This window comes from Cyprinus carpio, chromosome B18 (genome assembly GCF_018340385.1).
Source record: "Cyprinus carpio isolate SPL01 chromosome B18, ASM1834038v1, whole genome shotgun sequence".
Lineage (NCBI taxonomy): Eukaryota > Metazoa > Chordata > Actinopteri > Cypriniformes > Cyprinidae > Cyprinus > Cyprinus carpio.
The window spans coordinates 14,439,342-14,582,168 of record NC_056614.1 but is presented as its reverse complement, the minus strand read 5'-3'; the positions used below and the strand labels follow the sequence as shown (position 1 = coordinate 14,582,168).

General features: G+C 36.7%; 4 protein-coding genes and 1 long non-coding RNA gene across 8 annotated transcripts in view; 2 read left to right on the top strand and 3 right to left on the bottom strand.

Annotated features, from left to right (window-relative positions):
* Positions 1–4,948, bottom strand: part of LOC122140417 — an 8,998-nt gene extending 4,050 nt beyond the window's left edge. Inside the window, exons 1-2 of the long non-coding RNA XR_006157083.1 lie at positions 4,818–4,948; positions 4,345–4,468 (exon numbers count right to left, since the gene is read on the bottom strand). This is a non-coding gene — a long non-coding RNA (uncharacterized LOC122140417). The remainder of the gene's footprint in view (positions 1–4,344; positions 4,469–4,817) is intronic.
* LOC122140416 (peptidyl-prolyl cis-trans isomerase FKBP8-like) overlaps positions 1–5,116 on the top strand; it is a 44,632-nt gene extending 39,516 nt beyond the window's left edge. For both annotated transcript variants that reach the window (XM_042743969.1, XM_042743968.1), the window contains 5 exons: positions 1–167; positions 2,146–2,327; positions 2,468–2,545; positions 4,578–4,706; positions 4,826–5,116. The exon at positions 1–167 is cut by the window's left edge and continues 51 nt beyond it. In XM_042743969.1, coding sequence (XP_042599903.1) covers positions 1–167; positions 2,146–2,327; positions 2,468–2,545; positions 4,578–4,706; positions 4,826–4,912 — 643 coding nt within the window. In that variant the 3' untranslated portion in view covers positions 4,913–5,116. The remainder of the gene's footprint in view (positions 168–2,145; positions 2,328–2,467; positions 2,546–4,577; positions 4,707–4,825) is intronic.
* Positions 5,117–7,129: 2,013 nt separating this feature from the next.
* serf2a (small EDRK-rich factor 2a) lies at positions 7,130–9,869 on the top strand. The gene is made up of 3 exons (XM_019121978.2): positions 7,130–7,261; positions 8,989–9,097; positions 9,484–9,869. Exons 1-3 carry the CDS (start codon positions 7,255–7,257, stop codon positions 9,548–9,550), a joined length of 183 nt encoding a protein of 60 aa, XP_018977523.1. The 5' UTR covers positions 7,130–7,254; the 3' UTR covers positions 9,551–9,869.
* A 91-nt stretch (positions 9,870–9,960) lies between these two features.
* Positions 9,961–20,124, bottom strand: zgc:162879 (ras and EF-hand domain-containing protein). Its single transcript, XM_019121967.2, has 17 exons — positions 19,645–20,124; positions 18,814–18,966; positions 17,792–17,882; positions 17,190–17,285; positions 17,022–17,102; positions 15,307–15,422; positions 15,087–15,155; positions 14,895–14,976; positions 14,666–14,736; positions 14,347–14,530; positions 14,156–14,257; positions 13,783–13,927; positions 12,079–12,160; positions 10,797–10,911; positions 10,605–10,718; positions 10,451–10,527; positions 9,961–10,371 (listed from the first exon to the last, which is right to left on the bottom strand). Exons 1-17 carry the CDS (start codon positions 19,953–19,955, stop codon positions 10,269–10,271), a joined length of 1,992 nt encoding a protein of 663 aa, XP_018977512.1. The 5' UTR covers positions 19,956–20,124; the 3' UTR covers positions 9,961–10,268.
* A 3,407-nt stretch (positions 20,125–23,531) lies between these two features.
* LOC109063944 (semaphorin-4B-like) lies at positions 23,532–91,429 on the bottom strand. 3 transcript variants are annotated; one of them, XM_042743966.1, is made up of 15 exons: positions 91,160–91,429; positions 58,269–58,644; positions 42,777–42,937; positions 41,764–41,826; positions 38,864–38,962; positions 38,095–38,206; positions 37,877–37,993; positions 36,610–36,767; positions 31,220–31,401; positions 30,617–30,767; positions 29,967–30,177; positions 28,456–28,571; positions 27,862–28,019; positions 26,726–26,814; positions 23,532–26,440 (listed from the first exon to the last, which is right to left on the bottom strand). In XM_042743966.1, the coding sequence occupies exons 2-15, from the start codon at positions 58,381–58,383 to the stop codon at positions 25,677–25,679; spliced, it is 2,496 nt and encodes an 831-aa protein (XP_042599900.1). In that variant the 5' UTR covers positions 58,384–58,644; positions 91,160–91,429; the 3' UTR covers positions 23,532–25,676. The 3 variants fall into 3 exon arrangements, with proteins under 3 accessions (XP_042599900.1, XP_042599901.1, XP_042599899.1); XM_042743967.1 differs by lacking the exon at positions 91,160–91,429 and adding an exon at positions 90,544–91,094; XM_042743965.1 differs by lacking the exon at positions 91,160–91,429 and adding an exon at positions 80,901–81,264.
* Between the last annotated feature and the right edge of the window lie 51,398 nt (positions 91,430–142,827).

Here is a 142,827-nt window from a genome sequence, read left to right as displayed (position 1 = left end):
AGACTTCAGAGAAAAGCCGAACCCCCTTTCACTGCCCATCCCCGACCGGATCCGCATCGGCAGCCAGAAACGAGAGCGAGGCAACTTCTACTTCCAAAGGGAAGAGTACAGCATGGCAGCCCAGGCTTACTGCATGGCTTTGGACATGCTTACAACACGCACATATGGTAATCCAACCCACAGTGCCCTTCAAACAGCTGTGTCATAATGCAGGAACATTAAGCAGGGACATGCCAGAACATGCACAAATCTTTCATGCGTATAAATGCATAAGGGCACAGATCTCAACAACAGGAAATGTTCTGATAATAGGCTATTTATAAATATTATAATTTCTAATATTTATTTCTAATATTATACATAACATATACTATTAATTAACTTCAAACATACCAATAAAAACATTTTTGTAATATATATATATATATATATATATATATATATATATATATATATACACAAATTATATTATTATATTATATTGGAGCTAACTTCTGGAGACTGTATATATATATATATTATTGGCTTTATGATATCTAATAAATTGTTCAATGGTGATGGAGAAAAACCCTATAATAGCTCTCAATTCAGAGCAGTTCTAGCAGCTCAGCAGCTAATCTGTTTGATCAATAATCATGTCATCGAAATGCTCAGTCATGTCTGCAAGCTGTGACCACCCTGAATAACACTCTTATTAAACCCTACGCTAATCAAACGTAATAAATCTACATGTTATTTCCACCTCCTTAATCATGGTAATTGCTGGAAAGCCTGGTCCATCTTGAGAGGAACGTTTGACAGTAATGAGACAGTAAAGTGCAAATCACCGCTTTGGATTACAGACACTGATAATGACCACACATGCAGAAGTGATCTCCACATCGCCAGTCTCCACTGACCACTCAAGCATCACATATTAGACTCTCCTTCATTTTCTATGCAATATTTTTTCTACATTCATATATCTCACTAGCCACTAAATAGTAATTTTTCTAAATTATGTAGAAAAAAGATTTTGAAGCAAACAAACACTGCATACAGTGATATTCAATACAAAATGTTACTGTAGGCTATATTTTCAATTGGCAATCACTAACCCATACACAAAATATATATTAGAAAGCTCTACAAGTAAGGGAGCGTTCACATAGAACGTGTTTGCATCCCATTTAGTTGCTTTTCCATTGTAAACACTTGCTAGATAGACTTTTTAAACTACTCTCGCACATATGACGTTGAGTTCGAATAACATGGTGCTTAGAATAAAATAAATTAGCCTTAAAAAAATATATATATATAAAAACGCATTCGAGACCCTTTTTTTTGCATGTCATGCCTTGCATTTCACGTTTTAAATGCAAAAACATGTTCTTTACCGACTCATTATGAATTGACTTAAAAAAAACATATTAGTTAATAATCAGTTATGCCTACCTACATTTAGACACAATATTGCCAGTTAATTGCCAGAGTCTGTTATCCAAATTAAACCACTGTATATCCAATCATACTTTTTTTCTGAGAAACAAACAATACATCGTTCCCAAATCAGTTGTTGAACAATTTACTGATTGACTCAATGATTCACTCATAAAGACGGTCCCTGAATGAACCGGTAGCTATTATTGAACCAATCAGTTGAGTAAATGATTCAATAACCCACTCATAAAAACAGTTGCTTGTTTAGTTCCTGAATGAATCGATATTTTTGAACAAATGGACTGAATGAATCAATCAATTAATGACTTAGTCCTAAAGACAGTCACTTGTCAATTCAACTGTTTTTCTCCCCCAGTTTAATAGAAGTTGGAATGGCTTGTACATACTTTTTAAGCCAGCAACCAAACTTAGGTTTTTAAATTGAAGTTGGTGTTTTTGTTCTACAGTGAAATCCCTACCACAAACGCAGACTGACAGTCTCTCTGGAACAAACAGTGAAGTCACAGAGCAGTTGAAGTGTTATATCAGTACTGATGGAACCCTGCTCGACCAATCAGATTTGAGGCCACTAACTAATGTACAATGCCATTTAGACTGGATTGATCCATAAGCAAATACATTTTTAATCGTGTTCAATGTTTCCTTTAGTGTTGTACATTGCCACAGCGTGGTTATAAGGGGCTGTACAATTGTGTCCTCCTGTAGACAGTCAAAGCTGTGTGGCAGAGGAGGAAGAAGAGGAGGTGAACGACCACCGGGTAAAGTGTCTGAATAACCTGGCAGCAGCACAGCTGAAGCTTGGACAGTTTGATGAGGCACTGCACACCAGTCGAGATGTGCTGTTTCTGGATCCCCAGAATGTCAAAGCGTTATTCAGGAAAGGGAAGGTACGGATGAATATTATTCAACAAACTAGGCACTGAGATCATTTACAGTTCATATATGATGAGGTTTATATTTCCATCTGGATTGTAATTTTTCCGAAAACATATTTATTGTAATCTGGTCATGTAAAATGTTTCTGCAGCTTTTATCGGACAGGGGTGAGTATGAGGAGGCCATGGAGACCCTGAAAAAGGCTTTGAAACTGGAGCCGTCCACTAAGGTGAGAGACATGACCGTATCCGCCTGAACACATCTAAATTTCACGTGAGCTGGCAACAGAAAATCCCATTAGCAGCTATTTACAGATCAACTGACCTTTGGGAAAAACCTGGCCTAACTGGAACAGTGTTATTTATTTCAAATTCAATGCCAGCTCATACTCACTGTGGGTCAAGAATGAAGTGTTTGTATTGAAGCCAAAAAGTGCTTTATAATATTAGGTTTATGATTATATTAAGCTTCCAATGTTCATTAGTAAACACCTTCCAAAATGATTTTAAATGAGTACCAAAACAGAGGACGCATTGTGGATCTATTTAAGACAACAAGACCTTTATTAAAAATCTTTCTAATTTGTTTGCATTTCATATACATATCACAGTTTATTGACCGCCGGTCTGTTTGAACATTCAACACAAACTTAAGACAAGGAAGTGAAAACCCGTCCTGAGAAATTCCACTCAACCTACGAGTGCATGCAAACAATATTTGAGTGAACATGCAAATATTTATTTCTACAGCTAGACTCGAATAATATCTGAGAATGAGTTTTGTGCTGTGTTACAATCCACAGAACCAAAACCTGTTCTGTCACGCCTTTGAGAATAGTTAGTCTGTCAAATCCTCAGAGCAGCCACCAAGATTAGAGCTGTCTGGAGCCAGTACACGGACAGAAAGTTACACACACACACACACACACACACACACACACACACACACACACACACACACACACACACACACACACACACACACACACACAAACACACGTGCCTTCCAGTAATCAAGTGAATCAGCACTGTATACACTGTGGAGGTTTATGACATTTCGAGAACCAATAAACAGAACAACTAGCTTCCTTCATAACACTGAATAATATAATGGACATTCTGCAAAAAAATAAAAATAAATAAATAAAAATTTACAAACCATAAAATGTAATATCTAATCTGTTTTATAATAAAGTTGCACAACATGCAGCTCCATGAAAGCATAATGCAATATGCATAAATGCATATATCACTTGTGTATACAGCTCCCAAATGTTATAATACAATAACAAAGTTAAATTAAAAAAATATTTGTCAAATTTGGGATGATATATGAAAAAATGAAGTAAAGCCATTTCACAGAATGTGTCTGGACCTGCTGATGAGTGATTTTGTGATTGACCTCAGGTGCTTTGACCCAGAGTGCTCATGGCGAAGAGTGAGCCTTGTCTAGACAAAACTAAAATATCTGCTGTTCCTATAATGACACCCCGTCTGGATGGCAGGGAAAAAAGCAAACACTGAACTCATTGCAAAATTCAAATAGGATCATAGAGTCAAGAGATGGCATGGGATGGAAAACGTGGTAATACATGTGCTGCTATATACTTCTGCTTTTAGCAGTCTCTAAGTGTATACTCTGTACTACTGGCTTTTGATTAAAATACACGTGTAGGCCTATGTAAATCTTTACTCACTACAAGTGGTATATTCTAAGGAAAACATTAAGATTTCACATTCAAAATCTGCATGGTGATAAAGTAGCAAAGAATAGGCTATAAAAAGCTCAGTAAAGTGATTCCAGTCACATACCAGATTCTCGCACTGATAACAAAAAGGGTCATACAAATGTATAATCCACTAGACTACTACACAATAAACAGATTAAAGTGTTTTAAATTTAACAAGCAGGTCACCCTCGTCTTTTACAAAAAAAAAAAAAAAAAAAAAATCGTTTATGCTTTGATGAAAATTAATAATCAAACTCCTTATTAATATGCAATTTACATTTGAGATGAAGTGATATTACCCTTATAAACATGATCGCCAGCCAGTCAATCATGACGGGCCTGAAATGCAGCTTGCAGACGGTGAAATGGCACCATCTGTTGGTCAGTGTTAGAAAGTGCAGGACCACCTTATTTTTCACAGAGCTGTAGGTTACAAAGTTCAAACATTAACACATTTTTTATTATTATTATTATTTACTTTGTATTACGAGTTTGAATGCTATTTTTTTTTCTTCATATTGTATTTTTATAGGCTATTCATGCTGAACTGTCCAAGCTGGTAAAAAGACAGGCGGGGGAAAGTGAGACCCAGAGTTGGCAAGCTAAACCAGCTCAAAACATAGCGCCCTCTCTGACACCTCCTCCCAAAAAGAAGCCGTTTGTAAGTGACCGACTACCACCTAGTGAAGAGAATAAAAGTGGTGGAAAAAGCCTTTTCAAATGTGCCAGAGCTAGCGTCCAAGTGCTGCAATTGTTTGATCTCGTTTCTTACTCTTTCAGGGAATTTCTTGGAAGTTTCTGCTCGGAGCTCTGGTGGTGGCCTTGGGCAGTTTAGTCACATCTGTGGTCCTGACCGCACGGAACTAGCTCTCTCGACCTACTTGCAAATTAACTACAAGTCGCATAAACAGACATTCCACAGAGCTGCCAAGGGACGGAGGAAAAAATGCAGCTGCATGGGCGGTTCTTCCGGTGGCACACCGACTTATGCAAAACAGAATATACGCACAGAAAAAAAGGGCAAGGCAAATGCATTTAAAATACTTGCAATAAAAACACGAGTATTAATATGTTTGGCGTTTTGTTTTTTCTTTCTGCTACATGACATGTTAATTACTAGAATTTAGCTGAACAGCTGCCATTAAATCATTAAGGTAGAAAAGTCAGGTATGAAAAATACAAAACGAGTGTAGAAATGAAAAAGCTAACAAGAAATCAATATTACATTTACAACCGAAATGTTGCAGAAAACAACTGTAGATGAACAATACGGCTATACAACAAATTACTGTTTGTTGACAAAAGGACTAACAGAATACAAATAAATAAATAAATAAATCAGTATTACAACATTAATTTCTAAACCCATTCTACTTTCAAATTGTTAAATATAAATATAAGACAGATTTTAAATTGTTCTTCAGCTATTAGAATTGCTTCATGATAAATTTGAATATATTATAATAAATAAATACAAATACATAAATACCATATTTAACATATATCAAAATATTCTTCACTGAAGTTAGCATTCACTATTTCCCCCCTTCATTTTTTATTAAGTATTTTTTGAATATTTGGTTCTTAATTACTAAAGAAAGAAAGAAATTGTGGTAAGATAAACAAGCAGCTTTGTCATAATTGCAACTGAAATACCAGAGGAAATATATTATATTAATTAAATGGGGAGTTGTTTGTTTGAATATTGTGTTGGACTATGGGTAAAAAATGTTGAAAACCAATAGATTATATAAATATATATATTTTTATTTTCTGTGAAATAACGTGCAATAACGAATCATTCATAATGAATGACACCAGGAAAATGCATTAGGAAAGTAAATAAGGTCCATTTTTGATTTCATGTTGACTTTACAGCTGCTTACGGAAATGTAACTACATCCGGCCTTGAATACTAACCCACACAATTACTCTGGTACTCCAAGGTTCAGTTTCCTGAGCATTACTCTGTCCTCCTCCACACTCTGGCACTCCTGTAAACAGACTGAACAGTGACTCATCTGTACACAGGATCTAATATGATGGCTGAGTAATCTATTGTTGCCCAAACCAGTTGGTGTGGCATGTTGGAGGAGAATCACAGATCACAGATTCTGTCGCTGACTGTTGTATCATGATGCAGGCGTTGTCATTGAGCAGCGCAGGTGGCATGTCTCAGATGAATGGCTGAAGTGTCAGTTCTGCTTTGCTTTGCTATGGTATAAATAAAAAATAAAAAAATACAGGAATGTAGGCTATGTTTTAATTGATGGATTTTTTTTATTTATTTTTTTAAGGTGACCTAATAAGAAAAAGAAAAAAAAAATGTCTAAAGCAGTGGTTCGGCAAACATAGCGGAGGGGCTCATGATGACTTAAAATGCTTAAAAAAAAGCATTAAACAAATAAAAGTTTAGATATTTCTTATTTTACGTCACCACAAAATCAATAAAAAGTAATGTAATTTATTTGATTTTTTTTTTCTTTTTGGACCTGTGCCTGTAGCTCGTAGGCATCATTCTCTACCCCAACCTAAAGCTTTTTTATTGATTTAATATCTAGGAAACAATATCACACACATATCAACACCAAATCTACAATTACCAAAAATCCACAGTTTAAAATTTCTTAATTTATATTGTTTATTATTATTATTATTATTATAAACCTAAAACTAAATATCATAGACTGTATAAAGGTAAATATATGTACATTATTATTATTATTATTATTAATAAATGCTTTAAAAACAAACAAAAAAAACAACACTGCCAAAAAAGAAAGAAAAAAAAGTAAAATTCAGTGCTTTTAAAACATGTTTTTAGTTTGTTCCTCATGTATAAAATTAAAATAAAGAAATTTGGACTGCAAAGAGCCCACTTAAGGTATTTTCATAATAACATAATTAAAACTTTAAAACATTTCTCTTTTACATTTCAAAATGTCATTCATAATAAAAAAAGCATATAAGGGTATTCTGTAGTCTTTGGTATAGGTCGAGTTTCACCAATGACAACATTCCCCGTGCCTGACGTCACATGTCGCATCCAATCAAATGACTGCCTCCTGTGCCCAAAGATCTCGCGATGCTGTAGATTCTTCTAGAGTAAGTTTGAGGCCGGACAGTAAAGACATCGGTTTGTTGGTTGGGAAATAAGATAGCGGCCCTTTGGGTGAGCTAATCTGAAAATCGGACAAAACTGATCAAAAATGACCAGTGAGTATATCTACAGATCTTACATGGGTTCAGTTAAGCAATATTAGGTCGCTGTCAGACGTGTGTGAGAGCTCTTATCTCGGTCACGGTGTGTGAGGCCTGTGGGATTGACTGACAGTGCAGTTTAAAATTACGATTAAGTTAACGGTACATGTTTTCAAATGGGTTCATCACATCAAATTATATTTTCATTTATCCTAAATTCGTTAACAAATGGTATGTTGGTATAACGCACACACCTTTCAAGCTGTGACAATTAAAGCGGCTGAAACAGTTGTTGGCATTGAATTACATTATGATAAACTTCTTGTCAGAAATAAAACTGATTCAGCATCTGTGAGTCAAACTATGCGTTCCACATGAGGGCATATCACTCGTATTTGTTTTTTAAACATGCATCCTCATAGGAAAGAAAATTCTCAAATGATGAGATCTTACACTAAACCTTGACAAATAAGTCAGCAATTATTTTTATTATTAATTTTTAATGTAATAGTGAATTGAACCTGTTTGTTTTGTATCATATTATGGCTTAAGGACTATATAGTATGATATATTCAGAAGTCCAAACTGTGTGTGTGGGTAATGGACAAAAGTAAATACAATTGTGATAGCTTCTGAACCAGTGAGATTTTTATAACAGTGTAGCAACCTACATAAAATGCACATAAATCACAACTGTCACTCTGTATCTCCTTATCTTAGTAAAGATGACATTTACGTGTTTAGGATTTGTGATGAAAGCTCTGTAGTTTTCATTGTGGTTAGCAAAACAATGCAATGATAACTTGCAGATTCCTGGTTCCTCGCGACATTTAAATTTTCCTAAAAAGAAAGAAAAAAAATGTTCTGAATAATCAATTTGCTTTGGTCTAGTAAATGAAGTTTTTGAAATGTTACTGACAATAATATTTTACATGGTGGAAAAAACTGCATGTGTGTTATGGCCTGAAGGTGGACTTGTTTATAGAATTATGCTAAAAGGCTTTTTAACATAGTAAAAAACTATGAATCGAGGGCTGAAGGTATGTTTAAAGCCTTCTACACACTGCACGATTTTAACAATCTATAATATCATTGCTGGTCACACTGTGTGACATGGATCTAATAAACTTGGGTACAACATGCATGTAGACTGTAAGATGATGACACCTATTGACTCGTAGGCTACGACGCACGTTTCTATAGAAGAATAAAACTTCATAAGCATGCGCTAGTGGTAAACAAAAAGAGCATTATGAATCACATTTTGACAGTTGTAGTTTGTGTGTGCTGAAAGAAAGTGGAAGAAATTTACTGGTTGGTCAGTAAAGGTGGGTCGTAACTGCAAACACAATGTGTGATGAACATGCTGAATTTCTGACACTTCCAGAAAATTATCGTAAGCTATCTTTGGTCGCAAGACTGTGACAATGGCCATCTTTGAACCTCTCTCACTGTACGACATACGACCACCGATTAGGAGCCACGATCACAGAAATCGCCACGATTGTTTCAGGATGCCAATCTTTTGTCTGGGACAGCCGAAAATCGTGCAGTGTGTCTCGGGCTTTAGATTGTGTGCAACAGGTTTTCCAATAAAATGATGTTGATCATTTAGAGGCCTTAGAAAACCATACATCCTGTGACACAGTAGGCTTTTTAGGGTTAAATTTAGGTTGAAACATCTTGAGATCAGATGTGTCAGTCAGATCAGATTTTTAATTTCAGCACTGTGTCCTCTTTAGGGGGAAATCAGCGTGAACTTGCTCGCCAGAAAAATGCCAAGAAGCAAAATGATTTGCAAAAGGGCAAGAGAAATGACGATGGTTTATCTGCTGCTGCCAGAAAGCAGAGGTAACCTACAATACCCAGACACTGAGAGAAACTTGAGCTAGATGCAGCTTCCTTTTAATAATGAGGAATAAACTACCATTAATGTGTTGCTTAATTTCTAAGGCTGATGATACACACAGCAATTTTTTGAGCAATTTTGCCCGGCAACTTTCAAGCAATGTTGCTTGGGCGCTCTCCCCATTGAGAATGGGTAACAAAATTTCTGTCTAAATAACTAAGATCGGTCGTGGGCCCTATGCCTCAACTCGTTGCCTGTTGACGACAACATTGCTCAAAAAGTTGCCCCGTGTATCGTAAGCCTATGAGTATTGGAAATGGTACTTTAAAATGTTACGGGACACTTTACTGCTGTTATTAACTTCCATTTTTTTTTTTTACCTTTTTAGAGATGCAGAAATAATGCAACAGAAGCAAAAGAAAGCCAACGAAAAAACTGACTCTAAAGCCAAATAGAAGACATCAACAAACCCTTCAGACGATCCTAAGCTATTATTGTTGGTGGCGTTAGACTATATTGTTTTTTTGTGGTCTAGATTCAGCAATACCATTGTTTGTACTTTGATTTAAAACTTTTGTATTGTACTAATTTAGTTTGATTGGACATTTACTTCACTGTGTACAGGTCTTACTTTTCTTGCTCAGTATTTACCATGTAAAAACTAAGAATAACAGACCCACAAAACCCATCTTGCTAATCACATACTCTTGTATTTTTTTTATATCTCATTTGCTTTCCTTTACTCAAAACTGTTGAATAAAGTGTAGCTCAAAATCGGAGTTTGCTTTCTTTCAGAGAGGTCAGAATACTAGAGAACCCTTTACCCCTGCAGATAACATCAGATAAACTGCTTTAAGACTTTAAATCAGATCTAAAACTTTTATTTAACACAATGTTAGAAACATCCTTCAACACAACAGTAATTCAATTCTGACATAAATAAAAGTAAATACTTAAACACTGAACCCTGAAGTGAATTTGATCATTAATAGGGAAATTTACAAATATACATTTGATCAGTGTGCCTAAAAACACCAATGATGCATCTGTCTAAAAACTGCTTAAGTGCTAACTGCATTTAAAAAACATGTCATTAACATTTTTCTAACAAAGGACAGGATTTGTTATTTTAAAAAGCATAAAAATCACAATTAAACCAGATCTCTGCATGATTTAGACTCCACAGCAGTTGCTCAGCGTCTTCTTCCGCTTATGAAGACTCAGCTTAACCCGTGACTCTGATCTTCGCCCCAGTTTTGCACGTTTCTTGACTTCTCTGTGATAATTCATAAGACATTTAAAGCCTGAAAACACGTACGTTTTAGAATGAGCAAGAACTGATGTGGTTTCTTTACCTTGCTAAATGTAAAACTGCCTCGATGACATTCGTCCCCTCTTTAGCACTTGCTTCGCAGAACAGGGCATTGTAAGCCTATAATGCACGGAAAATTAAGATTGGCATGGTGGTTTTTACATTCTTCCCATATAAATCTGAGACTCAAGACTCACCATAGCAAGCTTTTCACCATGGAACGCGCTCACGCAGCTTCCCTCTGGCCTCTCTGCCCTCAAATCTACCTTGTTTCCTATTACACACATTGGGATGTCCTCATCCGTTGACTCCTGTGAGGGAAAGTTTACAGAATATGGTCTACAAATGAAACCAAGTAAACAAACTCACTAAAAAGTCATTGACTGTACCCGAATCTGTTCCACCCATTCACGAACATTCAGGAAACTGCTCTCAGATGTGACATCGTATAGCAGTAGCACTCCATGTGCTTTGCGAAAATATGACCTGGCGATGCTGCGGAACCTGTAGAAAAGAAACAAGTTTATATACTTATGTTAAAGGTGCAGTGTGTAAATTTTAGCGGCATCTAGAGGTGAGGTTACGAATTGCAACCAGCGGCTCACCCCTCCCTTTAGAGAAGCTATGGTGGCCAACACAGGTAAAGATGTCGTCGGTAAAGACAGCAGAGAGCAATAAGATTTCTTTACAATATTTATGTACTTGTTCATCATTGTGTCAGTGTTTTAGTCGCAAGAACAACAGTGTCGAAACGCGCTCTGAAGAGCAGTTTATCCATTTAGGGCTACTGTAGAAACATGGTGGCGACTTCCATGTAAGGGGACGCTCGGTGTATGTAGATAGAAATTGCTCAATCTAAGGTAATAAAAACATAATGGTTGATTAAGTTGAACTTTAAAACATTAAAAAAAATATATATTTTTATTTGTAATTTCACAATATTGCGGTTTTCACTGCATTTTTGAGCAAATGTAGCTTTTGAAAGTAGTGCATCTTTGGCATGCTGTTTATTAGACAGCATGCACACCCCCCTCCACACAGAAAGGCCTCGTGTCCTTGCCAGGGCTCAAACCGGTTACATATCAAGTAACAAACATACTAAAGAACCCAAAATATATAAATGTTTAACCCTAAACCTGCAACCCAAAACCCTAAACCTGGTGTTATACTCACATAGGCTGTACATTTATTTGTTCAAAAATAGAGTAAAACATTTTTACATAGTTTTCTTTAAAGATACTCTAAAATGTAATTTATTCCTGTGATAGTAAGGCTGTATTTTCAGCAGCCATTTCTCCAGTCAATGTCACATAATATTTCAGAAATCATTCTAATATGCTAATCTGGTGCTCAAGAAACACTTATCAAGTTTGTAAACGGTTGTGCTGCTTTATATTTTTTGTGGAAACCACGATACATTCTTTGTGGAACATGAAGCTCAAAAGAACAGCATTCATTTGAAAATAAATAAAAATCTGTAACATTATACATGTATATAATCTCTCTTCATCAATGTAATGCATCCTTGCTAAATAAAAATTTATCTTAAAAAAGAAAAAAAGCAGAGTATAATAATCACTAATGATGATTAATATGTAACTAAACATCCATAATTAAGAATTTTAACCAAGCATGCCTACATTTGATTCCCAAATCACACATATATGGTACCTTTCCTGTCCAGCAGTGTCCCAGATCTGAAGGTTTGTTTTTTCTCCATCTACAAGCATCTTCTTGATTTGAAAATCAACACCTATAAGAATTTAAAAAAAGGGGAGTTTAGATTTCTTGGATGTAGCCATCTGATAAAGGCTTTTTATTTACAAGAGTGCCATAGTCATTCTGAAGTTTTCTTTGAGGACCTGTAAGAAAGAACTTTAAAGGGGTAATATGACGTTGCTAAAAACACCATTATTTTGTGTATTTGGTGTAATCACGCCACGTAAACATAAAACCCATGTCTGCATTTGTGATCGGAGAAACGACAAACAAGCGCTACTCTACACTGCTCAAAACTCACGTTTGAATCATCAGTGGCAAATTCTTTAAATATGTAAATGTACTTACAGGCTCTGAGTCAGAAACACCAGACTGTCCTTGCAAAGTTGGAACTGCCTCACTTTATAGAACAGCCTTTGTGCACAGAAGCATCGTAGGCTACTGGTTCAGGAAACAGTCCTCCTCCATAAAATGCACTGCACGCATCTAAATATTTGGGTTGAACTGTTTTGGAACAGTGTTGCAAATACAACTTAACCACTGATTTCTAGTCCTGTCCTCAGGGCTCGCAAAATCGCTATCTTGAATAGTGAGTAAAATTCCTAACTTGATTCGCATTGTTCACTCGCTTGTAGGGGTGAAACGGATTGTAGTTGATCGTTTGCACTCGTTTCTAAGTCTTGCCGATTTAAACATTCAAGTGTTTAAACCACTCACACGCACTCATTCAAATCGCACATAGAGAGCCGCTTTTCAGAAATTGCGCATACACAATTGATTCCTCTTTTACGCATCCTTGCTTCTGAATGAATACATACACAGAATTCTCAAAATAATTCTCTAAGTATTCTCGTAAACAGTCGGTTATGTCTTAAGTGAACGTATACAGTGGAGAAAAATCTCCTGTGCATTATTATATCAGATCCGTGCATTCGGTCTTAAAGGGGCAGCAGCCTTTAAATACCCAGTGTTCCATTAGTGCCACCTGCTGTCGAAGAGTGACTTTTGCATCTTATTCACAAAGCTAAAAATCAGACCATTCTGTTTTTGTTTCAAATTTTTTTTAATTATACAGTCCAAATAACATGTATTTAGCATCTTTTTTGGATAGTAATTCAAATGGTTGCCTCTGATTTTAAATAGAGCACAGACAAAGCCTTTGTTTATATGAAGAGATTTCTTTTAGTTGTATCATTTATCTGATTTGGGATTTGTTTTAAAAAAGCCCTGGTCCTCTTTTGGAAGGCCAAACAAAGTACTGTAGTTTCACTTTCACAACGAAACACACAGCATCTCCACAACATGGCGGCAACAGCGAGAATTAAAAAAAAAAAAATAAATAAAAATAATTACGTCTTTGTGTGAACATTTGGGCGGCGTTATGCAAATCTTCCCACATCATGATGTAAACATGTCAGGGTGTGTTAGAACGAGCCGTTTTAGGAGGGTGTGGTTGACTTAACTTTCATAAAGAATACCTCTTTGGATTTGAGACTTTAGTCTTTGCAACTTTACAGATCTTTATGCTTCAAGAGCTTGTAACACTCCAAAGAGAAAGGAAAATTTGAAATCGCATCATATGACCCCTTTAAACGATTTGGATTCTCAATACTTGTACTGTATTCATAGCACATTCAAAAATGACACTTTTCTCACCAAGAGTGGTTTGTATATCTCCTCTAAATTCGTTGAGACTCAACCGTAGCAAAAAGCTGGATTTTCCCGACCCAGCATCACCAGCCAACACCAGACGGTACACTGGAGCAAGATCTTCAGTGTCATGCAAGTCTTCTTCAGTTTTCTATAGAGAACAGTTGTAAAGAGGCAGTGTATCACAGTGGTTCTCAACCTTTCTGATTTCAAGACCATCCACTTTTCCAGTTGTTTGTCATTTACCTCATGAATGAAAAACTGAGACAAGTCTTTTCACTTTTTCCAAAAACGAATTAAGCATTTATAGTTTCTAGAATACCTAGTGATTAAAAAAAACAAAAAAAACAAAAACAAAAAGGACTGTAGCAAGACCTACCTTGACAGGAAAAGCAGACAACCGCCGCCGAAGTGAGGAGGATATTGAGCCAGCTGTGCTGCGAGCTACAGATCCCAAAGCTTCAGACTTCAGCTCTGACACCTATGAGACATTTAGTTATTTATCCCAGCAATGAATTATACAGATACACACCTGCAAAGTGTGAAAACTAGTGAAAGCTGAAGACTTACCTCCATCTCAGAAGGAATACAAGAGTAACTATGATGCTCAATCTGCACTGAATTATGGCTGTCGTCACTGTCATAATCGCTGCCTGACATTGGCTCGGCATCTCTCTGAACAGAAACGCCACTATCCAAATACTTATCAGCCCAGCACTTCACCAGGGCCATCATGTCCTCTTCATTAGTAAAATAAAAAGTTAAACAAGACTGTAATACAACATATAACATACAGGCCTAAACAAGAAATAATCTTGAAAGTTTTCTCTATTTTTTCCTGTCGAGATACAGCCGCAACAAATACAGAGTAAACAAAGGATATAATTACCCGCTCTGATTCATTGTACTCTGTCGAAGTGGTTTCATCTTTCTAGGAGGAACTTCATTTTTTGGTGAGAGCTACAGAAGAGCAAACATTTTAATACGGGTTGTTATTGTGTACATTAAATGACTCCCAGAAACAGTGGTGTGTTTCTGTATGCTGGAAATACAAATATTTGACCATGGCTGCAGTGAATGCAGTTCTAATTTAAATTAAAAACCAATGAAATAGCTACCCGTCTTTTTGAAGAGCCATTATCCTGGCTCAGTGCACAGCGTAACCCATCATTGCTGTCATACAACGTTTTGTTCATTTCCCTGATGTGAAGGAGAGAAGTCATATTGTATAAGTAAGCTAGAAAATCCATTTCTCCATTAGAATATTGGGATTCATTTGACTCCCAAAGAGAACGACTGAATTGCCTTACTGGAGGAATTCTATTTGGCTGGAATAAGACTGGTACTCCATCACCATCTTCTTAAGGTCATCACTTTCTCTGAGAAGAAAAAGAAAATCACATTAAGCACTTTTTCTTAAATCACTTCTTAGAAAACACATTGCAGGCGGTGATTAAGAACTACTGGCAGCATTCACATATTTACGTACACAAACCCAGCTTAAATGAATCGAAGCATCAATGTTTTCACCTCTCGTGTTGGAGTTTCTGGTCAGTGAAGGCATTCTTCAGCCTGTCCAACTCAACCTGGAGAACAGAGACGTTTATCTGGGCTTTCATAAGAGAACTCCTCAGCTCCTCATTTTCCTGCAGAGGAACACAAAAGCTGATGAGATCATAAATATTTCTAATTGTAACACTAAATACAAATTGAGGTCTTTGTCATATGCTGTCAAAAAAAAAAAAAAAAAAAAAAAACTAATCTTGCATCTGTAAACTATTTATTTCTGTTGCACAATAGACATTACATTTTGTATCTTAAGATGGATTTGATTAACTCAAATCCCACATATCATCTTTCTCCAGCTTACATATCAGTATCTTCCTTCCTGCACCCAGCAATTCAAAACTAGTCTCACAACATTCTGTTGCAGATACCGCGGGAAAGCAGACCTCTAGTATCAGCCCTAATTCTGACATTAGACAAAGTGGGGCAAGATGCGTCAGTGAATAAGCTGTGGTGCAACTTCAAAAAAAAATAAAAATTCATTTGGTCACAGATTACTTTTCAAAAGGACTCTCGTTTAATGTTTTACTCCCAAATTCTCCAATGATTGAACTTGTCAACATCTCTTATCCCTAATATGCACCACATTGTCACTTGATTACTGAGGTTATGTTTGCACAGTGTAAGTGTAGCCTCAGTTTTTCACTTTGCATTTTTGAAACTATTACAATGTCAAATCAATCCCTGTTAACACAGATCTGTGAAAACAACTGAAAATACTATGTGACCCTGGACCACAAAACCAGTCTTAAGTCGCTGGGGTATATTTGTAGCAATAGCCAAAAATACATTGTGTGGATCAAAATGATTGATTTTTCTTTTATGCCAAAAGTCATTAGGAAATTGAGTAAAGATCATGTTCCATGAAGATATTTTGTACATTTCCTACCATAAATATTTTAAAACTTAATTTTTGATTAGCAATATGCATTGCTAAGAACTTCATTTGGACAAATTTAAAAGGCAATATTCTCAATATTTAGATTATTTTTTGCACCCTCAGATTCCACATTTTCAAATAGTTGTATCTCAGCAAAATCATACATCAATGGAAAGCTTATTTATTCAGCTTTCAGAAGATGTATAAATCTGAATTTAAAAAAATTTACTCTTATGACTGTTTTTGTGGTCCAGTGGTTGGCATTGTTCCTAGAAACACCTTGCGCCTGCACACAAACCTATAGACTGAACATTACACACAACATCACGGTTTCCACAAATATGCATTTATAATAAAAGTATAGTTTTCAAAAACTTGCACTTTGAAGTCAGTTTTCAAAAGTTTGCATCTTCAGCCCTCCCAAAACACAGTTGTCATGTGAATGAATGGCCAAAACTCAATTTTGTTTTAAGTTCAAAATAAAGTTGTGTGCCCTCTCAGAAGTAGTCATATTGGTCTTTATGCGATAGTTTCACCTCTGCCTGAAGTCTCTCCAAAACTTTATCCTTTTAAGAATTTTGCAAACAAAACATTGGACTGCACTCAGAGACACTTCTCTGGATAAAATATTTTTGATTCCACTAAAGTCAGTCATAAAAATCTGGTAAACTTTTAGTTAAGAATTTCTAATTTATTTTTGGGATAAATTATTAAACTGGCACAGTTTACACAACACTCCCCTTCTGTTCAAATACCTCTGAAGCCTAATGCATGTTGAAAAGCAGTATCTGATTCATACCTGCATCAGATCTTTAATATGTGCTCTCAATTTGATGGCATCTTCCCTGGGGCTGTTTAATTTCGAATCCTCTTGATATTGCTAAAATTTGAGAAAAAAAGTTACACAAAAGATAGACAAACCTATATGCAAAGACATTAAAATAAGAATCCCACATCGCTCCCTTACCTTTGTGAGCCTTTCTATCGTTGTTTGCAGGTCTGCCAGTTCATTCTCATGCTTGATTTGGAGCGTAGCAATGGATTCGTCCAATTTCTTTTGCTCCTGTATGCATGAAACCCAAGAAGAGAGTTTTCCTTATATGCACAGGCCTAATAAAGAGGCATTTACTAGCTCTCATAGAGAAGCCTTTGTGCACACAGAGTCAGGCCAGCATTCCTGTTAAAAACATCTCACTGGGCTTCAAGAATAAAGGTGAACCACTGAGTACAAAGTTGAACCTGAAATCTCTTTTTTTCCATTACCTAGACAGAATTACACACATTTACATATGTATGAATGCATACACACACACACGTAAACACATGTTTATGCATTTTAATCTGTCTTGGTGTCAGTGTTATTGTTAAGTACTATTACTTAAAACAATGTACAATTTTTAAACAATGTAGGTATCTTTGAATATCATCAAGAACGCAGAAAAGTATTGATTACTTTTGCATTAACCTGCATCCGCATTAATCTTACATAAATATTCAATAAATGAATGAATGTACACGTGCCAATTCATATTCATAATCACTGAACATTCAACTTGTCTGACTTCTCACCTCTTCCCTGACTCTTTCTTCTGTGCGTGCCAGTTGCTGCTGCAAGTCCTCCTCCATCTCTGCTAACTGACTGCTGGTCAGTTCCTCTGTCCTGTTCACATCAAAAAGCACAAGGCATAGCTTTTCAGAACCAAACGGCAACTTTAAAGTCTTTTTTTTTTTTTTATCCAGAAACAACCGGCCTTGGTCTAAGGATACCCTTTAATGCATCCAGGTGCGCCTACATCCAGATCTCAAAAGAAATGTTCCCTGAGGAGTTACTACTGGAGAGATGAAAAAAATCCTTTAAGCTACGGTCTTATCGTAATCATCAAGCGGGTGCAGTTGAGCAAACCTCTGACGAAAGGGAAGGGAGGAACGAACGAAGGTAGGGCTCAAGAGAAGCTGCAACTGTGTAACGTGGACCTGAGGCGAAACAAACAGCGCTAAACACACAGTAAAAGGCCAGGACTATGTCTCGCTGTGGAAACATCCACACCTACAGAACCACATAAGTTTCGACAAGGAGAATGACGAGCTTAGTAACTCAACCCTAATTTTCAGTTTCCTTCTTCCTCAGAAATGGTAGAACTTTTCTTCGTTTTAACAATGAAAGCTTTGTAACTTGAATTCTTTAAACTCTTAAAACAGAAGAAACACTTCCTGGACAGAGGGGGAAATCCTGTGCTTCTGTCCTCCATAAAATGCAATACATGCAAAGTACAAAATGGTTGATTCATTAATCTGATATTGAACATTACAATCTTATTGTACATACTGCCATATTGTATTAAATTCTATAATGGTCCCAATCCTGAAAATATTCAAGGGGCAGCAAGATGACAAATTTAAAATACCTAAGGCCCTTTGTTATTAAAATTGCCTTAAAATGCGCTTTCAAAGATTTAAAGGTGCACGACATTATATCAGGGTGCAATTATCACGGATGAGTCGGTTATGACAATCTGAAAGAGCCAAACCAGCCGTTGTACATCGTGATTCACCACAGCATCCCAGCTGAATCCCGGAAATGCTCCTCTCACCTTCGTAGACTGGTCTCGAGTTGTTCAATCTCCATTCTGTGCTCTTTGCTCTCAGCTACAAGAGCCTTGATGAGATCCTCATATTGCTGCAATAACAGCTCATCTGTTGTGGAGTGGATCTGTTCATACAACTCCTTCAATTCATCCCACTGTCTGCAGACACAAGAAAAAGAAAGCAAAATAAAATGTGACTGGATGAAAAAAAGTGAATTCAGTTGTCATATCAGATACTGGCATGAAAATAATAATACAATTTTTTTTTTTTTAGTGCCTTTCTGCAAACTCAAGGTCACTTTACAATATCAAAACAGATAAACATGACAGCACAGCAGAAAAAAAAAAGATATTTATATATAGTATTTTAAGGTCACATTTTTTTTCTATGTAGCTATATAAACAGACTATAACTGTATAAACAGACACATTTACCTAAATATGGACACTGCATAGACTACTGTTTTTATATACAGCTAGTTATAAGTACTGTAAACTAAACCCAAAATAGCTTTCTGCATTTTTCACTTTAAAAATAAAATACTTAAAAGCAGGTTTTGCCTTTTAGATTTAGCTCATTTGTGTACAGATTTGTCCCCAAAAAAACAAGCAAGTTAGGCTAGGCCACACACACAAACACAAAATTTATTTTAAATGGTGTATTTCCACATATTTGTAAAACTCAGGTCAAATTTAGTAGCCTAACCCTAAGGAAGGGGGAAAAATAACACAATTTGCTACTTAACTGCTTCTTGACAGTGTTTTAAAGCTTTTTTTAAAATAAAAATAAAAGTTTATCAAGAAAAATCTGAACTTTACAAGTCAAAATAAAGTTACCTTCCCAAATAAAAGGCCACATCTCCGTCTAACGTGTTTTCAAACTCATCCCAAGCGCTTCTCTGACTTTGCAAACTGTTTCCCAACAAAGCCAAATTGAGGGCTTCCGAAACTTCATGAAAGCTTAACGAAAAATCGTTAAAGTTAATATATCCATCTCCGTCCAGATCAAACTTGTTGAATAAAGTCCTGATCTCGTCAGCAGGAACGTTAAGCTCGCGGCAAACAATGGTAAAGTCCTCGTATTCGACTCTTCCTGACTTATTCCCATCACAAGCCGCAAAAAGTCTCCGAAGGTCAGCTTGGTTCATAGTTTCATTGAACGAGGACAAACAAACGGTTATACAAAATACACCTGTGTACAAAGATAATGCACCGAAAACGTGGAAGTGATAAAAAGACGAAAGTGTGAAGAGAAATGAACGCTAAAGGTTCGTGAGCTAACATGTACATCACCAACAGGTGCGCAGACACCTCGCGCTGGATCTACGGGCAGCTTATTTAGATGAAGGCATGAGTGATTGGATGAGCGCTCATTATCACGCATTGTAACAAGTTGAACTCAAGTTAGTGTGTCATTGGATAGTCATGGAAGTAGGCGTGCTGTAGAAGTCTACAACAATCTGAGAACCAGCCCTCATTTTGGTCTGGTCAGCTATGGCTAAAACTAGCAAAAAATAAATTAATTAAAAAAATTAAAAAAAAAAAAAAAAATTTAATCAGAGAAATAATACAAATTAGGGAATAAAAAACAAGGGAAGGCTACATAATAATAAACTTATATACTAATGTCAGTCTTCTCTGCTTTTCGCTTTTCAGAGAGTTTTATGTAGGCTTGATTTCGCTGCGCCTCGAGTTTCTAACATTTTTTTTTTATTTTTCTCCATATGATATAAATATTACATTTAGTACATCAAATGACATCACAAACGCGGTTATGTGGGGGGCAGTTTCATCAGTGCCCACTTTGTTTGGTAATGCCCACGCCATATATTGTTAGCTGTACTCTCGTCTTCCATACAATTCAAAGATATTTTCGCCGAATTGCACACAGATTGCCATTATAAAATCTAACAAATATCTCAAAGTAAACTACAAAAGTAAACAAATATCCTAAAGGCATTCCTTTCTGAATGTATAGGCTGTTGTTTTTCCTCATCTCTCTTTGGATGTGTCATTGTGCAAACAGTGCACCGCACCTAAGTGCTCAAGAGTTTACAAGATTTAGTCTTAGTTAACTTTTAGCCTGCATCAGATACTGTGACACACACACGCACGTAGAGCTGGATTAACTGAGAGGAACCTACTTATTTACGTTGCCATACCTGAATATGAACATCGTGTTGATGTAATTATGTCACCTGCTGTTTGTTACTTTATTTAACCTGGAAAAACAAGATGATACCATTGCGGCTACTGAAATGTAAAATATATAAAAAGGATGACGGTGTCGTATTCCAAAATTGGCCACATGATGGCAGCATTATTACAGTGTAAAAAATTAAGAGCGCATGCACTTGAGCAGGTGTCACAAATCTCTTTTGAAATGCTAGTGCTACATTGAAGGGGGCAAATTAAGAAGGGAGAGTAATATTTCTATTGAAAATTTCCATATAAATCAACCTATGAGAAGAGAACCTATGAAACCATAAGGATGCATACAATTTATCAGCTGACCCCTTGAATGGTAGTAGTTGGCTATAGTGACATCAAATTACACACACACTGACACTCACAAATCAAACATGGTTTCTGTTTTATGGTTACATTCTATAGGCGTAATTATTTTTATACTGTATTTTATAAGCATATCCCTTCACGGAAAACTCTGAATTAAAAAAAAAAAAATAAAATCTAATATGATTTATAAATTATTGGTTTTACTATCCTTGTTGTTCCCTATAACATAGGGAATAACAGATACACACACATGTTGGGTTTCCATGTTTTATGGGGACATTCCATAGACATGATGATTTTTATACTGTACAAACTGTATTTTCTATCCCCTTACCCTACCCCTAAACCTACCACTCACACAAAACTCTCTCAATTTTTACAATTTTCACTTAGTAGCTATGATTTGTAAGTTGTTTTCCTCTTGGGAACCAAAAAATTTTACTTTTGGATATTTGCATTTTTGTGGGGACATTTTGTTTACTGTACCTGAACCACACACAACTGGTCAAAAGTTTGAAATAATTAGAATAAAAAAGAAATAAGTAAAAGTATCTTATGCTCACCAAGGCTGAATTTTTTATTTAAAGTACAGTAACAACAGTTATAATATTATATTTAATATCGTTACAGTTTAAATAACTGTTTTATGGTTAGATGTAATTCATTGTGATGGCATACTGTGATGGCAAAGCTGAACTTTCAGCAGCCATTTCTCCAGTCTTCAGTGTAACATGATCCTTCAGAATCTTCTTATTAATATTAAGTAATAATATTATGCCACTGTAATAGTTCTATGCCACAGCAAGTTTCACAACTGTAACTGACCCAAATAATATTGAATCAGTACAAACCAATGGTTTTATTTCTTTTATTTAAAAAATTAAAATTAAAGTGCTTTTATGTACAATATAATAAAAACAACAAAACAGTAGTGATGTATAATACAAAAAATACATTTCACAACAGTTTTTTTTTCTTTACATTGGCAGCAAAATGTACAAATACACCTTTACATTAAAGTTTACAAGACATTAACTTACAATAGGTCAGAGCTTCTTGGTGTGCCATTATAAAGAATGTATCTGAGCATTTAAGAGTGTAGCAGACTACTACAGTCCAGTAACTCTTATGTCTGAGTCAGTTCAGCACTGAAATATGTGACTACATGACTATCTATAGATGACTAAATCTACCGCTTGTAGGTAGCAGCTGATGTACAGTGAAGTTTTCACATTGTCTACTCTGTAAAACGGCACGCTAGTGATAATAATTAGATGACGTACTGAAAAGCATAATCATATTTGCTTACATTTTAAATTATTTTTGCATGATATTCTGAAAGTGATTTTCAAACAGAGGTCTGAGTATATGTAAAACAGTTATATCATTATTACAAATACTTTTTTTTTTGTGTGCTTTAAATATAGTCGGTAAGTGTTGTGTGTGTGTGAATATATATATATATATATATATATATATATATATATATATATATATATATATATATATATATATATATATATATATATATATATATATATATATATATATATATATATATATATATATATATATTAGGGGACCTCTGTAGATATTAATTAGCACAGTGGAGACATACCCTTGCAGTGGACTGTTGCACAGATGACCATTCAATATACAGTGGTTTGCGACTTTACATGTACTAGATAATTCTACCATGAAGTCCACCAGAGCAGACATGCATGTGAGGTTTGCTTTTTGTTCACATGGTTGAATCACAAAAAGGCTACAAGATTACATTTGTTTTCCCGTATACCCTTTGAGTCACAAAATCTAGCTCGGAGGCATTAACAAAACCATTCAATTGGTGCTTGCTACAGCAATGTCAAGAGAACATTCATTCCCAGACATTTTCATTTGAACCATTTCCACATTCTGTGCAAATATAACAGAAAAAAAAAAAAAAAAAAAAAAAGGTCAAATGTCAAAAACATTAAAAGCCATTCACTACTTCCCCTTACAAATACAATTATACAACTTTGTGATCAAAGTCATTGTCCATCAGATCATGTAAAAGTAAATGTCCTGTTTTCAAACATTCAGCACAAATTTAAATAAGACACAATGCTTCTATTGAAAGCAAATATCATTTTGAAACACTTTCAATCAATACATAACTACATTCACAATACAAATGTCTGTGTGTTCTTTAAGGATAAATGGTGATGAAATATTACGCAGATTTGTGGTGCAATATACAATGCTTGTCTTTGGGAATTTTACTGGAATTTTACCTTTTTTTTTTCTTTTTTTTTGTGTGTTGTTAATATACATTTTTACATGGATCCTTATGTTGATTCTATGCTATAGTAACTTACATTAGTGTCTTGTTTTTATGGTTTCCATCCCCATTGCTTTGCAGCAGCCAAGCACTGTACTTTTTTGTATGACACACGATTTATAATGGGCTGTTTCATATACATATATGTCATTGCTCCCACCCAAAAACATCTTTTAGCCTGCTTTGACTTGAGGTGTTACAGTGAACATGGCACTTTTTCATGGAAAAAAAAAATCTGCTGGTCACTTTACACTCTTCGGGAGCATAGATCACATAGCTTAGCGTAAAATTGGCATGTAAAGTCTTAACCACACGTTTTCATTCTGTCCGAATGCAAATTCATTTTTCGAATTTACAACATGGCAATAAATGTCTTTAATCTGAACAAAGTACACTTTCGAGTCAAGAGAACATAGTTCTTGACAGATCCAAAGAGATCTGAAATGGTTCACTAAAATTTTTTGGCACAACAACCAATTTGAATCAGTAAACAACCTCGAGACGTTTGGTCATTTCCATTTATTCTATTATGCACTACTTCAAGGTCAGCTGAAATTGAAAACTGTCATCATTTACTCACTCTCATATTGTTCTAAACCTGTATGACCTTTTTTCTTCTGTGAAACACAAATAGATATATTTTGAAGAATGTTTCTGCTGTTTTTCTTCCCAAGTGGGGTCGAAAAATAGAAACCATTGACTTTCATTTGACATTTGTAGTGTGAGTAAATTATGACATCATTTTCATTTCTGCATGAACTATCCCTTTAAATCAGTGGTTCTCAAAATGACTTCAAACTATTAAAAATAAGGGAAATTAAACATTAAAATAAGTCTAACAAACTAACCATCAAATCATTTCTATTTCAATTCACCTCCTTTGTCTTTGAAGAACCAGAATTCCAAAACCTTAGATATATGAGAAAGCCTCATTTCATTTTCTAGATTTCTAGACCTGGAAAGGTCATGTAATTTAATCAAAACTCTATGGGCATTTTTCTTTAAATGCACAGAATTTTATCAGGTAGAAATTGAAAGTAGTAAATAATGGACAACTGGAAAAGTCACGGGCTCCCCAAATGATCTTGTGGACTATGAGGGGCTTTGGAGTCAAAAAGGTTGAGAACCACTGGTTTAAATGGTCTATCAATGATAGCAACTGATTTTAGTTGGGGGTATAAGGAACATCGAGATATTCATATTTCTGTGTCTTCAAAATGTAATTTGTGCCTGGGACATACTCATAGTATTGCTAACATGCCTTCTTTGGAGTTCTCTACACACCGAAACCCCACTGCGGGCTCTTTACTGTATATGCCTCAATCTCACTTGCATACTTTATTTAACGTGTGTACCTCTGAGAAGCTGTGTAGAATACTGAGGTCGTGGCATCACTTATTGTTCTAGGACAGCCATGTGCTGTTGGTTAGCTCTCTACAAGATGCTTCTCCTTTATGTGATTTGCATAGTATGCCTGCTATGTGCTGAGGTCATGATGATATACTGTGCAAAGGTTTTGCATATATCATCAAAGCTTTTGATGCACCACTATGCCTTATATTGTGTTGAAATGTCAGCTAATCATCTCACTTCAGGCACTATGTTTAGCAGAGACTCTATTGTTGACTAAAGTTAGAATTTTCGTCTTCTCGTTCATAGGATGACCAACTCTACGCGGCAGGGATGAGATGGGAGCATGACAGGTTAGTGAACCCTGATCGCATCGTATTGCTTTCACACAGATGCCACCAGACATTTTTGGACGGACAGGGCGGGACGACTGGATCGGCGAGCCTCGCAATGCCCACTATTCTTTTTCAAAGTGTCTTGCGTCCCACTCAGCGTGGCTCTGGGTGCTTCACAGACTTGGCAGTGACTGAGAAATGTGAACAGATCACCAAGACAAAATGAGAGGAGACAAAGTGCAAAATAAAACCCAGTGATGGTACGTTTCCAGTCATTTTCAGTCTGTCCCTCCCTTGGTGCTGTTCAGGTCAGAGGCCACTTTTTTTAACGGTCATCCCAAACTGACTTAAACGATCGAGTCTTTGATCTCCGAGCCCAGCCGCACTCGAGGCCGCGGGCAAGTCGGTGAGATCTCAACGTGGCTCTCCTTTAAGTTCAAAGGTCTCTTTTCGGATTCTGAGAAGCTCTTGCTGTTCTCGGGTGAGGAGCATTCGTGGGTGGGAGTGCTGCAGATGTAGTTATCATTGAGCGTCTGGTAGCCCTTGTGGTCAGACACTGAGGGCGGGATGTTGTTGCCATTTAATGGAAGGCTTTCCGTGTGCTTCCCTGGAATTCGCGGTTTCTTCTGTTGCATGTTGGGGCACTCGCCTTCCTTCAGCATGGACTTCATCCTGTCTCGGTTCCTGTATGCCACGAACAGCGACAGGACCACCAGGGAAAACACGAGTAAGGCACACACAACGATCAACTCATTCCAGTATGTTTTGGTTTTTTCCGGCGACCATGTTTCCCCAGGCAGGATAATTGCTTCCCCTTGGGGTACCAGCTGCGTTCTGGAACGTCCAGTCAGGGTGGTGCTTTCGTGATCCGCTTTTACGCAATAATTGGCCAGAAGTTGTCGGTAGCCACCTTCTTCTGACCAACATTGGTAGATCTCCTCCCTCTCCACTTGGGCTACAACCACCAGCCCGCCGTCAGGACTAGGATAGACGAATCGCTCGGCGGTGTGACTGTACTCCCATCGACTCTCAGCCAAGTTGGATCGCAGCTTACAGGGAAGAACTGTAAATGTGTTGGCTGGTATTTGTATCACATGGCACGATGGATCACCTGTGGGTTAGATGGTCTTATTAGTTACTAGTAAATCAAACATTTATCCCCCATATTAGCTAACCACCAGGCAACCACTTCAATTACTTAGAGTCTATCAGAGCGCATTGCCAGAGGCGCTATGTAAATGCGTTTGGTCATGCCACATGCCACAGTGCTTTTGTAACTCTAACAGCTTGTATTAACCTCTCATGCACTCTACAGCACTTTGTGGTTTTGGAAATAAGTTCTTCAAATATTGATTCATATGGGGGTTAGGTATTGTAAAGCATGGCTGTTACTCACGTGGTGGGGTTGGTTTTGCTAAACGAGGGCTAGCCATTGTCATTTTGCATACTGCAGTGTTGGCGTCATCTACATCTTGTTGCCATTGACTATAAAGGAAAGAGCAGGGGTAAAACAAAAATTCAATTCATCTGTTCAAGTCTGGGCTCAGTAAGTTAAATAAATTAACACTTAATTTTCAGCAAGGACACATTAAATTAATCAGCAGTGACAGTAAAACATTTTTTATGTTACAAACATTTTTTTTATTATTATTATTATTCAAATAAATGCTGTTCTTTTAAAGTTTTTATTTGAAGAATCCTGAAAAAATGTGTCATGGTTATTGAGCAGCAAAAACAGATTTCAGCATTGATAATAACAATAAATATTTGATAATAAAGTATCATGTGATATCATGTGATACTGAAGTAATGGCTGCAAAAAATTTAGCTTTGTCAATAATACTAATATAAATTATATATATATATATATATATATATATATATATATATATATATATATATATATATATATATATATATATATATATATATATATATTACTTTTAATAAAAAATATTTTAATGTTTTTGGAGGATATAAAGAAAAAAAAAATCAGGTGTCTTGATTATCATAATTAAGAAAAAAAGTCTTATGCTTAAAAAAAAAAAATCCTGAAACATAACAATAAAAAATACAACCAGTAATAAACAGTAAAAGAAATATATATATATAAGTAATCATGTGTCAAGTCATCTGGTGCAAAGAACAGGAAATTATGTCATAAACAGCATCTCTGAAAACCCTCATGAATGAGTGTCAAGGTCAATAAGTCTCTTAAAATATCAGACAATTAGACGGACAAGTTTAGCCCAGGTTGTAAAATGTAAACACTTAATGATGCTTATAAATAAACAATTCATGATATGATGATAAAAAAATTGATATGATGATTTGACATTTTTTTTTATTATTATTATTATTTTCCTTTTTTTTTAGTGTACCATAGTTTTAGAATTCATTCATTTGTGTTTTGTGAAACAAGTCTGTATGCTAATGGTTTAAACTTGTAATTTAATACAGGTTTATACTTGTAAGTATACTAATTGAAGTCCAATAATTGGATGCTGGAGCAAGTAATAGAAATGTACCAACCTCTTAGTTAGCGCATATTTGATATTTGAACATTGCTTCCCTGTCCAGGCACAGTAAGGATCTCTAGACAGCACACACTCTCCACAGCTCTGATAGTTGGAGCAGTTGGCAAGAGGGATTTCAACAAGCCCAGAATAGCTGGACACAAACAACAGCCCCTGTTGGAAATGCAAACACAACAGAAATAAGACACCTTCTCAGGATGGCCTCTCTTTAAGACAACCTATCTACAGAACTATGATAGATAAAGTGTAGAAAGACATTTGGTATGCACACAGTAAATGTTAATACATGATAATTGCACTGACAGTGGTAAAAAGTTTTTTTTTTTTTTTAAATAGTTCTTATGGTGTAACACATACAGTTAAAGTATAGACTGAGTAGTGTACAGAAAGAGCAGACAATGTTTGTTTCCCATCTGTTCACAGTTCCTCAGAGAGGAAACAGGGATGCAATTATCTCTTTTCCAGGCCTCACTATCTCAACGGCTGAAGGGGCCCTTTGCTTGCCACGCTGTTATTTCACTTATGCATTACATTTTCCAGCATGCATAACAAATGCAAAGAAGATGAGTTTAAGAGTAAAACGAAGTACCTTCTCATCATCCAGTTCGATGTGTTGTACAGACTGAGGCTCGGGAAAAATCACCAGCTCTTCAATGATATACATCTTGTTCTTAACGTTGATGGCTTTGTGGATCCGGCCGTCATCTGAAAAATAACACAAGTGATGTGAGACGATGTACTCAAGGGCCTGGGCCATTTTGATAACAGGTATCATAACATTAAGTATACTGCAAGTTGTGACAAGTGGAAAGTGGCTAGTTGCCATACAGTATCGCTGGGAAAATCAACTAAAGCAACTAAAGGAAGCTAAAGGTAGCTAGTCAAAACTCACAATGGATTAGCACAACAAGGGATATTTGTTAGTTCACAGATTTCTTTCCACCTTGACACAACCATCAGAAAAAAAAGGCCTAAATTGAAAATGTATGTACTTGAATTGGATATGAAATTTCCATCAATTTGGATTACACAATTTTAACATAAACTAATACACTTTATGTCATGCATAATTGTCAGTCATACATAAATTTCACAAACAAACAAACAAAAAAACCTAATGCAAATGTATAAGACTGAAAGAAATTAGATTTATAGATTATAAATAAAATGGTTATTGTTAAGTTAAAACCCATTTTGTTTATAAGTACTATTACGGAAGTCTTACATGTTTAATTTATGCATGACTGATAAATATGCATCACATTAGGTTTATTAGTTTATGTAAAAACTGTGTAATCCAAATGGATGGAAATTTCATAAATAAATCTTAAATTTAGGCCATAATATTTTTTGAAGTCTCATAGTTGAAATCAGTCCAAATTTTTCATTCATGGACCCACTCTGCTGTTGAACCACAGCTTGTTTAAAAGGATAGTACACCCCAAAATGTAAATTGCAATCATTTACTCGCCCTCAAGTTGATCCAAACCTGTATGAGTTTCTTTCTTCTGTGGAACACAAAAGAACAAGGTATTTTGAAGAATGTTGGTAAGCAAACAGTCACTGGTTCCTACTGACTTCCATAGTATGAAAAAAGAAATGCTATAGAAGTCATGGGAAAACACCAGAAACTGTTTGGTTACCCACATTCTTCAAAAGATCTTCTTTTATGTTCAGCAGAAAAAAAAAAAGAAAAAGAAATTCATACTGGGTTGAACAACTTGAAGGAAGACTAAATGATGACAGCTTTTTCATTTTTGGGTGTACTATCCCTTTAATTACACAACCTGTAGTTACACACCTGTGTGACTGTCTAAAGTAAAAGATAAATACATGTTGCTTGATATTAAGTCTTGATTTCTCAAGTCTAAAATCCCTTGGTTCAGTCCTAATGGGGACTGGATCAAGATTGAAAGAGCCTTTAATGCGGGAATATTAGTATAAAATCAGATTTGCTCCGATGTAAGCTGCTAAACAAAAAATCTAATTTGGTCTTGATCTGGCACAGTTTCACTGAGACTGTATTAGGTCAAGCCTACTCTAGTTTTACTGAGATTGCAGAGCTTTATATGCGTACTATGCGGTGGTCTAGGTCCTCACCTGTGCCGATGAAGAGCACGTCGTATGTCTTGTGGAGAGCCTGTACTCGGTGCACAGCGAGCTGCGTGTAGCGCACGTTTCGTTTAAGCAGCAGAGGCAGGCTGCGGATCACGCTATCCATGAGGAAGTGGTCCTTCACAAAGTTCAGCACTTTATCAGGCATGTGCAGGGAGGAGGAGATCCCTTGGGCGCGGGCCGTGTTGGTGATGCACTGCAGGAAGATGGAAAAAGACGCCTCAGAAACACTGCACAATATCTCTATCGCTCTTTTTCTCACTGCAATCAGTGATTTTTGGAGAGTGGCAGACAAAATCAATGTAACTTTCAACACAAACACCAATGTCAACTCAGATTGAAAGTGTGATTAAAAAGATCTTGTATTCAGATGACCTGAACTCACGTCAAAAAAGTTTTGGTCTAGATGCTGTCTGAGAATTAAACTTGGTGGCTAGAACTTTCATGCGAAATTCTCATTACAGCCAGTCACCAATGTATAAGATACCCATCACTCACGTTAGATCACCGCAATTACCAAATGACAACCATCCTATCAAATTCCCATTTCAGAAAAAAATGCAGGCGCATTGAACATTGCACTTTTGTTCTGTTGCACTCCATCCAGTAATTTTTGAAGAGAACACAAAACTTACCGCTCCAGGTCTAGGTTCTGGTACTGGGTGGTTGTAAGTGTACCACTGCTGCGTCTCGCGATTAACTTCCCGGTAACGTCCATTAAATGCCTCTTCGACCTGGTCCATAGTGAATGCACATACAGCTGAGCTGCCTGAAGCACCTTTGTACCTGTGCACACAAACACAACAATCATTACAATTGATCTGCATATGCATAATCACATGCAAACTAAACCAAACACACAGACCTTCCATAAAATAACAACCCCACTGACACACTTCTTTAAGAGTAAATGCAGCTCAAAAATCTGACCCCACACAAAATGCAAAACCTCAGACATAACAGGTGCGTAGGCGGACACAAGAGGGAGGCTATTCTGAGCATCTGCAGTCTCGCTGACATCTCCTGCCTGTCCTGTATCTTTTGCCCCTATGTTAATGCACTCAATCAATACCCACAACTCCTACGCTAAGCACCACAAAAGCAGTCTGGTTGAGTGCCAGGCAGGGTTCAATAACAGAAATGAAAGCTGAATTTCTAAAAGGTTTACAAGGGAACACAAACATAGCTACAAATATGTTATCTGTATACTAAATGGTTTTTCAGGTGATATACGTTACCATTGTGAGGTGAAGACTCCATAAAACACAGTACTCTTCCAGGCCTCTTTGCTAGGGGTCAGTACAAACATATCCTGGATGATGTTGAAAGGGAACCCATCATCAGGTAGTGAACAAAGGAGCTGCGCTTTCAGAAAAGTTGTCCATTTCTTCTGAAGAACCCTCTCTCCACCTTTGTCACCCTGTGACAATACATACAGATCAGGGTTATTTTTGTATCATTTACTGTGTAGTAACTGTTATAGTATTTTTTTTAATATTCTAAATTAGGTTTTATTTTTATATTTTCAGTTTCTAAAGCTCAAATGGCAGCATACAATGCAAAGTGATGGTTTTAATTCCTAGAAAACACACAAACACCGGCAAAATGTTTACTCTGAAGTTGCTATGGATAAAGTGAGGAAATGTGCAAATAATTGTTATGAGCACTTCTGACCACAAGAGGGAACTTAGTAGCTGCTGTCGAAGCCAACAAACTGATGCAGCCAATGGAAATGATGATCATAATGGCAAAAATTCAATAAAATCTGTAACATATTCTATTACATAAAGACTTGATTGGGGCCCTGAGGGTAGTAAAGGCTTTAACTTTGGAACTTCTAAGTCCCTTAAAACAAAACAGGAAGTATAATTCAAGGGCTTTAATGTCTATCAGAAGAAAAAAAAAAACAGGCTGTTATGAGAATTACTCATTAGTGGACAATGTTATGGATCTGTTTTGTATTTTAACATATATAACATACAGTAATGTTCTGTTTATATTATATATAAAGGCAGGACTAATCATTTTAGCACAATAACTTACAGAATATGGATGCAGCTGACCACAAATCTTTCACCAGATGTACCTCAGTTTATTTTCATTAATGAAATGACAACAATGAAATAAAATAAGGAAATGATTTAACTAATTCTTCAATTACCTAATACAATTGCTTAATCTAATACTGACTGGACTTGAACTTCTCCCTCATCATGCTTTCATTTTAAGGAAAAGGTATAGTGGAAATTACAAAAACGAAGGGAGGTTGGATAATAAACCTTATGACACAGGTAAAGAAGTACAAAGCCACACTATGAATCAACTAAATATTTTTGTTTTTCAGAGGAGCTTTATATTAGTGTCAACTCTCGCTATAGCAGAACTTCATACTGAACAGCTGAACAAATAAATGGACAGAGAGATAAAATCAAAGACAAGAAGAGAAAGAGACGTTTGGGCAGAGAACAGGGCAGAGAAACAGACAAATGTGAAGTACAAATGGCCTGAGTGACAGCCAGAGGTACGAAAAGCAGAGGTTCCAATAGCACCATATTTATTCATCCATCTTAGCTGCTCTCCAAAGAAAATTAGCTTTCCACTAATTATAATATTATTGTAATCCAGCACGCAGGACAACGCCTTCCCCTACCAGCAGGACGGCAACAACACATTCCAATAAAATCTTTTAAAGGGAAGCTTTCACCAATCATTGAACAGCAGAGTTTAGGACTGAGAACAGCTGAGGGCTGAGTTAAGAGCCCTTCATACCAAGAACGAAAACTATAAAAATAACTATATTAGAGCCCACACTAATGCATGGTAACATTCTGTTTGCACACAGTTTTGACGTATGCGGCTTTAAATGCTTGAGCTCAAATTGAGTGCTTTCTGATTGGTTGTCAATGTTTTTATCTTATATATATATATATATATATATATATATATATATATATATATATAATGTGTGTGTGTGTGTGTGTACATATGTATATGTATGTATGTATGTATGCATAAATGTGTGTAATTTTATATACCTTTATAAATGGTTTTATCTAATAATAATAATTTCAAAATAATAAAAGTTTTGATAATAATTACAATATATATAAATTATAATTTATATATGTATATGCACCTTTAAAAGCTTTGCTCAGAAAGAACTGAACTGCTATGTATGCAGCTTCCACATATGCCATTCATTTTAAAACTGAAATGAAATGATTACAGCTTCTGCTCATTGTCTCATTGTCATTCTGAGTGTAAATGATATGGTACCCTTTCAAATGCAAACCCCAGGCACTATTCAGAAAGAATCTTAAAACAATAAGGAACTGTTGCAGTACGTAAATGGATAGTCTTACATGCATCACAGTTTCCACTGGAATTTGACAAAAGTGCACCAATATCCATATTACAGTGACACTTGATTGGAGGTAAATTAGGAGTCAAAAAGAGAAGAAACCGAAATATAGAGAGCGCTGCGGAATTGAAATCATTCTCAGACTTCAAAAGCAAGACGAGACGGCAAATGAATCTTGCAGATTTTTCACTCCGCTCATGCACCATTCAGAACAGTCAAGGTCAGTGCTTTAACCCAACTGGCAATGCAGAGACTTTCTTAAGATTCAGATCACTCCTTGTGCACAAATGCACTGCTTCGAGACGAAGAGCATAAGCAAAGGAAATTAAATTTTAGAAAAGTCAAAGATGTGATAGGAAAGGACTTGTGCATTGGCCCGTAAGCGTGGCTTTGTTGCATATCACATCAAAGAATGCAAGACAATTAAGTCTACTAATGTGCTTTGTAGGAGTCATTACATTTGTTTACTATATGAGAAAAGATAAGGTACAGTACCAAGAAAATGCAGCCTATAAACATAATCGTTTCATTCCCTTCCTCATGGCTGGGCTCCAGTGGATCTGGCAGGAGGGATATGGGGCATGCTAAAAAGGGAACCTGGGATAATGTTTAAGGTACTGGATGCAAATAAGCAGGCCACATCCCCCCTGGCATGGCAACCATTTATCTGTCAGGAGGCATTTCATGCAGGCTGTGTGATAATCCATATTACAAGGCAGGGAGACAGGAGAGCGTGAACCTTCTATCGGCTGCCACTTGGTAAATTAGCTGGTATGAAAACGGAAACCATTAGTTAATTATCCTTAGTAAAGCTGGTTTAAAAAGCCTATTTGAATGAGCTACATGGCAATCGTTGAATGTTTCTATTCATCACTGTCATCGCTGTTTGAAAATATCAAGGGGTCAAAGTTAGCATAGCACCGTTACCCCCTGCTTGTAGATGCCATAACTACACTTCTGTGCCTCAAAGTCATTTTTCTTCACTGACAGCCGGTTAAAATTATTAGTGTATTTTGACTAAATAGATTATTTTGCAAGCAACATATCACATTAGCAAGAGAGCCTCTGTTAGGAATATCATCACAGCAATACTGATATTCAGACCAACAGTACGATTATATAAAATTGTTTTTGTACATTTAAATAAACTAGTAGTTAATATGTAGAAACATACATTTGACTGTTATGTTGCCTATTTTTGCTGTTCTAAAAGAAAGTAGTTTCAAACAAGTCCACAGTTAAATTAACTCTCGGGTGTCTTAAAGCAGCATGGTTAGAATTAATTGTTTGAGTGAATGATTCAATGAGTGAATGATTCTATCACCAGTACTTTTTTCATCCCTGGATAAATCAGTTGTTTCAACGAATTGGTTGATTCAATGATTCAATGACTTACTCATAAAGAGAGATGCTTGTTTTGTTACTGAATGACTCAGTTTAAACAAATCAGTTGAATCAATGAGTCGCTGAATGAACTGGTTGAGTCAACAATTCAGTTCAGTGAGTTTGCAGTCTTTAAGGCTGTGCCCTGTCCATGGCTTTTGTAAATGATGGGTTCATTCCCTTGGAAGTTACTAACTGTGCCACCATACAGTTCACCTTCTGTAAAACCATAACTTCAAACCAACAGATATAAATACATTATACCAACTTTTGTGGCACTTACCGGCCATGATGGTCATGGACTTGTACTCAGGGTTGTTGAATTAACTGTCAGGTGTCTCAGAGCTGTGAGGTTAGAACTAATTGTCTGAGTAAATGATTCAAAGACTCACTCATCTGAGCTTATTTCATCGCTAAATCAATTGTTTCAACAAATTGGGTGAAGCAATGATTCAGTGACTTACTTATAAAACGATATGCTTGTTTTGCTACTGAACGACTCCGTTTAAACAAATCAGCTGAGCCAATGATTCAATGACTCGCTTATAAAGAGAGTAACTGAATGAATCAGTGGTTTGAACAAACTGGTTGAGTCAACAATTCAGTTCAGTGAGTTTGTAGTCTTTAAGGCTGTGCCCTATCCAAGGCTTTTGTATATGATGGGTTCATTCCCTTGGAAGTTACTGACTGTACCAGCATACAGTTCTTCATCTTTGAAACCATCATTTCAAACCTACAGATATTAACAAAGCAAGTCAGAAAAGAGTGTTGCAATTCATTACTCCATTTTTTGTGGCACATTGCAGCAATGATGGCCGTGGACTTGTATTCAGGGTTGCTGAATTAATTGTCAGGATTCTCAAAGCAGTATGGTTACAACTAACTGTTTGAGTGAATGATTCAAAGACTCACTCACTGGTGCTTATTTTATGCCTGGATAAATCAGTTGTTTCAACAAATTGGTTGAGGCAATGATTCAATGACTTGCTCTCAGAGAGTAACTGAATGAATCAGTGATTTGAGCAAACCATTAAATAAAAAAAATTAATGAATCAAAAAAAAAGAAAATCACTCGACTTTCAACTGAATAAATCATTAAACAAACAACATTATTGAATGAAACATTGGCTCAATCATAAAGACGGTGCTATCACAAATCAGTGTGTCTAAACAATCAAACACAGACAAGCAGATCTGCTTTATCTAGATCAATACAAACAGTGAAAATTCCCATTGCTGTTGGACTAACTGTTATATAATATATTAAACAAATTATTTATTAACTCTTTTCCCTCTTTATTCACTACTGGAAAGTTGGGAACTTTGCACATATGATGCTATTACAGCCTAATTTTCCTGCAGATCCAGTCAAATAGCATTTACAACTCAATACCTGGAGGCACCCACAGGATTATTTTCTCCAGGTAGTATTGACCTCTCTGGAGGAACTGTGAGGAATGTGTGTGCTTTTTACGTAATGTGCATTTTTAGCTGCCCCTCAACTTGACGGATGAACGCAAATATTTGCCGAGCAGTGATAAGAATTTGAGGCACTCTGCACTGAGGAATGCGTCTTTGAAACACAAACCTTTTAATCTCTCTGAAAGGTAGCACACCTCTTTCAACTCAGTGTGACAGATAAAAACCATCATGCAGTCAATGTAAGCGCATACGCACGCACACACACACACACACACACACACACACACACACACACACACACACACACACACACACACACACACACACACACACACACACACACACACACACATTTGTATAAATGTTGTGTCTGTACATGTATATAGTTGAATTATTGCTGTAGGGGGAATAGCCCTAATCCAACTGCCATCAACACTGTGTTTATGCAAAACTGTCCCTCACCTTACACACGCGAGCGATGCGTGACACAATGGTGTTGTCAAAGAAATCAAATTCCTTTCCTGCTTCACTGAAGAAGAAGTAAATCTTATCATCATCGCCGACTGCGTTGCCTTTGGGCAAACTCTCCTGTATGTAGGCTGAGCCTACAAAAGCGGGGTCTGTTTGAGAAATAAAAACAAATGTCAATCCATGTCATGCAACGTACAGCAGCGTTTGTAAGTAATCTGGACTTTATGTTTCAAATATATCCACAGGTCCACCTGAAACCCCCTTTACATGACAATCTTTAGTTGTAATTACTGAGAGAAATCTTTTGTTACACTATTAAAGTGTTTAGTATTGATTTTGCATATGTGTCTTTCATCAACTTTGCCACTTATGGCAAAATGTTAAGCTATTACGCATTGCACTTTAGTAAAGTGAGAAGGGTTCAACTGTGTAAACTGATGCTAAATTGATTTGTTTTGTTCTCTGTAGTTTTGTTTAACATGAATAATTATCTGCTGTGCCAAAATTGCTTCTCAGTGGTAAGTTCAGTGGAGTTGAGTCCCTAAAGAGAACAGAATGGGGGGAATTGTGCCCGCTGACAGAGCCATTTACTTCCATGCTGTTTGTGCTATTGTAGTGCCTGAATTACTTAAAGGGATAGTTCAACAGAAATTTAAATTGTGGCCATTTACTCCCTGTCATGTCATTACAAACCTATATGACTTACTTTCTTTTGTTTAATCTTCTAATCTTTTAATCCTCTTTAAATCAGTTATGATAATTGAAATAAAACTTGATGAATAAAATAAAATATAAATATTCCACTTAAAAAAAAAAACTTAAAAGTTAGAAGTTTTGCCTTGACAAGTTGAAGTAAAATATTTAAAACAAAACATAAATAAATAATTAATTAAAGCTGTAATGAAATATACAAATTACAAAATAAAAATGACAAAAGAACAAAGTTTCCTAAAACAAAATAAAAACGGAAAAAAAATAAATACCATAATAATATATAAATAACGCAAAAGAAGAAGAAGAAAAAAAAACACATCGTGGACTCAAACATCCATTCCATGGCTTTCCATGTGCAATAATAGTGCAATGGTAATGGTACCTGGCAAAAATAAATTAGCACCAGTTAGCACCTGGTTAAACTGAATTGTGTCAGGTGATTAATGTGTAAAGTTTTTGTGCTCAGATACAATGTTCAAAAGTGCTGCAGTGATTAGTGAATCAGTCCTATTAAGAGCAGGATGGTAGTGGATGTGGCTTTTACCTTGCAGCCAGTTCAGTGAGTTTTCTGTCTTTAAGGCTGTGCCCTGTCCAAGGCTTTTGTAAATGATGGGTTCATTCCCTTGGAAGTTACTGACTGTGCCAGCATACAGTTCTCCATCTGTAAAACCATCATTTCAAATGAAAAGATATTAAGCAAGTTGGAAAATAGTGTTGCACACATACAGTACAATACATGACACCAATTTTTGTGGTATGTACCGGCCATGATGGCCGTGGACTTGTATTCAGGGTTGAAAGGGCACCGGCTACGACCATCTTCAGTGATTATTTCTCCCATTTCATTGCGCACCAGTGAAAAATCAGATGTGTTCTGGAAGAAAAAAGACACAGGGACATTCTTGTAAAGACAGCAAGCACTGTCTCTTGTATCGACTGTCCTGACTGCTCAGATCTAAACAAGGACCTTACTTTGCTGAACAGAACATCATGTTATTGCGATAAGTCTGAAGAGATAGTGAGAACAGGATGAACGCACTCAAAGTGAAGGAATGATGTGTGTACTATCGACTCTGTGTGGGCCAAAGACACTGATAAAAAGAATGTTTGGAAGGATTTGCAGCTGTACGCACTCTGGTTATATTTTGTTTGTGTCTAAATAGGGGCATGAAGATAAAATATGCATCTGCAAACCATTTCAGGGGACAGCTGTTATAGAATCAGTTTGTGTAGGCGAAGTACACTATCCTAAAGCTTCAGTTTTAGTGGTCAGTGTCGACCCCTCGAATGCATAGACCGATCCAGGCATAGTCTCCAGAGTGAAAGGTCTAAGTAAAGAGCAGGGCCATAATAATTTCTCATCTGAGCAGCATCTACCCTTAGGGAGAGCTGAAGAGTGTATTTCTGTGGACATTTTGATTGACTGAGTAAATTACATGGATAATGAATTCCTCCCCTGCAGCCTGTTAAAAGCATGGAGGGAGGTGGTGAAATCCTGCAGGACAATAGAACAAAATTAAACAGTACTTACGATGTATGCGCAGATAGGGCTGAAAGCATACGTTCCACACACATATAGGTGAGTGCTGTTCACACGCAGTAAAATCTTGATGTAATTGAAACAGTCAATCTGGAATCAGAAAGTGGAAAAAAAGGAAACGCATAAGAGAGGGAGATACATTTAAGACATGGATGTGACAGTGCAGGGCCTTGATGAATAATTAGTTAATATGGAGTCCATAACATGAATCCCAAAATATGATGATCCCCTTGCAATGGAACCTGTTCCTAAAATGAAAAGGCAGCTATGTATTTTCATGAATATATAAAGACTCATTTGTGCTGTTTGTGACTAAGAGTACTCTAGTAAAAAAAGAGTAATATATTTAAAATAAGTTTATTTCATACTAAGAATAGTTAAAATCTATTAACATGTTTACTGACATATAGCTCAAGACTTACTGATTTAAAAATTACATTTAACCCTCAAGCATCCTTCGTATAGCAGCCCTTAATTTGTCACTAGTGGACAAATTTGGGCAGGAAGGTCTCAGCTGTGATCCCAATTTTCTATAAAATAAAAATAACAATTTATGCATTTTTTGGTGTGTTTTTTTTTCTTTCTCTAAAGGTAGCATTTTTATGTAAATATTCTTATTTTTATGTTATATTTAATATTTCTTTTACTTCAGTAAAAAAAAAAAAAAAAAATCCATTATGTTCGGACATACCAAATCTAAAAATTTGGTGACTTTGGTGACATCTGGTGGCTCATAATGGTATAAAAATATCAAAATATCAAAAATATCAATAGCCACTAGTTAGCAGTAGTTTTCAATTTTTGAATTTTTTTGAATAGTATTTCCCAATCATTTCCTATAGGAGAAATTTAGGAAGGTTTCTTTTTTTTTTTTTCAACCACTTTGTTGAATCAAGTCCTCTATTTTTTTGTGTGTTCAGGTGGCAAATTTAGGAAAAGTAGCCAAGTCCTGAACCACTCAGATTAAGGAAGCTTTAATTTGCCCACATGTGTCCAGAAGGATTTTTATGTAAAATATGCTTATTTTTTATGTTATATTTAATATTTATTTTACTTCAGTAAAAAAATATAATTGCAGTAAGTTCAGACAGCTAAAACCTAAACATCTGGTGACTTTGGTGCCATCTGGTGACATTTGATGGTATAAAAATATCAAAATACCAAACATTTCAATGCACAATTTGGCTGTAGTACTCAATGGCTTTTGTGTGTGTGTGTGTGTGTGTGTGTGTGTGAGTGATTGAGATTGATGTATAGGCTCAAACCTTCATTTCTGTGTATGTTTGATATGCACTGGATTTATAAATAATGCTTTTAATTTTAGTATATCCCATTCATTTCCTAGGGTGCCCACGGATGACAAATTAAAGAGTTTTTTTTTGTTGAATCGAGTCCTCTTTTTTTATGTTCAGGTGGCAAATTTACGTAAAGTAGCCAAGTCTTGAACCACTAAGATTAAGGAAACTATTTTAAAAAAAACACAGCTTTGTCCCGAATGACGATTAAGGGTTAAACTTTATTTGGAGTATCACTTGTACACAACGCACATTTCTTAATATTATGCCTTAATGTCACTTTTGATGAGGATTGTATGATCTTTGAATAATATCAGTCTTTAAATGCAAGATATTTAAAGTGTACCTGTAGAATACTTGCAATAGTTCCTCTTTAGCACAATCAAATAAACTTAAGTATATCTTTAGTTGAACTTTAGCACTACTTCCGCACAATTAAACTGCATTAAGTACAAAATTAGTTGTTAGAATTTAGCAGACTTTAAGTATACCAGTTTAGTATACTAAAAGTACAATTCCAGGGTATTATTAGGTTCACAAATATTACTGTGTTTAGCATGAAATAAATGTATTTCAAATACATGTTAATATATTTATTTTGCACGATGTGTAAGCATTACATTGTAATAAAAATGCAATACAAAATGTTTTTTTTTATATATTTTTTTTATTTTAATCAAAATAATCAAATTTAGACATGTATGAGCAATTTCTGATTGTTTTTAAAGGGATTTTCACCCCAAAATGACAGTTTTGTCATCATTTACTCACCTTCACGTTGTTCCAAACCTATTTGACCTTTCTTCTTTAGAGGTAAATAAAAGAAAATACTTTTTAGAAATGTCTCAGTATTTTCTTTCCATACATACAATAGAACCCAGTGGGTTGCAATGTTGTTTGTTTCCCAACGCTCTTCAAAATATCTTCTTTTGTATTCAAAGTAGAAACACAGTCAAACAGGTTTGGAACAAAATATGTAAATGAACTGTAATGACTAACTGATAACATGATAATTATAGCATGATAATTATGCTAATTAATTTTCCAAGATTCCAAACTAATACACACAAGCAGTTGAACATTATATAAAGGCAAATGTTCAAAGCAAGCACTAGGTTGTGTGCACAAGTGTTGTCTGGCTGGGCCTCAGAACTTGTTTTCACATCACTGGGTTAGATCTAAATCCTCTGTAATAGTCTGGGAGAGGTTTCTGGCAGCTGTGTGTCATCGGCCTCAAGAAACAGCAGTTATTACTGCGTCTTCATCAGGGTCCCAACATCCATCCAAACCTGGCTCCCAAGACAAATCAATCTGGCAGCAAATTAGGCATGCAGATTATTAATCTAATAACAGCCCTTGTGCAGTGTCAAACTTTCAGGGAAATTACAGTGTGGACGTGTCAAGGCAATAACAGGTCCTACGAACTGAAAGTAGTGCGACGGGCAGTTTCTCGGATCCACATTTATCACAGTCATTTCACAAATATCTATTTTAGAGACTGACTTCTTACTTGAGTTATATGAATCGACATGGCACTTCATGCTGAAATGTACAGACATCTCTCCACTTGGTTTGATGAATACCTCATTCACTCACCTGTAAATCTTTCCCTTTGAAACTGCACTCCTCTCTCTTTCTCTGTGGTGTGCTCCATGTTAACTGAAAAAGTAAAAATCGCAAGCTGCAGTTACATTAAAGTGCATTTACAGAAACATGATGCATTACCATGGACATGAGCAGGCCTTCAGAGAGTCACAGAATATTCGCTGTGAATGTTGAAAGTCTATTTATGACTTAAAATCTTAAAGGAACAATTCACCCAAAAATCATTTACTCACTCTCATGTTGTTAAAACCTGTATGAGTTTCTTTCTCATGCTGAACACAAAAGAAGATGTTTTAAAGAACTAAACAGTTGTTGTTCCCCATTGACTTCCATAGTAGGGAAAGAAATAATATGGACGTCAGTGAGACCATCAACTGTTTGATTACCAGCATTCTTCAAAATATCTTCTTTTATGTTCAACATATGAAAGAAACTCATACAGTAAATGATGACAATTTTTGGGTAAGCTATCCCTTTAATTTGTTGAAAAATGTAATAGAGTAATACTTTGCAGAAATACAATAGTGGGAAGTGAGACAACTGGTAAAGTAGGATGCGTCGCTTACAATGAATGGAAACTAAAACTAAAGACCAATAAAAGAATCAGAAAGTTGGTCCTTACTGACTTTTCTACTATATTTCAAGTATTCTGGAATCATATGATAGTTTTGTGTGATGAACAAATGAAATTTAACCTATTGTTAATCACCCAGTGAACTGTTCAAGTGAGCTGCATTTGTGAGTTATTGAACTCAAGCTCCATATCATTCTGATTTTAGCCATTTGGATAATTTTTTTTAACCAATGAATCCAATGACAAACTGTCAGAAAAAAATTGACTCACTTTACCTGTATTCACTCTTATATGTGTACAAATCTTGGGTGTGCTTAAGTGTTGTCTATACCCAACATTAATGATATTCCACTCTCGTTTACTTATGCCCATATTACAGACTAATGCACATGCTTATACATCCTCCATAATAAAACACAGACATACTCACATTACGCTGCAGCTGTGTTCTGCTGATATCGGTGATATTGAGTGCGAAAAGAGTCTCTCGAGCGCCAACGTACAGCATGTTATCCTCTTTACTGAGGAGCAGAGATGTGTAATTGAAGACTCCATTGGGTGAAAATCTCTTGGCCGACCTCTCGTTTGCATCTATGAGCAGATATGGAAAAAAGAGAGGGGAAAGGGAAGAATGTCAGCAAAACCGAGCCAAAAAGATTTACTGCTGGAAATATGATAAATGTGCAAAAGTCAGATATGTGATCGTGCTTTTTTAGTTGGTTTTTCTTCAAGACACAGATTTTTTACATGGTAGCTTTGTATAATATTATAGTGCAAAAATGAATAAAAAACAGCTTAAAATCAAACATTTAAATTTGTTAATATTAAGAAAAAATTATTTTATTTTCTCAATGTTTTTGTCAAATTAACCCATATTCGATGTAGTCTGGGTCTGGTCGTATTCTCTTTTACTTTGCATAGTTATAAAAATAATTTTCAAGTATGAGAATATTTGTTTTGCTATCATAAATTCACAATTATCTTTTTTTTCAATGTTTAATTTTTTATTTAATTTTATTTATTTTAATGTTTTTATTTAATTTATTTTAGTGTTTTTTAAATGTATTTATTGTAATGTTATTTTAATTTTATTATTTTATTTTATTTTATTATCCATGAACAAACCTGGGATTCACTTTTGGGTCAGTTGAGAAACACTGCTTGTTAGTGTATTAGATAACAATGTCATATGTTTTCTACTGGCTGGCAGTGAGATAGCTAAAACCTGTTACAGCCACAAAAAGTGTCTGAATCAGTGTGAATGAGCATTTGTGTGGTCACTTATAGCTCGGAGACAGATGTTCATCTCTTAATCAGAGATACTGCAATGCATCATTATCATGGCAGCTCCTGCAGGCTGTTTTTCTGTTTCCATGACAGTGGCATCAATAAGAAGCAGTGTCTTTCCTACCAGTAGGGGGTGTTTATTAAGAGGGTTAAGGGCAGTGTGGCTGAAATTCCCTTTGGGATACTTTAGCGTGGCTTTTTTATGACTTCAGAGGAGCCTTGAGAATTTGGTGGTGATTCAGACAGTGTGTAAAATGAAATGAGTGGGTACACGCGTTCATCTCGTCTCTCCATAGGCTGGCAGAGCGAAGCAGTACTCCCATGCTACAATCATGACATCATTCCAAGATAGCAGCTCCTCTGGTCTTAAGACATATGTTGAATCAATGTCAACAGGCTGTAAATACAAATTTCATCACTACATGGCAGATGACAAAATGTTCTCCTCATCTGTCATTGGCTTAATGGTTGAATTACTTGTCTTTAAACACAAAATGAGAGCCAAAAAAAAATAAAAAATGTTTTAGGTTTAAACATGAATTCATATGTTTTCTGTGTCACATGCGTAATACATGCGTCCTCCTTTTTCAGGAAACAAAAATAATAAAAAAGTAAAATCAGGAATATTCAGGAAATCTGTTTCGAAAACAAAAATTGTTTCAACGTGAACTGCCATTTTTCTGTGCCATTTTTCTTTTTTTCAGCTTATTATGCATAAAATAAAATAAAATAAAATAAAATAAAATAAATCAGGAATATTTAGGAAATCTGTTTAGAAATTGATGTTTAAACGTGAACTTGCATTTTTCTGTGTCAAATACTTTCTCCTATTTCAGTTTTTCATGCAGAGAATAAAAAATAAACAAACAAACAAACAAACAAAAAATTAAATAAAATCAAACAAAATAAAGTATTTAAAAACTGTTTCAGTTTTTTATGCAGAGAATAAAATAAAATGAAATAAAATGAAATAAAATGAAATAAAATGAAATAAAATGAAATAAAATAAAAAGTTTGCCCAAAAAGTTATACACTTGTATAACTTGTAGTGACTTGTAGACTTGTAACTTGTAGTGACTATAAATTACAAATACTATTGTCAAAAGTACAGATTGTTGATTTCATTACGGACTTAATGCACACCAATATCATATAAAATACAAGGTCATTAGGTATAAATGTTAACATAGTATGCTGTGTTATTGATTTACTTGATTTACAGAATCCTTGCAAGACATCCACTTCTGGTAGGTCTTACTTAGAGAGCATGTAATCATTACACTGATTATGCTCCCATGGGTGACTTTGAGCTGAGGTAAGACTCTAAAAGCGTCCGTGTCTCTGGGAGCTGCTGCAGAGGGTCTGAGCCCTCGCTTCCTGAAGCCCGGGGGAGACAATGCGGTAATAATAGGGCATCAGCTCTTAACCAGGAGGGTTTATTACAACCAAATCCAGTCTGCTAAACCACAGGAGGGGATCAACACGGCACATTAATGGCAGGCTTCTGGGGTCTCTGCCTCTGTGTGTCTCGTATTTCCCCTCTCTCTGATTACAGGATGAAACGGGGCACCACTCAACACCGGCAGCATTCATTTCAGAGGGTTTGGGGAGAAATTTAATGGCGATTTAGCGAGACAAGGACAAAGGGCAATAGCTGCAACCAAACAGGGCTTAAGTTGGATTTGCACAGGCAGAAACTGTTCCCCCAATTATTCTCCACAGTGCCATTGCTGAAGCGTTTTCCCTGTAGGTCACACAATGATGCAAATAATTGTGCCCCATTAGGGGAAAATCACACATGTGAATGTTTTACTTCACTGTAAAATCCAAATGATGACAGTGGGCTGTGTTTCAGGAATTACAGTAAGTGTGACTTAACAGTATATATTAGTAAATATACTGATATACTGTATGTGACCCTGGACCTCAAGTCACACGGGTTTATTTGTAGTAATAGCCAACAATAATACACTGTATATGGGTCAAAATTATAGATTTTTCTTTTACTTCAAAAATCATTAGGATATTAAATAGTTCCATGAAGATAGTTTGTAAATATATCAGAAGTTTATTTTTGTTTAGCAATATGCATTGCTAAGGCCTTCATTTGGACATTTTAAAGACGATTTTTCTCAATATTTTGATTTTTTTTTTTTTTTTTTTTTTTTTGCACCCTCAGATTCCAGATTTTCAAATGTTGTATCTCGGCCAAATATTGTCCTATGCCCAACAAACCATACATCAATGAAAATCTCAATTTAAAAAAAACTGACCCTTATGACTGATCTTGTGGTAAACAGTCACATATAAATAATATCAATGATAAACAATATATTATGTATTTTTATATAATATATAAAAAAGTTTAAATATCTCATCTTATACGAGAGTCACAAATTAATAACTGAATATGAATGCTTTTTAATTAACATCATTATTTAATATAAATACTAACATTAAGCTATAACATTCAAATAATTTAATATTTTGATATGAATATTATATATTTAATATTCTACACCCCATAACTTGTAAGCTGATCGTGAAGCAGCTGTTAAACTTTGCTAATTCAAAATGTTAAAATTAATGAATTTATCCATACAAAACAAATAACTGCCCATTTTGCAGAAATAATGTTTGAAGTTGATGTTTTACTGCAAATATATTGTTAATTTTCACCTTATACTCATAATTTTAATTATAATACATACGCATGTGGTCGGGCAGTCACGTTACAGTCTAGTCACAAAAGTCTAAAAGCTCAAATCAGATCTGAAAATTTTGAATATGCATATGGTCTGAATGCCATACAACCCCTGTACAGCTCTCTGTTGGAAATGAATGAATGACTTCCAGTTTGTCGCTTGTTGTTTTTCATAGATAGTGAAAAGTCGGCTTAAGTATGATAAATTGTAATAGTAATGCAAGCACCAATAGTTATTTACTGTTGCATTGTCTTGGTCATTGTATGTTGTGATTTAAAGGGATTTATACGTCCAGTTAATGACTAACATGCTGCAAAATGTATACAGAGCTGTATAAACACCTGCCCACATCCAGCACTAATTAAATGCAGACCACTTCAAATAAGCAAGGTCTTTGGCAATATCGGGCTGTGTTGGTTCTTGTGTTCGCACGTTATGCCCGAGATCTCTGTCTGTAACCACTTACGCGGTTTTAAAAAGGTATGATTGCGAAATGCAAGGAAAGAACTGCTCCATTGAAAACTAACTGCAATGAACAAAACTGATTAAGGATGACATGGAATGCAGTTCCAGAAAACGAACTACAATAACTTTAAATAAGCTTGTATAAGGATGACGAATGACCCCATCTAACCCCACATTTCTGATGCCCTGCTCATCGATTCCCATGTCTTGAAACATTAGCAATCCCCCCACATACAATACGGTCTCTCTCTCAATGAGTCTGTGGTATTATTGTTTGAATTGACTGAGGTCAGTTCCCATAGGGCAATTCCATGACGACAGCTGCCATTCGCTTCCTCCAAACTGCACTGGTGCATTCTGGGAAAAAGGCTTATCCTGTTCCCACTCATGGGGAAAGAGGGTTGAGAGTGTCAACAAGAGAAAGAGGTACTTATGAGGCGAATAGTTATTGTCTCTTGTGCTACAGCGATACAACATATCATAACTTGCACGTCCTTGTCTTGTTGACCCTCAATCTTCAAAGTCTCTCATATCTTGACCTAATATATTATGAGACACAGCTATGCTAGACACTTTGTGAGGAATGAGATCATTACTGCCATTATGCAATTACATGTCTTTTTTTTTGGGAGAAAGCCACTACTAAATGGATTTCCATATCCGCAGCGCTTTGCTTTCTAATCCATTTAGAGAGAAATTAATTATGCAGGCTTTTAGGAAACCCTTCCATGTTCGGTTTTCAGAGCGGAATTCCCTACGGCTGCTCTAACAGTACATGCCTGAAGTTAATTAGAGACACAGAGCATCCCGTTGAAAAGAGCGACTGCGTGAGGCAATCTGGCCGTCAGTGTGAAAGATCAAAGCTCTGTTTTGTTTAGGCCTCAGCAGACGGCTCATTTAAGTATACAGTGTTTCTGATTATTTGAGCTTTCGGAGGAAAAGTTAAATGCCTATTGCAATCCTACACAAATCGCACTGTACAGCTGGTAATGTTGCGCTATTAAACGGCAGAGATTAAAAAGCTATTTACCAAATCCCAAACTGTAAACCTAGTGGTTAGTGTCACTAAACCAGCTGCGTTTACATTATTTCTCACCATCCAGAGCGCCAGGTAAACAATGTATGTGCTGAAGGAGAAATAATGTCATCTCCAGGTGTCAGGAGAATGACAAGCCCCCTGTTGCCTTAATGACAAAGTGCTGACTGTTGAAGCTGCTTTAGATGTTGGGAAAAACAATCTGGAAATATGCTCTCTTCAATTGCTTTGTTGTAAACAGGGTTTAAGAATTATGATGACAAGTTTTTCAGGAACATTTACAGGAACACCGAGATCCATTCGTTTGAGGAACATGCTATAAATTTGAAATCCTGCACTTTATGGTGATGGCAGATAAAGGACAGTTCTTCATGGGTCAAGGTGAACAAATGAGCTATGGAAGCTGGAGCCATATTCATATTCATAACCATAATCTTAATGGTTTTTCTTGTTGGAGCAAATCTGACGTAATGCACTTTCCCAGATCAACAACAGATTAGCTTTGTGAATTAGGACTAGGATACATACACTACACTTTAAGAATGTCATGCTGTATTCTTGTCTTTAATATAAGGCTTCAGCTCTCTTATTAAGTACAAAAAACACAAAGGTCAATATACAGAGCAAATAAAAAGGCACGCTGAACCACTGGGGTTTGCTAAGTGCATCCAAAACAGAAATATCTCAGTATCATCTAACAGCCTACAGATCCCTAGTGGGACATTTCTATAACACTAAAATCTTTTTCTTTTCATTTTACTGGTCTTTGTTAGGCCTCAAACAGAATGAATTTAGACCAGAGGGGAATCAACCTTGTTTGATTTAACATTTGGATAGTTAACATGTTAACTAGTGTACCTATAATGTAGCTTCCCTAGTACAAAAAGTAAAATATTACATTTATTTCTTACTAAGTTCTTAAAATTAAACCTAAAATGTGTTTTAATTTGATGAGGATTGTATGATCTTTTATACTTATACTTGCAATAGCTCCACTTTAGCAAATATACTTCACTATATCTTTAGTTGAACTTTAGCCTATTCTTCCGCACAATTAAACTGCATTAAGTACAAAATTAGTTTACCAGTTTAGTACACCAATTGCAGTGTATTTTTATTAAGTACATATGTAAATGTAAATATTCAAATACATCATACAAGTGTGCATCCCACTGTAGCTGTGTGACATTATTTATAATAACATTAGTATACGTTGTAAACTCTAACATTTGTATTTTTTAGATTGCGCAAAAGTGAAACTGGGGCATATCACATACACATTATAAACAAATTGTATAGGTCCTGAAGACATACGAGTTCATTAAAAGTGTTGATATACAAGCTAAAATATTTTCCTAACCACTCTGAAATGAAAATTGTTGCCCCAAAGGCTAACAGAAACTAAAAGTGAGTGGAACGTGTCTGCTTTTGCACTGTTTTTATGACAATGCAAGCCACATGAATCTGGCAAAAACAAATGCATGCTCATCTCAGGCTGTGTGGACGTTCTCTTCATACAGACATCCTCCATTAAAGCACTGCTGAAATTGCCAGAAAAAGTGAAGACTGTTGATGCTGCATAGGGTATTGGGAGCAATTTACTTAAATAAACATTGATCCACCAACAAGCTGATTTGTGAAAAATGTTTAGTCTTGCAAACCGTATATATTCTTCTGTTCAGATGTCTAAGTTCAGTAAGATTTATAAATTATAATTTATGCAGCAAGGATGCATTAAATTGATAGAAAAATTACAGTAAAGTAAAATATATATATTTTTTCTTTAAAAAAAATCAGGTCTTTTAAACTTTCTATTCATCAATAAAAAAAAAAAAAAAAAAAAAAAAAAAAAAAATTCAAGGTTTCCACAAAAATGTTAAGCGGCAAAAGTGTTTTAACATTAAATCAGTTTCAGAAAGTTTCTTGAGCACCAAATCAGCGTATTAGAACTATTCCTTAAATAAAATGAAAATAAAGAATTAAATATACTTAAAATTCAACAATACCACCACATAAACAAATTACATTTTAAAATATATTACAATAGAAAACAGCTCTTTTAAATTGTAATATTTCACAATATTACTGTTTTTACTGTTACTTTCTTTCAAATAAATATAAATGCGGTGAGCATAAGAGACAAGTAAAATTTACTGACCCCAAGCTTTTGAATACTGTCTGTGTTCAAACACATTTATGGCATAATGTTTGATATAATCTTATAAAAACCCATATTATAAAATTGCATTCGATGTTGTTCTAAACTGCTCCCTTCCTTCCAAAGGAAGTGGTCAGCAAAGTGCTCCTGGGAATCTGTAGGATCTTTTAAAGTGTGCTTTTAGTGTCTTTCCCCTTTAAGGACAAACCGCTTTCCCAAAAGGGAAATGTACTCTCACACTGCTCTGTTTTCATTAATGCCCCATGTTGATGAGAAATGACTGTTGAGCTTCTCCAGAGGAGGAGGAGAAAGGAATGACGCAACACACAGTTTACACTTCAGAAACATTCTGTTCTCTTCCACCTGCGTGCGTGGCCGGGTCTCCCTGCTCCAAACTCAGCATGAAATATTGAAAAACAGACGATATAATAAAAGAGCAGTTTGAAGTCACGGGAAGGACAAGAGAGGCAGAAACAGAAAACATTAAGACATCAAGTATAATCTGAGACGTTCAGGAGAGGGGTTTAGTGTTTGTCTAGTGAACTGGCACAATGTCTCTCTTGTTAGCATGAGAAGTACAGAAGTGGCAGCTTGCACAGACACCATGGTGACCGCTGGAATTCTGGATAGGTCAGACATGAGTTTGGTGAGTAGAACCCACATAAACACTCCCGGTTCAAACAGAGGGGGCCTCTAAAACTAAACGAAGGAGGACAAATGTGCATGACGCCAAGTGCTGCAGTTAAAGGTTTGATCAAAATGTGCATCTAACGAATTCACAAGGTGGAAAGGTGTAACTAGGGTTTTCATGAGTCATGTAGTAACATTTACTTGGAAATAAAGGCTGATTAAACTTATGAAAAACAACATTTTTACACAAACCTGCAACTTACAAAAGTTACTATTTGTATGATATAGTTATATATCAAAATGTACAGGATGGTCCAGTTTTGGGGCACCATGGTGACATAAGGGAGTTGAGAATAAACAAATAAATAAATGCAGGATGAGGTTACAGCGATCACGGAATCACAAACACTTATATTTGTGGGTGTAGGAGCCTGTATGCTTGTTTATGCCTGACGGGTCTGACAGGTTTGATTTATTGGTAAAACTTAGCAGCATTTCACAATGTGGCTCTAATATACTCTAGTCATGCCAAGATCAATTCAATCACAGTGGAAGCGCAATGAAAATGAGTGGCGTCTATTTTGCAGCACACAGCAGTCTGTTAAATTCCTCTATGTCAGACTCAGACTGAATTTGATAAAGCCTGGTTAGCATTGCATTGATTGACAAAAAAAAAAAAAAAAAAACAGGCCAAATTAATTACATTATATGCCAAATTACACATAGGTCACATCCAGAATAAAAAAAATCCTGATATATGGACTTAAAATGACTGAAACTTACAGACTTCAATTAACCTATTTTTTTGTTATCTTTTATCATACCTCTTTCTTTTGTATGTGTAAAAAACAAACAAACAAAAAAAAATAAAGTACTTTTTAACCACAAGTGCTCGTCTTGCACTAGCGATGCGCGTGCGTATCTTTAATCATTATGTAATCACGTTGAAAAGTCACGCATGGTTAGTTCTTCATCTGTGTACTTCAGTTAAAAAAGGTAAGGTAGGGCGAATAACTCTCATTTTCTCCTCCAACTTCAAAATTGTCCAACATTGATGTTTTACCTTTTTTTGTAAAGGGCATTTGACTTTCTTTGCCCATTCGCTTTGTAATCACTGGGTCACTATTTCTGCCTATACGTCAAGCTTTGTGACTTTTCCAATGTGACTATGTAATGCGAAGTCATGGACATGCATCGCAGAGCTAGTGCCAAGATGAGCATTTATGGTTAAAAAGTACATACAGTAAATTTATTCAAAACAATTTTTAGAAAATGACAAATTGTTTTTCTAGATAAGACCCTTACTCCACAGCTGGGATTGTGTAGAGCCCTATGAAACTGCATCTCATTGGTCCCCATTGAAGTCCACTATATGGAGAGAAATCCTGGAATGTTTTCCTTAACAACCTTAATTTCTTTATGACTGAAGGAAGAAAGCCATGTTGAGCATCTTGGATGACACAGGGGTGAGTAAATTATCAAGAAATTTTTATTCTGGAAGTGAACTATTCCATCCATCCATCCAATAAAACGTCAAACTTTTAAACTGTTTTTAAAACTTTCCAACAAGTTTGTCTTTTTTGCTCTTCTAGTTGAAAATGAATTCTACTTAAATTTAAATGAAAAATTGGCATCGTGTTTGCTTAAATTGCTCTAATGATACTGTAGAAATATTTCTTATATTTCCTTTTATTGCATTTTTAATGAACCACACTTAACTGACATGTTAGTTTGACAGTGCTAAAAAACAACAACCTTGATATGTTCAAATTAGTGTCACATGGAACAACATGTATAGGTTTTAATGTGTTGCTTTGGTTGTAGGGTTAAAAAAACAACAGCTAAGTAAGTAAACAAGAGACATTCCTTCCTCTCATGTTGCAACGTGCCATCTGAGAAGCTACGTCATGATGAATGCAGCTGGATATGAATGGACTGTTTCCACATTTTGGAAGCCTTCCATGGTTGACACATAGTGCAGGTCTCTGCTGCTTCAAACATGCCTGATCACCTCCAACAACAAAGAATCAAACACCACACAAAGCTTGAGCACCATACCGTTTGCATGCTATATATTACAGTGAGGATAAATCATTTCAATTTTAGGCTAGGGTAATAAAAAAGGATAAACACAATGGACTGATGTTTGTAACTCAAAAATAGCAGTGGTGGAGCAGTCAACGACCAAGAGTTTCTTTCTGTACCTTCTGTAGATGCATTTCCCAGCTTTACCAGGAGAAAATGGCTGGATAAGCACAGAGCTCTAGTGTAAACCGCTTATAGGTGTCTTTTTAAATAGCTTTCTAATGCGCTTTAAGCACTGCAGCATAGTGTGTATCAAAGAGAGGAACAAAAGAAGAGAGGCTGAGCAGATGTAGTTTCTCTTCCTCAAACCCTGATCCTTCTTGATAGGGAAGTCGTGGCCTAATGGTTAGAGAGTCGGACTCCCAATCGAAGGAAGTGGTTAGAGAGTCGGAAATCACGAGTCTCGGGCACGGCAGGAATTGTGGGTGGGGGGAGTGAATGTACATCCTCTCCACCCTCAATTACCACGACTTAGGTGCCCTGAGCAAGGCACTGCCAATGCTCCCCGGGCGCCGCAGTAAATCTGCCCACTTCCGGGTGTGTGTTCACAGTGTGTGTGTGTTCAATGCTCTGTGTGTGTGTGCACTTCGGATGGGTTAAATGCAGAAGGTGGAAACGTCAGCACAAGGGAGATTCACGCCAATGTTTTTGGCTTATCATCATCATCAATGAGTAAGAATGAAATGGCAGGACGGCCCTTTGGTCAAAGGTGTGGCGTTCTGCAGAATGTAGTCTGTTTTGCATCACTGTATAGGTTTAGAGATCAGAGGCTTTTCATCAGTGGGTAGGAGTCCGCAGTGTGACCGCAACAGTTTCCTGAATTTAACTCAACTAGTGCTGCACACACACTGAACAGTTCATTGGCAGTAATTTGAACCATTTAAACAGTACAGAATCATTTGTTTATTATAAGTGTCGCTAAATATAGAATCTACTGCAAAAAACTGATTCGCTTAGAATAAACTGTACTCTCTGATAGCTGTGGATTTATTTGGTTACACTGTCTGCATATTTTCAGTTCACTAAGTAATTATGCAAATCAGGCAATGTTCATGAATATCTGCTTAACACAAGTTACATTTTTTTGTTTGCAAATTTACACATTGCACATTTTCAGTTTTTCTCAATTGCTAAAACACTAAACCCTATTGTCTGAACCAAATGCTCAGTTGCCTGAACCCACTGATTGAATCAGTCACTCTTTTGGCAAAACCATAACCCCTTTTCACCTGTTTAGACACAACTTGCCAACACATTTTCATTGTGTTGCACCCGTGCTGCATAATGGTGAGCACAGGTGACAAAAGTCAAACACAATTAAAGCACAGATGTCACCACTTGAACACAACAACTCAAAATTGATCACACTTGTGGCTAATGATGTGAGGGAACATATAAAGTAAGCCAGTTCAGAGAGCACTGGTTTGTGAGGCCCTACAATGGATAGAAATCTGAGAGGAAGAGTTCGTGTGAGAGGAGGTCGAGGGGGTCGAGGTGGTCAGCAAAGACAAAGAACAGTAATATCTGATGAAATCAGAGCTACTGTGATTGACCATGTTCTTGTCCATGGTATGAGCATGAGGGAGGCTGGACAAAGGGTACAACCAAACATCAGTAGATTCACTGTATCCACCATAATCCGAAGATTTAGAGAAGAGAACAGGTAATTACCTTTTTTTGACATTATAGTACAGTATGTAAATGTTGACAGCAATAACTATATGACATACTATATACTGTACCACAGTATACTGTAAGTAAATATATGTTTTAGTACATCACTGTACCAGTATACTGTAGTATTGTAATTGAGGGTTGGTCTAACTGTTCGTAGGCCTATTATTCCATGTATATTTTTTGTAACTCCATGTTCTCTTTTTGTAGAATTGAAAGCCACATGGGGGTGGGAGGACAAGTATGTTCTCCCCACACCAAGAGACCCTAATTGTTGATATGGTCTATGAGAACAATGCCATTAAACTGAGTGAAATTCAGCAGAAGATCATTGAGGACCAAGTAAATTTTGAGGCTATCAACAGTGTCAGCCTCTCTACTGTTGATCGTGTCCTCAAGCGCAACAGACTGCGCATGAAACAGCTATACAGAGTGCCCTTTGATCGCAACTCAGACAGAGTCAAAGAGCAAAGATTCCAGTATGTACAGGTTGGCATATATCCAGACACATTCAATGTTGATTACTCTAAGTAGTGATTTACTGTAGTGGCCTAAATTACTTTTTCCGTATCACTTACAAAACTATATGTATTTCTACAGAGGGTTTTTCAACTGGATGCAATTGAAAGACCCCATGAATAAATCTACATGGATGAAGCTGGGTTTAATCTCACCAAAAGGAGAAGGAGAGGCCGTAATGTGATTGGCCATCGGGCCATTGTTGGTGTTCCTGGGCAGCGTGGTGGCAATGTCACATTATGTGCTGCCATCAGCAATCATGGGCTTGTCCACCATCATGCAGACCTGGGGCCCTACAACACTCACCAGCTCCTCATTTTCCTCAATCACATGCGAGATGCTCTGTTAGGGCAGCAGGATGAGCATCCCATCTATGTTGTTGTTTGGGACAATGTGAGTTTTCACAGAGCCCTCCAGGTTAGAGTGTGGTTCAATATGAACCAAGGTTTTATCACTCTTTGCCTTCCACTGTACTCCCCTTTCCTAAACCCCATTGAGGAATTATTCTCCTCATGGCGGTGGAAGGTATATGGACGCCAACCTTACACCAGAGTAAATCTCCTACAAGCATTGGGACTGGCCTGTGGTGACATAGGTGTGGAGGCATGCCAAGCCTGGATTCGGCGTGCCAGGGTTTTTTTTCCCCCGTTGCCTGGCCAGACAAAATGTGGCCTGTGATGTGGATGAAGTCCTGTGGCCTGACCCAGTACGGAGACATGATGTTGTGGCTGAGTAATGCACTTATTTGTATATTTTTGTACTTTGTTTTTACATGGGCTTACTGTACACAAGTGGCAAACGCATAAGATTTCTGTTTTGTCTTTTTGTAAAAGTGCTAATCCAGGTTTTTTTTTTTTTTTTTTGCAACATGCATTTAGCCTTCAGTGAACAATAAACATTTATTTCTCCAGCTTCATGTCCTGAGCATTGTGTTTTCTATTTTTCTACGTAGTGTTTAGTGACTGTTCAGTAGTGTTTTTTAATTTTGATTGACTCGGGGCACGATTTGACAACATAGTTCAGTTTTGAGCACAGAATTAACTGTTTTGAGGTGAAAGTTTGGTTTTGCAAGAAGAGTCTGAGGTTTTGTGAATGTAGCTTGAAAATTGGGTTTTGTGTTCACAGTTTAGAGAAAAGGAGAGCAGCTTTCAAGAAATATTTCTTACCAAACAAAAAAAAAAAAAAATTAGAAGGTAGTTAAACTTGACCATGATTGGTTTGTAAAAAAGACGCAAAATTCTGTTCATGTTTAGTGAATTCAGCCCTGAACACTTTGTGTTCATTCAGGTTTACCTGCATGAAATTTGCCATTAAGGTGAGTGACAGCGTATACAGAGACACAGACACACCGGAACACACTCAAACAGAGAGAATTAGCAGGGTTCCTTGTTGCATTAGACAGGCAGAGGAGAAACACCAGTGAAAAGAACAGCTGCATTCTTTCTTACAATACAGCATGATCCTGGGGACAACACAAGAACAAACAGCAAAGGACAGGAGGAACAAAGTGCTACAAGAAAATGTCAGCCAGTAGAAAGAACTGAGGAATGACAAATGAGACAAGAAGAGAAATGAAGAGAAGAGACAAAAAGTATTAAGAAGAGACAAGATGTCTAAGGACACAAGAGATGATACAAAACAAGACCAGAAGAAAAGTGAAGAGATTCAGCGAGGAGAGATTTAAATAAAGGAAAAGAAAACACACGAGAAGACAATTAAAGAGACAAGATGAGACCATAAGAAAAAGAAAAGATGAAATGAGACAAGAAATAATGAGAAGTAAAGAGAAGAGATGAGAACAGAAGACAATTAAAGAGATGAGACAACGAGAAGGATAAAATGTGACAAAAAAGAGGGGAAGAGAAAGGACGGGTCAAGATAAGAAGATGAGACAAGATCAGATGAGAAGACACGAGAACAATCAAGGTGATAAGACAAGACAAAATGAGAAAGGAAGAGAAGAGAATACGAGCAGAGAAAACGAAGAGAAGAGAAAACAAGACAAAGTGAGAAAGAAGGAAAGACAAGGCAAAACAAGAAGAGAAGAGATAAACCAAAATGAGAAGAAAGGACACAATGAGACGAAAAGACAAGATGAGTCAAGATGACAAGACAAGACAAAATGAGAAGAGTCGAGACAAGAAGAGAGGAGAGGAGAGGAGAAGAGAGGCGAAGAGAAGAGAAGAGAAGAGAGGCGAAGAGAAGAGAAGAGAAGAGAAGAGAAGAGAAGAGAAGAGAAGAGAAGAGAAGAGAAGAGAAGAGAAGAGAAGAGAAGAGAAGAGAAGAGAAGAGAAGAGAAGAGAAGAGAAGAGAAGAGAAGTTCCTATGGTTGGCAGGAGAACAAGACCTCCATGCAGGTAGACCCTCAAAAAAGGCAGTCGACATGTTTAGGCGGGTTTAGCAGGTTTAGTATAACCCCATCACAAATCCTGAGCCAGTTTAAATGAAGGTGAGAAGTAAACGTGGAAAGGATACGCAGGTGGGTATGAATATAGGTTGACATAAAACCTTTGTCCAACATGATGAAGACACATAGGACAAACACACCAAGCCCATGACTTGAAGGATTTGTGGACTTGGAAACAACAAATAAATAGTCTTATTTACACTTCAAACTACACAACATGCCATTTTATGTATTAAATTAGAAACAACTGTGTGTCGCACGCCACTGCTTTAACAAAAACCATGCTATTGTCTTAAAAGGCGTCAACATTCTCCATCACAAAAGACTTGTACCTTAGTGATGAAAACCATCATTTAACACGATCAATAGTACCATAGTAACTTAATAAAGCCATAGTGCAGTGTTTACAGACTCATTGTGCCTCTTCTCTTCGCAATTCACCGAAGCCTGCAAAAACAAGAATGGACGCACCCAAAATCGCCTACGATTCACGTGAGAGGAAGTGGTTTGTCTTTAACATGACAGATGTTATGTTAGAGATGCAGCTCAGCGATCATTATGAGCGAGAGGGGACATATTATGCCACTGAAGAATAGTGAGACCACTCAGAAGTTTATAATAGACGCTTTGTTGTTCTTTGATGACTGATGTGGAGATGCATGTGTATGTAGCCCATAATGTTCGCAATGGCACAGTGGTTTTGTAAACGCGGTAATCCACCTCCATACAAACACGCCGGAGGCCAGCATGAACCAATCAGCCCTTGGTATCTGCTTTCTGTTTATCAACACTTCAGCAAGTGTTACTGTCTGTGGGAGATGACAGGGTCTTCAGCCCATAGCTCCCTCAGAGCTCTTAAGTCGACTCCAAAACAGCCTTTATTTATGGTCTCGTACCATTCTGCTCTTTTACACACTTTCAGAGTGAGTTGTGCATGTGTGTTTCTGTGAACTTACTGTAAGAGAAACTGAGGCGAGGGGTGACGTCATCTTCTGCTGTTTGACCCCATCCAACCAGAAGGACATGGAGGAGAAATAGGATTGAGACACGTGTCATGTTTAGTGTCCACATTTTGTTCCTTGTGTCTCAATGTGTTTTCTTTCCGGATTTTCTGGCGCTCATGAAGATCTTTTCCCTTGCTTGTTTATTTTTCTTCTTCTCCTCAAACTCCTGAAAAGGAGAACCGTGTACTGATGGGACGACCAATGTTCACCTTCGTAGGGCCTCACAATGGTGGATTTCCACCAAGAAACAAGTCCTCAAGGACGGTGGTAAAGCCCAAATCAGTCTCCATGTGCTTGTGTAGATTTCCACACAGGCTTTTCAAAAAATCTGCAACAAACAAGACACAAGAATAGTCACATTAAGATAAACATTTTATTGCTGGTGGGAATTTCATCAAAACAGTTTATACGTTCGTACTCAGAATATTCAGGTTTTTTGCAATCTTAGTAGTCTACAGAAGTAGATTGATATACTTGCTAAGCTAGGACTGACCCTGCTTAAGCCAGCCTGAGATTGTCTTAGCTGGTTTAAGCTAGCCAAAGCTGGTTTAGCTGGGAGGCCGAAAGGCGAAAAGTGCCCCAAACCCCTAACAAAAAGCTTAGACTTAATTAAGACGATGTGTATACAGTTCATTTCACAAGTATTTGTCTATTTCTAAATGAAGCAAACATCCTCTTCATGCTATGCTAAACCCACAATATAGTGTGAGCGAGTCGCTTTAGGTCATGCTTGATAGCACCAGGAGATGTGGGAGCTCAAATCAGACGTCGTCTACCTGTAAGGTCAACTCTCTGTGTGGGGTTATATCGCTATAAATCATCAGTAAAAATTGTGCCAAGAATTACCGCATGAATGAGAATATGTAGCCCTAAGGAACACAAATTACACAATATTTACCCACTGCTCAGCAGGGCTCTATGTCTGTGTTTAATCAGCGCTAATCGCTAAGGTGAGCAAGTTTGTAGAAAAGTGCCCTTTTTGAAAGACCACCACTGCTAGTCAATGGAATATCTATATTATGCAGTATTTTGGATGCCATTCTTCGGTGAGCGAATTTCACAAGAAAGATCATTATGGTGCACTTGTATTTGTTGGTGAACAACAAAAACTAGTCTGAAACAACATGGAGATATCTACTGGCGTAAGCCGGTCTTCTCAGTAGGGTGTAAGGATGATAAGGCAATAAATGAGCACTTCCTGGAAGTGGTGGTATAATTTATGAGACAATGGAAAGTGCTTCATTCTCTGTTTACATGTTAGCTTACAAAGTTTGGAGAACAGATGACCCCACTTTACCATAATCACCCACACTGATTATCATTCATCTGTTCCATTCCATAAAGCACCATTCTGAGAACGGATATTAATCGTAAAGCCATAAAATGCGTGATTTCCAGCTTCCTGTTTAGTCAACCTCATTTGCTTCCATTTAGATAAGCAAGGTAAAGTCATACATGGAGTTTGACTTCCAGGCAAATGAAATGGACTGTAAATAAGCTGAATAGCTTTGCACTTGATATGTGATCTACAGCACAGAACCCAACCCTGTCATCAACCCAATATGTCAGCGGACTAACACTTAAGTGGTTTCCATTACTCTGGCTATATAGACGAGCCTTTTAAGTACAACCACAAAGCTAATCCAATTGCAATTCCCATTTAGGTTTAAGATTTAATATAAACATCAATTTGTATATTTTATTTTTATGAACTGCCAACAGTAAGCTAACAAATAGGGTGTGGTAAAATCAGAGTTAGGGGAAGAAAAAAAAGCAGTCTGGCTTTCTCTATAGGCATCTGAATGTAACATATAACATTCCACAAATATGTAACATTTTAAAAAGTGTAATCACTGAGTTTTAATAAGGTGTAACGGGTGGCCTGTTGATGCCATAACACTTCTGGAGATCAACATATTTATTTGTGCTTTACCTCAAAAAGCCTCAAAATCGAGCCAACGCTGTAATTTGGCATCAAGCTCTAAGAGTGATACTGCAGGCCAATTTACTGTACAACTGCCAAAACAGCAAGGATGCTTTGCTCTAATATAGACAACATGAGAGCACTAGCTGACAGTCGTCCCTTAATAAAAAGAAGACAGAAGCAAGGCAACTTTTCCATCTGGAGCACGACAGACCTTGGACTCCCACTGGGAAGATTCACGTCCCAAATGGGAAAACTGCTGCTTGTTTAAACAGCTTCTCAAAATTGTATGGCACAGCATGAGGAGATAAACTGATTACAAGGGAATGCAGTTTAGATTTCCACAAATGGTCTTCTGTGGAACTGTTGAATCATTGAGGATTGTGGTTTATCCACATCAGACAAGGCCTAAAAGGACAACACAGTTTACTACATTATGTCTGATAATGACAGATTTATGTCACAGTTTAAGCTGTATATACCTATGAACAACATATGGCACATATCAAACAAAGTTGCACAAAAGGACACTATATCTTCACTTACAGAAAATATGCAACCTTGAAATGACATTCTATGTATAGTCTGGTGATAGCACATCAGCAACCACCACAAAGAACTCAATTCCCATTAAAAGAGTTCGCAGACTTCATTGTTTGCTGAATTTGGCATTTGCTACACTGTTTTATCACCAACAGCTATGAAATCTCAGCTCAAGTAAGAGACACAATAACAAGGTCAAACTCCCCCTGCTACTGTCCATATGCTGGGGTTGGAATGTGTCCTGCACTGGTCAAGGCTGTGGCTTCTGCCATATTGGTGCAGGAGACTAGCTTACAAAGCACTATTAGCATTCCTTGCGCTGGCAACATTGGAGTGACATCCCAGTTGCCCAGTGGCAATGTGATCTCATTAATTTCAAGTTTTGACAGGAAGAGGATAAATGCTGCTGAGGCCTGTGAGGAGCTGAAGTAGGACGCTGAAGGTCTCTCTCAAAGAGATTTAATACACATTTCCCTTTCTTTCTACTGTTGGATTAATGCAGAAGCCATAAATCATCTCACTACTGGTTCTCAAAGGTGTTTATTGTCATGAATGATCAAATACTAAATACAGTTCCCCAAATCCTAAAAGCTAAGACCCCAAAGAATGAGGATTATGTTTAAATGTTAATCATTCAGTTAAAATAATGGAAAAAACTGATCTCATTTGGACTGAATGAATATATTTGTTTTGGTAGTTTTTAAAAATTTTAAGATCTCTGTTTTTTTTTTCTTTGGTGGGTCAATCACTGTTAGCCAGAGGAAAAAAAAAAGATACAGCATGACTTTAATATGATTTGTAACATGAAAACAAATATGATTTAGAGACATTTGGTGGGTATTACTTGGAAGGATCTGGGGATGAATTGTCCTTTAAATTATTTTTTCTCCCCAGACATATAAAACTAGTGTGCAAATAATACTGAACTCCTGAAGGGGAAAAAAAGGGAAATGGTTTGCATTATCATAAAGTAGGAAACTTTCATCCACAGACCACACAGATAATTAAAATGATGGCATGTGTTAACAAGTACATAAATAATCTCCATTCAGTCAACGCCCAGTCAGTATAATTCTGTGTTCTTCCAGTTTGTGAGCCATATGTAATGATGGCATCAAATGTCACTTCCATCTTTCATAAAAATATAAATAGTTTACTACAGAAAAAGCAACACAACTGTTTCCAGCACTGATAAAAAATCTGCATATAAGAAAGATTTCTGAAGGATCATGTGACACTGAAGACTGTATTTTTGATCAAATAAATACAGCCTTGATGAGCACAAGAGACTTAAATAACATTAAAAATCTTATATATATATATATATATATATATATATATATATATATATATATATATATATATATTAAAATTACACTGTGTGTATTGATGGAATGGAGTATGCTTATTTATTCCACAACTCACCAAATCAGCAGTGTTTTGTGTGTAGAAGTGTGCGTGTGAGTAGGTGTCTGTGGATGTGTGAGTGCAGAAGCAGATGTTTGAGAGAAGGAATGTGTCGTGACTCAAGGGGACTTTAAAGAATAACTATAGCACATGTGTGACAGAACTATGACTCATTGCTCTCAAAGTGCCTGTTGAAACGGTCCATTGCAGACGTTCTGCAAACTTTGAGATCAGATACAAATGGACACCTATGAATCAGAGTGATTGCAAAACGTGACTCAGCAGCACAGGTATCGAAACACTTCAGAAGTACAGGAAGTAAAGCTGACACCTGTTCATTAACACTAAGTCATCAGAGTAAAGTTCAACATCAGTGTCAACTGTATTTAACTTCCCGTGTTCTATGGAAAGAGTGAATCATGAAGTGCGGGATCTGAGATTGTGGAGTTTTCCGCTGTCTTCCTCTCCGAGCTGATCCCAAGACCCAGCTTAGAGTAATTAATGGCCCACTCCTCCCTGGGAGATCTGGGCAGCCGTAATTACATCCATATGTTCCTTCAAAGATCTTTAATAGCCTAATTAAAATCTTATTAAATGACCAAAGCAAAATGAGAAAAAAAATATTCTGGCTCAGATCAAGTTTGAAAAGGTTAAAGCTAATTTTTTAGGCAAGACTTCTCAGATGAAAAGCATTACATTTAGTTTAATTAAATGGGTTACCTAACTAGATAAATGTGGATAAAATGTAAAATATGACCATGAAATGGCCCAGGAATATCATTAGAGCTTTCTCTCTAAAGTAAAATACCTCTAACGGGGACAGAGTCAGATGTGCAAATATTTCTAGCAGAGATTCAATTTAGAATCTGGCACAGAAGCGTCTGTGAACAAAACTGCTAATGCGATTGTCTCTTTGTCAGGTAAAATGATATTTAAATGAAAAGCTGTTTCTGGTATATTCTTCATTTTAGTGTATATAATTATTTTACTGGTTAAAGCAACATGATAACTGACTCCAGGTCAGCATTCTTATAGTTGTGATCAAAGGCCCAGAGGTTTCCACTCAGCTCTTTAGGCAAATACTACTGTATTTAAAAAGCGATTCTTTCAGAAAGAATGTGTATGTAGTTGAATGCCAAAGTGTAATTTGAGCCATGTCAATATAAATAGAGCTGTAATGTTGCTACTGTCACAGCACTGACTCATCTCTGATGGCATTCCCACTGCTTTCAGTTTGATTTCGAACAAAGCTTTTCTTAATAACACGCAGCATAAGGAAAGAACTGCCGCGGTTTTCCAAGAATTCAGCCTCACTGGAATTTATTACAAAGAAATGCTATTCCCAGAAAAGAATATATAAAACAGCTCCTCAGATGGAGAAGCCAGAATCTCAATGAACAAAATGCAACAGGTGGAGTTTTGCCATTTCAGTGGGTGGCTACATTCAGTGTGCTTTACATTTTCCCCCGCAAGTGCAAAATTAAAACAAGATGATTATATAAAGTGTCTCACTTAATATTAGATTAATCTAAGAATTTGTAGACAGAGAGTGATTTGGCATAGATTTAACAGGCCCTTTTTATCCTGGCACCCAAACAAAATGTATTCGTCATATTCAAATCTATTGTGTTACTCTTAAAAAGCACTGAATATTTTTTATATATATATATATATTATATATATATATATATATATATATATATTATAATATATAATATATATATATATATATATATATATATATAAGCATATTGTAGCAACCACATAAAAACACATTAAAAACCAAATAAAAAAAAATTATAATTAAAAAGTTTCACACATACAACTGGCCTAAATCAATCAATAAGTAATTCTTTCATACAAGATTTGACAGCTACTATTGGTAGCCAATTTAAAAAACAAAAAAAGTTATTTGTATACATTTGTATATAAATTAGTGCGGTCAAACGATTAATCGCGATTAATCATATCCAAAATAAAATATTTTGTTTATATAACATATGAGTGTGTACTGTGTATATTTATCATGTATACATAAATACAAACACATTAATGTATATATTTAAGAAAAATATGTTGTTTATATATTAACTATATTTATATATAATATAAAATATAATGATATAAATATATAAATGTACATACATGTTTTCATGTACTTTCAAAATATATACTGAATGTTTATATATTTTTATATACATAATAAATAAACTCAGTACACAGACATATCTTATGTAAACAAAAACTTTAATTACTAGCAATTAATCGTTTGACAGCACTAATATAAATATTTCTAATCTACATGCCGAAAGTCACTAATAAGCGCTACATTTTAGTATAAATCCAGGATGACGGCTATATCATCCACTGCAAACAAAAACAATAACAATAACAATAAACAATAAACGTTACTGAGTTGTTCTTTAAAAAATCCTGAAATGTACATAAGGGGAATTTATTAGTGACCGCTCTCTTTGAGTATTGCTGTAAGTGGATCGTCCTTAGGGGAAGTAACCTCGATGATTTTCTGGAAGTGGCTTTAATCCATGAGGAGCTCTCTCTTTCTCACAGTCCTGTTTGAGCAAAGGGAGTATCTGTGCCTCATCTTTACTTTATCTATTCAGCACTGGGTCATCGGAGACATGACGCATACAATGTCAACCTCAAATACAAAGGTTTGTTTAAAAAAAAAAGGAAGAGGGGTCTTGAGTCAAGACTTGGGTTGTATATTTATTTTGATGTAATCTAATCTACTGAAGCTATCAATACAGTTAGGGTCTCCTGGGGTTGCCAAGTGTTCACTAAAAATACACCAGTCAAAGTTTTTTGGACATGTTTATTTCATTAAAATGAAGATGCAGAATGGGCCTCCTTTACATTATTTACAGCATTGTGTTTTTCTTGGATAAAATCTCATTATGTTTATTTTATGAACAACGACTGTTCATTCTGTGCTGGAGCAGCTGGCATAAGTGATACTCTGTAATTACTCAAGTAAATAATGCATGCCGACATTTGCTTTGATATCTACACTGCACAGGATTTAATTACATTGATTACAGCTGTGCAACTTCAATGTGTCTGTACAATGGGATTCTAGGAGATTCCATGTGAAGATATCTGCTCAAATTATTATTTCTAAAATAAGCAATGAATGTAACAGAGGGTTTCTCAGTTTAAGGTTTCACACATGCATCCGTACAAACAGAAAAAAAGAGACCTGCCTTCTATTAACTAAAGGTCAACTGTTTTTGGCTCCAATAGGCTCTATAGAGGTTTCTCATGCCAGCTGGGCCGTTTTAAACAGTGGCTGTGTCTGAAAACCAAAGGCAGCTACATTGCTGCCCAGTCAGGCAATGTCTTAACAGACAATGCATGAAAGCATCTCCTAAGGAAACATTCAGACAGTGTTCCAAGAAACCGTAAAATCATAATTTAGAAATAACGATATAAAGTAGAAACTATGTCTCATTAAAGAGTTAATTAATTAATTACTTCCATTGGAACAGGATTATTTTAGTATCATTGAGATGCTATTTTTTCTATAATAATAATTTTATAATACTAAAATATTTTAATTCGTTTTTATTTTCATACTTTGTTTTAATTTTAGTTGAAGTTTTAGTAATATTGTGTTTTTTTGTCATCATTATCATCATCATCGTCTTTATTATTAACTGTATTACAGTAACTATATAAATTTTTTTATTTATTTTTATTTTCGTTTTTAGTTATTTTACTACAAGTTAAACATTAAAATGTTGCCTTGTGAACTAGCTGGCATAAAAAATAAGGGTTTTTTATATATTTTATTTCAGTTAAGTATATCCAGTTAAATAATAAACCTGCTTCAGTATTTTTTCTACTTCCGTATGTTACCTGCAAAGGTAGCATTTTTTTAGCCAGTATCTAAGTGACTGTCTTACTGCTCTAAATATAAAACAGCTGTTACAAAAGTCAAACATCTGTGTCTTCCGAGAATCTCAGCCCCATACTGTGCAAACTCGCTGAAATGCATTTGCGCAATTACTGTGTCAGCGGCATTTTAAAAGCATTGCAGGGACAGAAGATAAATGCTCAAACCTTGTGGTCCAGTAATGATGTTCTGTTGAGACAGTTAATTTTCTTGTAGCCTAGCATCAACAGAGGCAATAGTGCACTTGGCGAATACAGAAACGTTCACTAATAAAGCTCTGACAGTTGCTCTGACCCTGTTTGCTATATAATACATAGATATGACTTGTGGGTTCCATGCAATGGCTATCAGGGGACTGGAGAAAGTTTCTGCTTTAGATCATCCAGGAATCCCAGTATAATTACATACAAACCAGTCTGGAAGAATGCCAGTACCCTGCAGTCCTGGAATCCACCAGCCTCCCACTTACAGCTTGTTTGCTTACTTACTGTGTCTGTGTTCAAGTTAAAATAATAAATACTTGTTTATTTTTTAGGTTTAGGTTTTTAGGTTTAGGTTATGGATCCTAATCACCTAATTATTGACTAAAATAAAATAAAAATGTAAATTAAATAAAAATAAAAAAAATAGTTGTGTATATATGTGTGTGTGTGTGTGTGTGTGTGTGTGTGTGTGCGTGTGTGCGTGCTGTGTGTGTGTGTTTTTTTTTTTTTTTACATTTTATTTAATATTTAATGTTTTATTTTAATATCTTATAATTATATTTTAATATGTTATTAATTCTTGTGATGGCAAAGCTGCATTTTCAGCAGTCATTTTTTCTTAAAATACTGTATTATATAAACTTTAAACTATAATATAAGATATAAAATAAATGTTTAAATGTATTATATTTAATTATTTATATATTTGTATTTAGTATTATTTAATACAATAAAATAAATAAATAAATAAATAAACAAGCATATTTATATTAGATCTAGGAAAGGTATAGACATTTGCAGCTGTGATATCCACAGATTTGCAAATGTTTCCAACCAGCTGTTTTAGAAGTTAAGCCCAAATCCAAACACATGGAGTGACGTTTGCGTGACACAGGTGAAAAGAGCCATAAAAGTAGTCTGGTTTTGAAAGTAGGTCATGGCCTTCTTTACCACTTTACTTCCATTTCTAAATGTTTCCAATTGTTCGCCATTATCTCACCATCTGATTTAATGCATTTTCAGTGGTGGTAATATTGGCCTGAGTGTTGATAAAAGCAAACTTCTGTGCTACTTCTGCTTCCTGTTATGCCTGAGCTGCTGGCACTATTATAATTGTTATATTTTTAGGCTAATGTCTTATATATATTTTCTGATACTTCTACCACTAATATTCAAAAAGACAAAGCAGAGGCTTCAGAGTTAATTAAATCAAGAAAAAGAAGCCAGATCCAATCCTTCATCTTTTTTTCAAAGAAAATAATCCATTGAAAAACAATCTTATTTTTTCTGTTATGGTGTGATTCATTTCTTTTTGGCTGAGGCAGAAAAAATTCTGTTCACTGGCTACTTGAGATTTTGAATGCATGCTTCATCGTCCAAGCAATTTGTAATTCATTCCTCCTTTTATCCTAGACCTTTGCTACTTCTTTGTAGATGCAGACCTACAACTGATGATACACAAATCATGATGGTGGTGTTATTGTATATTTTCTGCAATAGATAGTGCAGCATGGAGAAAATGCCTGCATTCCTGGGACTTAACATGCATAAGACAGATGTTTAGGGTGCTGGTAGTGTGCTACAGCCATCGATCACATCAAAGGGCCAATAGTACGGTGTGTGCGAGGGGGTCTTCAGAGCACTCGGCCCCTCCTAATGGCCATCAATATCTCTCCCATCGCTCAAACTGTCTTTCACAGCAAGACAGATTCCTGCCAGTGCTGCCTCCTGAACCCCGCTAAACAGATGGAGCTCTAACTCCATAGCCGCCAGTAAAAAGTCTTTCTGATATCATTTATAGTATTAGTGCTAGTCGCAGTCGTGAGCTTGATTAGTCATTGTGAACATCTTGGTAAGCGTTAAAAGCTCCAGTGCTGTTAATGGCCCTATTGGCTCTTCAGTTATATTTAACATGCTTGTTATGGTTTCATGGTTATTCCTCTGCAAAATACAAAGGCATATATCATAAATTCTAAACAAATCATAAAAAATGTGATTCTTGAGAAACAACTACTATAATTTATATAACTAAAATTATTTTGCTTGCAAAAATGTTATTTTGTGAATACATCAGTCTTCAATGGAGAATGATGATTTGTGAGATTGTAATGGTTTTGTTGTGGCTGGACTGGCCAGCCTTCTTTGAACTGTATGTTCAGTGTACAGAGAAATGCAGCAAGTTGTTTATTTATACTTTACCATTGCAACATGATACCCCTTTACATAATCAATACAGCATATTGCACAACGGCATGGCATGATAGGATCAATGTAGCATTGAGAGAATGGAACCCAAACATGAATGTATCCTGAGATGCACTGTCTGAGGATAGAGCTTTTCGTTGCACATATATTTTTAAAACTTTATTTTTATACACAATGTTGCATATGTAAAAACTATGTTACAAAATACTGTTGAGCAGCATAGTCATGTTAAGTTAGAGTTCAATTTAGCTGTAGCAAAAGACACAAACTAAATAAAATGAAATCTGGAATCTTTGTAGAAGGTTCACCTCAACACTAAAATGTGTCTGAATATATAAAATTCAAATAAAAATAAAATAATAAAAAGCACTCAAAATAATCAAAGTAATCAAAAATTTATATAATATAAAATTACAAGTAAAAATTTAAATAAAAGGTAGTAATAAAATAAAATGTAGTAAAAAAAGTAATAAAATAAAGTAAAAAATATTAATGTAATATATATTTTTTGAAAATAAATAAAATAAAATTAGGCATAATTAGGCAACTTTCGGTTTCACCTGAAGCCAAAAACATGTCTAAAATACAAATTAAATACATATAATTAAATGGACTAAAAATAAAATAAAATAAAATAAATTAACAAAACATAATATAATATAATAAAATTAAATAATAAAATAAAGTAAAATATAATAAATTAATAAAACGTAATTAAATAAAATAAAATGATCCAATAAAGTAAACTATAATAAATTAATAAAATGTAACAAAATAAAATAAAAGTCCTGCATACTTAGGCTACTTTAAGGTTCACTTGAAGCCAAAAACATGTGCCTGAATATATAAAATACAAATAAAATAATAAAAAGGACTAATAAAATAATAAAATATGTACTAATAAAATAAAATGTTGTAAAATTATAAAATAAAGTAAAATGTAATAAATGAAAATAAAATGTAATAACATAAAATAAAAATATAAAATAAAACAAAATAAAATTTACATAACACTTAACGTGCAATCCTGACCTTTATCTGTCATGGAGATGGACTGCACTTGTCTACATGCATTGTCTACACACTCTCATCTCTTCTATCTGCATTTTCACATTCTACTGAATCTGATAGCTGATAGTCAATCTAAAAAGCATTTTATGTTGGCTTTTCACATGCATCCAGATAAACCTTTTACTGTTAAGCAAAGATTGATGACCATTAATTACTGCTGTTCGCTTGGAAGCAACCCAAAAGCATCCAAACGATTGAATGCGTGACAGTGTGCCAATCACATAATCCACCAACAGAGTCGAGGCAGAAAGACTGCGGCAATCCATTTCTATGGCTGTAAGTCCCAACACTGCAGTCAGTCTGCACTCTGCCTCACAAGAGCTTTTGTTGGAAATGCACTCTGTCCTTTTAGACAGCACACTTCAAATGCCCATTACTGAGATTAAATCTTTGTGCATTTTCCTCCTAATACATCAAAACCGTGCATGTAAAATCTATCAGCAGCACTTTGCAATTGGATCAGCACTTTGACTATTAGCAGGAGCTCTTGATTCATCGATGGTGGGAATTTATTCATGCAGCGTTTATGCCGCTACAAAAGAAACCTGAGGGTCATTTGGGGCTGTTACGCTGCCGTAACTAAACCACTCAGCTAGTCTGCTCTGTGCAAACACTGACTGGTGGGTGATCTCATTGCAGGCGGCTCAATAAAGCACCGCTCATTCTAGGGCTAAAGAGTGCAATGTCACCCCGGCAGTGGCATCTCAATCATGCCTGTGATCCAAACAATCCCTCACTTTATTTTTAGTATTTTGAGTGAATTCCACTCCACGCACATTTGAGTCCTAGACGACAGGCTGTGACCCTGGAGGATGGACTGACCCATAATTAATAGGGCCGACATGGGTCATGTCAATCAAAGTGGCAGCTCACTAGCATAATGATAGGCGCATGAAAAATCTATAATTTGCATTTATTTTTTTTTCTGTGTAAGGGAAAGAAGTGTTATGTCTGCAAGCACTTTAGTCTACTTTCAAAATTACAGAAATAAAATATTAGAATATTCTTAAGTGCAAATTGAGTATAATGTTTTCGGACACTTAACAGCATGTTAATTGAAATAAAATAAAATTAAAATGTATAATAGTTTAACCTTTAGAACTTTAGATGGTTTTTAGCCCACTTAATATATAATGTCTTTCCAGTTTATTCACTCAATATACAGTAAATCTCTTCTTTTATAATGACATTATAAATGACATTTTCCCCAGTATTTCTTCAATATATGTGAAAAAGAATTTAAATAATATATATTCCGTTCTTTCTGTGGTGAATATGTAATATATATGAAATATAATATAACACACTACAGTTAAAATTATAATTAAGCACTTTAGGTAACACATCAAATTAAGTATACTTCTCTAATGCACAAATGATTATTATAACAATTATTTAAAAAGCACTTTAATGTAAAACTTTTAATTTGATATTATTAAAGAGTTTCCATTTTAAAAGTTCACTAAAGTGTGTTAAGAACTAAAAGTGCACTTAAATAGACTTTTATTTCATTAATATTGTATTATTTGAATGTACAGTTTAAAATATGGGCTATATGTATATATAAGGGATAATGCATGGCTAGCTGTGCATTAAACGATTTTAATGCACGACGCAAAGACCAAGAACCACCCAACGTGAAGCGCAGTGCATTAAATTTGTTTAAAGTGCCCCTGTTATGGGTTATGAAAGGTTCATATTTTGGTTTTGGGAGTCCCCACAACAGCAACAACAGGGAGCAGCTATTTTTACTGCTCCAAAAGCACCACGTAGTGGCAAAGAATGAATTTGCATTTCCATTCAGACCAAGTTTTCAAGTTTTCCCGGGTCTGTGCGCAAAAAGTGGGCAGGCAATATGCTAATGTTTCATGTTGACACATAACATGAAACGGCTTGGCATTCATTTTAAAAATGACTCGTTTCAATGATTCAGAGTCAAGTCTTTCTTTTGAAAGACAATAACTTTATACACGGTGCACTTTCAGATTTAAAACCATGTGCATTATCCCGATTATACCATGGTCAATGATGTTTGCAGCAAAATATGTGACTGGAAGGGTAAAAATTAAGATTATTTTCATCAGTTACGGCTCATTAGCATTCTGCCCACTTCAAATTAGACACAGAAATGAAATGGCGGTAATACCCCATTTTTTGAATGAATTATAGCCTTTCAATCATGACAACTCTCAGAAGATTTTAGCATGGTAATGGTTATGATTATAGATCTGCTACGCTGCTGCTGCTGAATTGCTGCTGCTGTTGGTTATTGCTGTAGTTGTAAATTATTGCTGCTGCTGCAAGCAAGTACAGGAACTTGCTACTGCCAGTGCATACAGCGATACGGTGCCGTGTGTATTTAAGGCATACTGCTGCTGCACAAATAGCATATAAAATAACCTGTAGCAGATCTATACAGGTGGAGCTGGGGAAGGTGGTGGGTTTCAGAGGAACTCTGAAATAGCACTGCAAATGCTCAAGTGAACGCTAACCAGCCCTTTAAATGTAAAGTAGCAAGCTCATTGGTTGCGTATGCAACTTTTTTTTTTGAAGATTAGAAGTACACTTAAGCACACTTCAATATGTTCACACTTCACTCCTGTTAATATTTGGGCTAAATTAAGGTAACTTTTATCTACAGCCAAATTTACAGAGGAAATTCATAGTGGATCAGATGGCAATTTACAAAAACCTGATGTCTAATTAGTGGGGAGGTGTTCAGAAGGACACCATGGCTCAAGCTGAGATGTGATGAAAGTCCAGTTAATCTAGTATGAAACAACAAGTTCCAACAACACCGCTTTTAAAAGCCACTTAAAGAAAATTTAATTTTGGAGTGGTGGGAGGAAGCAAAACTAAAGGAGGGGCTCCTTATGAAAAGAAGTATTGGAAGTACATGGACTAGTTTCAACTGGAGGTGTGACTGAGTTTGTAATTCTATAGTGATCGTACCACCCAGCTCAGTTTATTCAGGTCAGAGCTGATCGTAGAGAAGATGAAAATGAAATTATGCGGATCTGGTGTTTTTGTGCCAGCTAACAGCTCAACCTGATTCACATGGCTGACCATTCAGATCCATATCCAATACTTTAGATGCAGCCATAATGGCAAGAACTAGACATAAACATTGATATGTGGTTAAGATTTCACTGAGGACCAGTCAAAGCCTGTATTTTATCACTTTCATTTCTAGGTTATCTGAAAATCAGACAAATTTGGATCATTATCAGGTGATAAAGACCTTTTTGTTGATTCAGTCCCAAAATTAAGCTGGATAGAGTACAACCAATCCTTTTCAGTAGTACATGCTACATCAAAAGGGAAATTAAAATCTTAGCAGAATGTATTTTTCGACAGACATGAGAGGCATTTTCAGCTGCCAGACACATAAGTTGATATGTATGCTTTGATCTCACTCATATTGCAGTGCTGATAGCAGGATAAAGGCCCATCTCTCCACAGCTCTTTGAAACAGCACTGAGTTCGTTGCAGTGGATGATGCAGAAAATGTTCAAACGCTAAAAAAAAAGTCTTTCAGACTTAAAATGGATTTGGAAAACAACATTAAGCAACACTTTGATTATTTAGAAATGGCAAGATGGGACTTTTTTCTGAGTTTGAAAAAAATTTAATAGAAGGAGAACAAAGAACAGAGGAATAAGATCTGAATGGATGCACAGTTGGCATGGTCTGTGTGGAAAACTGTATGTTGGTAAATATATATAATATAAAAGTATGCAAAACCATGGCTGTTCATGGAAAAGGCCAAAATGCTGTCATCCCTGTAACATGGAATGAATGAAGCTGTTAGTGGACATGTAAAGCACAAGTATTGGACCTCAGCTTCTATAAACATGCCACATCTTTGATCCACTTTAATAAATCAAGCATATCCTACTTCTCTCTTTTTCTCATACACTTCCCCTCTTTCTACACAATCACAAGTAGGGCTACCTGGACTGTACTGCACTTTTCATGCAGAAAGCTTTCAAGGTTTGTTGGTTTAAAGCACATTGTTCCAGTTGACTTCACTTCACATACTGTACAGTTACACTCACACACACACAAGCTTCAGCATATGTAGAAAAATGGAGAATGGCTGTTGTGGCAAACTGGACGATGGATATTACTGGCCTCTCTTTTGACCATATGCAACAGAAACCTAGGACAGGTTAGTGTATAAAGGCTCCCAAATAGCTTAAATAGAGCATTTGATGGATAGGAATATGTAAATGCATTTTGAGATTGTGGAAAGAACTAAGTTAGTTTTAAATTAAGTGGCAATACAGCAAATTAGGTTTTGGAAGGCACAGCTGGACTCACCTCTGAGTGAAATTCTCATTGGTAAAATTTTGCAAGCTTGGGATGAAGAAAATCAGTAATCATTGGATTACCTAAAAGGTCTGAACTGGAATCTCTAATTAGGCTACTTTTGGATTCACCTGTTACCCCCCAAAACAAGTAAACAAAATACAAATAAAAAAAATAAGTCATACTGCGGTGCTTGGGCCCTAATAATAAAAAGCACTTAAAAATACTTAAACATTCAATTAAAATGTATTATTATTATTATTATTATTATTTTTTTTTTTTTTTTAATAAATAATTAGTCTGTTCTTGTACGATTAGATAAAAAAAAAAAATTCTCGTCACTATTAAAAACTATAATGTTTTACTTTATCTCAGTGGTTGTTAACCAGGGGAACATATACCACAAAATTGAATAATCAAACTTACAACAAAGACAAAAAAAGAAAAAAGAAGAACCAATTCTCTGAAATGTATTCTCAATGTATTTGCAGTGTTATCTGATGCATCAATGTATTTGCAGTGTTATCTGATGCAGTGTAAACTTTATCTCGCAGGCATCCTAACTTGCACTGACTGTGCAAATGTTGAACACTACAGCTCTGGACATCCCTTCACTCCCTCACTGTCACATGATCTGCAGCCCTCACCTCTCTCATACATACTCGCAAGGTTACAGCAGCTTTAAATCATTAAATATCTCAGGAATAAACCTGTCAGCTTAGATCAGGTATCAGAGGAAAAAAACAAAAGTAGCGTGGCGTAAAAAGCGGCCTACTGAAGGAGGGCAGAGCAGCTGTAGTGTGAATCTCTGCATGGTCAGGGTAAGGTATGCTTGAGAGGCTCAAAGAAGCCATTAGTAGAGTAAAGGCCATGATCTGGAATGCTATGAGAAGATATCAGATCACAGGCCGTCTGTGTATGTCAGTGTCCTCAGTGCGGTTACAACTAGGTTAAAGTCCATTAATCAACTGGGGTAACTAATGAATGCCATTTTAACTACACATGCAAACTCATACACATGTGATTCACACGCACACATACACATACCACATTCTTATTGGTGTAAGAGTCACGGACACGCTTCAGTGTCCTGGTCTGTTTAAAATAGACCTGCATAATACATGAAACGCAGACACGCAGTAGGAACAGGTGTGAGACAGAAGGTGTCAAAGTGTGTGTGTGTGTATGTGTGACAGCGGCAGGCAGCACACTAAGAAAACAGACTTACTTGCCCCTGTGAATGACCATTAAAACTCCAAAAGTTTGTACGCTACAAAATCACATATTGTGTCATCCCAAAAAGTCCCCTCTGCTGACGGGATTTCTTTCTGTTTCTTTCGAACTTGCTCTTTCTCATCAGGGTCAGAAGGACAAGCAGGCAAATACTAACTTTTGGTCTGTTTCCAGCTCTGGAGCCAGTTCCCACGTAAGGCCCCTGGGATAGAGAGAGAGAGCATGACTTGGAAAACCAGAGGGGAGGCCTGTGACGTCCCTTAAAGACGCATGTTTAAAGACTTCCCAGCAGTGAGCAAAAACACAGTGGCTGCTCTCCCCCCAGGCCTCCGGTACTGCTTACTTTACAAGATTTAACTACATGAACCCTGTCAGAGCTTCCGACTCACGTTCCCACTGTCTGCCACCCACACATCATACTTTTATTAGTTATTTTAGTGGTTAATGCAAGTTATCCCCTATGAAAGAAAGTTTAAGCCAGTCTAAACTGTTTTTAGATGGTCTCCTAGCCTGGCCAACTCATGTTTGACAAATTTAGCTGAATGACCAACTGGATTCCCAGCCTGACTAGCCGAAAAAATCCCCAAAACCACTCAAAAGACAGTCTGGGAGGCCAGCTAAGACCTGGTCTAAGGTGTGTGTGTGTGTGTGTGTGTGTGTGTGTGTGTGTGTGTGTGTGTGTGTGTGTGTGTGTGTGTGTGTGTGTGTGTGTGTGTGTGTGTTTTTCTACAACAAGCTTTGGAGACCAAGCAAACTCAGACCAGCAAAACCACTGTTAGGTGGTTTCAGAAATTTTAAGACAACTTAGACCAGCAAACGATCACAGATTAGTTTAGGGGTTTCACAGAGATAACATAAAGCTCTCAATGCTTAAAAGGGAAAAAAAATAAAATAAAAAAGGCCTAAACCAGCCTAAACCTTTTTGATGGACTTAGCTAGATTAAGATAATTTCTAGTCTGACTCAGATGGTGTTTAACTAGTTCAGCTTAGCAGCAAATTGTTTTACAGACTGACCAGCTGAACAGTGTCCAAAACCCCTCTAAAACCAGCCTGGGAGCTACCAGCTAAGAGTACCCTTACGAAAAAGAAGTTTATTCAAGCATGCTACTAGTACACTTATTTTAAACTAAAAATAGGAAAGTATGCTTTTAGTTTACTTTTTATGTACTTCTCAGAAATGGGCTTTATGTACTCCTCAGAAATATACTTAAAATGACATTTAAGTATACTTGACTTATACTTACAAAAAGTCAAAATATACAGTATTTGAACTATATTTGTGCTCCTAGAATTTGTGCTTTAATTTTTATACGGTAGAGGGCACTAGTACACATCTTCTGCACCGAATTTCCAAAAAAACACAAGTGAAGAAGAAAAAAGAAACAACAGATACTAACACATGTAATCTAACAAGATCATCTGACATGAAACAGCATCAAAACTGTAACGTTATGGAATGAAATGTTGACCGATGAAAAGGTAATAATTACAGTCAAGCTTTGGGGTGTTGATCAACTCCATCTATATTTTGATTATCATTCTGAATCTAATTCATAGTCTTTTTTCATTTTTTGTTCAAAATGTTATTTCTTTATTTTTTTATGAAATTTACCCACATTGAAGTGTTTATCTAGAATAAAATGTTTTTGTTTCCAAGCAGATACTCTGTTCTTTCTATGTATGTTTTGTATGTTCAGATATTCATATAACAAAATATATACAAATTAAAACCTAAATAGGGACATAGTAGTATACTTAAAGTATGATGTAAAGTTCACTTAAAGAAACCTTATGAGTATACTTGCAGTATAAAACTACTAAACTAGTAGTTTACTGAGAGTATACTTCTAAGTGAACAAATTATTTAATTAGTAAAAAACTAACAGTATACCTAAAGGTTCAGTTTTAGTATAATTGCAGTACAAACTACAAACATAGAGTTAAAGTAGTTGTGTACTCAAAGTTTGCTACTGTTATACTGAAAGTATACTTAAAAGTATACTTTTATATACTAGAAAGTGTGCCAATTTAGTCCCAATGAGTATTGAAACAGTACACTTACAAGTATAGTACTAGAACACTGATATGTGTATACTTGCTACATAAAGTATACTTAAAAATATACTTGAACTTTACTTAAGTATACTTAATAAAATAAACTTGAAGTATACTACTTTTTGGTAAGGGTAACAAAATCAGTTTCGGCTGGTTTTAGATAATTTTTAAGACAACTGAGACCAGCAAAAAATCTTAGGCTGGTTTAAGGATTTAGTAGAGATAGCATAATCACACAGCTCTCAATGTTTAAAAAAATGCCTAAACTAGCCTAAACTTGTTTGTTGGTCTTAGCTGGTTTAAGATGGTCTTCCAGTCTGACCAAGCTGGTGTTTAGTTATTAGTTAGTTGAGCTGAGTAGTCAACTGGTCTTACAGCTGAAAAGTGTCCAAAACTCCACTAAAACCAGCCAACAGACCTGCATGATAAGCTGGATAAAGCCGGTCTTATCTTGTTAAAAATGGTCTCTTAGCCTGGCCAGGCTGGTGTTGAGCTAGTTTAGCTGGGAGATAAAAAAATAAAAAATCTAAATCCAGCCAAAAGACTACTGTGATCAAGCTGAGGAACCATCTCCAACAAGCAAACCAGCTGAAGCTGGTTTATTTTTCCAGCAAGGGTGGCGCAATAACAGTTCCACTTTGGAAAGCCAACTAAGACCAGCAAACCAACTCATTTATTATTTATACAGCTCTATTAAGGCATTCCCAGCATTCTAAGCATATTTTTTCAGTTTTAATTTTATGAAATGTAAGGCATTACAGAAAAAATTCACTTCAAGTATACAAGATGTTTATTTGGGAGGAGATTGTTAAGGAGTGTCACATAGACCTATTACTGTCAGAAGTTAATGACGTGGAAAAAGGGATTGTGTTTGTGTGTTATACTGTTTATGCCTCAACAGTGTCGCAACACTTGACAGAATTTGAGCTCCTGCCAGAAGAATCTAGTAGCAAATAAGACTAGTGCTTATTTACATTCCTTGATTCTACGACCAGAGCATATAACTGACCCAGTTCTTTAATCCATCCAAGTTAAAGAATCTCTTACTAACACACACAAGCAGAGGCAGGTATATAGTAGCCAGCCAAGCATGAGAAATCAAAGCTAATACTGGAAAAACAGCCCTGGGATCTGATGACTGGGATGAGAAACAGGTGGTGCGTAGAGGCCTGAGAATGGAGAGCTTTATATTCGGTAAAGATACTACAAAGAGATATAGCCTGCGCTTGTCCTGCTTTTACTCTTGACCTAATATGTAACAGACTACTGTTACAAATCAGCAGGTTCTTTTTTTCTGTGTGTTTTATTCTAATTCTTTCCAAGCTGGTGGTAGTTTGTTTAAAATTGTCTACCAACCTGACTAAGATGTTCTTAGCTGGTTTAAGATGGTCTTCCAACATGTTCAAGCTAGTCTTAAGCTGATAACCCAGACTTAGCATTTGAAAAGTGCCCAAAACAATGCAAAAAGCAGTCTGAGAGGTCAACTAAGACCAGAAAACCAGCTTGTGGTGGTTTGAGATGCTTTAAGTTGGTCTCCAAGCCTGGCCAAGCAGGAGTTTAACTGAGCAGCCAACTGATCTTACAAACTGACCGGCTGAAAAAGTCTTCAAAACCCCTCTAAAATTAGCCTGGGAGACCAGCACACCACAAAACGTTTAGGCTGGTTTAAGATGTTTTTTAAGGCAACAAAAACCAGCAAACCAGTACTCAATGCTTAAAAAGAAGGTGTAAAAAAATCTTTACACCAGCTTGCAGGTTTGGTGGTCTTAGCTTTATTAAGATGTTCTTCCAGTCTGGCCAAGCTGGTGTTAGGATATATCTGAGTAGCCAACAGGTTTTAGAGTCTGGGAGACCAAATAAGATCAGCAAAGCAACTTAAAAGTGGCAGTTTTTTTAAATGTCTAAATGTTTTAGAAGGGCCAAGCAGCTTGTCCAACTGTCCATTCAAATGCACTCCCTGACTTTTAAACTCTCTTGTCTAATAGTTTATTGTGTTGCATTGTGTCTGACAGGGGCTGTAGTCAGGCTGTGCACTATTGATATAGCGGGCACCGATTTTTAACAGCTAGCCAAACAGTTTCTGACAGCCTCACACAGGCCGACCATTGTCAAGGCTCTTGTAGCCAGAATGCTATTGCCAGCCGCTGTCTTTATGGATCAGACCAAAGAAAAACACAGGAGAAAGGCTAAAAGTACAATCATTCCAACTCTCCCTGATGCTCTTCTTTCATGTCATCTTTTCCACCACAATACCTCTTCTGTCATGCATCAAACTTTCCAAAAACTTTTCCAAGAATTACCATTCCCTCAAAGTCTTCACAGAGAAGTAGGTCTACAGTGTAAACGGCATGAACGTGCAGCTCTTTGAAGATGGCTAAAATTACTGTGTTTGTTACCATTCCCTACAATTCTTGAGTGGACTGGAGTGGTTATCTCCCATGTGCAGCTGTCCAAGCTGCTGGCTAAAAAGAAAAGAAAATCTCTCATTTGACATGAACTTAATGTGCAGATTTGAACTGATTGCACATACTCACATGAATACAAATATGATCAGCCATACCAATGCTGGGGTCTTTTATTTTAAAGACCAAACCAAATTTTTTCCTTCTGTGGAACACAAAAGAAGATATTTTGAAGAATGTTTTAACCATTTTTATCCTTAGAATGAAAGTCAGTGGGGTCCAAAATAACAGCTGAGACATTTTTCTAAATATCTTGTGTTCCACAGAAGAAAGAAAGTCATGCAGGGTCATGCACAACATGAGGATAAGTATATGATGGCAAAATATATATATTTTTAATTCACCACGTAAAGCACCATGTAGTTTTCTTATGTAAATCAAATTAATATTCCATCCTAAATCCTATTTACTGAGAAAACCAACCCACATATGTCAAAAAATATCATATTTCAATTAAATGATTTCATATTTACTTCTGTGGAAGGCTTTGATTTGTAATGCATTAATAGTCACTAATCTATGGATGATTACCAGTGCAAAACAAGCAAGAAGTTTGTGTTTCCAACAAACACCTGCAGTGTTCACTCATGCCCTTGACCCAATCACCGATCTCCAAAGTTGCCAAAACCACATGATCTTCTAATGGAGAACCTCACACTTCTCAATTTCCAAATTTCCCTTTGCTTGCAAAGCCCCATCCAGAGTTCATGGAAAGTTTCTCCACGCAGACACCGCTGCCTGCCACATATGCTCCCGTTTTCTGGCAGAGAGTGTGCGCAAAGATACTAAACTCCACAGCTCAAGAGACAGAGCTTTTAGCTTCTCCAAGTCAAACTCCAAGAGCTCATACACACCGGCCAACCCAAACTGCAACACACCCTGCAAAACTGATCGTTTGAAACCAAACCCCAAACAAAATTAATGGACTTGAGGCATGCATACAAATAGAAGCAGACTGAGCTCGTTGTCCTGTGATCCGCTATGACCGGCTATCACCTTGCAGATAAGGTCTTACAGTAGAGGGATTGTCTTGTGTCAGCACACACTCTCCCCCTCCATCCCTCCCGTCCCAGCAGCCCCTTGCAATAACAAACCCCCATGCAGCCACGCCACTCGTCTGGAGCAGCTAACAGGAGTGTAGTACTATAAAACCCTTTCATTTGCACACTAGACAAAAACACTCCCGCAGACACCAATCAATCATTAACAGCAACCAGTTAAAGGCACTGAAGCAAGAAGAGTTGAGTACTTACTCTCTTTGAGACACAGGTTTCCAACTCATTCCTCAAAGGAAAAAAGAAATCCCAATGGAAATCAGAGTCCTTGAGAATTTGTCAGTAGATCCAGCTTTGAGACTGCTAGAATCAGCTGTTTATAGGTCTGGATGTGGGATCAGTAGTGCAGCGCTCACACTCATGCTCTGTCTGCTGCTGTGACTGAATGTGTATCTGACACGCTGGTGTAGTAAAGCCTCCCTCTGGCTTAATCACTGCTCCTCCCCTCACGCTCGCATAGTAAGAGAAGCAAAAGAGAGAGAGAGAGCGAGGTAGACAGCATGGCCCTTGATAATCATATCAAAGACTGCAGGAAATCACAAGATTTCTTGCTAACCTTTAGTTTCAGTTCTAGTAGTTACTTAAACTGGAATTTCAGCTTTCAACAACACCACTTTCCAAGCTTAAATGATCTGAACTAGTTAAAAGCATGGATAATAAATGAAGAAAAATAAAACCTAAGTGGGGGGGGGGGGGGGGGGGGGGGCAGTTGAATGGGAGTGTTATAAATTTAAAAGTTATTTCAAACTATGTTCTTTAAAAGTAGAGTAAGAGTTTAGTTTCTGATATGAAAGGAAAGACTAAGCAAAGTAACTATATTCAGTGTTTGGGGGACTAAATGTAAAAGTTCAAGAACATTGGGAAACATAATGATCAAACACTATCCTAAATATTTTAAGGGGCATATGTTCTCCTCAGTGTGCATAATTAGATTAAATTAAATTCATAAATTATAATGCATTCAATTATATTAATAATTAATAAATAAGTAAATTAATATTGACTCAGGGAAAAATAATTACATAAAAGATTAGTAGTAGTAGTGGTAGTGATGATGGAAGGACTAAATGTAAAAGTAATAATTTGATTAACCACTTTCCAAAATATTTTTATATAATAATATTGGAGCATAGGGCCCCCTCAGTTTTGATTATTATTATTATTATTATTATTATTATTATTATTATTATTATTATTATTATTATTATTATTATTATTTAATAGCACATAGGGTCCCACATTATATTAGGTGGATTTAACTAATATGTAATTACATAAAAAAAAAAAAAAAAATTACATAGTGTTCATATTGTATTGCAAAACACTTTTGCTGCTATTGAGGTGGGATACGGGTAAGGTTAGGGACAGGTTTGGTGGTATGGGTTGGTTTAAAGATGGGTTAAGGTGTAAGGGATGGGTCAACAGTGTAATTCTAAATATAATTACATTCATTTTTAAAATGTAATTACAATGTAAAAACATGTATGTACCCAATAAGTGCATTGTATCAAATTATTCATTTAAATGTAAGTACATAGTAGTTAAGGCAACCAGAGTAAGACCGTACATAGAAATAATTAGTCATTTCTCTTCTTACCATGGTTATGTTAAGCCCTTTAAATTACTCCTATATATGTAATTGCTATACAAATAAATCTTATCTATGATGGTTACAGCCCTACACAGCACTGCAGTTCCTAATTAACATCTATAAAACATAATATGTGAGGACATAAGACAGCATAGTGTAGTTCAAAAAGGTCGTTATTTGAAACTAAACACTCCTACAGTTCAACAGACACCACTTGCCCTCGGCTCACATTACAGCACCTTACATACAACACCATAATAGTGTTGTTCCTGGCTGAGTGACAGTCACCTTCTAGCATGTGAGTGACAATATTCACAGAAATTATGCATTATAAACCCTCTCCCAAAACACAGTATTTCCAGTCACAACCTAACAAGCCTGGGACACTTCTTTTTATGCGAGCTGTTAAAGAAGACTCACATCTGTGTTTAAAACCAGTACTTAAAATGTCACTTAAATGCTTAATACGGATAGTGCTGGAACAACTAAAAGATCTCAGTGACAAATCATCTAATCATGCCCTAGTTAACAAGGGAAGAGAACTATGGAGCGCAATAGAGGAACAGTCACAGTTGGGAATCCCTGTGACTGAAATAGTGCTGCTAATTATGTATTGAGGGGAAATGCTAAGCAGGCAGATGGAATGGTAGGTTTGGGGTGTCAGGCTTCGGGATGCCGTCATTAAGAGACGGGGACGAGCCAAATGCAGACACAAGCATGTCATGAGAGCCGGGAAGCAGAGCTGAGCCACTTATCAGCCTCTTACTTACAGACGCCAGATGCAGACTGGGACTCCACCCCCTCTCTGTCCCTTTATACCAGTCAGGCCTGGTCTACCATTATGCATCATGATCAAAAAGGAATACATAAATCCCCCACCCCAAAAAAAAAAGAAAAGAAAAAACACAAACTACTGTATCAGTATAACCAGAGATGCCACAGACTACACTCTTAAAAATAAAGGTTCTTTATTGGCATATATGGTTCCACGTTCAACATTCATGGAACCTTTCCATTGCAATAAAAGTTCTTTATATTGGAAGAAGGTTCATTAGATTATTAAAATGTTCATCACATTAAGAAAATATGGTTCTTTTAAGAACCGTTTACTGAAAGGTTTTTGTGGCAATGCAAAAATAGTTCTTCTGCGTTACTGGAAAAGCCACTTTTTGGAATCTTTTATGCCAGTATAATGTTATTTTTCAGAAAATAAGAAAAAAAAAAAGATTATTTTAAATTCACTTTCCTAAGTCAAGATGTGTTCTGGCAGGTTAAAACACCCACTATCATTTCCAACCACTTCCTTCCCATCATCCAGTTGTTGTTTGCATTTAGCTGTCAGTAATCTGGATTCAGTTTCCTCTTTTTCTTATTTGCAAACTTTTGTTCAATCACTCTTGTGTAATCAAACATGGACAGATCATCCTGTATGACACATCTAACCAAATCGTGCATCTTCTTTGTTTAGACTTGCATGTAAAGATTCAGAAACAAACATTTTGTCATTTGACCCAAGAGCATCTGAATGCAAACTTCATCAGCACTCTCCAGATCCACAAAGTGTCTTTTTTCCCCCCCTCTGAACCTCTTGTTTGACTGATGTGGCGTGAACATCTTACAGACAGCTTTACCGTGGTCCCCTCTGTTTCATTTGTCAACTGAATTTAAACTCCCGGGGCTTCATGTATACCCAGAAAGGGGAAGCGTTGGCTCAAATGTTTTCAGCTCTGTTAATCTCTCTATAGGGGGTGTGTAACCCCCTAAATTGGAACACAGATTAGAGCTGTTTAGATTACTGAGAACTGACATTTTTAAAGGGATAGTTCACCCTTAAAGGAAAATTGACTCATACAAATGTTGTTACAAACTGGTATGACGTTCTTTCTTCTGTGGAACACAAAAGAAGACATTTTTAGAAATGTCTCAGTACTTTTTGCCCATCAAAACAAGTCAGTGGGGTCAAATGTTGTTTTGGACTCCACTAAAATTCATTTTATGGCCAAAAACTGTTGAAATATCTCTCCAAAAAAAAAAAAAAAAAAAAAAGTCACACAGGAGTTTGTTTATCCCCTTACATTAACATATATAATGAAATAAACTCTTTTTTAATAATACATATATGAACAAATAATCAAAAGGTCAAAGTATAAAACACTCTGAAATAACCTGAGTGTCAATATTCTCATCAGTGACTAATAGTTGTTCTGACCTCTATAGATCTGAATTGGTACTGCAGTCATCCTCAGTCTTTTAGTGCTCTAACTTGTGAAATCACAAATGAGACTCTTTTTGCAAAGAATACTTCTTTCTCAAACTGGGAATACCAAGAATTAGTGCATAGGTTTTAACCTGATTTGTTTTGATGTGAAGCGCTTTTCTCTTCTCTAAATCTGAATCAACAATTGTGTCTCTGTACAGAGACTGACAGATAGCCAACGCCACAGGAGGTGACGGCAAAGCTCCTTCTGAACAGGATTATGAGAATGAGACAAATAAAGACGCTTGGCTTATGTTGTATAAAGCACAACATTGATTACGGGCTTCAGTCTGAAATTTGCTGAAATGGCATGTTTGTATACAGCCTTTTGTTGTTATTTACATTATACTGATTGATAAATAAAAGATCAGGGCCTGTCTAACTTTGTTTAAAAGTAAGTGTATAGTTAAATTAATTTTGATTCTGATGTAATAAACCATCCAAAGCTTTTTCTATAGACTGATAAACAATAACTTCAGTAACTTAATGTCTGTTAGTTTCCTCTATGGACCAGTTTGTTCACTAAACACTAATTACAGGTTATGCCAATTACAGAGTCGTAACGCTGATTACAGGTCAGTAAGAAAGTGAAAGTTGTACATCACATTGCTTTAAAACACTCATGTTTATGCTGTGACAAGCATTATGTAAATAATGAGAATTCATTTCATATATAGTGGCATTAATCTTTTTTTTACAAGCATCTGAGGGAGAATGTCTCCTGGGGTCCAGATTAAATTTTGACTGGTGAAATATCAAAAAATACTTTCACATTTACTTTCATCTGGATGACTAATGTCCCACCCTCATAAAACCTTACATGTTCTGCCATCAGTGTATGTCAACGCCAGCACTCATCAAGAGCCCCCAGGCCTTTAGCTTCTGTCTCTTATCTGCTTGTGAACTAAAAGTTACTGCAAACACTGCATTTCAAGTTACTTTAGTCAGCTGGGAAAATTAAATGGTTGTATTTCTTTTAGGATTACATACAATACCCTTTACTAATTATTTAAAAAACAACAACAACAACAACATATAATTAAATTATTCACATATTTTAAAACAAAATGTTATAAAAAATAATATAATATGTTTTAGTATTATTACTATTTTTTATTTTTTATTTATGTATTTATTTATTTATTTATTTTTATGAATGAATGATATCCAGTTTAGTGCTGGAGCAAACAAATTATTACAACATATAACAACAACATATAAACATATAATAACAACAACAACAATATATACACATTAAAAAAATGGGGTAAAATTACACACACACACACACACACACAGACACACACACACACACACACACACACACACACACACACATATATATATATATTACATTTATAAATTTAATAAAAAATAATATATTATAAATACATTATAATTTTATTATAATAAATCATGTTTTTATAATAATAATAATAATAATAATAATAATAATAATAATAATTATTATTATTATTATTATTATTATTATTATTAAGATTTCACATTCTCATAATCACTTGTTGTTGTTTAATTAATTGATACATCATGTTTTTTTTTTCATTTCAGCACCAGACTGAATATTTTATGTAATTCTAAGAGAGATATAACAATATTAGATCTTAACAATTTTAAGATATAACAACAAACTTGTTGCAAAACTTGCCTGAAAAGTGTGCTGTACGCAGTGTATCTTTTCTAAATGAGAAATATTGAGTTGAGAAATGACTGCTGTTCACAGAGAAATGGAGAAAAAGAGTCAGCTGAGACCAAGTGTAAAGCAGACAAACTTCTCCTCAGGTGGCTCTAAATGTCCATATCAAAGGAACCATGGTTTGCTTTCATGTGTCTGCCAGGACAATTCCCCTGGCAGTGTGTAACAGATCATTTGTCATCCCGCCTGCCCAAAAATAATTAACAGACAATAGTGGTGTCAGTTAAATGCTTCCCCTGTTCATGATCGGTGATGACATATGACCTGATTTTTAAATAATGTACCTGCATTCAGCAATACGTGCTTAAATTTCAGAACAAACTGACCTTGAGGTATGAAACAACAACTTTAAGCAATTTTTTGTTTAAAATATAGCTCAAGAATTTGTTGGACTTGACCTAAGTGTCCCTATACTGTCCCTGTGGTGAGGACACAGCTCAGGGAAATGACTTGTAATTCAAGTTATTCAGCAGGGCCAAGAGCGAACAGAAGTCTTGTATTTGAGCCAGACCTAAGGGGGGCTTCAAATAAAACACTAATTAACACTATCAAATGAAAACAAAAAGCCTTGCTGCTGCTTTTCTTTTCAACTTTGACATACTGATGCCTGGTATGAGGCAAAAGGGGACAGCCCAAAAAAAGAGTTTTTAATAGCCAGGACCAATCTCGAAAAAAGTTCAGCCGGGCTTTTTTACTCTGGTGCTGCTGAGCCTGTAAAAGGAGCATCTGTTTTGTTTCAACACAGCTGAGAGTAATGAACCTGGGCAAGCAATGAACCATGACTAAAAAATCTTGGGGAGTCAATACTAGTTCTTAATATTCATATTACAGCCAAGGACACACACATTCTCAGAAAAAAAGGTACTAAAGTTGTCACTGGAGCAGTACCTTTTCAAAAGGCATACCTTTGTACCTAAAGAGTCCATATTGGTACCTTAAAGGTATAAGTACCTAAAGTGTACATATTAGTACCTAAAAGGTACAAAAGTGTACCTTTTGAAAAGGTACCACCCCAGTGACAGCTTTTGTACCTTTTTTTTCTGAGAGTGCACACACACAAGGAAAAGACACAGTGCTGCAGATAAAATACATCTTTTTGGAGACTTTCTTGGTGTAATGACTTGTATTATCAATATGTTTACTTTTAACTTACATTTTCACAATAGCGTTTAAGTACAAGTCAGATATTTACAATATAATCCATATATTGCCACTCATCCCTATATAGTTCCCATTGCGACAAAATCTTTTAAGACAAACTTTGAACATGTTAAAGCTAAATAAGGGTTATTTTAGTTCAGTGCAATACTGAGCTCTGATTCAGAACATAGGGAGCTGCCTAAGGTAACTTAAGGCTCTGGTATTCATTTTCCACTCCGTCTTGCGCACAGTTGAACATACAAGCCATTTAAAGTACATTTCATGAATGTGTGCACTACCTAGTGGACCTTTGTGTTGAGCACTTAAACACTGACATGCACAAGTCCCCACGGACTCAAAATCAGGATCCACATGGATAGTGTGTGCAGACATCAGCAGACTGTGCTAATGACAAAAACGATATCATCTGAACTCTCCGCAAAGTGGAACACGGACAAGGAAAGTCTAGCTTTAAGAGTCAGCATAATTAAAGTGGCATTGCATGTACTGTATCTTTCCCAGAGGGCAATCCCAGAATGCACTGGGATGACCTCAGTGAAAATCTAAAACCCCAACATGGTGGATGACACAAGTCAATCATTAAAATACTATGTCACTTTTTCAACGTACAATTTCACAGCAATTAACAGAATATAACAGAATCAATAATGCAAACTTCTTCAAATATGAAACGAATTCTAATTCTGCTGTAAAGCAGCTCTAAAGAAGACAACAGTGTCTTTATTCAGCTCAATTTAGTGATTCAGTTCTATAACTGTGGAAAGTTCATCAGTTATGAAACAAGTTCAATTCAGCTATAAGCAGCTCTACAGAGGGCAACATTGTCGTTATTCAGCTCAGTTGAAGTAATGTTCTCATCCAATGGTGTCAGTGCAGTCAAATCGATAATATTACTGAATATTAAGTGTCTTTTAAACCCAGACCCAAGCCAAAGGCGACAGGGGCAAAGAACCCAAACTCCATCAGGTGACAGAAATGGAGAAAAACCTTGGGAGAAACAAGGCTCAGTCAGTGGACCATTTCTCCTCTGGCCCAAATGAACAAACACAGTGTGATATTGGGAGACCAACCAAGATCAGCCAAACTAACTAGTTTAAGATGTTTTATTTCAGCAGGGAATTAAAATTCTTCAAAAAATTTTTTTGTATACTGTATGAAGAAGAGAGTCTTGTTTATGTAGCACTTCAAATCAGCTACTTCCACACCGCAAAAATACATCTTAAACCAATCAGATGGTTTTCTGGTCTTAGTTAATGTAGTAGTCCAGCCTTGTAAGAGATTTAGGAAACTTTATGGCACTTTTAGCCAGATAAATCCAGCAACCCAGCTTAGGCTGACTTAAGCAGTTTTTTAAACAGAGTTAAGGTTTATAATTAACAGAACTGATTGATTGCTCAGTGCGATGCTGACACACAAATTTGGAATTTACTACGCACACTATGTCTGTCCATTCAGAGGCCTTTGTCCTGGTTTCTAGTTTGTGAATGTGTGTGAGATAAACAATACTGCAATAAGACAAAGACCCTGTCAAGACCACTATGCTACACGAAGGGCCATATGATCTGTAGCTTCAGCCAGACTAAACAGCACTCCTCCAGAGACTCCCTGACCTTGCACAATATTAGGGGACACACGATCTACTATAATGCAACATGGAAGTGAACTCACTGGAGGACACCCCCGTCAACTGGCTCTATTTTAAGATCTCCAGCAACTTCTTTGCAGTAAAAATCACCTGCTGCAAAGCTAAATCCTGGCATTCGCATCATCGCAAAGGAACGCAAAGGGTCTTAGAGTCAAAATGTCTGTCGAAATCCTTCAACTGCAACATTACGACTGTGAAATTTAGACGTTTCCTGGGGAAAAGCTGCTTCTTTTTACTTCCTTTTTTTTTTTTTTTTGCGTTCAGGCTCACTGTCTGGTAGGAGAAAAATCAATAAAAACACTCACTGAGAAAACAGTTTTTTGGGGCACCGCATGATACATGGGCTAATCATTCAGGGAACATTCAGTCCATAGCCATTTCATGTCTTGCTCGTTGGACGGAGTGACAAAATCTAAGCTTTATCTTTTTTTAATAGAGAGAGGACTCAGGTTAGTGTGCTTCTTTTAGACACGTCGGATCAATTTATTGATGTGTAGAATACGTGATTGTGAAGCAACGCTCACATATTCCAGATGCTCACAGATAAAGCGTGCTAGCTGCAGGAGCCAACCACATCCTGAGTAAACATAACCTTCTCCCCGCTGGGAAATCATAAATTGACCCCCGACAAGCCCACATGGTCCCATTCCACCAATCACAGTGGGCCATTTTTCACAGGTCTGCAGATTTTACAGATCCTCATCACAAAAGAAAATCTTTACACTATTTGATTCTGACATTGAGACTAGCCTACTGTTTCTTTAATAAACCCCAGAGGACTTTTAAAATGCACATTCCGTTAATCTGTCTGAAATCTACGATTGCTCAGGTTGAAAAGAGCAAATTAAGATTGCGAAAGGCTGGATTAGAAGCTACAACTATAATGCAGGAGATTTATATTCACACAGTGCAGTAATTACTCGAACTTAGCCAATCAATTATTTATGCAAAATTGACATGGAGGCTGCTGGTATTTTCCATCTCCTGATATAACAGGGAAAAATCCTCTGGATAAATTAGTCATGACCACATATGCACGTGGAGCAGTCCAGACACATGAAATATTAAAAAAAAATGAAACAGATAAAGTGCGAGATTTCACAGTGAGCGAAAACACTGTTAACTTGTACTGTATATTTAAAACAAACAAACAAACAGACAAGCAAAAAATATATTTATATACATACATACATACACACACACAAGCAAATAAGCATTTTAATTATAATTATTTAAAAAACTTAATTATTTTAACTATAAGAAAATAAACATACTTTATTTAATATGTTTATGCATTATATTTAATATTGCATTATTTTTTCAAATAATATCTAATATTATTTAATGCATTTCGTACAACTGGAGTATAACATAACAAAAAATACTGGGAATTCTGAAAATAGAATTCACCAGCTGTGTTTCAGCACATCATAGAGAGAAGAAAAAAACGCAAGAGCTGTAAGAGGGTCTTACCCTGTCCATAGTATGTAGCATTGTCCACGCACACACCCAGTCCCTCATGCATAAATATGCAGGAAAATCAATCTACATGTCACATTCATGCTGAAACAGGAACACATTTCCCACATTAGCTCAGCATAATTTACAAGTCTTAGTGGACAAAGTAATAAAACCAAAAAGCACCAAAACCAATCACAGCTGCAAGTTCACCTGTTCATTTAAACCTCCAGAATAAAACAGATGTTCTTACTTTCAAGCCACAATGAAGATCCATTCAGAGCACAGTTCTCTTCTGAAAAAGCTGCAGTCCAGGTGATATGCTGACCCAGCTATGAGCCAGCACAGGAATCCATCCTTTCCTAACCATGGTAACCAACACCTTACTAGAAGCGGTGCGTGCGTGCATGCGTGAGAGCCGCTAGAGAGGAGAGCTGACAGCGGCAGCCTCAGGAAACCAAATTCAATCTATTACCATGGCACCGGTGCTGCGTTGACAGCAGGCTTTCAGCATGCAGACCTTTTCATTCAGCTTTTCAGCAGACCCTAAGCCCAAAACCCCTGTCCTGCCTCACTCCCTTTTTTTTAAAACCTGCAACACATGCCATTTGTCAGCTTGGAGAGAAATTACCTAGGTCGATGAGAGAGATGGTCTTTTCTGCGAGCGGGCGAGTCCCAGCCGTCACAGCCAGAAGAGGAACAGTAGCTCTGCAGGGATCCCCAGAGATGCCCAGGGCTGCAGCTCACACGGCACAGCGCATACAAACGCCAGCCACCACCAGCACCAGCAGCAGCAGAGGCAGCGGCAGAGGATGGGAGGGAGAGTGAGAGAGGCAGAGAGAAAGCGAGAGAGAGAGAGAAAGGGGGAATGAAACGCAGCAGAGGGGGGCTGCTCATTCTGAGGCAGCCAGGCACATTACATCATTGCTTTCCACTCCTGAGGAGGCAGAGCTGGGGAGAGGGGAGAGGAGGCACTCCCCTTTACACCTTCTGTCTGATAACGTAAGTCTGTTAGTACAGAACCTGCAGAGGAAAAATACACTGCAGCCGGCTCATACTGCAGTTATGAAATGGATTATCGTCAGATTGAGATGGATTTAAGGTTTATGCACAATGGTTTTACATATGTACATACACACACCCATTTTGGCGTCAATAATGGATAGCAGGATATATATATATATATATATATATATATATATATATATATATATATATATATATATATATATATATATATATATATATATAAGCATATTGTAGCAACCACATAAAAACACATTAAAAACCAAATCAAATCATCTTAGCAACAACATATAGCAGTATGCTAATAAAAACAAAAAACACACCCTAGCAACAACATATCTACATGTTAAACCACCTACAAAAAAAAAAAACCCCTAGCAACCACATGCTGACAATTATGGCACCCTAGCAACCGCACAGAATCACACTACAAACCAAATCTATTCATATAAATCTATATATATATATATATATATATATATATATATATATATATATACCGGACACGAGTGATGTAAAAATAAAACTTATTATAAACAGTGTTTCTGTCTATGATGGATGTGGCATGAGGCAAGCGCTAAAGTTTTTTAGATTTTCTTTCTTTTCGTTTTTTTTTTTCAATGTATAGCACTATATTTTTTATTATGCTACATTTGCATCCAATTACTAAAAAACTAGTTACCGCTGTTGATAGGGTGTTTCTAATACAGCAGGAGAGACAGTAAATTATTTTCAGTTTCATTATTATGTTTGCCTCATTACTCGCTCTCTCTCTATTTTTTCCTATTTTTGAAAGCCATGAAAACACTATCATGGAGTTTTTATTTTGCTATTTGAGCAAACAGGAAACAGTGTATATATTAGATGTAGATTCCCATTCACCACTATAGATGTTTACCCAACTATGATGACTGTTGCTTCTGTGAAACCTGGAAATGTGAAAAGAGTCCGTTGTGGTGGGGAGTTTTGGGCAAGCAAGCATCACTCAAATATCCGCTTTGCTTTTAAATGGAATCAGGAGTGCCCTGTTTTTTGCCAAAGTGGCTTCAAGGATATAGAGCAGCTTAAGGCCAGTGAGCGAGGGGCCGGTGTGGGAGTATGTGGTCACAGCGGTTGGCTGATGGTCCAGAGAGACAGTGCCGTCCCCACCCACCACCACACTGCTCATGCCTGCAAGCCAACACCCACAGCACATCAGAGTTTACCGGCACATGAACTCTTTTTCAAAGGGAATATGAGAAGAAAAACTACATCTGAGCAATACTTAAGACGCCACATATGTAAGACATATAGGTGGATCCTGTTTGCTTACACAGTCATATGCAAACAGCACATTGAATTGAGAAAAGAAAGAACAGATACTAGTTATACACTACCTGTCAAAATTTTTGGAATAATTCGAATATTTGAATGCTTTCGTCTCTTTAACTCACCAAGGTTGCATTTATTTGAAAAGTGCAGTAAAACAGTTATATTATGAAATATTATTACAATTTAAAAGAACTGTTTCATATTTGAATATATTTTAAAATGTAATTTATTCCTGTGATGACAAAGCTGAATTTTCAGGAGCCATTACTCCAGTCTTCAGTGTCTTTTAGAAATTATTCTAAAATTGTGATTTGGTGCTTAATTATTGTTCATTTTTGGTGCTATTTATGTTCTTTCTACCACTGAATAAAATATTAAAGTAATTGCAAGTTTTTATCTCACAATTATGACTTTTTTTCTCGCAATTATGAGTTTATATCTCGCAATATTGACTTTTTTTCTCAGAAATACATGATACAGTATAAACTTGCAATAGCGAGTTAAAAAGTCAGAACTGTGAGATATAAACTTGCAATTTGACACTGATATAATCTCACAGTTGCAAGTTATAAAGTTAGAATAGCAGGACATAAACTTGCAACTGTGAGAAATAAAGTCAGAATTTCCGAGATAAATACTCGGAATTCAAACTTTTTTGCTCACAAATGCAAGTTTGTACTGTATCTCGGAATTCTGAATTTTTTCTCGCAGATGAAAGTTTATATCTTGCAATTCTGACTTTTTTTTTCTTTCTCAGAATTGTGAGATATAAGCTTGCAATTGTGAGTTATGAAGTCCAATTCAGAGGGAGAAAAAAAAAAGAATTTCTCAGAATTGTGAGTTTATATCTCACCATTCTGGCAATTGCATTTTATAAAGTCAGAATTGCGAGATATAAACTTATATTCCAAACTTTTTACAGTAGTATAAGTGGAGATGGCAATTTAATTACAATCAATCAATTAATATTTATTGTATATTTTTTTTAATAATTAATTTGAACTAAATTAATTTGTTTAATTAAAAGCCCAATTATAAGTCATCAGAAGATTTCCCTACAGAATCTGTACTTGTGTCACATCCTCATACCGAGAGACAAGGGATTTGGGAAGAGCCTGACATGACACCTTTTGTCAGGCAGCAAAAAACACCATTTTCTTTCCCAGCTGGAGAAGCCTGGCTGCGACTGGCTTTGCAGAGAGCACAGCCAACCCGGCTATTATCTGCAAATTGCAGCCAAGCACTGACAGACAGATTTTAGAGTTGTCTTAGCAAAAGCAAAACCACTTTACATCAAAGTGATACACATTATAAAAAATAAAAAAACAGGGAGCCTCTACTATTATTTCATCAAAGGTTCATCTCCACACAGACCCCCCAACAGGTCTTTCCAATATTTGTGTTTCCCTCATTCTGCTCTGCTTTGCGGTTAGATGGAGTCTCCTGCCTTTTAGGACAACAATCATAAGACAAACTGCTGTCTGAGCCTGAACAACACAGAGCCAGCTAGTGAAAACACAGTCCTTTTTGTTCTGAAGCAGACCTAACTAAGTGATCGTGATTTATTTGCGTTAATTCCACACTTTTCAAAAAAGCCATTGATTCATAGCAAGCAAAATCTCCCCAACAAATAGAGCAGGCCTGTTTCTGATGAATGGTCTCTGCTGTTTTCACAGGCACTTGATTTCATAGAAGCATTTTTTTTCTCAATAGTGGCAGCTGTTGGTCAATTGATGGAGGGTTTGAAGAAGAAATCATGGCCTTTTGCTGCAGTGCACTCTTGACTGTATAAGCGGCAGATGTTATTGCTCAAACACTTGCAGATAGAGGACGATATTGACGATGGTGTTTAGTGTCCTCTGTGGAATGCAGTGTGTTATGCATTCTTTGCTCTATCCTATCAGTTCCCAACATGATGCAAAACAACCACCTTTTTTTGATACCTGCCAAAAATTTCATGAGTCTTGTCCTTTAAGCTGTGCATTATTGACATCTGACAGTACCTCTGACAGTCCATAAGAAAAAGACAGATACTGTAGTAATTATAAGCATTTTCATGTATTGACTGATAAGTTACAGATTTCTGTACTAAACTTCTATACTACTTTGTCTAAATAAATTTAAAATAATAAACTAAAAAACTCAAGGCAGTCATTTTACATGCTGAATTTAGGCATCACAGCAATATAATGTACAATAAAAAATGTATTTTCATGTTTAGATTAATCTCTCATTATGCTAAATTATCAGACAAATCTTGGATTTGATGTTTTTGTCAACTTGTTTTCTTTCAGTCAACTTCCGTCTACAGTCGACTTCCAAAATGCTATTTGAAGACAAAAAAAAAAAAAAAAAAAAAATATATATATATATATATATATATATATATATATATATATATATATATATATATATATATATATATATATATATATATATATATATATATATATATTTGGTGATGGTAAAACAAGACTTTTTTTTATCTTAAAGAATCTGTTATACCCTGTGTAAGCAAAGTCAGGAGGTTTTAGTCAAATTAAATACAATTTAACTGCTTTAAATCCTCTCTGGGTCAAAATGACTGGAACACAACATGGGGGTTATGTTCATGTTTAGATTTGCTAACGATAACATTTGACAGTGTTATTAAATTACTGGCAATTTTAAATGAAATTAGCATGCACAATTATACACTGAATATTGACTGATAATAATAAAAAGGTTTATTTTTTTAATCAACATTTTGTAGTAATAAAATACTTTTTTCTGTAAATGGAAGACTGTTCACTACTACTATAAATTGCTGTTTTGCCCTTCACCACATCAAAACAGTATAAAACATCATTGTTCATGGACGCCCAAACAGACCAGAATAATAATGGAACATTGTCTGTTTCATATTGGACTTAATACGTATGACGAAGATGGGTCAAAGTACAGTCTAACGTCTTTTGTGAGTCCATTCGTGTCTTTGGGAGCCCATGAATGACATTCCAAATATGCTGTGTTGTAGGTTGACTGGAATGCAGAAAGCGGTTCAGACTGTACTGTTTTCCATTGTGTACAAAAACTCCTCTTACAGGGCAATGCCTTAGGCAAAGACAGAAGCGTCAGGAATACAAACACCATGGCAAAAGAAGTTGACCTCTAGCTGTGAAAATTTGTCCTGCCTAAAATCCTTGAGATATTACAGAGGAATAGAGGGCTACAGTATTTTCTGAAATGCTGATTTCTGCCAGTCTTTAAAACAGGTTTAAATCAGTTCAGATAAAATGTATTTACACAGTTCTTTTAACAATGGATATTGTTCTAAAGTAGTGTCAATGTCTGGCCAAGCATAATGGGACCATGCAAGAAAAAGTCCCTTAGTCCTTGAAAAAAGCTTGGGAAGAACCCAAGCTCAAAAGGGAAACCCATCCTCAACTAGTTGACCTTTATGAGAGGGATATTATATTTTATGTGGTCACAATGGTTACACATAAATTTCCGGCATAAATTTGTGCGAAGAACAAGAAAACATTAGATTCAGTTCAGAAGGGACTGAACACAGGAAAGAAGAGACTGTTCAAAGTTTGAGGTCAACAACATTAAATAAAATAAAACAATAACACAATAATCAAATACACATCAATTCTATCAAAATTTACATTAAAGACATTTATACTTTTACAAAATATTTTTATTTCAAACTAATTTTGTTTTAACTTGTTTTAACTTCCTAATTCTTTAATCCTAAAAAAAATCCTTCATAGGCATAAATTAGTTAAATTATTTGTTACTTCAAAGTATATGGGAAACTTTGTTTTTAAAAGTTATTTTTAAATTGGAATAATATTTAACTATATTTTTTTATTCAAATAAATGCAGCCTTTTGTGAGGATAAGAATCTTCTAAAAGAAATATAATAATAATAATTAAATAAATAAAAAAACTAATAAATTTGGACCAAAGTTTGACTGTAGATCAGTGGCTGCAGGCATTCATGTTTAAAGAATAGGTCATAATTTATATATATATATATATATATATATATATATATATATATATATATATATATATATATATATATATAGATATACATACATATATATATATACACACACACACACATTATTAAAATGTCTTTCAAAATGAAAGTATAATGTAATTTTTTTAATGTAATTTCTAATATATCTAATATATAATCAGTTTGAAAATAGCATAAACTGTGACTACAATGAAAATCAACTGGTATGTGGTCACCCAAATTCCTAACAGGCACCCCTTGAAACAAAGAACACAAAAGAGCACTTATCACATCATTCAAACTTAAATATGCATTAATGATTCCTATACCCTATTTTAAACAGCCTCAGAGTGTCATAAAAGTTGGTTAATTGTGAAGTAATTACAAAAATGCACTCACACAAAGAGAATCCAGTCTTCTCCGGCATGAAGTATGGTGCTGATTGATTATATTTAGCAGTGGCAGTGTGACTGCCCTCTCCCAAAGCATTTTGCTAATTACACGGTCAGAGGTCAAAGAGCTGGCCCCTTTTGTGTCCATCCAAAACTGCCAAGACAAATCAGATCGGCTGACAATCTTAGTTTGTGTGTGATGCACTCTTTAATCTTGAAAAGAGGATGTGGGCTAAAGATGATCATATCAAATCTCTGGATATTCGTCATGCAAAAATGCCATCCTGCCTTGCATGCGAGAGTCTGATTCATGCACTGATTTACCAACTTAAAAAAGGACCAAAGGTTAGGAGGTCAATGATCTTCTGTTGTCCTGTATGAGACAAGAATGACAAAAATGTGACGTGAAAGCCATTGCCAATATGCAATCAATTAAAAATGGCATATTTACTAAACAAATTGTGCATCCTTCAGTGCATCCTTTTTATGCTCATATCACCCTATAGTTGTAAAAATATTCCGGTTAAGGATGGAAATCATAAACAATTTAATTATTCTAAAAACATTTGTTTTTAATGTTTTTAGTAGTTTTAAGAAAGAAATAATTTTAAGAAATTAATAATTTTAAAAATAAATTTAAGTAATTCGTTCAAATCTATGTTTATACCATGTCTAATGACTTTTTTCCTTTTTACCATTTGAGGTAACACACTATAAATGCATTTCAGTTACTTACATATTAAAACAACAATACTAAAAATAATAATAATAATAAATAAAAATAAAAATATATGAGGTAGCAGATCTTTTCATAATATTTTAAAAGACAAAACAGATAATGTTCATCTTCAACTACACATTGGCATATGAGCAACCAGTCTGCACTGATACAAGTCTCACAGTTAGTTGAATGTATGTTTTTGGTTCACTAAAAAGAAAGTTTTGCTGAATGTTTCTGATTCACTTAACAGATCCATAAGAATCATTCGTTCGGCATTTAGACTTCACTGGTTTTGCCAAATGCTTTTGATTAACTAAAAAGAACAGATTCTTAAGTTTCCTTAGTTATTAGGCAATCAGACTTCACTAATTTTGCTGAATGTTTTTGATTCACTAAAAAAAACCCATTCATAAAAGTTATTCAGTCGATAATCAGGCTACACTGTTTTTATTGAATGTCTTTGTTTAACTAAATAAAACCAGTTCATTCGAGTATTTTGTTTGTGAATGGCAGGTTGTATGTTTCACACTGTAGATTCACAAGAAACTCTTTCACAGTATTTTTGGACAGAATATTGTCTACATCAAAAAATAAACATGCGATAACAGTTAAACATAATGCCATTCGTTTCTGGTATTATTTTTTATTTATTTTATTTATTTATTTATGTATTTATTTATCTAATTACTTTAAAGGGCACCTGTTATGCCCCTTTTTACAAGCTGTAATATTGGTCTTGGGTGTCCCCAGAAAGTGTCTGTGAAGTTTCAGCCCAAAATACCTAACAGATAATTTATTATAACAGCTGGAAAATGTCACATTTGGGGTGTATCTAAAAAAGAGCTGTACATATGGGAAGCCAAATGAACTGAAAGTGGGACGAAACTGACCTGTCATCGGCACGGATCAATTGACTGAGCCGCACGACCACATTACCAAGCGAATCTTGCGCTACGAACAGCATGAACTTATCTCACAAGCACGGCGCTGATCAGTTAAAAAAATATTTAGAGGGGTCATATGATGTTGCTAAAAAGAACATTATTTTGTGTATTTGGTGTAATGAAATGTGTTTATATACTTTTAAGGTTCAAAAAACACATTATTTTCCAAATACTGTACATTATTGTTTCTTCTCTGTGCCCCGCCTTTCTGAAACGCGTTGTTTTTACTAAGCTCATCAGTCTGAAAAGCGAGGTGTGCTCTGATTGGCCAGCTATCCAGTGCTTTGTGACTGGCCGAATGCCTCAAGCATGTGATGGAAAGTTACACCTCTTGCCATACTGTGATGTGTGTCCCAGTCAGAACACCGGCGCGACAAGACAAAAACAATAAAACCCATTACAAACGAGACATTTGTTCCATCCAGTGGGCACATAATTAAGGATTATAATGACTTATACTGTGTTTTTATGCGTTGAAAAAAACAACTCCGCATAAACATAAAACAAATGCCACCATACGTGATCAGAGAAAACAAAAACAACCCAAACCCAATACCAAAGCCTCTCAATTCCAGTCCTCACCTCCCCCTAAACACAAATATTTTGCACGTCTCTCTTTGTTAACACACCTAATTCAGATAATCAGCTCGTTAGAAGTGAGCTCCGTGCATGAACTGTGTTCCCATTGACATGGTCCCTACACAGTGTTCATTGCTCCCTACTCCCTGAGCAGGAGAAATCTGTTGAAGTTTACCTCACTCCGGAACATTCATTCACAGATTTGCAATGCGGAACATCTTCACACACGTACAAGTGTGACATCATATATCTCTGTAAATAAATACAATTTAAATTCACATCTCACACACTTCAATGCACTTTGAATGGAACATATATGTTAGCTTCAAACTGGAATCATGGCCATGAATATTTGGGTAGATTTTGAGGCACATTACCTTGAAAAATTAAAGTAATCCACAGCATCCTCAGCAGCTCAGATGCTGGGAGAAAATGAAGACTCTTATGTTCAGTCTTACAAACAAACACAGAGCAACGGGATTGCTTGCAAGACATTGTTGACGTTACAGCTGCGCGAACGTGGAGAAAATCACCGCTGAGGGCGGAAACTATAGCAATGCCGGGCTGTCAATCAACCCCCTGTGGCTACGCCCTATACAATGTGACGCCACACTGCATGAGAATCAAAACGGCTGGCCTAGTGAGACTGACTTGGTTTAAAGGAAATTAAAAAATGAGGAGTGGGTGCATTTTTATAATTGTAGGATGGTTGTGTTCACCCACTGCCAACACACATTTATGTCCAAACACCATGTAAAAGTGGATTTCGCGTAATAGGTGCCCTTTAATTCTGGTGCATATTAGCATGTCATGTTAAACACTCCCTCCAAGAAACATCAAAATCCAAACATTTCAGCACCTTTTCTATGCAAAGCTTCACAACGTATCGAATGTAAACACCACAAATCAATAAACCTTTCCAGTGCCTCAGCCAAAAATCTGTGATCCATCACCTCAAAACTTCAGCAGCCTGTTTTCTTTGGATTCTTTCAACACGCATTACTTTTTTTAACACTCTATTCATGTCTTTAGCAACAATTATGACAAAAATCCAAAAAAAGAAACAATGCAAACAAATTAGTCTGTGTTTTTGAATTACTGAAAATGAGAGATATTATGTTTCTTCCACTTCTTTTCAGTTTCCCTACAGAGCTGCTGGTGGTTCCCCACAGAGAAAGTAAAGACAATTCTGATGCTCAGTGTTACACAAATTAAAATAATATCATTGAATTTATGAAATATCAACAGGCACCATGGGAAATAAAGCTATAGTTTTATAGCAGGCTGAAGTATTAATCATTATTTATCATAATTTAAGAAACAGCTTGGCTTTGTAAACAAGCATATAACTCAGTACTCACAGAGACATTACACAGCTGCTACACACTGCTAAAAAAATCAAAACATACTCTTTAACTGTTCAATTTGTGTTCTCCAGTTAGGCCTCACAAACTTGACCCCAAATTAAGCAATAATTTCAACACGTTGCTTTAATAGAAATAAATGCCTGCTGAATTCTCTTGTCAAAAGAGCTGAAAGATATTATTTAATAGCAATCTGAGCCATCTGAAACTCTTCATGATAAATGATTCCTCTGGCAGAGCACTCCAAACTGACAATTTGAATGCTATTATAGTACAAATGCAAGTCATTTTTCAGCCTGTGATCGCCACAGAGAGCCTATAGAGAAAACGCTATGACTCTAACAGCAGGTAGCACCATATCTAGAGTCAACATTGAGGTTACATTCCCAGGCCCGGAGCAATCGCTCAGTAGGATTTAATGTTGAAACAAATATAAATGGCAGACATCATGTAAACACAGCAGTTATACTGTATGTGCCTCTTTCTTGCGTCATGGAGTTACATGAGGTCTATTATTAGGATAAATTCAGCTGTTGTGACTGGTAGCAATTTGTGATGCAAGATTTTGTAATGATTCTCAGAATGGGAACGGTAAAAGTCCAGCTCTGTGTGGTTATGTAACAGAACACAAAGCAAGGCCAGCAGCAACGCTACAGCAGAGAGGTGCCATTTCACTTTTGATCAGCTTCCATCCAATGAAATCCAATGATTTGGCCAAGATTGATGAAGTCGATTAAATTACAAATAATTAAGCTTCACGATTTGATGGCTGGTTGTAACAAAAAAGAATGAACCATACCTGGCAACCCGACCCACGGTGTCAAAAACTGAAACGTGGTCAAGAGTGTTTAGTGTCACTAATAGTATGCTAAAGGTACCCATAGACATCCCTATATCAGCGAACTATGAACTTCATTGTTTTTAGTGAGAAATCTTTTGGATTTCAATCACCATTTTCATCCGCCAAAATGGTCAGATCACAAACACATTCAAAAAATGTATGCCTGATAAAAGCATTACACCAGCTTGGATTGTGAATTGTCACTGGCTCTTGTGTGTCTCGTGACTGACTGCATCATGCAAAAGTTCAGATTGAGATATGACTGGTTCAACAGAGCAATTTTTCAGCAATTAAAATCTTCTGAAGTTAAATTTTGTTCCTCAGGTAAATATATCTTTAGGCTTCAGAAGACTTGGAATGCAACATGAGTCATTAATAATACTTTTTGTTTTAACTGGTTTTTTTTTTTTTTTTTTTTTTTACCATTTTTGCAATTTAATTTTCGTAAAGAGACAGTTCACCCAAACTGATAATTTACATAACACAGTGACCAAGAGTCAAGGACCAAAATGAACATAAAAATATTGAAATACTGCAAAAGTATGGCGTGTGCACTATATTCCAGGTCTTTTAAAATTATACAATATTGTGTGATGATGAACAGATCTTAAGTCATTTTTGTTTCACCGTAAAAAGTTTTGCTGCAGAGCTTGAATCAAATATTACACCTATGGCACAGATTCGATATTTTGGATTTAATTTATTTAATATATTTAATATTCTTTAATGCTTAGTCACAAGACACAATAATGGCATTTAATGTTATTGATGTGACATCCAACCTTCAGTTTCACTTTGTGATAATGCACCACATTTATTTATTTATTTATTTACTTACTTACTTTCTTTCTTTTTCTGTGAAAATGAGAAGTTGAAGTTTATTATTAATAATTACTATTATTATTGTTAATGCAAATATAATAAATAATATATTTATTAAAAATAATAATAATTATTATTATTGTTGTTGTTGTTGTTGTTGTGCACTTATATTTATTTAAATATATATATATATATATATATATATATATATATATATATATATATATATATATATATATAGATATATTATATCATATATATATATATATATATAATTTTGCTAAATATGGTTTGAGGGTATGAGCAAATAATGACAGCTTGTATTATTGTTGTTGTTGTTTAAGTTGTTGTTTAACTTATTATTATTATTTGTTTAACTTCTTATTTGCAAAGAGAGAAAACTGAAAAAAAAAATCTTTTACAAATAATCTTGAATAAAAATGTGAATGACAAGCAAAAATCTGTTAACAAGCGAATGTACTGTCATGTGGTGGGGTGGATCAAAATTTGTTAAATTTCAGTTTGTAGTTTAAAAAGTGGACACACATGCAGAATAACAGGAAATTATTATCCTCTTCAATCTGACAGCCTTCCATATTCATCAAAAAAAAAAAAAAAAAAAAAAAAAAAAACTGTACATTGTGAGATCAAAGCTCAAAAAAATAGGACACAGTCTTACAAGTCACGCAGCAAACAGTGTGTCCTATCCAAGAAAAGCTCACGTGAAGGAGGAACTCACAACATACTTCAAGGACAAGATCAATGCAAGCTCAGCCTTGCTCTTATTCAGTGGTGACATATTGAGTTCCTCGTAAAGGAGCAGAGCACATTTTGACAAACTGCGTAGTGTTGCGTTCTTCACCTTGAAGAGTAACTTGTTTGTGTCCTTGAAGCAGGACTTCCCTCAGATTCTGGGTGCAGCGATCATTATACAAGCACTGCAAAGACTGACCACCGTTCTCTTATTTCACTCCTACCTGTCCTGCCATCTCCCTCCCCCCTCATCCCTTGTTCCCTTTCTTTCACCGTGGTGTACTGTTCCACGTTACCTTGGCAACACAGCGGTTATGTTCTGCTCTCCATTCACCCGGCATTCTCTTGCCCTGGAGGGCAGATGCACTCTGCTTGTCCTCCTGTCATCCACACCAAAAGAGCCCATGTGGACGGCTCCATCAAACCCCCGTTTAACCTTCACGCTGCCTGAGACGACTGCAGACATCCAAAACACAAAATAAAGTGCCACCAGATGCTCTCAGTCTTCCAATTTTTTTTTTTTTTTTCCCACCAGGAATATATTTGTTCCTCTATATGAACCTCAAACTGCATTGCAAAGATACCAAAACCTTACTCTGAGTGGGGGTTGAGGACATTTCTCTAATTGAGGAGGCTGGTTGCCATGGCAACATATTGAACCATTGCATAGGGTAATGGAAGAACACCTTACTGCTGCTTGGTTTCACCTAACTGTTGTGACATCCTACCATCACCGAACCGCTAGTGCAAATCCAACTGAAATCTCTGGAAAATACAGAACGTTTTAGTCTTAACGATGCTTCAGCTGCTTTAATACATTTATTACAACAGTCCATGAAAGAAACACTAAAGAGTGATCATTTGTGTTTTTACAGAGAGCGACAAGGCAACAGAAAGACTCAACACATGCTTAAAAGCAGACTTTACTTTTTTAATCTTCTCTCAGGTCAAGGAGAAGTATCTAAGTGTTATTAATTTGATCGCTGACAGAACCGGTGTGCTGGTATGATTAACTAACATAACCACAGTGTTTATTCTGCACACGCCTTGTCTGTCTCACAAAGGCCAAACGCAGTAACATATAAGTAAAGTTTTGATAGAGCAAACAGTGTAGACACAATAAAGTGTTGCTGAAACAGCTGGGATTTTTTTTTTCAAATCTTGTGTGGTGATCTCAATGAAATCATAATTAGGAGTGTGCTTATTATTTTCACAGAAGACAATTGAATATCTGTAGATATTTTCAAAGCATATATGCATATACAATTCATATAAACACAAAAAATATTTTACTTAGCATGCATTTGTGTGTGTGTGTGTGTGTGTGTGTGTGTGTATGTGTGCGTGTGTTTGCACGCATGTGTTTATTATAAAAAAATAAAAATACATAATTTCTATTATTTTAAAATAACATTTAAAATAATTTTATTATTTACTTGTATACATTACTTACTATATATATATATATATATATATATTATATATATATATATATATATATATATATATATATATTATATAGGCATATATATATATATATATATATATATATATATATATACATATATATATATATATATATATATATATATATATATATATATATATATATATAAAATTTGAAACATTTTAAAGGGTTTTTGTTTACAGGGTTTTGATTTTGGCCTATATGCACACATACATGAAAGTCATCTTATGAGCAATACAGGAAAAAAAATACATTATAATAATAGTTTTGCTCTATAAGTTGGCAAAATGAACCTTTATATATATATATATATATATATATATATATATATATATATAGATATATATATATATATATATATAAAATTTAAATTATAATGTTAAATATTTTAAATATCAAACATCTATAGAAATCTATGCTTAATTGATATATTAGTTTAGTCTTATATAAATTGACAATGTTAAAATGGATATTTATTTTCTTTGAAATACAGACCAAATAATTGATGACTTGACTGATAAATTGATGAAAGTGTTGCATTTTTCAGATTTTTGTTCAATCAGATGCTCACTAGAATAAGAATATCCCTCCCAATGTAACAAATCACGCATGAACCACAGTACAGAAATCTGACTTTGTCAAGAAATTTAAGGGTTTTTAAAGGACAAGAGAACAAGACGTTCAAATGACACATCTTAAAAAAAAAAAAAGAAACTATAAAGGTAAATATAATAGTTTGAAGCACAATGGGTGCGGCTCTTCTTCAACTTTAGATGCCTGAGACAAGCACTTTGCTTATTCCATTGGCCCACTTCAAAGGCAGAGACTGATAATGTTTGCAAATGAGCCTGAATAGTCCAGAATTGCCCCATACGGAGGCTGTGATCCATATCATTGCATCCTTTGGCTGCAGATCAGAGTCGGCGTGGGGGGATGGAGACGGGGCTCCATTAGTAGGTCCTGCATGTAGCCAGTGTACTGAATAAGCCATTTTCACGGCATTAAAGCATTAAACTAACAGGCTGTAACTGTTTCAAAAGAACAGATGCCCTGGGGAAAATAATTTTCTCATAGTCACATGTGTACTTTGTGTGTGTTGTTATTAGAAATATTCAGACCACCCCTCCAGGCTGATTACAAAAAAATGGGAAATTAAATAGTAATTTAGCACTAAACTGTCACTAACATATAAACAAGCTAAGGCATCAGGTGTTTAGACAGGGAAAAACACTCAAAGATATAAATAGTGAAGCTTTCAAAATTGCTAATAAATACCCACAAAAGAACCGACAGCAGATTAACCACCTTTCTTATTTTGTAATTATTCATATGTTCAGCAGAAGGGAATCCTCAACTGTGGGTGTGACTTTTCATTTTTTAACAGAATAATTCACTCCGAGTGTTTCACAGCTCTCAGCACCAGCGAAGGAAGAGAGAACATCATGCACCACTTTCATCTTCACACTTTTCTCGCACAGCTGCTGCACCTTTGAACTCAGATGCTGTATTTCAGTAAACTGTGATTACTCTGCCTATAGATTCATTAGACAGCTTTTTAAAGCTCTAGTAGAGAGAATTTCCCAGGTTCACATGCTAAGACCTTATGTAAGGTGAGATAATACACTCTAAAAAAAGAGTGTGTAAAAATATGTCTTGATGTACAGTGTTAATTTAAAGGAATTTTCTGTATTTATTTTTTACAGGTGTTTTACCCATATTTGGAATTACGTATTGTGCTGTGTTGTGTTTCAGGGCTGGGAAAAAGGTACTGGTAATTTTCAAAAATCATTCTAATATGTTGATGAAAACAGTTGTGCTGCCTAATAATTTTGTAGAAACCATGATATATTTTTTTCAAGATTATTTGATGAATAGAAAGTTTAAAATAATAGGACTTTTTTTAAGATAATCGAATGGAAAGTTTGAAAGCAGGAAATAAGCAAAAAGAAGGCATAAAACTGCTTATCATAGACAAATATTTTTCCAGCATAATAAAAGTAGTGATCACAAAGAAAGAAAGAAAGAAAGAAAGAAAGAAAGATTTAAGCAAGAAAGAAAGAAAGAAAGAAAGAAAGATTTTTTTGTGATTTGCTCTGAGAAGTGCAAATTAGAGCAAATAATTATTTTCTGTATTTTTAGGTCAAATAACTGTCATTTATAATAACTGACCTTATATAAATTCTGATTACACTGCATAATGCCACATGAGTCATGACTCGATCTTGTAATTTAATTACAGGAATGACCTAGCAAAAGAGAAAGAAAGAAATATGAATCTTTTACTTAGCCACAGCACTTACGGTTATGGACTATAAAGTATTAATCTGTTAAACACTCATGATGTTAATGTCTTATGAGTTTCATATAGAGCAGCATTTACAGCATGGAACCCAGTGTGAGGAAACAGTATTAACCTCTACAATTGCTCACTGTCAGACACCGAGGAAGCTCATCTGCCCATTTCACCCTTCTGACCGAGACCAGATGCAGCTGCTGATTTAATGGCGTGTCGTGAAGGCGTTCATTAATGTCTATGCCGGATGTGTTTCAATGAGACTTGGCTAGTCCACTATCACAGATTAGATATGTGTCACAATGACTCTCGCTCTCTGATTTATGTATTTTCATTGAATGACACACAAAGAACTGTACAGGACTTGTTTGTGACAAAATTCTGTCGAATCCTGAATCCAAACTACACTGATGCAGCCACCCTCCCCTATTCACCCCAGGCAGATGGGTCCATAACGCTCCAATCACACAGGACATTCATACACTTTAGCAACTGCTTCTATCACCATTAGTTGTGCAAACAGGAGGATGGAAGTAGTTTTAATATACATAAACTTGGATACAATGAACTGGCCAAAAGTATGTGAACACCCCCTTGTAATTAACAGCTTTGGTGATTCCAGTAATTCAGTGATGAAAAATCTGAATGCTGCAAAACACAATGGCATTCTAGTTAATTCTGTGCTTATAAGTTTGTGGCAACAGTTTTCAGAAGGGTCTTAACTGTTCCAGCATAACAATGACCCTGCGGTTCACTGAGGTGGTGTTGAAGATCTTGACAGGCCTGCAAAACACCCTGACCTAAATCCCACTAGACGTCTCTTGGATTAAATGAGACTATGGTTGGGAACTGAATGGAACCAGACTGGTTCTTTTTAGTAAATCAAAAACCCACAGCTCAAACTGTGTAGTCTGAATTCCAAAAGAATGGCTCTAATGAGCCGGTTCTTTTTAGTGATTCAAAAACCCACAGCTCCAACAGCGAAGTCCAATTCCCAAATGCATGACTCTAATGAGCCAGTTCTTTCTGGTGATTCAAAAACAGATGGATCAAAGAGCGTAGTCTGATTCCCAAATGAATGACTCTAATGAACCGGTTCTTGTTTAGCGAATCAAAAAAACACAGCACGAACAGTGTACTCCGATTCCTAAAGGCCTTTATATACTTCAAGCAAAACTGAAGAACGAATTGGTGTGATGACAAAATAAGGCCAACATGAAGTTTGTTTAAGAACTTAAAACCCCAAACTTTCTGGAAAAGTTCACTCGGGCTGGTAAACCCATTGGTCCATGGTGCTTACCTAATAGGAAGTTGTGCTCTAGAGAAAGAACGTAGCACATATTTACATATACATCTAAATGTTGCATTCAGCAGTGTAGAGATGTTTGCTAACAGCATATTGCAGAAAATGTTTTTTTGATCTCCTTTTTAAGCAAAAAATATAAAATATGTATATTGGGGCCTTAATGAACTGTTTTTTTTATAGTGAATCAAAAACACACAGCACAAACAGAGTGGTCTGATTCCCAAGTAAAAGATTCTAATGAGCCAGTTCTTTTTAGTTAATAAAAAATCCACTGCACAAATATTGTAATTTGATTCCCAAACAAATGATTCTAAACACACTGGTTCTTTGTGATGAATCAAAATCCCACAGTAGCCTAATTCCCAAAGATTCTAATGAGCCGGTTCTGTTTGTTCTTTGTGATGAATCAAAATCCCACAGTAGCCTAATTCCCAAAGATTCTAATGAGCCGGTTCTGTTTACTGAATCAAAAACAGTGTAAACTCTGTAGTCTAGTTATTTAATAAGTAACTCTAATTAGTAAATCAATCAGTAAAGTAAATTAAAAAAACTAAGCGTAAACAGCTTAGTCTGATTCCTGACATAAATGACTCTGAAGAACCAGTTCTTTTTTTAAGAATCAAAAAAACCACAGTGCAAAGAATGTATTCTGATTTCTTGGGAAAATAACTCTAATGAGCAAATTCTTTTTAGTGAAACAAAAACATACAGCACATACAAGTTTTTCTGTTACTTAAATAGAAATCTCATCATCTGGCAGTGGATTTGATATTTTTTTTTTTTTTTTTTATCCAAATAGTTATTCTATAAAAGTACTACAAAAATTATTAATGGAATTGTCAAAGAACAGGAATCATTACTGACAGCTTAATCACTCCTTTAATAAGGCCCTGAAAACATTAGATTAGAAAAGAATTAGCCAATTAGAGTTAGTGTTCCATTTTTGGACAATTGACCAAATGAAACTACATGCATGCACTTGTTTTGAACTCTGCATTTATTAACTGGGCAAGGCTCCATGAGAGAGTTGCTTCCAAAGATCTGCAACTCACTTTCTGAGGTTTGCTTGGCAACCAGACACTAAAAACCATGGCACTCATCTTTGCTTTGGTGACAGAGCTTGTGCCAGGACCTAATAATACACTGACTGGAGATTGTAGACATTACAAGCCTCCCTGCGTCTTTCTCTCAGAACCTCTAAACATAGCCCAGTATGAAAATCAATGAAAATTAGAGCGGTGTCTTTTCTGCTCCATGCCATTTGGACTCCCTTGTAAGACAAAAGAATTTGGGACAACTGCTCACATTCCAGGCATCTCAGTGTGGACAGCATGGCATGGTGACAACCGTTGTAAGCCCTCAGCGTCTGCTGGTGTGAGCTTGATCCAAAGATTCCTCATGTCAGAAAGCAATCAGTAGCCAAGCTATGTGTGCACCTGGAAAAATGTAACAAGATACGATTTTGCAAATAGATAATCATACAGTTTTAAGGAGGCTGTAGAACTTTCCAAACATGTTGTTATCCTTTAAGAAGGTTTAATGAGAGGCAATCTGAAAAATGGTGACATAAACTTATGGTATTCAGTATGGAAACATTTTTAGACGTTATGAAAAACCCTACTATGACTCATATTCCTGGGAAAACACCAAACACCAATAAAGAATATTATGGAAAAACTGATCTAGCATGCCTGATGGGCAAATAAATGGCATACCATTTCCTTTTGTTAAAACTTTGATGTTTGTACATATTGCACATGAAGTGTGTCCCTTTTTCTTAAACTCTGTCCTTTTTTATGTACACCAAAGCTAAATCTCGGGTTCAGACAGTTCACTGGTTCATCTAGAGGGTAAATAATACAGTGGTTTCACTTATAAAACCACTGTGACAGCCATTGTCCTCCATCCTACCTTGTCTTTCACTTTTTGAAAAACAATCCCATAAAAAATGCAATGACCTCCTTCTGTGGTTACAAAATACAGTCTACTTAGTTTGGGACTGTAACAAATCTGTCTGATTAAAAGGCTGGAAGAAGGTGTAGGTTAGCAAGAGGAAGACAAAGCTCATTAGTGGAGCCAACCCAGAACAATAATAACATTGTGCTGACAGACAACGGCAGACATTGTTTTACAGGAGGAACATCTGTGAAATGTGTCCTAAAAAAAAAAAAAAAAAAAAAAAAAAAAAGCAAACTGTTGATACAAAGGTTAACAACAAAATGGGATTTGAACACGTTACAGTCTATTTCACTAAAGCCTCGAATGTTTTTAATAGTCCTGGATGTTTTTCATTATTAGTAAAAAAAATCTTTTCAAAATGCTTTTTTTCTTAGATTTTGCACTGCAGCAATTTTACATGGAGAAAGTAAATACATTTAAACACTAAATAATAAGACTACATCAAAACAATCCTAATAATATAATAATTAGTGCTGGGCAACAATGAGTCCAGGGGCGTGACATTCCTCCCCCCTCCCGGAAGGTGCGTCCTCGCACCATAGGAACAACATGGGGAGGGGAGTGGGTGGAAACTAGGTAGGAGGCTCATGAGAAGGACGGATATCCAGGAGGGGGGCGGCAGACAGAGTCCAGGGAGGAGACGATGGAGGGAGGAGCCAGGGAGGAGCTTGGAGCAGGAGAAGCCCAGCAGGACCCAGGCCCCAGCCATAATGATGGCCCATGGTGGAGCTGACAGAGGGAGGAGCCATGGCCGCTGACTCCAGGGGGCCGACCAACGGCAGCAGAGCAGGCGGTGGAGGAGCCCGAGGCGGAGACGGAGAGCCGATGAGCCAGGGCGACGGGGAGGATCCAGAGGTCCTAGGCAGAGCCGATGGTGCCGGCAACCGACACGAAGATGTGGATCCGGGAGTCCACAGTGGAGCCTGAGCGACAGAGGACTGAGGTGGACCCGAGGGGAAGAAGGGGAAGAGGCTTACAGAGCTGAAGGGATGGAGGATTAAGGTGGAAACTAGAGGAGTGGAGTCCCGAGGCACAGGATGGTCGAAGCCAGACCGAGGGAGCCTGGTGGAGCTTGTGGAGTGCCGGGTTACGATAGAGAGGAGGGAGCTAGGAGCCATGGTGGAGACGACAGGTCCATGGGCAGATGCAGATTCCAGGCCTCGGAGGCTGGAGGCGGAGTCAAGGGAGACTCCAGCCATGGTGACGCTGGAGGATAGCAGTCCCGCGGAGCTCACAGTGCATAGAGTGTGGGCTGAGGGCAAGCAGAGGGGCTGCCAGACGACAGCTGTGGAGGAGGCAGGAGCAGGTGGCAGGTGCTCACACCGGCCGTGGCTTTCTCCCTCATGGCAGGCGTTGTTGCCGGCTCAGACACCTTGACTGATGTCACGGCCTCTGGCTCCACGCCGATCCTATAGCTCTGTCGCTTTCTCTAGCGATGACTTGTTGGTCGCGGCACGCTCATGCGCTCCATGCATTGGGGAGATGGTGGGCTGGGCTCTGGGTCAAAATAATATATATATTTAAGAACTCGGTCAAAGGACATAAATTCATATGTCGTCCAGATAAGTGGTGATTTAAGAGCCAAAACGACTTTATATATACAAAATAAATAAAAAAAATAATATTTTACATAAAAATATATAATATGAATTATATAAATATAAACATATACATGTACATACATGTAAATATTTTCAAAATATATACTGCATGTGTGTGACTTTATATATACAAAATAAATATTCACAGTACACACACATATATTATATAAACAAAAAAAAATATTTTGGATGTGATTAATCGTGATTAATCATTGCCCAGCACTAAATATAATATAATATAATATAATATAATATAATATAATATAATATAATATAATATAATATAATATAATATAATATAATATAATATAATATAATAACACTGAGTCATGGCAAGTACATTAGTTTATACCAATAAAACAAAGATTGCTGTGGTATGGTTTACAAGAAAATACTGTTTTTCTACTTCAAAGTTTCATTCAGTGTGTCACTTGCCATTTCACTAGCTAGGACCACACCACAAACAAGCTATGAAACAGTTAGTTGAACAGAGTGTTGGGGAAGAGTAGAAAGAGGGCGAAGGGGTAGAGGGAATGGGATGATGGTCAGGTTGAACAGGGCATCTAGAATTGATGGCTCAGAGAGACTCAGGGTGGGGGTACCGTCTCTATCATATATTTAGGCCAGACAATTAGGACCCCACCCCCCCGATACCACCTGAAAGAAAGAGAATGTGGAATAAGGTTGGTTGAATGGATGACAAAAGGGAGGGAAGGGTGGGTTCAGGAGAAAGAAAGAAACAGTACGGTATGAGGTGGCCCGATATATGGAGGTTTCGGGAAGTCAGGTGATTGTTTGAGGCATGGCCCTGCTCCTGAACATCTGTTAACCAATTAACTCCATTTATTTGCAATTGTTTACAATATTTACTTGCAATTGTTTCTACATCTTTTTCACCATTAAAATAAAAGGTAAAAAAGTGCAAAGGAAGTATAATAAAAACCAGGGAAAGTATGTTTTCTTAGGACATGAGCAGCAAAGCAAACACAAACTATATGTTACATGCCCTCGGGTAAAACACAGGCAAGCTGCAGTATTTTCATTTCAAACAAAACAAAGACCTCAGAGCCCTTTATGTCAAATAAAGTAATGTCTCTGCTCCTGACACAAGATGTGATGACACAGAGACACATCTGAGGTGTGAAACAACAGCTGCAGAGGGCTGACTGAATGAACGGCTTTTGACAGAAACATACAGAGATATGTCACAACTAAGCTGTCGTGATCACAGACCCAGAGTCACTATCCAAAACACTAGAAATGTAAAAATGTGTCTTCCTAATATTTAAATTAAAATGAAACTCCAACTCAGAAATTACTTTTCTTTCCCCACTAACATCATTTATGCTGAATGGACTACTGGATAAATGTTAGCCAGTGTTTAATAGCCATTTAGGTGCAGTTTAAGCAAACTGGCATTCAGACCTGGATCCATTATGCTATGTAGCACAGAGGGAAAAAAACAAACAATCAAATCCCACCCTGATTCAGTTCTCATTGAATCATTTGGAAATGCGTCATGTTATGAAAGTAAAATGTATTATGAACATTCAAGCTGTCTTTAATAGCTAGCTATCATGTTATTACTGTAGGTCTTCATCCAAGCCATCATTCATTATTTACTGTGATCACTGTCAAGAAAATATCTGCACAGATTTGTTTTCAAAAGAAAAGACTTAACTTGCTTGGATCAGGCATAGAGACTTTCACTGAAAGATCTGCACTGTTGATTTTGGGAGAAAATCCCTTTTTCATTTGCTTTGTTTTAGGCAGAGCACCATCATCTTCACGCTATACCCACCCTATGGGTCCAGCACTGCTGTCACACAGGTTCCACATCCATGCACAGCTGCTTTCAATGAACAAATCCAAATACCTTTTGTGCTCTAAATCCAGCAGCAAATCTGCTTTGCCTCTCTAGCAATCACCATCTTAAAGCTAGTGTTCCATTTCCACTCCAACAGCGTCACTAAAACAGAACAATAAATAAATAAATAAATAAATAATGACTGTTTTCAAACTGGTTTTACACAAACACGGGTACAAACAGAGCCCAGATACAACCACAATATTAAAACTATTGATATAAATTATTCTATGAAAAACTTATAGTTAACACTGCATAAGATGGATAGATGGAAGCTCATTTCCGTCTCAGAGTGGGGAAAAAGAAAACTGAGTTGTGTACATTTTGTAAAAGTAGTTGTGGCAACTGTGACCTTTATTTCTCCTAATATGACTTTGCATCTCACAAAGTGGCTTTAATTTTCACAACTGCAACTTTATTTCTTTACTTTAAACTCTTACAGTAACCACTAGAGCCTGACCAATATATTGTTTTGCCGATATGAGCCTGGCACAGATATATCGGTATCTGTGAATATGCCGCCGAACATACAGAACATATAATCCAGATTAAATGCTTCTGAATGGTGTAATTACTTACTTTTGTTCAGCAGAGCATGCTCCATTGTTTACTGGTGACTCAGGTCAGTGTAGAGATGTGCGGATGAGCTCAAACTTCACCCAAGTTCGCTGTTTCAAATAAATTATCTGCCCCCCACCCACCCACACCTATATTTGATCGTCACATTACACTGATTCTAATTCATAGTTTTGCATGATGATATGATGAATGGATGGTTAATTTTTAACAGCATATTCTATTTTGTTAGAGCTGATCTGTGCATCACGGCATGTATAGTGTCCTGCACCCACTTGTAAAAAAAATATCATAAATTATATCTGGTGTCTGAATAATTTTTGGTTTGACTCTAGATTAATTCTTGTTAAAATTACAAAGTTATTCAGTCAAGAGCAGTGGGTGATTTTCTTTCTTTCATTTTCTTGGATTAACATTAAGGACACTTACAGCAGCAAGTAAATTAGATGCGGTCACTTTAAAAGACAATGCATCCTTTATAATAACATACATCAATTATTTTCTCCACTGTTTAACTTCACTTTAGACATAACTGACTGTTTTTTCGAGGATACTCTCCAAGAAGGGTATTTTGACAATTGTGTGTGTATTTGTTGGTACAAGAGCAAAAAGAGGCAATGTCGGTGTTCAAGCGCTTTGAGACACGTCTCTCTGTGTGCGCCCTGTCCAGTGCAGTGCGGTGGTGTCTTGAATCTGTTGAATGGTCATTAACGCTACATTGTCACCTAGTTGGAGAGACTTAATGCTAAAGTAAATAAACAACAGTATCTCCATCTTTTACACTCACAATGAACTTATCATACTCGTTTGCTACATTAGGGTCCTGTGATTTCCATGATGCAGAAAACATGGATGGAATCGCAGAATCTAGTCATAAAAACGAGAGTTATGTATGTAACTGAGGTTCTATGAGTTCTGGATGACCAGTGCTTCACACTGAATATTATTCTGTTTTTGCTCATGCACAGGTCGAGTCTAATAACAACAAAGTTATCACATGACCCAAAATGTCACAGAGATTTCCCCTATTTAATCCCATGACATCCAGCAAACTGTCTTTATGGAATCTTCTCGCCCAGAGTGTTCAGAGTGACAGAGTGTTCTGGTGGTCATCCAGAACTCATAGAACCGCAGTTACATGCATAACTCTCATTTTTATGACTAGATTCCGTGATTCTGTCCATGTTTTCTGCATCGCGGAAATCATAGGACCCTAATGTAGCAAATGAGTCCCATGGCTGGGCCAAGTATTTCATGCTCTACGAACCTGGCCTTTAGTGTCTATGGTGGGGCGCTAACCTGGTGCTCCCTAGACGTCTGATTAAACTGTTGACCCCAAGCTCTAGAGTACTGAGCAGGCCGTTCTTATTACCTTGATTGGTTCCTTTGAGCAGTTCCGGAAAAAATCAACCGGGTATCTTCCCCTAGATTCTTGTCTAGCCTGAGATGGTGGTGCTCTTCTTAAGTTTCCTAGATCCTGTCTGGTCTTGTTCATCTGAACACTATGCTCCAGGGTTTCCTGTGCTGCTGGGTCAAACAGCTGGCCTGGTATTACTGGAAGGTCACGTAGTGTTTTCCTACAAGTTTCTGATAATGGAGACTGTACCAGCCAAATTTGATGGCATGCTTGAGTAAGTGTCAACATTAGTCTACCCAACTATCTTGACACAAATGCAAATGCTTGCAACGAAGCATCACTTATATTTTGGATTGAAGGATCACCCCCCCATAGATTGAAGAGATTGAGAAAGTGCTAACATGAGATGGGAGAGTGAATTTTCTATACGATCCATGTATGCTGCTGTATTATATGCCTGAATGAGAAGTGCATCTGTGATTCTGCACTGAGGCCGTGGACACCGAGCATTAGGTCTCAATGCTTCCTTAGGTGAAAGTGTAAAAGAGGCAATAAATGGATCCACTTCAGGCATCTGCCCCAGGCCATAAGATTCTGCCTCCTGCATTACTGCCAAAGCCCTACTTGCATTGGTAAGCCCAACACTTCTGAAGCTTATCGATGAAATCTTTGAATGGAGGAATACTAAGAACAGAAGGTCTTGCTGCACCTCTGAAAAAAGCACTTGAAGAAGCTGTTACTGTCGCGGCAGTATCCAGGTTTAAACATGCCAGCGCCACCTGCAGTGCTTATCTAACAACATCCTGGTCCATATCTACTCCTTTCCCTGGTCCATGTGCTGTGATCTGAGAGTCATCACGAGAGGTCTGAGAGTGGATTTCAGATTAAAAAAAAAATCTGATTTTCCTTCACAGAACTGACTTTGAGATGCTGCCATAGACATAGCCTCTTCCAAGGGCAACTCCATACTATAATTTTCAATTTCCGGTGGTGGTGCTTCATGAAGTGGTGTCTCACATTGTTGCAGATTAATTAATAAAGACTTAATCTGGTCAAATTGTGATGTCAAGGCATCTACTCTTTTGACTAATGCATTGTCTTTACATATCCTACTAGCAGAAGCACGCACTGTTTCCACACTTTTATACTTTGACGACCCTTTACACTGCTTTGGTAGTGTTTCTGAGGTCAAGAATCCCTATACTGCAGCTAGCCTGGAAGTCCTTTGATCCCACGACATGGTGCTACAGTTCATACAGGCATCCTGAGTGAGGCCCTGCTTCAAATGTTCTATGCCCAAGCGGGATGGGCAGCAGTTGTGTCCGTCATTGTCTTGTAGAAGATCCCTACACACAGTGCATGTCATCATGTTCCATGCTGCCACAACAGTATTACTAATGGCCGAGCGAGAACACTCTGGGTGCCACAATATACTAACAAAACAATAGTGTTATTTTTTTGTTTTTATTTTTTTAACGGGACCAAGTGCTGATATTACCTGTTATAATAGAAATATCAGATGTGATACAAGGATTATACAGAGCAAAAACACTTGTGATAGTATAACTCCACTTGACAGAGGTTATTGTCAGGGCAGCCCATCATGTGGGGCACAAAATCTTCATAAACAGGGTGCAATGAATGATGCCAGTGAGTCACCAGGTCTGTAATAAAAGATAATGTTCGGATGTTAAAGAGCAAAAGCATTCATCAACCTGCTATATCAACATATAGTTAATCCAGTTAATCCTAACTAGACTTTCCACCACTGTCAATCATATGTCCACAAATTTACCGTAGCCTTCCTTGTCTGAATAAACAGACAAATATCGTACTTCCAATGATAAATGAACGTGATCCGCCACAACCCCTGGAGGACGCTTTGCACACAGCTCCAACAAAATATTTGTTACAAGGTTGTTAAAGATGGAATCGATGGTATTTGAATTAACATTTCTCTTTCAGCCTGCAGTTTTGCACGCATGCAAGAAGATTATAGAGACAGGTTGCCGGAGATCTCCATGACATTCTGGGTCAAGTGATGACTTTGTTGTTATTAGACTCGACCTGTGCATGAGCAAGAGAGATAATATTCAGTGTAAAGCACTGCCTCTGGTGGTCAGTAAAGGCCCCAATATACTTCAAACAAAATCAAAAAACAAACTGATATGACATCATTTCGAACAAAATCAGGCCGAAATGAAGTTCGTTTTGAGTTCATTTTGGCAGTTTGAAACAGCTGACCAAAGTGAACTTTCTGGGGGAGTTCGTTTTGGTTCCTAAACACCTTTGAGCTTCCATTGGTCCGTGGCGGTTATGCAGTCGGTGGGTGTGTTCTGGAACTCCACGTTCTTTGACGTACAATTTTTTCCCCCTGGTTAATTTCTCATTCCATGGAGGTCCGACAGGAGAACAACATCTCTCAACATCTTGTTAAGTATTTGTGTGTATAGACTGGACAGTGGAATACTGAATGAAGTGAGAAGAAATAACAGGCTTGATTAGTGATTGCAGGTGCAGGTGATTAGAATTCGGGTGATTGGGATCTGGTGAGTGTCAAAGGAGGTGACTGTGCTGTCGTGAGTGACTGTGATGTTTCCCTGACATTACCCCCTCCTCCAGGGGCAGCTCCCGACGCCCCCATGCGGTGACGAGGTCGACTGTGACCTTGGGGTGCGAGGTGGTTTGGATGGTTGTGGTGGAATTCTTCCAGATCCAGGGTGGACAGCCAGACCAGCTCTCCAGGCTAGTAGGTGGGAGTAGTGGCACGCTGGGCATCTGTGAAGCTCTTATGCCTCTGCACTGCTCGTTGGAGATGGACGTGAGCCAAGTCCCACACTCTCTCGCTCTCTCGAAACCAGTGTTCCATGCTGATCGTCATGGCAGTATGACCTGGAGGTAACGTCTGAGCTCCTGGATCTTATGTTTAGTCTGGCCATTTGTATGTGGATGGTATCCCGGGGACAAGCTCACTGTCACTCCTAGTAAACGGAAAAAGGCCTTCCATACTCAGGAGATGAACTGGGGCCCTCGTCAGAGACAACCTCCTCCGGGAGGCCATAGTTCTGGAAGACCTGAGTGAATAGGCATTTGGCTGTTTCAAGTGCTGTTGGTAGACTCTTGAGAGGGATGAATTTACAGGCCTTGGAGAAGCAATCACCCACAACTAGGATACAGGTGTTACCTTCTGATGTGGGAGGTCAGTAACTCCAATATGGGACCAGGGTCTACGGGGCACGGGCAGCGGGATGAGCTTGCCTATGCGGAGATGATGTGGAGTTTTGGACATGGCACAGACTGAACAGCTTCGTACGTACCTGTTGACATCCCAGGACATACTGGACCACCAGTACCGAGCCTGGAGGAGCGAGAGGGTCCGTTGGCTGCCTGGGTGTCCAAGGCCCGGTACTTCAGCACGGCCACAACACCGGTGGTAGAGGCGTCAACTTCCACTTCAAATGGTACCTGGGGATGCGGATGACGAAGGATGGGGGCCGTGCTGAATGCCGCTTTGAGCTGGTCGAACACTTCGCCGGCATAGCTGTTCCAGGACAGGGACTTGGGTTTGCCTCGTAGCAGGGAAGTAAGAGGAGCCATGAGCATGCTGAAATTCCTCACAAACTGTTAATAGAAGTTTGCGAATCCCAGGAATCTTTGCAGTTCTTTCACCGACTGTGGAAGTGGCCATTCCCTGATGGCCTTCACCTTCCCCTGGTCCATCTGGATACCTTCCTGACTGATGACATATCCAAGGAACTGGACAGAGGAGCGAGGGAATTTGCACTTCTCCAATTTCAGATATAGCTAGTGTTGATGGAGCTTCTGGAGGACCTGCATGATGTGGTGGCAATGTTCGGCCAGGTCTACGGGAGTAGATGAGAATATAATCAATGTAGACGATCACAAACTTATTGAGGAACTCCTGGAACACCTCATTCATGAAGCTTTGGAAGACAGATGGGGAGTTTGACAGGCCATACGGCATAACCCAGTATTCATAGTGGCCTGCGGGGGTAATGAATGCCGTCTTCCACTCGTCGCCTTTCCGGATAATAACGAGGTTGTACGCGATCCGCAGGTCCAGTTTGGAGAAGATGCGGGCTCTATGGAATTCCTCCAGGGTGGCTGGGACCAGGGGAAGTGGATATGGCAGCTTCACCATCTGGGAATTCAGCATGCGATAGTCTATGCACGAAGAAGAAACTGCACCTGCCCACACCCTAGCAGCTTTCCCTGAATGGTCTTGACTCAAAGCTCCAAGGCTTGACATAGGCGGGTAGATGGAGACGATTTAGGAGTTTGTGGGATATGAAATTGCCCGAAAAGCCCGAGTCGACGAGATCTGAGACTGAAACAGAAGAGTCTTGAAAAAGTAGTTGTACTGGTACCAAAGATAATGTAGATATTTCTGGTTCTATTTGAAGGGTACTCACTGCAGGGCGTGGGGTCTGACTGGGAGTGCCACAGTAAAGACAGAGTACAGCTGCTAAGCGGCGAGCGTGCGAGGGCGTGAGTGAGTCGGGTAGAATCCACTTGCATGGACTCTGGTGGTTGTAGAGGGCTGGTGGGCGGCTTTGTGGGGCTGACAGGCTGATAACCGTTTCGAGATGCAAGTGGCTCGTTGCATGAAATCTTCTAGACCGATGTTGTCATCGTAGATGGCCATTTGAGTGCGAATGTGAGGATCCAAACCTTGATGGAAGGCACTGAGGAGGGAAGCTTCATTCCAGTCACTAGTCAACGCTAGTGTACGAAATTGTAGTGTGTTATCACTGGTGGTGGATGAGCCTTGACGCAGGTGCAGACGCTGGTCAGACACGGAACATTCTCCAGTAGCAGAGCCAAACACTTCCTTGAAATGATTAACGAAAGCATCATCTGAATTGATTATGGTACTGTTAGCATTCCATATTCCTCAGGTCCATTCCAGTGCTTTGCCGTTTAGGAGGGAAATTAAGAAGGCTACCTTTGAACATTCCATTGTGAATTTATGCAGCTGCATCTCAATAAACAGAGCCACTTGCAGAAGGAAGCCACCATGCTCATCAGCGTCACCAGCATATGAAGCAGGCATGGCCATGGGACTTACAGAGGCAGATGATGGGGTAGTGACTGGCGTAAGAGAGGCCCTGAGGGTGCTGTCCAGTTCCTCTAGGACCTCAGCGGTTGATGGAAGATGGGGATCCATGGAGGTGTTGGTTCCGGGTCCGGTCTTCTGTCACAAACAAGCCAGAGACACGAGGAGTGCAGGTAAACAGAAGGGTTTATTGACAATGCAGTAATGGAGAGGACTGAAGGCAGGAGAGTAGGAGTGGATAATGAGAGTACTGGGTTTCTTAGCTCTTGATAATCTTGGGTTGGTTAGTGGCAGGAATCCTGGGGATGAACGGGTGCTGTGGAGAATCGGGATTGCGGAGACGTCAGAGAATACTAGAGGTAAGAAAACAACAGGTAAGTTAATCAGGTAAAGAGTCTGGTTAGTTCAGGCTAGTGAACGGTAGACCTACTAAGTGGAGTGGGAAGATATAGCTGGCTTGAGTAGTGATTGCAGGTGCAGGTGATTAGAATTCAGGTGATTGGGATCTGGTGAGTGTCGGAGGAGCTGACTGTGCTGACGTGAGGAACTGTGATGTTTCCCTGTCAGTACCCTGGTTTGTGGATTGGATTATTTGTTTCTTTGTGTTTTAATAAACTCCTGTACTTGCATTTGGATTCTCGCTCCTGCTTTGTCTTGGCTTACATGTTACAATCTCCTAGTCACTAGCAACATGAATACACTGGAGTGTCGAACAGCTGATGGCACAAATATTTTAAGGAGAGACTTTAAAGATTCAGAGAAAGCATTTAATTCCTAGAAAGAAATTGCAACAAAGCTTGGTGTCAACGACCCGCAGTTCTGCAAAAAGCGACGTAGAGAAACATCCTAGAGAAGTTTTCCAAAGCCATGAAAAGAATGAAAGGAGAGAGTAAAGATATAAGGTAGCAAGTTCCAAATACATGTGTTTCAAATATATGTTACACCATACTGCTGCTGCTGTTGTTGTTCTTTCAATAAGCGAATTTAAAGGCTATACGATAAAAGAAATGCCAGATGAACATACAATTAACTTTTTTTTTTATCAAAAGTAAATCATGACACCACATAAATTATAAAAATGTGTAACAATTTATCCAGTTTAATAAAATAAATGAACACTAATAAAATAAAATAACAAACTGACTCCAATAGTTTTTTCCACATCATGCCAAAGCTTTCAGACTAAGAGCCATTCACACTTCCCATAAATGACTGATTATGGAAATGGTATGGTTCTTTTGTATTGCAAACATGATACTTGACTCTGAACTGCTGCTAATCATTATTCTTTTGTCTATAATATTCTGAGCATTAGGGCCCGTCTCACGCCTAGATTGCCTACACTTCTTCATTTCATCGTTGTTTTGTTTAGGGGATACACGCGAGCGTCGTGACACATTTCTCACATTAATCTACACCCCGCCTCTAGCAGCGCGAGAGTGTTGGAAAGTTCAGAAACAGTATACCGTCGCTCAGCCTTTTCAAGCTTCTTATTGCGCCCAAACGAAGAACGAAAACGAACTTCGTTTTAAGTATACCGAAAGAACGAAATAGAACAGAATTTACTGTATAACATGGAATTTCATGGAATTTGACATATTTTTTTGATTAATAAATAAAATAAATAAATAAATAAATAAAACAGGTCAATACACTTAAATCAAATCGCAATATAGACTAGTGCCTATACGAACGTTCGTTATTGTTTCACATGCGTTTCCCAAAAATGCACTTAACACATAGCTGTGCTTTAAGTGCTAGGAGTCGCTATCCGTTTGTCAAGTGCTGAAATGTCACCTTATAGAATGTCTTGTAATTGTAGTACATGCTCGTTTATTGAAATGTTAACCTAATGCTGCGTTCAGATATAATAACTATAATATTATATTACATTATATTATATTATACTTTACATAATATATAATATACTTTATAAATATATATATATATATAAAGAGAGAGAGAGATGTTATTTCCGGGTCCAATACATGGCTGGTTTTCGTGCACGTCAGCAAGTCGTTGACAGATTTTTTTTTTTTTTCTCCATTGAAGCATATTTTGTACATTACTTCTTTTATTAATTTTTTTAATTTAAATTTAAATGTATATTTCTATTGTTTCTGCCCTTTTTTATTATTTCATTTATATATTAATAAAAAAAAATCTATCAAATCCTAATCACATTGCACTTGAATAAAATTAAAGGCGTAATCTGCCGATTGCCTGCAGGTGACGGCATAAATCTGCCTTCTTACGATGCATTTAGGGCTTTACGATTATTCCAGAGCACTCGTATATCTACGACGATTTTCAAGTGCTATTTAAGTTACGGTGCTTTTTGGAAACAGACCGCAATATTAAGATCAGCCATATGATCGTTAATACGAATTTAGGCTTACGAAGCTTTTGGGAAACGCAGCCCTGCATGTTGATTTGATTACCAGAAAATACACAACACAGAATTTGTGAAAAATATTATTCATTATCATTATTTATTCATTTTAGATGTTTACATTTGGAAAATATGTATTCCTGCATAAACCTGCCCCTGTTGGATTGGCAGTAGCTTGCTTGCCCTGCACAGTTACCTTGTTTATTTTCTTAATTCAGGTTATATATATTTTGTTCATCATCAGTGTTTGATCACCACATTTGAGTTATCATTGCAAAAAAAAAAAAAAAAAAAAAAAAAAAAAATTGTGTTTATGTACATATATTCTGTTTATGTACAGTATATACTGTATTCTATATACAGTACCAGTCAAAAGTTTGGACACGAATGGGAAGTGTGTTAAAACTTTTGACTATACTGTACTATAATATAACCTACACATAAAGAATATTGACCGATACATTGATATCGGTCTTTTTTTACTCCATAATATCAGTATCAGCCCCTAAAACAACCATATCGGTTGGGCTCTAGTAACCACATTTATTTATTTTACTCTGAAGCAGAAACATACAGTGGCCCAGTAGTGCACAACCCACCAAAATCTCCACAACACACCCATAGGATTGATTTTGTTCTGTTGTGCTAATTTCATTGTGTTGTGGCTTGTTTCTGTTGTGTTTTATTAATTTTGTTGTGTTGTTACTTTTTTCCGTTGTCTTGTAATTTCGTTGTGTTGCGGCTTGTTTCTGTTGTGCTCATTTCGTTGTGTTGCGACTTGTTTCCATTGTGTTGTGCTAATTTCATTGTGGCTTGTTTCTGTTGTGCTAATTTTGTTTTGTTGCGAATTGTTTCCATTGTGTTGTGATAATTTTGTTGTGTTGCGGATTGTTTCTGTTGTGCTAATTTCGTTGTGTTGTGGCTTGTTTCCGTTGTGCTAATTTCATTGTGTTGTGACTTGTTTCTGTTGTGTTGTGCTAATTTTGTAGTGTTGCAGCTTGTTTCCATTGTATTGTGCTAATTTCACTGTGTTGTGGCTTGTTTCCATTGTTTTGTGCTAATTTTGTTGTGTTGCAGCTAGTGTATTTGCTGCCTTAAAGTTTTCTATTCTCTGACACAAAGGATATCTGAGTTGATTATATCTATATCCACTAGATAGCACTTGTGTACTTCAGCACTCACTCATTTCACTAACATTTGATTAGTTTAATTTGTATAATTTTATATTTTGGTTATTTTATAATGTTTATTGTGATTTCTACACAGAGTTTTAGTTGTTTTATTTTATTCCCATCTTGCTTTGTACGTCACTTCCTGTTTTGTCATCCACATGCAATGATTTTATCACAAGGATTAAGTTGTTTCTCTTTATCAATATATGTCCATCCAAGAAAGAAACTTAAAGATGTAAACCCCTTTTAGTTCACAAGCAGGCAAAAGTGGTATGTGGATGTATTTTTTTTGTTCATTTACGAGTTTAAATTCGTATGCATTAGGGTGACAAAACGTGCCATTTTCCCAGGACACGTCCTGGCCAGGATTTTTATATTGCCTAAAATATCCACGTTTTGGCTTTGTTTGCGCTGCGCAGACCAGTTGTTGTATGACAAACTACCGTGAGAGCTCTAGCGAGCAGATGGCTTCTTGTGCTTTTGAATTGCTCTCACTGTACTTTGATGTCATACAACAGTCGGTATGCTCAGTGCTGCTTCAAGTCGAACACTAATATGTACACGTATTTGCATCGCTTTGAACGTTCTCTGTAGATCCCACCTTCTCACTCACCACGATTGGTCGATTACATACAATGTCTGCATGTTATTGGTCAAACGATCATTACCTTCATGAAGTATGAAAACAAGAAACCAAAACCTAGATATTTTAGGCAATATAGAAATCCTGGCCAGAACATCTCCTGGGAAAATGGCACGTTTGGTCTCTCTAGTATGCGTGTTACATGTAACTCGGTGTGACTGATGTTTGTTATATTTGTCCTGTTTATTTAGCTCTACGGTGTTGATGTTGGTGTCGTGTCTATGTCGATGGGTGCATTAAATATCTGTGAATGGAACCTTAGCTGTCACATTGTGACTAAGGGCGGCATAACTAGTTTCCGTTTTCCTGTGCTAATTGCATTGTTTTGTGCCTTGTTTCTGTTTTATATCTGTTGTTTTTTTCTAACTAAATTATTTTCGTTGTGTTTGAGCTTGTTTACATTGTGTTGTACTAATTTCATTATGTTATGGCTTATATCTGTTGTGTTGTGCTAATTTCATTATGTTGTGGCTTATTTCTGTTGTGTTGTGCTACTTTTGTTGTGTTGTGGCTTGTTTCAGTTGTGTTGTATTAATTTCGTTGTGTTGCAACTTGTTTCCATTGTTTCCAAAATCTTAGAAAGAAAAACAAAATAAATAGATGATTCGCAAATGTCCATTTGCAGCCTCTCAAAAATCCAGTGAACAGTTTATTTAGCAGGCCATGTGTTATATCACATGTGGATCCAATATGTATTTGTATTACAACCTGTTATTGCAGCTGGCAAAGAGTGCAGGCCATAATGAGATTGGGTGTACAGATGTGAAAAAGGGTTCCTTGTGGGGATAGAGGAGCAGATCCCACAGTGCTGGGTGTGTGGAGCTACTGCTGTTGAACAAAATGAGAGCCTTAGAGGAACTGCCCAAACCCATCTGGACGAGAGAGTCTCTCCCTGTTGCCCACACCCTATATGAGTCAACAGCAATGTTTCAAAGAGGGCTAGGATCCAGCACATTTAAAAATGCATGATTACCATTTCATGAAAGAGAAAAAACTGAGCTATTCCATGATAGGATTTGTGCAACACCATTACTCCATGTTTTAGGCAAGATGATTTACAAGAGGTGAGGGAAAGGCCAAAATTACAGGATAATACTACAAAGGGAGTCAGTGAGGTGAATCAGCAGATTTAACTGCAGCACTTCTAATCTCATCCAGCAATTCACAAGGGAACAGAGACAAGGACTGATATGAACACAATACTGAAATACTGAAGGCAATGGGGTGATGACTCAGTGAAAGGAACAAGGGGAAAGGGACACTCAGATCACAGAGATGAGTTAGAATGAGCAAGGGAAAGAACAGGCAGGGACAAGTACAACGAACAAGTGAGATGAAGTTGTATCTTTACAAAATTATACAAAATGAATATAAACACTACTAGTGAAAAGTGTGGAATAACTGAGTCTTTCAAAGGTTTTTTTTTGTGTGTGTGTGTGGGGGGGTCTCTTTTACATGCTCATTTAAAAAAGCAGTTCTATTACTGTTTTTACTGCATTTTTCATTGATTGATAAATACAACATTTAATTGTGTGCATTTTGTAAAACCATTTGCGATAATTGTGGCTTACTTTATTTCTCCTAATGTGACATTTTATCTCACAATTTTCACAAGTGCAACTTTATTTCTGTTTAAACTAATTTTAATTCCACAATAACCATATGTATTTCTTTTCTCAGTTCTTTAAAATGTAATAATATTTCAAAATATTACTGTTTTTACTGTATTTTTCATCAAATAAATAACAAACTTCTTTCAAAAAAATTCATACAAAACTTTTGAATGATGTTATCAGGTTATCAGCATAGGTATGCGTGCCTGCTAGGCATCACTGCCAGAAGCACCTCCGCCGGTGCCGTCGGACCAGCTGCGGAGTCATTAGCCGGGAGCCACCCTTCACTGATGTTTTGCCCCTTTAATCCAGGAACATCTCAGGGTGGTCGAGCAGCAACAGGGGCGTCTCCTTGCCACCCCCACAGCTAGTCCTAGGATCCCTGTTTGCCCCATGTTCTGTCCCTTCAATGGAGCCACAGCCAAAAACTCCCTCTTTCTGCCTCCTCTGCCAGGTTTTTGAGTGCTCTCATTTGTTCATGGATGGTGGTACCCAGAGACTTCAAGAGCCGCTAGGTAAATGCTCTGATGTAGCCTCTGCAGCCAATTTCTACTGGGAATTTAAGAGCCCTCCACCCGGCTTGAGAGCATGCAGCAGCCAGCTCAGTGTACCTCTCCTTTTCCGCTCAAAAGCAGCCTCCAGCCCCACCTCCCATGGGATGGTCAAATTGACCATGATGACTGTTTTAGTAAGGGTGGACCAGAGGATGATGTCAGGCCGTAAAGAGGTTATGGTGATCTCATCTGAAAACCTCAGCTGGTGGTCAAGATCAGCTGCCATCCTCCACTCCCCTCCCGGTGACAGGAGAGACTGCTTCTTCAGCCTGCTGCTTTGGCTCTCTTCCCCTTGCCTGACAAAGTGGATCCGCTGCTGAGATATTTCAGAATGGGCCCTGTTTACATCCAGTCTGCGCTCCTCCAGGAGTTCTGCAAGCTTGCACAAGACTTGGTCATGGTGCCATCTGTAGTGGTCCTGGATCAGTGCTTCCTTGCACCCAGAAAAGATATGCTGGAGACCTGGATTCTGGGAGGCGCAGAGATGACAGTTCTCTTCCGATCCATACCACAATTGCGAGTTCTGGGGGCTGGGAAGCATATCATACGTGGCCCTTATGAGAAAGCTAAGCCTTGCTTGGGGAATCTTCCACATATCAGCCCATGTGATGTTTCTATTGATAGCTTCCCAGGATGTCCATCTACCTTGCTAGTGTAGCTACACAGCTCTAACCTTGTAACACTCCCCCTCCATCTTTGACACATCTGTGATCACCAGGTCTTTCCTTTCCTTTGTGGATGCTTTGGACCACATTTTGGGTGCAGATCCCCATCCCAATCCTGTCCTTCCTGGCTGTGAGAACCCAACAATCTCCTGATGCTGTAGTAGGTTGATGGCCTGTCCCACTGTCTGCGTCACGCTCCACTTGCGCGACGCAGGTAGATGGATGTCCTGTGCGGATCTGGGCTTCAGTGTCTCTCACAAGAAGGTCAGGTGAGTTTTTATTTATTTTTTATTTTTTAACTCAAATAGCAGCCTCACCTTTCTTCTGCTTGTAGCCCAAACTGATGGCTTTTAGTGGGAGTTCCAAGATGTTTCTCCCAAACAGTGCTACTTTGGAAAGACTGCAAGGTAGGCCAAGCCATTTCTTGATGTAACTACTTGCCTTCCTGTCCCTTTTTTTAGGACTTTTGTTAAGGTAATGTCGCACAGTTTCAGAGGCCACATCAGATGCTCATACAGAGTAAACTGGTAACACCAAACCTTGAATTTCCCTGGGAGGCAGCTTTGGTCAATCTTGTTTAGACCATCTGGGCAGCTGGGATATCACAGTGTCAGCCATGTGCCTGTTAGATATATCAGCCGTATAGAGCCTTCCTAGACTTTGGACAGGTTGGTGCACAAGAAGAGGAATTTTCTCACCACTCACTGAGAAGCAGATGTTATCGTTCTTAACTCCTCTGTGGATTGAAAGGCTATGGGACTTCACTGGCTTTATCCTCATCCGAGCCCATGCTAGCAGCTCCTCCAGGCTTTGGAGGAGTCTAGACATGCATGCAGAAGGGTGGTGACATCGTCCACTTCTTATGGCTGGAAGCCTATGGTCTGAGTGGGCCCTGACTCCTCGGACCATCTGTGTGCCACCGATCAAGATGATCTCGAATGTGGCAGTAAAAAAGACTGGGGAGATGGAACATCCCATGCCCTTCTCCAGCGGGTACCAACCAGTCGAGATCTCTTGGGTTGTGTAGCAAACTTGGAAGGTGTTAAAGTACTTGGCCACTATGGTCTGAATGGGCAGTGGCACAGTCAAGAAAAAACTGAGCGCAAAGGAGATTAGTTGGTGGGGAATTGACCTGCAGGCATTCTCAAGGTCCAACCATACTACATTCAGATCCGATCTATTCCTCTTGGCTGTCTGGATTTGGTCCCAGATCATAGCTGAGTGCTCCACGCAGCCAGGGAAGCCTGGGACTCCTGCCTTCTGGCAACTGGTATCGATGTAACTGTTTGCCAATAGGTAGTTGGTTAGGCATTTTGCCAGAACCGAAAATAATATCTTTCCCTCTACATTTAACAGGGCAATGCCTCTGAACTGATTAACGTTGCTGGAGTCTTTCTCCTTTGGAATTAAGGTGGAGATGGATTGTGCTTTCAAGGCCACTCCCATCAGCTTCCACAAGAGCTTCAAGAGCAAAGGGCAGTTCTTAAATACCCGATAGGTTATGCCATTCAGTCCAGGTGCTGATGCTGCTCTTGTTTGCTCTACGATCTGCTTGACCTCAGACCATTTAGGAAGAGCAGTGTCAAATTGTGAGGTGGGCTCAGTTGGCTGTGGTATATACCCTGGGGATCCTAGTGGGAATTCCCTCTGGCTATCGCTGATCTGGGATTTAATACAAACCTCAAGCTCCTGCTAGGTAGTTTGCAGCTTGCCAGATTTATTCTCCTTCAGGAGGCCTCGGGCAAACTTGAAAGGGACCCAAAGGAAACTCAACCTTGGTTTTTCCTTGCGGCTTCTGCATTTTCTGATCCATCTCAAGTCTGCAAGTCTGACCTTGATCTGACTCCACGGGTTCTTCAAGCCCTCATTCTCTTGGTCTTCGGCTTTCCTCCATGCCTTCTGCAACAGGTGTCTCTCCTTCACTAAATGGAGGATTTCCCTCTCCTGTCTCCCAGTCTGTTTGGGAATAGTCCTCCTTTGGTGCAATTCCCCGAACCTCTCCTGACCTTCCTCATAAATGACATTCCCAATCATGTTTAACTTGGAAGTTGTACTGCCTCTTAGTGTGCTCTGGAGAGTCAGATACAGGCTTGAGTCTAAGCTTTTCAATGCATCCTTGTCTCTGGCTTTTGGCCAGTTGATTTTGTGTGTGCAGCAGCTCCTTAGATGATACACTTGGGAGTATGCAGGTGGCTATGTGTTCCTGATGCTGTTGCTGAGGGTTGTCCATTGGTTGGTATGCCACCTGTTGTGATGGCTGGTCTATTTCACTTTCACCAGATATAGAGTTGGAATCAGCAGCACTGTGGTGCTCAACCTGGCTTTGATTCCTCCTTGTCTGACCTGCTGTTGCAGTGCAAGCTTGCATCTGGCTGCTCTAACCACACTTAGCCTTCCCTTGGTGAATGCGTAAACCATGATATGTTGTCACCTTGGACCACCCACACCCGCATTCTCTTAGAATCTGTTGATTATTAGTTGTTGCCACGCCGGTCATAACCATGTTGTCCGTCCTGAAAGGTCCATCTTCCATCCCGCCTCTTGGTGGACCGGCAGTCTGTCTCTTTCTCACCGTGCTTGTAGTTATTTAGGGTGTCACTATAGCAGATGCTACACTGATGTGTGGAGAGGGTAACTAGCCATTCCACTCCTGGTGCAGTCTTTCCTGCCATCAGACAGTCTTCCCTGGTAGCCCTCCAGTCTTTCCTGGATGGCAACTGCTCTATTCTCAGTTGTCACTGGCGAGCCAGATAATCATGTTATCAGCACAGGTACCTGCTTGGCATCACTGCCAGAAGCACCTCTGCCAGTGCCGTTGGATAGTAATATGTAGAAAATAACATTATAAAAGATTCATAAATACTGTTATTATTTAAAGTTTAAAAAATGGATAGCTTGCAATACTGTAATGTATAAAAACTATTTTATAGAAACATCATTGGTATCAGTGATACTCGCCTTGAACGTGATTGCAGTTTATTATTATTTATATATACTATTATATATATATTATAATTATTGCAGTATAAAAGTATATTTAAAAACTTTATTGTTAGGTATGATTAATCACAAATAATTTCAGAAAAACATGTGCGATTAATTCCTTTTTTTTTAATTGACTGACAGCACTAGTCCCAATACTATAGCAGTTATAAAACAGACCAATTTCAATCTAAAGGAACAGTTCACCCCCAAATGAAAATTCTGTCATCCTTTACTCACCTTCAAGTTGTACTAAACCTATATGACTTACTATCTTCTTGGGCAATCATAAAACTGTGAAATATTTCATTTCGGCGTATCAATATCAATCAGGTGTCATTTCTAAATTTCTTGAGAAGGAAAAAACCTAACTTATGCTTTGATGACACCACATCAAGCATTAAGTTAAGAATTAACACTGACATGCCCATACAATGATTAACTGTGCCTTAAAGGCCTGACACAAATCTCATCATCTCAGTATTTAGCTGTGTGACCCTGCAGGATCTCAGTTACAATTACATTGTGTCTCCCTCTTTATCTCTAAATGCAGACCAGGCTGTTTTTAAACTAAAATATTCTATCCTATTTGATGTTTTCATACCTTACTGCCTTAATTCAGAAGCATGCAACAGGTGTGAAGACTTGAATTTGACATTCAAAAGATTTCCTGCCATGTTTCATTTTGTTTACCAGAAAAGGTATCAGGTCAAGTCAGATTAGAATCAAAGTGCATGAATGACGAGGGCAAACTTGTGACAATGGCCCACAGACCAAGATGTGAAACCCAATAACCACGTTCAAGCTCAGATTTCAGAGTTTTTTCCCCCAAAATTCATCAAAAGGGTATTGAGGGAACTTCCTTTCATCATCAAAGACATTTTCAAGAGAATAACTCTTAGTCATGAACAAGTGGGCTAATGTCAGTATTGGATTACTAGTACTTGCTTTTGTGTTAAATGAGTAACCCTCATCAGTGGAGTGGAAAACAACCTTCACACTTACATGTTTATTAGACTGATTTTAGTTTCGGTAGAGCGTTTGCTGTGGCATGAACTAGTTTTGACATTAAGATGATTAGACCCAAAATAAAATGTATGATTTAAAGAGTTTGTGAGTTATATCTCCACTGCAAGCTATTTTGTGCTACTTTAATATGGTTTTCTGGTACAGAAGTGAATTTATTGCAGGTATTACCTGAATCCCACAATACACCTAATAAATTGCACCAAAGCTCAGCGAGGACAGTCTAATGAGGTAAACACTGCTTTACTTTTATACAGTTGCAGAAATGGACGTGTAAATTGATATAAAAAAATACATTAGTACAATGTGTTAGTAACTTGTAGCATGCAAACTGCCTATGTATTTCCACAGAAACTGTGCAGTAGCAAACTCTGTCATATCCGTAATAATGGTTATTCACAAATTATTATATGCACATGTATGTGTTTGTAATGTTTTAGGAATGAGTTCTCTGTAACACTTCCTCAAGATTTAAAGGGATAAATCACCCTAAAATGAAAATTCCTTCATTACTGTCATTACTCATGCTCACGTCATTCCAAACCTGTAAGGCCTTTGTTCATCTTCGCAACACGAATTAAGATATTTCTGATGAAATTTGAGAGCTTTCTGACCCTGCAGAGGCCCAGAAAGGTAGCAAGGACATTGTTAAAATAGTCAATGACATCAGTGGTATGAGGGAATTACTACTGGACCCAAAATTACAGACAGACACAAGTGAATAAGTCTTTGAAAGTTTATTTTCAGTTTCCTTAATATCAATGTTCTCAAGATGCTGGCAGGTCCTATCCAGGCCAGAAGGTGGCTACAGTGGAGTAAGCAATGGGTCAGTGATGGGAGTATAAAAATCAGAGGGAGGTCTGGAGGTTAGCAAGTTAGTTGAATGATTCCAAGCAGGAACTGAGTGAATCGGCTTACAGATATTGCCTGGATCAGTATAGCTAAGCAGATTTAGTTGGTCTTCTGAGATGGATGGGGTGATCTGCTTGGGAATCGAACCCTGGTCTACCACATGACAGGCAGAGACACAGTCCACTGTACCAGTTCTAGAAGGCATTCTGAGAAGTAATAGACGAGTAGAGAACAAACCGAGACAATACAATCCCATGGCCAAAACAATTCCACAATCCAAATCCAGAGCAGCAAATTTACTAGTCAGTCAAAATTACTACTTGTTAATTGGGTTAAGGCAGAGAGAGAAAATTCGGGTTCCAGGCAGGGTAGAGTTCACAGGCTTCAAGGATCTGATTCAGGAACTGCTGGAATGTTCACCAATGAGCTGATGAGACAATCTGGCAAGGAGGTAAGAGCAAGACTGGCTTATATAGTTAGGGAGACAGGTGAAACCAATGAGGGAAATTAAAGAGGAGTAACGAGGCCAGGAACAGGAAGCTGGATGCTAGTTGACAAAATAAAAGTCTAACAGGAAGTGGTGACAGAATCATGACAAGTGGGTCAACCGTAATATTATGAAGCTACCAGAATACTTTTTGTGTGCAAAGAAAACATAAATAATGACTTTATTTAACAATTTCTTATCTTTCATGTCAGTTTTCGATGCGAGTTCACAAGAGTACCACTTTTACAATATACATTAAAAAAATAGTAAAAACAGTAAAAACAGCAATGGTGTGAAATGCTATTACAATTTAAAATAAGTGTTTTCTATTTTTAATTTAAAATTGTTTATTTTTTAAAATGTTTTCCTGTGATGAAAAGCTGAACTTTTAGCACCAACTCCTGTCTTCAGGAGTTGAGAATATCCTTCTGAAATTACTCTAATGCTGTAATCATTTGTGAATAACTGTAATTACAAATGGAAACTGTGAAAAAAAATGAGCACAGAATTAAAGCGACAGTTCACCCAAACATGAAAATTCTGTCATTAATTACTCATTGACAAGTATGTAGTGCATACTGTAAATTTAATATGCAGATAAATTTACAGTGACAATATTTTAATCTAGAAATGCACCAAAAAGTACTCCAAAATGTTTTTGTCAGAAACAAGCTTTGTGTGAGGAATAGAGTGAAAACTGTGAGAGTTGCTTACAAATTGCTTGAAGCTAAAAGTCTTGGCTGTCAAATTTCATTAAAACTTTCAAAAATGTGGTGTATCGCAATTACTCACAAGAAAAACAAGAGCCAGCATTTGACGTCATCAACGTCAAACTTAATTTCAACTCTATAAGTCTGATCTTGGGTAAACTAGTGGAATCCTCTAAAACGTAGTAAATATGACACCAGAGTGATCCCCCATTAACTAAAGCTTAACTCGATCATTGGATTCTGTGACAGTGCTGGGAAAAGAAAGGTTTTCTCACCCTCTCAGCCTTTGGACAAAGATCAATGGTGCCCACAATAAGGCCAAAGTAAGTGACTTTTGGGCCATTGGGTCATTCAACTAATCAAAAGAGGCTTTTTCTGCCACTGATCATTCAACTGGATGTGATGCAGTTCTTTGTCCCAATGTGTGGACAGAGACACTGAGGCCGTGTATAGGGTGATGTTTATGTAAACTCACAAGCTGGAAAAAAATAAAAGATATGAACCACCTACGCAAAGCTCGAGTCTAAACATTTCTACACGCTTTTCCAGAAATCCCCACCCTAAGCGAAAACATTCATAATATAAAGCATATGAATTCAATCACAACAGTGGCTTAACGAGTTCTCTAGGCCTCTGACTCATTGAAAATAACGGGGCTTGTTTATGTCGAACAAAGGCTTCAGTTAACACAGTTCTACAGTTTTTTTCTTAGCAATCTATTGCCTCATTGTCACGCAAACCTCCAGAACAGGATTAAAGGCAGGTCTCTACCTGAATGCCAGTTCAATCCCATGAACTTGAGCAATCCTGCCCTCTTCATTGGAAGTGTGTGAGCATTTCCCAGTCACTGATGCACAACTCCTGTCCTTCTGTAAAGAATTAGCAATGGCCCACTCATGCATTCATTTTTTACCAAATAATTGCTGCACTGTAACGATAAGAAACTTATCATGTAAACACTTTTTAGGAATTGCTGTCACAAGCTTTGAGACATTTCAGTGCACCTGCAAACTCTTTTCAAAGTTTTATTGAACCATTGCGATACACTGATCCTCAATTGCAAGAAACCTAAAGCCAATTATTTGGGTTAAGCAATGTTTGTACACAGATTAGGAAGGATCTCTTGCATCTAATCTTCGCTTCAAACAAGAAAACTGGTTCTGTGGACATCGCTAGGGCAGTCTCTGAGCAATGCTGTAAACTACAGAAACATGCAGTTTCAGTAACTTCTATTTCACTAATTATGAAGGGGAAAAAGTACAACCACAGCTGCATGCAACAAAATGCACGAATACATAACATTTTTTAAGCTTTCTAATAGTCAACAAAACACGTTTAACCAGTCTCAAACTGAAGTATAAGTACTAAATGGTAAAAAAAAAAAAAAAATAAAAAAATTAAATTATCTCCCATTATGTGCATGACAATTATCTAATAATGTTGTAGAAAATGTGCATTAGCAGAAATTTTTTTATAAATAAATCCAGGAAGCTAAAATTTTAATGGAACACCAAAGGTGCTACAAAACTAACCTTCTGAATGACAGCAAACTCAAATTGCTGAGTGAAGAAGCAGGCGCAATGCCCTCCTACACTCTTCACGAACAGACTGGCTAGTACCAGCACACTGCATGAAAAACATTCATCTCCTCTTCATGGCGGATCAGCTGCAGGGAGTGTAAAAATAGACACTTGGTAGCCGTGCCGTTGCAGGTGGTCAAATCTTCCAGATACTGTTCATAAACACACGTGTGCGGAGAAGACTTTGAAAGCTTCTCCTCAGCACTTCGCTGGATTCTGCATTAAGATTGGACGTGATAGCTGAGACAGGGTTATTATTTATTAAACCATGCAAATTATTATTATTGTTATACTTTGTTCTCAAATTGTTAATGTTAACAACATCAGCATTGCATGACTATGTATAGCCCTATATACAGTAGTGTGTATTAGCATTAGACTACATGTAGATTTCAATTTCTGTACAGTCTAATCTCTAAATGCCATACCATTCGAATTTCATAGAAAGAAATTCTTTTAATCCAAAAAGCAAATTATTCATCCTTAGTACTGGTTCTCTTTAAAATGCAAATCTTGTGTAATCCCACACAGGCTGTTATCTGTAATCAGTTGCACATTTTAAACTGGAATATAATCTAATTTCAGTCACTTGTGTTTCATAAACATACTTTTTTGGATTACAATCCGCCATCAAATTGATAAATTTAATTATTCCAGCTGCTGTAAAAAAAGGCAATAAACGATCTGCCACCTGCAGCATCCTCACATGTGATATAGTCTACTAGCCGGGACAACTTCTTTATGTTTACAGACGTGACGTAATGACACAGCGACATGCTTGAATTTCCTGCAAATTCCTACCAGTACCACTCAAATTAGAAAAGTTATTATAAGCTTATCGTTGTGAATCGTGCTAAGATAAGGAGATATCTTTGAACACTGGCTGGTTATATACTTGCTCAAAAATTGATTTCTGATCATTTTTAACCAAAAAAAGTTGCGGACTGCAGCTTTAATGTTAATCTCAACATTTACTAATACATTTTTAAGATCAAATATTGTAGTTACAGTTCACAGTAAAATATCTCATGAACATGAACATTTTTATTGAACATTTTATGAACAACTAACATTAACAAAGGTTAATAAATGCGGTAAAATATTTTGCTCATTGTAGTTGATACTTAAACTCATGCTAACAAATGTTACTAAATATCAGGGTAACACTTTACAATAAGGTTTTATTAGTCAAATTTTGGTTCAACGGTCTTGGTCAGCATTGTTGACTGCTGAGAAAAAAAAAAATCAATTAAAAAAAAAGTGTCAACAACAAACTACATGTGAATATTTCTTTCTATAGCGATTAGAGCCATGGCCACTGGAAGATGGATCAAAGAATGTAAGTCTGGCCTGCAATTGACATTTCATGGGGCCACTTTCTTTGTGTTTCCATTAAGGCAGGTCGTAATGGAACCGAATCATTGTACAAACCTATATAACTCTGGCTGCAATGATGTTACTCTGCCTCACAACTCTCATTTCTCTTTCTACCGAATGGCTCATGAGAAAAGTGAGAGTAATAAGACTAGACTAGACAATATTAAATGAATATTCCAGAATAAATACAAGTTTGGCAGTTCTATCAACAACATCTGCTGTCGATTATGAAAATAACTGTCATCGAAATATGTTATGCAAACAAACCAAAATTTGTGCACAGAAATGCACTTATAATGGAAGTCTAAGGGGCTTGTGTAACAACTGTAAAAACACAACTCTCAGCGAATGGATTTGCTTATGAAAAGCTTAAGTACAAGTCAAAATTAATTGGTCACAGATGTCTTTGAAAGCTTGGACACCTAGTAACATCTAGTAACAAAACAAAAGAGATTACATGTTTTCATCTATAATCAATAAATTGCAAAATTCTTTATTTTGCCAAAATAAAAAATGAAAACAAAAAGAAAGAAATAAAAATAAAAATATCATTAACAAATAATAAAATTAAATAAAAACTAAAATCAATGGTCAATAAAATAAAATAAAATAAAATAAAATAAAATAAAATAAAATAAAATAAAATAAAATAAAATAAAATAAAATACGAATACTAAAATTATGTCCAGAAAAATAAGCAGATTATTATTTTCATCTTTTGGCGATAACCAATAAATTACAAATCTTAAAATTCTTTATTTTGTCAAAAAGATAAATAAGAATATGAATAAGAATAAGAATAAAAATAATAATAAATGCGGTAACAAATAAAAAAAGTATTGTTCAATATATATTTTATTGGTGATACACAAATATTAACATAATGGCCAAACCAATAAGCTTATATATATATATTGGCTGATAACTAATAAATAAATGTTTTATTGTTGTTGTTATTTTGTCAAAAGTATTTTAAAATAAAAATAAATAAATTATAATAAAATTAACTTCTTTTAAATGTGAAAGTGAATTCAAACTATACAATGCAACATGAGAAATGGATATTCTTTTTGAGATTTACTAAAGATTAGGTTTAACAGTATTACTAAATCATTTGTGTTTTTAAAGATTACCTTCAACTGAGTGGTAGATGATGGCAAAGATAATCTAAACATAAAAAAACAGGAGAATTGAGCATGCACAAACAAAAAACCAATACTAAAGACACTGAGATATCTGGAAACTGATATTATACCCACAGATTGCACATGTATATCAAAATCACATTATTTTATTATCTTCTAAGCTGATTGTTTCATCCTTGCTTGTACTCTGTGGCATTTAATCGATATAATACTCCATGAGCGCGCTTACATCTGTGTCCACAGAGGGCTTTGAGAGCTTCTTGGATGTCTCTGTAGCGAACAGCCACGCCTGTCATCAAAGCAACAGCTGTCAATGAGCACAACTCACTTGAGACACAAAAAGGAGCAAAGACGCATGTCTGTCCAGCCGCCACACGTTCTCACACATCGCTGAGAACACGCTGTACTGTGGAGCTGCAGTTCACATTCCAGACCCCTGCTGAGAGTCTCTAGTGAAGCTTAATTGTGGAGTACCGGTGCCATTGCATTTCACACACCAGACTGACTGTATTTCACATTGCATGTCACCAACTGGACCTGAAAAAAAAAAAACAGGCCTCAATATATCCCTGCTATAAATATAACCAAATTCCTTCAAAATAGGGGGCTTTAGGGTCTTATTAGCTCTGTTACAGGTGGTGAGCAAAAGACATTCTCTGGAATGTGATCTTGAACATAGCTTCCATTTAATTATTCTGTGTCTTATTATATTAAATATATTAATATATTTTTGTGTATATATATATATATATATATATTTTTTTTTATATATATATATATATATATCATCAATTTCTCGCAAGCAATCCCGATGCTTTGTTTGTTTGTAAGACTGAACATAAGAGTCCAACATCTGAGCTGCTGAGGACTCTGTGGATTACTTTCATTTTTCACGGTAATGCACCTCAAAATCTACCTAAATACGTGTATAACTCAAACTCCTTTGTGAATGTTAATTAGTTTTAGTGCTTAGTGCTTTAACCATATTTGCATACATTAAGTATTTTTTAACTGATCAGCGCCGTGCTTGTAAGATTAGTTTGCACCTTTAGTAACGCAAGATTCGTTCAGTAGTGTGGTCGTGCAGCTCAGTCAATTGATCCGCACCGATGACAGGTCAGCGCGGCGCGAGCTCTGTAACACCGCACTGTTTTGTTCCACTTTCAGTGCATTTGGCGTCCCATATGTACAGCTAAACACTGGTTCTCTTGCTTTCAGTTATGTTGCTTCTACTGGCTGTTTATTGCTGTATGCAATGCAGAGACACATATACATGATGCCCTCTTCTGGAGACAGGTTAGGAATATGCAGCTCATTTGCATTTAAAGCGATACACTCCAAAACAGACGCACCCCAAAAATGTAATTTTCCAGTTGTTATAATAAATTATCTTTTGGGTATTTTGGGCTGAAACTTCGCAGACACATTCTGGGGACACCCAAGACCAATATTACTTATTGTAAAAAGGGGCATAATAGGTGCCCTTTAATTTTGATTTGTTTTAATAAATTTGAACTGTTTTATTTGTACTTTTTTCTATTATTTTTTATTATTATTTAAGTTTTAGTAATTTAATACTTAAAAAATAGAAACATTATTGAACTGAAATAAGTTTGATCTAATATTTAAATTTTATTTCAGCTTTTTTTCAATTACAAACAAATGGTGTCAGTTTTTAGCTAACAATAACAAAACTGTAATGTCTGAAATAATTAAAAAAAAAAAATTAATAATTACATTTTCAATTCATTTGTTAAAAAAAACAAAAACAGTTTACAGTTCAGTAAGTGGGGAGTTCTTGATTAGAATAAGCTGTAATGAGAAGACTTTTTGCCTGGCCATCCATAATCAGGTGAACTCTAACCTGTGGAAAATGTGAGACCAATAGAGGACCTAAATATCACAGACTGACCTCATGGCTCTCTACAAACAATACAAACGTCAAAGCTACATGGTTTGCAGCACTGTGGTAAGTCCAGTAGGTAATATATTTAAATTTTCTGAATTTATTTATAATTTAATATTCATACAGAAAAAGCAACCACCTCATTTTGTACGCCTTCATCTAACCATCTCTCATGCTTTAAAGAACTGGATGCGATCCCAACAGATACACTGTCATATCCTGTCAACACAGAAATCATTAATGCATTTCACAGAAGTCCACCAGTCATTAATAACCATTACAAAACACTCAAATAAGTTCTGTGATATATTGCAAACACTAAGTATACACTTGCAAGTATAAACTTACAGAACTATCTTTTTGCAATCCTCTAAGGAGGAGCCTCCTTTTTTATATAAAAGCCTTTTCCCCCATGGAAAAAATAATCTGTAATAGGCTGAATTTTATACATGGCTATGACATAATGAATGAATGTTTGTTATGTGCATGCTGCTTTCTCTCTCTCAGTCAGGTGACTTTTTAGAGACGGAATGGCCATTAGATTACCATGGAAACCTCCGCAGAGACATGATGGCAAAAATTTAAATGAACAGTCATCTGACTCTAGGCTTCTCTTAAGATGCCTTTACAGTTTAAATATGAAAAATATAAGTGTCTGTATTGTTCTCATTGGCATATTTACCCAATTTAACCCGCTACAAATTCAAAGTCACACAGGCTATGGTGAACTGTATTTTTATTTTATGTAAACTATGGTTTGTAAAGCTGCAGGTTTGCTCCATTGCAGGAAAGTGAAGTAGAGTGTATAGTTTTAAATTTGAATTATTATTTAAGCTGTACTTATTTTTAAAAAGGTTTGACTGTCCCTTGAGTCTTTGAAGTGCAGCACTGTTTGTAGTGCAAAGTGGTTGCACAGACTCAGTTGGAACTTAATTTTACAGCAATCATGAACTTTGAGACAAATATTTGCCCTGTAGTTGACAAGGCCTCATCTAGTTCCTCACACATTGTAATCATCTCCTTTATCTGTGTACAGCCAAGCCACAACAAGCCCATAAATGACTTACAACAAAATGAGCTAATACTTCTCAGAACACAAGACAAGACTTGTGCTCTTAAGTGGCCTGATTTTACAAGTTACAAGAGCACGTGGATACTATCTGGGATTACTGAAACACAATACGATTGCACAACATTGTATTAAAGGGTTACTCCACCCCAAAATGAAAATTTTGTCATTAATCACTTACCCCCATGTCATTCCAAACCCGTAAAAGCTTATTACACAACGTTGTATTACAGTTTTTCTCTATTGCTTAAACACATTTCTTGAAACTATGCCTCATATTCTCAAAACATAAACACAAATCCATAACGTCTCACCCAATTACCCAAACAACCTATTTTCATATCAAAATGAAGCTCTACACTCAAAACTATTCACACTTGCTGAAAAATCAAACTTTGCCCTCAGACATCACACACAAGCCCTCAAAAACACACACACTACAACATAGTCTTACACACTGGTGAGATAAATACAAAACAATACTTCAAAAACCAAAAACAAAAATCAGTAATAAGTTGTTGCTTGTGGTTCTCCCCCTCAAGTAACATTTCACATGATGAACACATGTGTATACATTTGCACATTTTCTATTCCTTAATGTACTGTACAGTACAATACACCAAACAACAGCAAAAAAATATTCTGCCCCAGCATCACATCGTTGGTCTGGGACAGACATCACAGGCTATACTGGCCCTAGCCAGGCAGTGGGGTTAAAATCCTCTTGCATGACTGATCCACCCCTGTCACACATCAACTGTAATGTCTAGTCAGGCTTCTTCCATTCCATCGTCTCTGTGTCCTACAAAAACAGAAGTACTGATTTTACAAAGGTACTTTTTACAAAATGGAAGCAGACAGAAACTATATCTGTATGTAAGGGAATTTGATGCATGCACTGTGCAAGTTACAGTAGAGTACACTGAGGTACATCTACCTGTTTTCCTCCCTGAATGTTCTTATGATCGAGGCGATGGTGAAGCAACTTTCATCTGAGACTCCTTGTCTTCTTGCCCCTCATCCTCATCCTCCTCCTCTTTCTCTTCCTTCACCTCTTCCTCCACTCCTTACTGCTTTTGCTCATCCTCTTCCTCCTCTTCCTCCTCTCTGATGTCCTCGATCTTTTCAATTACGTCTCTCTGGATCTATTGTTCCAAAACTGAATGAACTGAATGGGGCTCTTTTATCTATCTACTGAAGTTTCTGATTTGTGTGTGATACATTTTGACTCTTAGTGTTTACAAGTGGGTATCTGTTTGCTAACTGAGCTCAAGTTATGCTGACTTGAGTGAACAATATTTAATGCTAGTGCTTTCTAAATGACCACATGGTGTAAGCACTGAGAAATGTAGGGATTTGTGTGTAGAGTGTGTATAGTTCAGCAAAATGGGTGTGCTTTCTGAAAAATGGTGTTATGGTCTTGAAATTTTAGCTCAAAAGCCTGCTTATAGTGTTTAAGCAATCGAGAAAAACTGTAAAGGGTTACTCCACCCCAACATGAAAATTTCCATACCAAAATGAAAATTTTGTCATTAATCACTTACCCCATCTCGTTTCAAACCCATAAAAGCTTTGTTTTTCTTCGGAACACAATTTAAGATATTTTGGATAAAGATTTCATCTAGTGGATATGTTTGGTATACCACACCCAAACAAAATATTATTGAAAGCTTCTTGTTTTAAGATACCATATTTGCAACAGTTTGTTTAGATTTATGGCTTTGACTTCAAGATTTATTACAGTTAATTTTCAGATGTTCAAAAAGTTCCAAAAGTGGTTAACAGGTAATAAATGAAGCATAACAATTCCATAAATAAGTTATACCAAAAACCACAAAAAAAACAAAAAATAAAATAAAA

What these genes read in the sequence shown, in the direction of transcription:
- serf2a (XM_019121978.2), top strand. An exon ending in GCTGCTGCCAGAAAGCAGAG is followed by an intron (nt 9,098 to 9,483) that starts GTAACCTACAAT and finishes TTACCTTTTTAG; the next exon opens with AGATGCAGAAATAATGCAAC.
- zgc:162879 (XM_019121967.2), bottom strand. Translation starts at nt 19,955, where the DNA reads ATGAACCAAGCTGACCTTCGGAGACTTTTTGCGGCTTGTGATGGGAAT. An exon ending in TGTCTGCTTTTCCTGTCAAG is followed by an intron (nt 13,928 to 14,155) that starts GTAGGTCTTGCT and finishes TGTTCTCTATAG; the next exon opens with AAAACTGAAGAAGACTTGCA. An exon ending in AATGGGTGGAACAGATTCGG is followed by an intron (nt 10,719 to 10,796) that starts GTACAGTCAATG and finishes TTTCCCTCACAG; the next exon opens with GAGTCAACGGATGAGGACAT.
- LOC109063944 (XM_042743966.1), bottom strand. Translation starts at nt 58,383, where the DNA reads ATGTGGACACTAAACATGACACGTGTCTCAATCCTATTTCTCCTCCAT. An exon ending in GCCCTATCTGCGCATACATC is followed by an intron (nt 38,207 to 38,863) that starts GTAAGTACTGTT and finishes TTTTTCTTCCAG; the next exon opens with AACACATCTGATTTTTCACT. An exon ending in GTCCACGGCCATCATGGCCG is followed by an intron (nt 37,994 to 38,094) that starts GTACATACCACA and finishes ATGGTTTTACAG; the next exon opens with ATGGAGAACTGTATGCTGGC.